The following is a 121896-nucleotide window of genomic DNA, read 5'->3' as shown; positions in this document are numbered from 1 at the left end:
TGTGAAAGGAAGACATTTGTGATTTGAGTGTGGAAGTTTAGCTTAGTGAAGGTGGAGGAAAGTGTCTGATGAACACAGGACTGTCCACGTAATTCCGGATATCGATACGTGGATGGATCCTTGTCAAACTAGTGCGAAAGTCCTAGACAAATTATTGTAAAAGCTGAACAAATCACTTTTTATTGCTCTTTATCGACATAAAATCCCCGATATCGTTGTGCTGTTGAGAGAACCCAACAAAACCCATCTGAATAATTGTACGTGATAAATAAATGATTGGCTTTTTCTGCTCTTTAACGAAGGAAGATCAGCTGAAAACGTCTCCGCCGGCGGGAGGGCAGACAGCGCGGGGCGTCCGCGAGAGATGCAGACATTTCGGTGCGAGACGGCTGCCCCCGTTGCACCATCCCAAGGCCAGTAATGCACGGTGTCAACGAGAGGTCAGCAGCTCCGTGTCACGCCTGCCCATTAGAAGGTTATTTAGTGTATTATTTTGTCAGTGGGAGTGATAGACCAGCAAAAATGAATCATTATCCCTCCGCCCCGCCCCCCCCGGAGCGCTGACGGCAATCAATAATGAAAGATCATTAAAATGAATAGATGAACCTCCCCTTCTCTCCAGTTCCTAATTGTGAGATCAGTGTCAGGGGAATGAAGACGGAGAGGGCCGGGGCCCTTAAAAGGCTCCTCCGATTGGCACGAACTCGTCCCCGGGGCCCCCCTGTGGACAACGCCCCTTTCCACCTCTCGGCTTTCACGTCTCTAAGAGCGCACCGCCCTGCGTTCTTCGCTGGCATCATGCAGGTCTCACATCACTCCATGCTCGCAGCAACATGACATATAAATATATCACATATATTTTAGCTGATTCTTTTTTCCAAAGCAATGTTATGCTGATTTGCTTATTTTTACAGGAGGGTAATTTTAGAGCATCAGCTGAAGGTAAGGGAGAAGGGGGGATTTGAACCTAGGTCCTTCTTGTGCAAAGCAGCAGCTCTCACCACTACGCCACCTGCTGTCATGAATATGTTGAGTGCATCCTGTATGTCCTGTTAAGAATCATTTCACATGATGAAGCCAAAATTAATCAGATATTAGATATTAATTAGACATGAAATGAATGATAAAAGCACATATTCGTAACTGTAGGTGTGACATCTATATACTGAAGTTCAAGACAGGTGGCAACTTTGTAACTGACATTTATCTGACGCTTTTCCTCCAAGTAGCTTACAAAGTGAAGCTGCCTACGGTTAATAAACTGTTTATACAGCTGGGTAAATTTAGAGGAGTAATTCAAGGTAAGTACCTTGCTCAAGGGTACTACAGCAGTACGTGAGACTGGAACCGGTCTCCTTCAGATCCAAAAGCAGCAGCAACACTACCAGCAGCCCCATATACTGTATATATTTCTGTTTGTTGCGTATTTTATCTAAGTTTGTCTTTCATTTACTGTAAAACAGAAAAGCGAAAGTGTTCTTAGAGTGAAAAAACAAATAAATAGATCTGCGGAGAGTAGATCTGCTGGAATTGGGCCTTTAACAGTGATTTGTTCATGTGGTATAACCTCCAGCCACCTTTGTACGCGCAGGTGCGAGGGCCCCACCCGGCTTCCCACAATGCACCACACTAATAACGGCAGTTTACTGCTGCGATATGAGAGATCCAGCTGTAGCGGAAACAGTGGAAAATTGGAGGCAGTGGATGAAAGAGTGCGTGATGCGACTAAGTAAGTCACCATCCTTGCTGAGGTAAAGCCCCCCCTTTCCTGGCTTCGCATCCTGAAATGTGAGGAATGTCCACGCAGCTCTTTATGAGATGGGGGACATCTCGGTCCTGCGTGGCTGAGCGCCGGCCCTTTAAAGTGACCCGAGTCCTGGGTTCGAGCGCCCCCTGCATTGGAGGCATATGCGCAATTTACGATTTGCAGATGTTAGAGGCTACGGGCTGCGTGGCAAAAAAGAATCCCTGCCTGTCTTTATACTTAGTGTGTAAGAGCTGGGCGAACAGGCGCTTTGGGACCAGGGGACAGGAGGAAGTGCTGCAGTGAAAATCGAGGGATTAGCAGTAACTCGCCAGTCCGGCCGTTGCCTTGCGTGGAGGCCACGTGGCCACAGCGGGGGAGGGGTGGCGGCACATTGCGATCGCCGTGGAGATGTGTCGCCATATCGACGGCTTTTAGTTATTCGGCTTTGAAAAAAAAAAAATCATGTTATTTTTGGAACAACACCTTTGACCTTTGTTCAAGAAAACGAAACAAAATAAAAGTGATTTTTTTTTCCCCTTCATCAACGAAAAATAAAGGTGGCAGCAGGTGGTGTAGTGGTTAGAGCTCCGACATTTACACACATAGGGTCAAGGTCTGAGTCACGTTACTGCTGCAGCACTCTTGATCAAGGGACTTACCATGATTTAGAAATGGGTTAGTGGAATTACTGTAAGTAGCTGAACAATGTAAGCTCCTCTGGAGAAAAGTGACAAATTAATAAATATATTTTAATGTAAGTTATAAAAGTGAGCAAAGTGAAAGTGAAAATAACCACCATCAGTGTGAGACTCTCGTGAAACCGACAGCCCTTTTTACATTTGGATAAACTAATGGCTTATAAAACTGGTTCTCTGCACAGAGACACACACACACACACACACACACACACACACCACAAAGGAAGAAAAAGCAACACAAGTGTTTTTGTGCTTCTTTATTGCATATACAGACTCAAAGATCAGGGTATTTGCGAACTACATTACTATCTGTCAGAGGTAACCGTGACACATCTCAATATTGTTCCAACTTGATCCAGAAGGAGGGGGCTGAGATAAAAACAAACAAGTGCGACAAGAGCTTTAAATAGAGCAGCTATTTCGGGATGCCGCGGACGGGCACGAGGTGCCCCCCCCCACCAACCTGTCGCTATGGCGATGGCAGATTTGGACTTTCACGAGGTGGAAAAAGTGTGCTGGACAGCCAGGTGGCCGGTGGCAGGGGGGCCGGGTGGTGGTGGTGGTGGTGGTGGTGATGGTGGTGGGGGGGTGGCAGCAGCATGCCCGTGACCACGTCGCCAAGGCGCAACAGACCACCTCCGCCGTGTGCTTGTCGCTGCGGACACCGTGAACGCCTGCTGCTCGGGTCCAAGAGACACACACGTACACAGAGAGGGTGAACCCCCCCGCAGCACGGAGGCCCCCCTCGTGTCCGGGACGTACGGCTAGCAAGCTGCGTGTGTTAAATTCACTAGCTGTGCACGATGATACCTTAGCGTGCAGCGGAAGCGAAGGCGGCTACTGAACGCACTGATGGGGAGGACGGTCATCGATCAAAACACACACTTTACAGAGCCATGGATTCTTTTTTCAACATAAAGCCCAGTAATGTACAAAAGGAGAGCATTAATCTGTTTAACATTATCAAGAGGAGTAAAAGAAAGACAGTGGAAACAAAAAAACATGGAAATTCAAAACTCAGTTGGTCATAAAAGTCTTGAGCTAAAGCACAGCCATGTGACCAATAAAAGGACATGGTAAAAAAAACTATAATAATACATTCAACATACACTGGCAAATAAAAAGTGGGGTAGATAGTTTCAATGGTAAAATTTTCAATATTCAATTTGCCTGGATGTTTTGACATATCGCCGAGGGCAGCCCAGAGGATAAAACATTGCGTATAATATTTGTTTATAATATGCAGCATAAGCAAAGCTTGGAGAAGCACTGGGACACGTGTTATTGTTTGCGCCGTGTGGCAAAGACAGCGGGAGAAGACGCAAGCCATTAAAATGCAGCTCCATAAATCGCCTTTACATGAGAGGGGCCCATATTATATCCTCGTCTTCACAGTAATGTGCAAATATGACTAATATGGCTTTTTAAATATCTCAGTATCATTCCTTGAAGACCACGTAAGGTATGCATAAACATAATACACATTACCCACTTTAAAATCCCATAAATATTTCATATTCAAGAGGAAGTACATTTCACTGTGTCTGAACGGGCTGAGTCCGGGCCACGGCACCACCCAGCTGAGACACTGAATGATGAGGCACAATATATATATATATATATATATATATATATATATGTATACTTCTAAATGCCGATAGGTAACCATGCTATCACATACACTATGAGCAGAAACTTCATTCCTGTGTGTTCGGTTAGCTGTTTAAATGGTAAATATAAGCTAAAATATGATCAGCGGTAATATTGCTTGCATGCATTTGATAGGCAATGTATAAATATACAATAGTCACTTTAGACAGTGCTGAAGATCGGTACTCGATGAGAGACGATTCTGCAGTTCAGTCTCATATTTGTCATCCTTTTTTTTTGGACGTCCCTGGAAAAAATTTTTGGTCTTTTGAGTTGCAGAAATCGGTCTCGCCCGAGATCACCATCAAAGTGCGTACATTCTTTGAGATGGCTACCACTGTCAGACATAACATCCAGGGTTAGAAGCTCGAACAATAACTTCACCAAAAGTAGAATCCTTTGGTACACATATGTAAAAAAATCCATTATTGCCAGCTTAAGTCAATTTCCCTCCAAGAAAAAGAGCAGGAGCAAAATTATACTAATATATGTAAATATATATTTATTATATATACGTATATATAAATTATGCAGCAACAAACCTATTTACATGCATTGTGACTTGCATTAAGTCTCTAAAAAGAGTTAAGTGTGAAACCCTGACGAAGTTGATATGCAGACAGGTAGTTATATTACAAGCCGGGGCCTGTAGCCATGGTGCATTAATATGAAGGCAGGTAGCTAAATCACCACGATGTGCACCCTGCACAGGCACTAAGGAAAGGCATCGTACTCTACTAGCTCTGCGGAACTTTGGATGGCGCTGTATCTCGATAAGTGCCGTGGGGGGTCAGAGGTCAAAAGTGCTCTTCTTCACGGCCACTGACCGACGTGTTAAAACGCAAAGGCGGAGTCTCTGGAGAGAAATGTGCCGGCTGCCTTTCCAGCCATGGTAAAAACACACAAGAAGGGTTTTGATACATGTAGAAAATAGCTAAACGATGGGCCAGAGTGCGGCGAGAAAAGCGACGATACACAACTAAGCCGTACATTTTTGATACGATTTCTACGAAGTATGCTAGGATGTACATTTTTATCGACAGACCATGGCATTGAGACAACAAAGGTTCTTTAGGCAAACCCCTTTTGTTTCCAGCTACTGGCCTCCAGTAAACATGAATACAACAACAAGAAGAACAAGAACAAGAATAGCAAAAACAAAGAATCAATTAAAAACGATGACAACGAACAGGCTTGTGTCTTGGCTTGCTGGTGGTGTAAGGCACTTCCTTGGCTGCTCGCTCTTGGCAGGACACGTCAGCCAAAAGAAGCCAGCTGGATTTCTTCCTGTGGCCCTGAATGCCACTCACCACGGTAAATCTGGAAATGCCGTCTGGAACTGTGGGCTTTTGGAAGAATGTCTTTAAGGCAGATAGTTTGGTTTCTGAGGACATTTTCTTTAAGTCCCTCCCCACCTCCATCCAAAGCAGAAACTATCGATCGAATGTGGGTTTCGGTCACGATGCAGTTTTCTCGTTTATGAGCACAGGAGGCCTCTCCAGGCCCATGGTGCGGGACAGCTCTCGGTTCGGTCAGGGAGCCGGGTTCTGAGGTTCAGAGAGAGGGTCTGGGGGATCCGGGTGGGCGTTGCCGCAGCACGCCAACCTGGCATGGGATTAGTCAGTTCACCTCCATCTTTACTTCCTGGGGGGGCTTCAGAGCTGCGGAAGTCTACGCGTGGCTGTGGACCGAGATGCTTGAGAGGTCGTTCCTGATGATTTCATTAACTGGAAGGAGAAGACAGAAAGTGAGAGGTTATCTTACAGTGAAGCTGCCTCTTGTCTCCTCTCCTACACCTCCAACAGTCAAATTTTCTCATTTTATTATAATAAAAATTATTGAACAATTTTGTTCAGAGACAACAAAGTATCGACATATCTATCTATAGACTTGTTTCGGGACATGAACCTGCAACCTTCAGGGTCAAGTCCCTGTTGAAACATATACCCACACAGTTGTTAATGAACTAAACTTGGGACGAAAGCAAACGGGATCCTCATGGTACAAACTGTTGACATACACATTTCTGAAGATGCAAACACTTTTGTGTCATTAACTTATTTTTTACTTTGTGTATTTTCTTCACAGATTGTGCTGTAGATGGTACTTTTTCATTATAGCAATATTTGAGGATTTTACAGAAGCTAAGTAGTGGAAAAATCAAGGGACATCTGCATTATTAAGTTTTTACCGAGAACAAAAAGTGACGACAAAGTTATGAACAAAACGAGTTACAAACAGACTTGTGCTCACAATTTTGTAAACTGAGCAGCTCGTGTACTACGAGTTAAGTATGTAATGTTTTATTGAACAAAAAAAACCTCTTTTGGTAAAGCATGGAGTTGTTAGCACTTCACGTATAAACCTGAGGGAAACACAAGTGCAAAAAGTGATTTAGACGAGGCAGCAGAGCCACTTTCAGAATGAACAATTTGTGTAAAACCTGCAACGCTGCTGATCGGTGTCACTGCCCACAAAGTGATGAGAACTGAAAACAAACTGCAGATGCACTGACGCAATGAACCCACGCTGGAGATGCCAGGACTGCCTAGTATCACCACAGTGCCCTTTCACGTTACTCCTTCAGCAGGTTGTTGGGTCTGAACGTGGCCAATGCGAACTGCAATGGGCTCCGAGGTTTACAGGGACACCGGTCCTGATGCTGACCTGCTGAGAGGGAAGCCCACGGAACAGCCACTGTGTGAATAGGAACAGAACCCCCTCTGTACCCCTCTCTGTGCCCCCAGGGCAACGTCGTCCCCATCGACCTCCCAAGGAGTATGTCCTTGTGACTTCCTCGGAACGAACCAATGCACTTTACTGATCCTGGTAATAATTAAACAGCCTCTGTCTGATTATCAGTCATGTGATTTAGACAAACGTCTGTGACAAACCGGTTGTTGGTTTGAGCTACGAAAGGTAACAGATATTTTTCTGAAGATGCCAAACTGAATACTTCTCAATCAGTATATGGTTTTCGGTCTTTTTATTTCTCAGATTCGGGCACTGCCTGCATTTCTCAACAGCGTAATTGCGAGGCGCTGAGAAGCGCAGCAGCCGTCGGCGGTACGTTGACTGGCACCGGGCCACACGCTAAGGTCCTTTGTACGAGTGGAAACAACCCATTGATTTTCTTTTTTCTTGTTTTATCCCAACATTACATGCCTTTAATGAGTTTAATATAAACTGTTTCCATGTTCATGGCATTTGGTCGTTCGATGCAAATGCACTTCTTGCCATTTGACGCAGCGACATAATACATCTTGCTTTTGATTTTATTTCGGTTGTTCCAACACAGGATGAGGTAAAGCTTGTGAAGGCAGGGCGCTGCCCAGCTTTGGAGATCCAGATTGTGATTATGTCATACGTTTCTCATACCCAAAGCATTTCTGGTAAATACTTCACCTGAGCCGCAGGCAACACATGGGAGGCACGGAGACCACTTTGTTCGAAGCCCCTCGCTACACATGTGTGTGAATGAGTGAATGAGTAAGGAGTTATTTAGCTAATGATTATATGGGGGATAATTTAATGGGCGTTGGCTGGATGGCGAGTGGAGAAAACGTCTGAGCATCACATCCAGGAACACGGTGAAGAAGACTGAGAGCAGTCAGCGCCGTGTGGTGAAAAAATCACCGCCAATATTCCTAGCAGCAGGTGGTGCAGTGGTTAGAGCTGCTGACTGATTTTCACTCAGAAGAGCCAGGTTTGAATCCCCACTGCTGCTGTAGTACCCTAGATCAAAGTCCATACCCTGAACTTATACAGTAAGAGTGACTAAGGTATATAACTCAGTAAATCAGTGTATTTAAATATTGTGAGTCACACTGGAAAAAACACAACCTAAATGAATTAATAATAACTTTTCCAAAGTGACTTACAATGTGAGGTTTGTCCGCTAAGCCACTTACACTGATTTCCCCGTTTATGCAGCAGACTAATTTTTTACTGTAGCAGTTCAGGGTAAGTACCTTGATCAAGGGTACTGCAGCCGGAGTGAGATTTGAACCCTGACTGCAAGGCAACACAACGCCTCCTACCCCGAGTAGGATGTAGGATGATGACAGGAAGGTCGTTGAGCTCGAGAAAAGATGCTGTACTGTTGTATAACAAGGTCAACGAGTAACAAGGTCCGTTTGAGTTCCGGCAGCTGCCTCATGGCTTATGTGATGCACCGACATTTTCCTAAAGGTTGCACAATACATATGGAAATGGGGTTCAAATCTGGGCCCTAGTATTGCAAGGCATGAGTGCAAACCGTGAGGCCGCCAGCTGCACCATCTTGACGAAGCTACAGAGCGTCTGTATCCACTGCGCTCATGGTCACAAGTGCACATCAGTGCATATTGACACTGACTATTGGTCATGTGACGCCTCGTTCTGGAACATTCCACTGATTTTTTTTATTTTGAACACTTCAGTGTCTTGCACCTCTGCAGCATGAGGGTTTCAGAGCCCGGCCTGCTTGCGTGCAGCTTCAGCACGTGTGGCCTGAAGAGGAAAATAAAAAACCGCAAGACGAGATACTAGATGTCCCCGTTTGCAAGGCGCTTGCGGCACGTTCGCACCCGAGAGCACGGTGGCGGCGCACAGCGTCGGCGCTCGCGTGTGTCCCTGTGGAGAACACGCATCCAGGGCAGAGTTATGATCCACTACCCTTCTAATTGCTCCTTCTTACCTAATCGGAACTTCTGTTTTTTGTAATTAAATCCCCTGCGATTTGCATGCAAAAGAGAAAGAAATATTATCACAAATAAAAGAGATAAGACAGAACAAATATCGGGAACAAACAGAGTGCAGAAAAACCCTGAAATAAATACAAAATTCAATAGTCTTTAGGGCTTTATGCTCACTGGAGGTCAAGATAGTGCTGCTTGACTTCATCATCGTGAAACAGAAAAGAGGCGTTTTACCGCACTAAACGCACTTTTATGAAAATGACATTTGTCTGAAATAAAATGAGAAGGTTAATCAGACTGGATTCATTATCTCTCTTCCAAATGATGTCTTGGAACAAGAAAGAAAGGACACGATGCAGATGCGCAACCTGCCTGAGGCCGGACGGGCCCCCACCTGCAGCGACGGGCCTCGCCCCAACGCCCCCGAGGCCTGCCGTGCGGCACGTCTGTAACGGCTACGGGGCTGCATTTGGCTTCAAAGAGGCTGAGACGCTCCTGAGAGATAAACGTGCGGTTAGGAGAGTCGGGTTTATCTGCTTTTCCTATTTTCAGAGAAAAACGTCTGAGTCCTTCTGTTTTCGGACGCCCTCGCAGTGCCTCCGTCGAACTCGCCCCGCCCACACGGCAACCGCAGCCACGTTTCTTCTTTATCATCTAATATTTTCCATTTTCCCCTCGAGTTTTCCACTGCTGCTTTAAAAAAAATTAAAAAAAAAAAAATTGTGAGAAAAATAAATAAATAACAGGTAGCTATTCGCCACCAGCGCAGGGGCCCTGGCATCCGGAGGCCGCGTTGCTCTCAGCACGAACGTCAAGACAGCCACTGAAAGAGGATGTGGCGAGGTGCTGAGACCACACAGCTTTTGAGACGAGTTTATTTAGAGCAGCCTGATGCTGTTTGCCGTTCTATTATCTGGCGGAACGACTATTTTTGGCTCATTAATGGCTAAATTTACACGTGCCGTTTTATGAATAGCTGCCTTTGAGGCGTGTGTGGCGTTGTGCACAGTTAACTGGTGCGAAGGTGTGACTCGTTTTTTATTGTGTATTGCGTTTATTATCTTGCCTCTCTTCATTTCTTTACCATGAATAACTTCATACATGTCAGTTTAATACATTTTTTCTTTCCGACGAACCCTCTTTCCCAGCACTCGTACAACTCCAGGTTTCGTTTCAGACGTGATGGAATTAATTCAAACGCTCAGCTGCATCTTCCCTTAAAATATCTCAAAATCCTGCTCAGATGGAAGCTCAGTTGTCCACGGATCATAATAAAAGAGAAATGTATTTATTGCATTAATTTATTCACTTATCGGCTCATGCTGTCCAAAGTGACTTCTACTGCAAGGCTTGAAGACTAAGCTACTTACCCTGATTTACCCATTTATACCACCTCACAATTTCTATTGTATGAGTTCAGGGTAAAGTTTGTGCTGAAAGGTACAGCAGTAGCAACAGCAGAGATGATGACGATGATGATAAAAATATAATAATCATAAAACCAAAAAGATTGATTGTTTTAGCTATCCAAGGTCACGAAACATCATGCTGAAAGAGGCTGAAAAACTCTAAGAAGTGATTTCATCCCACAAAGTCTGAATTTTGATTTCACCAAAGGCATATTGATTTAATAATTTCTATCATTTCCCAGACAGAATACTCAGTATTCCGGCATAAATCTGAGCCGCTCTGAACAAGATCCTAGCAACAAATGACTGTCGTGGTTGTGGTCACCAGGCACTGGTATCACATTGATTTAAATAATGTACTTAAGAACTCTGCTGGACTTTCCAGCACATTCCACATATATCACTCCTTTATCCAGTGTGCGGTTTGAACACTAAACTACCTACACTGATTTACCCATTTTTACACCTTAGGGTAATTTTTACCGAATCAATTCAGGGTAAGTACCTCGGTCAAGGGTACTGCAGCAGGATGTGTGTCAAAAAAACCCAGGGACTTCTGATCACAAGGTGCCAACTCTAACCGCTACGCCACCTGCTGCCCAACGTAACATATATCGTTTCCTTGAAATGTCACATGTTCAATAAAACAAGAGAGCTGTACTCACGACCTCGTCTTACCGGCATTTACATACCACATGTATTTGCTGACGTTGTCTGCACACGCAGTACCATCTTTTCACACCTGGCATGTGCCTCGAAACGTTTTGATGTTTCCCCATTAATGCACGTATTAGGCGCTCTGACTGTTTGTGGAATTGAATTACAGCTCCTTGGAGATGTTCTCGTTCGTTCGGCGGCTCGGCGCGTAAACAACGCGGTAATGGAAAATTCAGCGGAACGGGGCCCGCGGAGAGAGAGCGAGGCGCATGGAGATAGCGGGGCGAGCGAACGGTCGCCAGCGAAGCTCTGCCAAAAAAAAGAGAGGCGCAGCTTTTATTACCTCGGCTCGTTTCAGACCTCGGGCTTATTTTTGGTTACTTTAGAGGCGCGGCGGCGCTGCCGCGGGGCGAGCTATTTTTGGAGCGAGCGCGCGACTGACACGGCGAGGAGGCCGCGTTAATAAAACACCGCGCCCAGAGCGGGCTGTCAGCGGGCACAGTCGGGGAGTTCCCGTTCCCCCCACCCCTTGCACCCATGGCCCTCCGTTCACGGGCTGCGACCCTCGTGCCGCCGGCAGAAACGCACCTGAACACACCCACCGTTCTCTTGAGGCCTCTGACCCCGTTACCTTCCGTTGACGCACCGCCGTGTTTTCCCCACAATCGCAGCGTGCACTTGGGTCCCGTCCCGCATTGCGGTGCCGTGGAACGACGTGTGTAAGTGCGAACCGGTGGTGCCTGATTTCCACGCCGCGGTGAGACGTTTCCACGTTGGCTGACTAATAATCGAAGAGATGAATGGACAGATGCTCTCCGACCACGGTTCTCCCCCGGTCATCGAATGATGGCTCCGACATGCCTCCTGGCACGCGACCCAGCGCAAGCCTGGTGCGAGCATATTAGTCGTGCTCGCGTTCTTTGTTTAAATATAATACTCCCGAGTTACGTTCGGTGTGTGACACAGCCACCTGTCGACTACTGCAGCGTCCTAACACCCATCATCACATTAATAAACCGAGGGAAGGACGGTCATGGCTTCGGCCGCAGGTCAGCGGTCACCTGCTTCCTTCAGTGGTCAACTACTACAACCAAAGACAAGGAAGCTTCTCTTTATCTCTCCAGCTTAGAATTAATGTCATTCCCCCTTCAAAGAACCTCTCACCATTAACTAGTGAGCTGCTTTAAAATTCAGAGTCAAATAAATCAGACACGAAGGTGCCATTGAGGCCCCATTAAGCAAAACAGGACAACATCATTAGTCTTTGTTTAGCTGATGCCTCCTTCCAAGACAAATCAAAGCGCCAGATGATACGTTAACCAACAACTTTACTGTTATTTACCCCGCGTGGTGCTCTTACTGTACCAGGCCAGGGTAAAGTACCTTGATCTACAGCAGGAGCAGGGATTGAATCTCAGGTCCTTTGATCACAAAATGATGTTTCTAACCGCTTCGCCACCTGCTGTCACCAAGGATCTGCTGTTTGGTGCAGCAGCACAGGACTATTCTTGAGCAGGCGGCACAGAAGCACAACTGCAAGCTTCCAAACCCAAACAGGTTTGCTGAAAGAGTGGTGGTTAGAACTGCTGGACCTAAAGGTCACCGGTTTGAGCCTCACCTGCAGCTGTAGTACCCTTGAGCAAAGTATTTACCCTGAATTGCTCCAGTCAAATTACCCAGCTGTTTAAATGAGTAACAGTAGGTACCTTGACATTGTAAGATGCTTTGGAGAAAAGCAGGAGATAAATTTATTTGGAAAATGCAGCTCCTGCATCCCGACTGGCCTCTCGTCGCAACTTCACATTCTGCATTTCTTCCCTTTTTAACCCAAAAGTGGCCAAGAAAGGGAAGCTGATTCCACCCAACCCCCCATTCTCACTGCTGTGTCGTTTCCATGGCGAATGATCGATGGCGCAGTAAATTATGGTTATTAAGCTGTTGGGCAGACATCCTTATCGGGGACGACTAACAGACTGATATGAATTAAGGGCGATTAATAAAGCGAGCGCACGCTGCTGTGTGAATTTGAGACAGGAGGAGAGGCGAGTATCCGACTGGCGAGGCACTTTGTTTACTTTTATTCAATTACCCGGGAGGAGCAGCGCTGCCTCGCTCGCCGGCTTGTGGTGGAACCGGCGCGGATATGGAGTTATCAGAAGAGCTGCAAAGTGGATTAGAGTGCAGACGGGCTCCTGCTGGGAGCTGGGAGCTCCTCCGCGCATTTGGGAGGGAGACGAAACCCCCTGGTGAGGAAATGACTCTCGGGCGACCGCATCCGGCCGTTGCCGAGAAAGGGCCAGGTGCCATTTTGCCAAACTGTCACAGGTGCGTTCCAGATGGACTCGGGACAACGCGTGCTGTCTGTTGGCGTTTTGAGGAGCCCGTCTCAATTCTGAGTGCACGCTGCTGCCTCCGCGACCGTGACAACCTTGCGGCTCGAAGACGGTGAAAAATCACGAGACCCCAGCTGTCCGGAGAGATCCTCGAGAGACTGACGAAGACTCAAAGACCAGTTGGTGTTTATCTCCAAGCAGAGATGTGTATCTGACAGCATCTGCAGTTCTTTCACAGACAGACAGAATGCTCACAGCAGCAACAGCAGGTGGTGTAATAACTAGGGCTGGTATCTGGTAGGCGCCCAGTTTGAATCCCACCTCCTTCTGTGGTCCTCTTGACCAAAGTACGTACCCTGAATTGATGGTGTAAGAATACCCTGGTGTATCAATGGGTAAATTATGGAACATTTGCTTCTGTAGCACTTGGGCAAAGGTGTTCAACCAATGAAGGTTAATTGTAATGACAATTTGACACTCGAAAGCATGGGACATTCTACACACTGGTGTCTCCACACCTGTGAATTTAACTTTTGAGTGAAGTCGGTTCCGCCATTTTTACATTGTTTTTGTGCTCCCGCGGTGTGATTGTGCCGTTCGGAAGCGTCTCGCTAGGAAGACACACTAAACAAGCCCAGCTGGTGAACCGAAACTATGAGACAGTATCAGAGAAGAAGGGAGGTCCCCTACATCGACCTCTAGGGCCCAGAACCCATGTGCTGGGAGTCGTGACCTCAGATGTGTCACGTTTCTGCCGCACAAGGACACATTTCACACTTTTACATCAGTTGAACTTGACGCCCTGAGTAACAAATGATGAGTTTGTTTGTAAGGCTGCAGGAAGTGAGACCAGCCCATCGAAAGTTTTGGTTGAACCCATCGGCTTCGGTCTGCTCACCCACTATTCGATCAAAGAAAAAAAAAACACACTGCTGCAATTGTTACAATTTTATCAGTCATGTACAAAAGGCCCCTATCGGTGGTGTCACCAGCTGGGGTACAAAGTCTTATTTATTTATTTGCCCCCCCACCACTGACTGAAACCCTGGGCACGTAGGTCATTGCAGCGGGAGGAAGCCTGGCTGACTTTAAAGCTGCACCAAGACAATTGAATTTCCTGATACATATTACTTTTTGTTTCCCCACAACATCAGATCTGCTCTCGGTTACAGCATAAATGCTTTATGGACAATTTGCAGCCACCCACGCGTAATCTTAAAGTGATCAGAAGGAAGGGCGCTACCGCTTCAGTCCTGCTTCCAGAGATTCCAGGGGCCGAGGTCAGGCAAGAAGTCTGGCGGCACGCCAGCGATTATTTATTTCACCAGCCATCATTTATGTTCCCTGCATAAACTTTTGCCCACATATACAGCGTACTGTACACATCATTTTATCCTCATCCTCGTATTTAGTCGGGGCAGCAGGTGGCATAGCGGTTATAACCAGAGGTGGGTATCGACAAGTTACATTTACTCCGTTAAATGGGGGAGTTTTTACCAACATTTTTCACCTTTACTACAGCACAGCTGTAATGAAAGATACACACTTTTACTCTGTTACATTCCTGCCACCCACCTCTCATTACTTCTGAACCGTCCGCATGTAATGTTTAAACTTTCTCTCCGCAAAGCGAATCGAGTCGCTGTCACTGCAACCCGCAACGTCTTCTGCGGATCACATTGGTTGCCGTCGGCTGTCAATCACAGTCACTTTGACGTTGAACTGTTCAAAATGTTCTGGTAATGATGGAACCAGAATGTTGGAAAGGTACCTTCTGATGTCCATGTGGGGCATAATAGCTTGCGGGTGGTGGTGGTGGGGGGACCATCTGGGTGCCGGAGGGGTGCAGCTTTCCCTCAGCTGTCTTAATGACTTTGGACTGCACACGCCCCCCCCCCCCCCCCCCCCCGAGGCATTCCCCCGAGTCCTGAGGCAGTCGAGGCCACCGCCCGCACCCCGCCCAAAGGGCCCTGCACGGCAGAGGATGGCAGCCTCTTTGTGTGGGCGGCCATTTGTTGATCTTCCTCTCGCCTGCTTTCTGCTCCCGCCCCTCCCTCTCCAGCCTCGCCCTTGCCTCCCCCCTCCACTTCCTCCCCGGCTTCCTCGAGGGCCCTGGGGAGGTGCCGCGAGGTGTTTACTCGGGCCCCGCTGCGCTCCCCGGGGCCCCAATCACAGCGGCATACTGTCAGCCCTGGAGCTCACGAGGGACGCGCAGCGAGAGCCGAGCCGAGCTGAGACGCGACAGGGGACACCCGTACCGCAAACTCACAACACATCACACCGAACCCACCTGGCAGATCCACTCTATGTTCTAATTCTGCTTTTGATTGTCAGGACACACCGTTGGTTTTTTCTGAAATTTCATCCGGATGTACAGCGAGCAGCTTTTACCCATTCTGTACCTCGCTGGGCGGCTGGGGAAGGGGGAAGGCGTGGCTCAGTATTAAACAGTGTTTGTTATTTTTTGCTATTTTAAAATGCACGTTTTATACAAAGTTGTTTTTTGGACGGAGTCTTGCTAGAGGAGAAGGAAACTAATCTCGGCGCAGACAATGGAAGGGGAAGCGGTGCACCTTTGCAGCACGCCACCTTATGAGTCACACCAGTTCCTTTCTCATCCGACTATAACAAATGTCCCCGATGGCACAAAAACACGGCAAGACGTGTCGTGTCCTCGGCTCACGAGTGTAAATATGTTCGCTACAAGCCTTGTGCCTCCATCCCCCCGCGGTCTGCATTTGTCTCGTCTAACCACAGACACCTGCAATGTTAGGTTATACGTACACTAGAATCCACTAATTTGACCATTTATACAATATGGTAATTTTTATGGTGTATATTTGGGGGAAATCCCTTGAGCAAGGGTACTACAGCAGGAGGTCAGGTTCAAACTAGGAACCTTCTGATTTCAGGGGAAACGGCCCTAACCACTACTCCACCTGCTGCTCCACCCCGTAACAGCATCTCTGCACGAACACAGTCACTCGCGTGGCTCCAATCATATCTACTGCTTAGACAAATTAAAAACTGCATCTGGTGCTATCACCGATTGAACACGCAGGGGGTCAACTTCTAGACCCGACACGTGCACTGTACTAGAGCATCGAACTCGTGCCTCAACCGTATTATCGTGGGCGCCATGGCAACGATGGATGAACCATGCAGTGGAGGCTCAATATTCTGAACATTGTGAAAACACAGAAACATATTGAAACCATCATCACTTTGAAGGGGGACGCCACGTTTTGCCAAGAGTCATCCGAGTGAGAATTTGGCTGCTCGCTTGCTCCTCCCAGGATTTATGACATCAGCGCACACGCACAGGTGCTTTAAATCAGCTGGCTTCAGTCGGTCGTAAAAAGGAATTTCAGAAACCTGTCCGGGGTCCTGAGGGTTACCTCACTGCTGAGTCCTACCGGCAGCACCTTCTGTGTACCTAAGAACAATCGATCATGACAAAGGGGCAGCAGGTGGTGCACCGGTTAACATCATCAGCTTTCCTCTTAAGGACTTTATTCAAATCCCTATGTTGGCTGCATTTCCCCTGATGAAGGTACTTAGACTGAATTGGTACAGTAAAAATTACACTGTTGTATAAATGGATAAATCAGTGTGTCGATCAATGTATAAACCCAGCACCGAAGGTCACTTTGAAGAAAAGTGCCAGATAAATGAATGAATACTCACTAATACTAATCTAGCAGAACCCATCAAGATTGGTTAAAGGCCATGCAGAACTCATGGTGATTGGTTAATGATCTACTAGTGCTCATCGTGACTGGTTAAAGGTCTAGCAGAACTCATCATGACTGATTAACGGTCTAGTATAACTCATCAGGATTGGTTACAAATCTAGAATTGAATATCTGAACACAAATATTGTGCAAAACTCCAGACTGGACAGGGATCCACTTGCATTGAGAGACATTCTGTCTTCACTAGGGAAGATCAGGAATTGCTGGAACATCACAGCACTAGACAAACTTTTTAAGTTTATACACTCGTTCCTTGTCAAATAAAAGGATGCAAGGCTGAGGTTCCCATCTGGGACACGAGCACAGAGTGGGAGAGTTAGGCGTCATGAAACAATCGAGATGTTCTGCAGTTCTTAAATGCCAGGTATCCTGGACTTACTGACAGTGATCCAATTTATGAAGGGACTGAGTTCTTGGTGGAGTCAAGGTGAAGTCCACGCATGGCTGTTGACTTGGGTAGGCTTGGCTTGCCTTGCAAGGTGTGTACTTGAATTCCACCCTTGGCACACCTGCCCGCTCTCAAAGGTCTGATGGAAACTTCTGCCATCACAGTTGTGCTCCAAAAGAATAGCCTTTTCCCAGCTTTCCTCCCCTCAGGTGATGGCCCCGTCATTCCCAACATGTGTTGCTCTCTCAGCCTCTACACAATGGGGTCTTGGCAGGACATCGCCCAGATCTCTGAGATGGCTCTGGGGGCTCTGAAATCTCCATCGACCGCCATAAACCACATGACCCTCGGGGACCCTGCTTTCTGTTCCAGCATTTCACTGCTCACATCTATCGATGATGTCACCTATAAATCAGAGCACTCCCTCCATCAGATATAGCCATTCCATCGCATCACCTGGGACTTTAATGTTGGGTGACGTCGTTGCGCAAATATGACTGCTTCTTTTTGAGAGCAGTTATGAATGGACAGAGCACTATGGGATCAGTGCACGGTTAGGAGAGCCATCGCTTCCCCTCAAGGAGAAAGGACTGGAGACCACGAGCTCACAGTGGGATTGATGGACCTGCTGGTCTCCAGTAATCGTTCACCTCCCACAACTGTGTCTGACACTTTATTTTCTCCCTCAGCGGCCCTGGCTGCTCTTGGCCAAGAGGAAATAGCTCCTGCATAATAGGAGTTTGGCAAAGGCGCAAAAGAGAGAGAAAAAAGAAAGAAAGAAATTGAGAAAAACTGAAAGACAGTAAAACGTCTGAGAGCCCTCGTTCTACCAAGTGTTGCTTTTTACTGCACTTCTCGCGTACACACTTGCGCAGGGGATGATTTGTGTGCCGGGGCTCAGCGGCAGCGAGGCGGGTTACAGGCCGGCAACAGCTGCTACTGTGAGGAAGGGGATGGAGGCCGCGGTGTTCAGGGAGTTGGATTCTGAACGATCGCCTGCCTGCTTGAACACTCCAAGGACGGCGGCACTCGGCCAAAAACAGCAAACAAGGCGTCGGTGCTCCGCCCTGCCTGGGTGAACACCCCGCGACGGGACCTGCCGTGTGGCTGCTAACACGTTACATATGGCGGCTGGAGGGAAAGAGCGAACTGGAGAGCTGCGCGTGTTTACAGAGGTGAGTTTTGCCACACCAAGGGAAATAAATAAAAAATGACAGGCTTTGTGGCATGCGCACAGCCATAGCTCACCAAAAGTGGACCTGGAGATGAGCTCTGTGCAATGGAATGGTACGGAACACCGTCTGACCCATTTGTGCAGACGGATGTTTTTACGAAAGAAGTTCCGATTCAGTATCTACTCCAGGGTTCAACAGCAGGGCCTTTCAAAGCAGACACAGAGGCAATAGTGTCTAGCTTGACGGCTGCAGCTGTATAGAATAAAAGCCTGCTGGTGATCAATATATCAGCTCGTCTATTATCAGTGGTCACTGTGAGGGAACCCACGCAAATATGGGGAGAACATGCAAATTAAGTGCAAACCAAGCCAAATTTGAACCCACGGCCCAGGAGTTATGAGGCACCAGTGGTACTCATAGCAGAGAGCAGCCTGGGAAATTGGCTGGAGAAGAAGCTACAGCTGCGGAAGGGCCTTAAGGACGGCCCGAGACACCAGCAATGCTCGGAGACGGCGCGGTTATGCCCATGAAGACCCGAAGCCCATCCATCATCTTCACGACCGGCGTGTGGAGAGCGGCTGGGTCTCACTTCGGTGAGGGCTTTGCCACAAGCCACGAGAGGATCTGGGGTTTTAGAGCCTGACCTCCAGCAATCTCATGGTCTCACCACAGGTGGTGTTTTAATTGCAGATCTTCTGGGTCCCATTTTAAACACAACTGGTTAAACATCGGCGGTTAGGAAACCCGCCAGGATGAGGATGCAGAGACAAAACCGAGACGACTGCGATCCGTACGTCTCCGTATAAAGAAAGGAAGATAAAAATTAGGTACAACGACAGCAACAGAACGAGCATAACGTAAAGCGGTGGAGATCACAACGGTGAAACTGGTAGAAAGCCAACTACGGGGGTGCCATTAATGAATGTGAAGGCCCCCCACTGAAGAAATGATCTCCACGTTGAAGTGTGTGGAAACCCAGCTGATGGGATGACTAATAGGGTCAAATCTGAAGACACTCAAGAGGGTCTTAAGACACTTAGGGAGTTGGATACTATGTTCAAACCTGTAGGCACCCAACCAAACTGGTCTTCAGGGAAAAAACCGCAAGGAATCTTCTGGGAGCAACGAACCAAGGTGCAATCACACAGGCACAAGCAACACTGAGAAGCTCACTTCTCCAGGTCGCTTAGCAGGTGAAAGCAGATCTTCGAAGTCCCTGGAATGTTGACCCTCAAACCAGCCAAACCTGCAGAGTGTGGAGACATCAGAAAATGGCTGGACTCACAATGGGCACCCAGTTACGGCACTACCCATGACCCCCGTTTCCCCGCATTTTTCACAAACACGCCAAACCTCCTTTGAGAGGTGAAATCTGGGGTCCAATCTAACTGCGGCAAGCTTCAGACACAGAAAGACCCAATTTATTCAGATAGGGTAGCGGTCATTTGCGAGACGGATTCCTTCGGCGTGACCAAAGAGAATGACGTCGCGGCTGAAAATGGATCGTTCCCATTTTAACGACAAGACCTCTGCGAACACCAAAGGCCTAAAATGCGAAGCGGAAAAGGGCGCCGGGGTGTCAGATGCCTTACGTAACAGCGCAGAGTCGTTTCCCGGCCACAAGTCTGCATTTTAGCGGAGCGGAGAGCATAACACGGTTAGCCCTGAAAGTGGGTAGGTTTCGCTCAATCGTTTCTCAATATGTCACAGGCGGAAGGAAAGCCCTTCTGGACCGAAAGCGAGCGGCAGGGAAACTACTTACCGCGGCCAGTCTGGGCCGCAGCCCGGCCGTACCACGCTGGAGGTGAGGTTTCAGTGTCAGCCCGGGATGCAGCTGGGGAACCCACACAGACTCTCTTAGACTCGGCTACATTTCACATCCGCTGTCTAGCCACCCGGTTCCCTGGGGCCGCACGTTGCCGGAACGTTCTAATTGTGTTTCTAAGACGCCGCTGCCAACATGCGACTCACTGCAAACTCAAACACGTCAACATGTGATGAGCGACAGTGATGATTTCAGCACTCTAACTGGTTATTTGGAACCTCTTAATGTAACACATTTTTGATAAAGGTTGCCTCTTGTTTTATTTGTGTAGTTTCTTTTTTACATAATAAAAGAATCAGTAACAGAAGACAAAAAAAGAAAAAAAACTATTTTGATCAATCAAAAAGTAATTTTATCATGTTGTTCTTCTGGAGACCACCTCATCCACCCAGAAATCCACTACATCTGGTGGTTATAGTCATGCTTTCCTTCCCAGTGGTCCTCATGGCTGTATGACCATAGCTCCAGAACAATCTGAAAGTAATCTTTTCGTTCCATATTATTTTTTCCGATAATTCTAAAATTCCTAAAAGCCCTATTCTTTTTTTTTTTTGTTTGGTGAGTTCCAGGAACACAGGATCCCAGACGTTAAAATGCACCACTGATGACTAAAATCTATAGCCTCCCTAAAATCATAAATTATAAAAAGGCCTCACTTTTTAATTTTGCTTTTATTTTTTGAATCTGTCAATAAGCTGCCAGATTGTGGTCGTGACACTGCACTTAACCAGCGTCGAGAGAATGGTAAACATCCTGCTCTATTAGAGGGGCTTTCTGAAGCCCCCCGCTTGGGGGAGCGTGCCGAGGTCACAGATCGCGTGTTGTAAAAGCATGGGCCTTGACCCTTTCCCATCAGACGGCACATTCCTACCTACATCCCCCCCACAAACAAGCTGCAGACTCGACATCTCCCCTCCGCCCTTACTGGGCTTTGCCGAGACCCGGCTCTCGTCCCCGGACTGGGATGCGTAGACGTTTCCGCGAGGAAAAACCTTCGGAGCGTGGGACAGGCGGCCATCTTGGGGAAACTCCGGAACTTCAGAAGGAGCGGTTGCCATGGTAACGAAAGGTGAACGAGAACAAGAAAGGTGAAAAACGGTGGGCGGAGTCTCGAACAGGGCCTTCCTTCTGTTTTCACTCCTTCTCCCGAGCTCAAACTCCTTCCTCAAGTTCATTCTTGTTACGTAAAAGACTTCCATTTGAGGAGAAAAATAACTAGACGTGGATTTTTTTTTTTTTTCTGAACGGAAAAAAAGCAGGAGAGGAAGTGGCCGAGAGCGCCGGGCAGCGTGAGGACCCCAGAGCACCGACATGTGAAAGGCGCTTTGTGCGAAAGGGCCTCGCCGCGCTGACACACACAGCTGGTTGAGATCTGCCCCCTCTGCTGGGTGCTCGGTGGCAGGCGTGTGATGATGTCACTCCTCGCACCCAGGGCTTAATGAATGGAGACAGAGCACGGGCCCCCACCAGGGCTGAGGCTGGAGGGGCTTCACTCGCAGCTCCTGGTCGCCACGGCACCCAGGCGCACAAAGGGGTCCTTCATCAGAGCACAGCACTCTGCTCGCAAAGGGGCTGTGCTGGCAGCACCACTGTGCCCCTCGAACCCCATCTGCATTTGGGGGCTGATCTACGAAAGCTTACTGGGGGGTCTCTTCAGAACAGAAGAATGATGTCATTTTTCACTTTGTCCCTGCTTACACAAGAGGTTTACTGCACATGCTTTGTTTCACTAGAGGTTCCCCCACTCAGGTGGGGGAGTTAAACATTTTACATGTATCTGATGCATCTTACAGTTATTTACCCATGTATACATCTGGGAAGTTTTACTGGAGCAATTTAGGGTAAGTACCATGTTTATGGGTACTGTAGTTGCAGATGGGATTCAAACCTGCAACCTTTCAGTCCAAAGGCAGCACCTCTAAGCACTGCACTGCCAGCTGACTCCAGGTAGCAATTGTAACCTTGCTGATGGTTTTCCGGTGGTGAGGGCATCGCAGTGGAGGAAGGAGTCTCCTAAATAACTCTTTGGAGCTGTGAGGCAGCATTCAGACCATGACAATGTCCACGTCCTCTCATGCGTTCAATTACACCCCACTCAGTGTAAATCAGTGTAATTAGCTGAGTGTACAAAGCTCATGGTGTAAATCACCTTGGAGAAAAGGTTTGGGTAAGTGATGGCTGATAACATTATTAAGAGACTTGCCACCACTTTTTATAATAAAAGAAGAACATTTGTAAAGATGGGGGCCATAGCAGCGCAGTGGGTTTACCTGGGACCTCTGCTGTGGTGGGTTTGGGGTTGAAGCCCTGCTTGGGGTGCCTTGTGGTAGACTGGTGTCCCATCCGACATGTGTCCCCTCTCCCTTGAGCCTTACACGCTGTGTTTCCAGGTTAGGCTCCAGCTTGCCGTGACCCCGCTCAGGACAAGTGATTGTAGACATTGTGTGTAAATTCGGCTACTTAATATAGAGCAATGCCCCTGACTTTTGGGTGTCCCGTTCGAGTAGCCGCAGGAGGACGTCGATGGCAATGCTGTCGCCATGGTGATTGGGGTAAGTGGAGATGCTAAGACACAGCTTCATCTGCGAACCTAACAGCGTATAGTAAATCTCTAAGACAGGTACTGTACCACCCGAAGGGCTGTATGTTGGGTGGGGGGAGGGGGTGAGTGAATCTAGAAGGACAACGCAAGAGCCCAGACCTCTCCGGATCCTTCTGTGGGGTGGGCGGCGGCCCCGGCCGAATGCCTTCAAAGTATGCTGTTACAGCCGCACACTTACCAGCCTCCGCCAGCTGACCACAGGTGCTTATTGGGAAACCGGAGGAGGGGAGAGTGCGGATCCTCAAGGCTTGCGAGAGGACCTTTATGTCTGCCGTCGATCAATACGCATTCCGGAGGAATCCCTAATGCAGCCTTGATTATGTGCTGACTACATTTGTCCACCCGGCCAAAGATATCGGTCCTCCTAAAATGACAGCAGAATGGGGCAGCGGAACGAAGTAACCAGGTTACTGGGGTTTGGTCCCAATTGCCTACAAATGACCGTCATGCAAATTTGGAATATTTTCATATTGTATCAGCTCGTGTATCGGTTGCCAAGTAAAATGATCTCTGAGCAACATTTACGTATTACCTTGCAATATTAATCACATCTCAGCCTTGCATATGCAGCATTTTACTGCACTTCGCAGTGAAGGTAATGTGTCCAGCTCCTCAGCATCGCGCGTACACCAGCTCCTCGTGTTTGCTCAACCTACGAGTTTCACAGACACAGACTTGTTCCTGTTTGCTTATTTGTTTTTAGCTGCACTTTTTCCTCTTTACCGCTTCCAGGAGTTTGTGTTTGCTGCCCAACGAGTGCAACCTGCATTCACACGGCCAGCCGATAGGTGGCGATAAAGAGCACATACAGTACATCTACCTGACACTTTCCTCCAAAGCAGGCTACGGCATAAAGCTACAAATTTACAGTTGTTTACCCGTTTATACAGCTGGGTAATTTTACTGGACCACTGTAGTGTCAAGACCTTGCTCAAGGGTACTACAGCAATAAGTGAGATTCAAACCAGCAACTTTTGGGTCCAAAGGCAGCAGCTCAAACCACTACACCACTACACTACCACCCACCCCACCTATGTGGCAACAGACTTTAAATGTTAACTGTTTTTAATTAGTTTTCGTTGTAATGTAGCACAAAGTTAATAAAAATCTTAAATGTATCGCAAAATGTTAATTTATTGTCAGCACCACATCTTTTATTGGCTAATTAATTAACTCTATTTATTTATTGTGATTTAATTTTTGAGGTGACTTTGCAGTCACAAAGAATCGAGCTATGAACATAACTCTGACCCCAGCGGTGTCTGTGATCTGAGGAATCATCGTGTGCTGAATATGTGTAAAGGTACTAATGGGGTCCGGAGGCCTGGCCTTTTCGAGTCGTTCCACAACGAAATAGCGTCATTTAAAAGAGGCGCTCGGCTCGGGCTCAGGCTGCGCACAGCGGGACACCTCCTCAACGCCACATCTGGATGTGTTTGTGCAAACCATCAGATGACATTTTCCAGCTCTGTTTGTTTACAAGGTGTTGGTGACAGGAATCCCTGACAGCTCAGCTTTGCCTCGAACGCAGATCCGCTCAGCGTTCCCCATCCCCCGGGGCTCTCCGTACCCTGTTTTTTTTGTGTTTCACACTCTGAGCTGCTGCTTGATGCCCTTTACATGCAGCATGTTTACACTTGGAAGGAACAAAGGAGCTGCAGGAAGCGCGGCTTCGCTGCGTTGCAGTGGGACCTGCCGAGGTCACAGTCTCGACACAGGGGGTCTGGGCAGTCATACTCCGACCCAGTACTCTCACCCACCTGCCATGGTGACACTGGTGGCATTGATGGGAGAGACAGTGCAGTGAAATACACCTGGGCGGCCCTTGTCATTGACTGGCCCCCAGAGACCACGCCCCCACCAGACCCCTTGCCAGGTCAGAGCCCCGTCCGCTTCGATTACACCCAACCACCTGATGCACGGTCGGAAAACAAAACCCAGCGCAGGAAACTCCATCCCATTGTTTCGCTTCCTTCATTAGTCCTTGTATCAACAGAGAGCCCTGGGCCTGCGTGTGGCACTGTTTTCTCTGCACCAGCTGCCCCCCAGCCCTGGCTCAGTGCCCGCAGTTCCCTCCTTCCTGCAGCAGGCAGGACCTGCATTGATGGAAGATTGAAAGTCTAACCCTATAACTAACCCTAATCATAGCCCAATATTTAACCCTAATCCGAACCCATCCGAATACATCCATGTATGCGGAGAGGATCCTGGATCTCAAGTGGGAATTCGGGGGCGTACAGAGAGACTGACTTAGACTCAAGGCTCCAGGTGCGAGTCAATAATATGACAGCAGCTTCAGTGAAACATGAGCAGATTTTCCAGAAAATTCTCAGTGTGGACTCACCATCGTCCAGGTACATTTGGTCCAGGTCCTGGGGTTCCTGCTTCACGGTGATGGGCAAGGTGGGGCTCGTGCTGTCATCTGAGAGCAACGTGGGCGGAGTCTTCCTTGTCAGGTTGGAGCCGGGCTGCGGCTGGGGGGGACTGTAGGCTGCGGTGAACTGGGGGTCCTGAGTTGCCCCAGGAGTTGGGGGGTGGGAGGCTGGGGAAGGAGAGGAGGAGGACGGGCTTCCGGCAGGGAAGAGCGACGGAGGATGGTACCCATGTGGACTGCCCACCTGGGGTGGGAGCAGAGCCAGTGGAGAGTGGTCCGGCGAGCCACCCTGCGCAACTGCTGCCCGGCCAGGAGGGTCCTGGAGGCACTTGGGGTAGGTGGTGGGGGTCAGGTCGTGCAGCGTGGGGTTGCTGGAGGAGGACAGGGGGATCCCCCCGCCAAGTCTCTGCTGGCAGGGCGGGTACCCACCCACCAGGCAGGGGTTTGGGTCTGGGTGCACCATGGCGTTCAAACCCTCATAGTATGACTTGGCGGACGGGACACCCAGTGCAGTTACCCCCTTGGGCTCGTAGTCATCATTGGGTTCTGTCTTTATTATTGGAACTGGAATAAAAGAGAGAATGGATCATGTAACGAGCGATTGGAGCTGGTATTGGTAGGCAGAACTGGACACTGGAGTAGTTGAAGCACTGCTCGTTTGGGTTCGTGTGACACGGCGAGTGCTCCTTTGGATAGGAAACTCTGAGCCCGACCAACAAGGCCCTGAATGGAGCTCTGTGTCGGCAGCAGCGCTCCCACGCCCACCCGGATCAAGCCACCCGGCCGCCCCACCCAACCCCGCCACCCAGCCTGAAATCAGAAATAAAGAGCCAAAGAACGTGATGAGTCATGTAGGGGACTTGCAGCCTGTTTTCCTTGGATGGTTCTCAGCTTCCGATATCCTGTGCAGCAAGAGAGCTACGAAAATATTGCCCTGAAGCACCAGAGCTGCAGAGCGTAGAAATAATTTAAACAAAATTTAATATCAAGCTAAGAAAAAAATTATTAGAGCCACAAATCAGTCAGCCCTACGTGGAGGACCTGATCGCTCCCTACAGCCCAGCAAGACTGCTGTGCTTCTCTACTTTTGGCAGCTTGGTGGTTCTGCTGGCATGGGTTCAAAATCGAAAGTCCATCCGTTTTCAGTTTTCACCTAGACATGGAGGAATGATCTCACTCTGTCCTTCAGAGCTGCTGAATCCCTCCCACATTGAAGTTGGAAACCCATCTCTTTAGAAGCCATTTCTCTCTTGATCTTCTGACAGCTCCATAAATGAGTCCAACACCATCTGCTATGATTATCTATGTATTTGCTGTTTGAATGTCACTTCTATAGGAGCTACTGGAGGGATGTCAACCAACAACATGGTGGTGCCAGACACACAAGCTGTGTGTTCATAGTCCTGTGTCGTGTCTAAGGCTCTTTGTTGATGATGCACTTTGTTTACTCTGAGTCATGTGTCACTTTGGATAAAAGTGTCTGGAAAATAAATAAATGTGAAGGTAAATGCAAATATAAACAGAGCTATTTGCGCTACAATATATTAATATGAGCAAAAATAAATCAAATTTATTCATTAATTGGACACTTTTCTCTGAAGTGAATTATAACAAAATACTCGCACAGATTTACCCACTTGTAAAGCTTGGTAAGTTTTACTGGAGAAGTTCAGGGTGAGCACCTTGATCAAGGACACTACAGTAGGGGTGTAGATCTGAACCTGGGCTCTTTGAGCCCAAACACTAACATTGTAACCACTAACCCCCTGCAGCAGAACACCTGCCTGTGCAGATTTTGCGCATCACCACACTCACCATGAGGTATTTGTACTGGTCAGAAAGATATGGATGAGAATCATCAAGACGATTGTTAATTTTCCCAAATATTTACTCATATTTGTACCTCTGGCACAGCAGTTCTGAGACCCATTCTGATGATCCTCTGTTCCATGGAGAACCAGCGGGTCCTGAACAGGAAGCAGAGGAGACCAGGGTGGGACTCCGAGGGAGGGAGGATGGGACACATGGGCCCAGTAGCTCTACCCTTCGGAGACCACAAGACTGCCGTCCTCCCGCCATCCATCACCCCACCAACGCTGCGTCTCCTCACTAATTTAGAGCTAACGGTTGACGTTGGGGTCCCGCCCCAGATGAATAAGAAGTCTGGGTCAGAAGTGTTTATGCTGCCGCTGTACATTTCGAAACCCGTCCGCAGGCCAAACCGCAGCTCTGCTCCAATTAAAAAGTGTTCTTGTCTCCGGTTTACCGCGGCACAGCTTGTTTACGCCCCTGTTTAGCGAACGGTCCAGAGAGGCTTTCAGTTGAGGTATAAACGCCGGTGACAGATACCTTTCTTTGGGCGCCAGAATCCTGGTTCCAGGGCCGTCAGCCTGTTTTGCGGTCTCGCTGAGACAGAGCCGTTCCTCTGGGGCGGCGCTACTGAGCAGCGGCTCTCTTCCCTGTTTGTCCTCCTTTCGGCTCTCAGTGTGAATCACCAAACGAGGTGTCGGCATGTGTTCGGTTCGCCTAGCAGAGCTCTTGCTGATTTGCGGCATCATGGTGTCACGGTATGGAGGCATTCTTCTACCACGTTTACTGTGTTACCCTGATAAATGAGGGTTAGGGGATCCACTCTGGCAAACAGATCTGCGAGCGTCACGTTCCCTTAACAACATCCAAAGACGGATGCTGATGAAGGAAGTCAAGGCAACAGCCTGTTTGCTTTCGCAGCCCGGTTCAGGGAGGACAGTGGATATCTATCCTAATGCTGGGGGTGGGGCTGTGGGGTGTGGGTGGAGCAATGAGCCAAAAAGGATGTCGTGAAGTAGGTGGCCGTGATGGTATGAAACGTATTAAGCAGCCAGCGGGTGGCAGTGTGGTTAGAGTCATTGACTTGATTCAGAGGATCTGGGTTCCAGTCCCCCTCCTGTTGTAGTCCCTTGATCGAGGTACCTACCCTGAACTGATACTGTAAAAATTACCCAGCTATATCAATGGGTAAATAATTGCAGGAGCCCTATTGACCTCAAACTGTAAGTATTTCAGAGGAAAGTGTCAGATAGGCGAAGCAATGAGAAAGCTGCCTTCCATCCGCCTCCACGACAGCCTTCTCGCGGCGACACCGGGGACTTCCCCAGATAGGCTCGCCGAGGCTCAGATCCACTTCCTTTTCCTGTCCGAAAGTGTCCTACGCTGTGAATCTGGACGCGTCGCTCCCAGCCACCACAGTCATTTCCGTGCCGAACCGATGGTGCAGACGAGCCCTCCGGAAAGCATGGGTTCCGCTTCGCAGCGACCGAATGCACCCTTTGAGCGGTTGAGGGTTCGAGGCCCGAAAAAGAAAGGACCGAAAACGACACATGGATGGCACAAATAAGCAGTCGTACATATACGCATGCAGCCAGCTGCGATCATAATCACTGATTTGGAAAGTCGCAGCACTTTGCCACGACCGTGAACGCATGACGCGTGTGTTCCCTGAACCTTCAGATCAAAGCTGAACGTAGGCGGCTGTCGGGCTCAACATCTGTTGTTCTTCACAGCGACTCTGTTAAGGGGTGACACCCCCCCACCTCCTCAGCGTACGAACGGCTCCCAGACGCAGCTTGAGGACTCTGCCGGGAGACCGTCGACCCCGTCCTGGGGGGCGCCCATTGACGTCATTCCCGTCGGCTAAGTGGTGTGAGAGTGAAGCTAGGGCCCACCTCAGGGAGCTTTAGCGGTGCCCCCAGCGCCGTCACGGGGGGCCGGGATGGACCGACACACATATCGCCGCAACACTGCTCCGCTCACAGCACGCTGCTACCACATTTGGCCGATGGGGGCGCTCTCTGTAACAACGATTAGACCAGTTATCATTTTGGAGCACCTTTTTACTGGGCTGGTGCACGCGCGCGCGCGCGCACACACACACACACACACACACACACACACACACACAATGTAAACACAAGGAAAAACATTGGACTGAGCCTCCAGAGAGCATGGTGAAGATTAGGTCTGGAGCACAATGTTTGGAGGTCCCAAGATACTCCTGGCTAGTGTCTCTGCTCCCCACAACCCCTATTCCCCGACCCCTGCCGCTCCCGTGCGAGTTTTTGTATGCCACGCCGCTTAATGAAGATTCGCATGTCGAACCAGGCCCAGCTGTCTTCAATTTCCTCTCATCCTCGAGGTTGTGGAAGACACGCAGTGCAGCCGCTGCTCCCCTCCCCCCCTCCGGCCAGCTGTATCGGCCAAAGGGCCTCGTCGCAACCTGTGTGTTCTCACCACACCTCCTGTCCAGTTCTCAGACCCAGCTGGGCAGACAGGTTCCGTTCGAGATGTTTCTCAATGTTTCTCAACCAGGGAGGTCCTGCAGGAACTGACGCCCGATGCTGACCGTGGACTCCACCCCCCCATGCCGGCATTGAGCTCTCACTCTTACCATGATGCAACTCCAGACAGCATTAAGGACACCGGACCTGTTGGATCAAATCTCCTGAGGCTGCTTCTATTGTACCCTCGAGAAAAGTGCTTCAGCTGAATTGCGTCACCAGGTCCCCCTCAGCGTAAACAAGGACAATAAGCTTTAAAAATGACCCAGGATAAGAATGTCATATAAACAAATAGCCAGCAGCGATGTTACCCTCTAATCCGGAAAGGATGACTACAGCTTGGACTTGAAGGGAATTTAATGTAATAATGTAATAATTTTGTTGCCAACACTGTACATTGGCTGTGGAGTCTACAGGACACAGTCATGATCACTCCCTGAACTCCAGCAAGAGTGCTGTGCTCCTTAGCCTCCGACTGCATGGTGATCCCACTTGCAAGGGTCCAAAATTAAAAACCCATCAGTTCTCAGTTTTGGCCCCAGTATGATAAAATGAACTCCCTCTGTCTCTTAGAGCTGCTGAATCCCCCCACATTCAAGAAGGGGCTCAACTTCATTTCTTCCAGACCTACTTCTCTCCTGATCTCCCGACTGCTCCATAAATGAGTCCAACACCATCTGCTCTTATTATGTATGGATTTGCAATTTGATAGTCATTTCTATAGGAGCTACTGGAGGGATGTGAACCAACAACATGATAAACGAATGTAGTACAATAAAGTCCACTTTGCGCCTCCTGTTATTTAAATGACCCTGTGTCTGGCCAATGAATGGCATGCACAAAACACCTCATCCGTTTCCTTATTGGCACTACTGAACTAAGCCTGTTGCTCATTTCCAAAAGTCGCAGGCTCTTCACAGCAGGTCAGTCCCAAGTCGCACCTGGGATGTCAGAAGTGCAATAACTTGACTTGAGAGGTACTTCCTTCTCCTGTTCCCCTGGACCTTCATCTGACTCAGACATCCATCTGATGCAGACATTCTGGCCTCACGCAGAACTAGGCTGGTATTAATAGAACTCAACATTGCCGAGGAATCTCCCAATAACTGTAAAAATGCAGTGATTCCGAGAAGTGACTCAGGCGGCCCTCCCCCGATGCCAGCAGTCCTGGCCTTCTTCTTTCATGTGGTCGTGGAGAAAGCAGAAAAGCACGTCAGAACCATGCAGCTTCCACGCAGCACCGGCCGGACGAGCCTCCGCCGCGCCGCTCGGCTCCCCCGACCCGTCCACAGTACGGCAGGTGGTGCAGTCATCACAACTACGGTGTGACCGCTTCCAGCGTCACGCTTGCGAAACAGCAGGCTGCAGCCAGGCTTTTGTTTGAAATTCATCTAACAGACATGAGAGTTCTCTGTAAAAAAATATCACGCTTCCGCCAAAAAAATGACAGGATATATAATTAATTTTACCATGTGAATTTGACAAAGTAAGGACGGCAAACACTGAAACGAAAATGAAACATCAAATACCACTCAGAATAACCAGAGAGGCCCGAGAGAAGTGGTACCCTTTGATCAATGTACTTACACTAAACTGTCATGTCACGGTCAACAACCGCTCATCCCGAGTGGGATCGTGGCAAGCTAAAGCCTAACCGGCAACACAGGGCGCAAGACCGAAGGGGGAGGGGACACACCCAGGACGAGATGCCAGTCCGTTGCAAGGCACCCCAAGCAGGACTCGAACCCCAGAGCTGCCACACAGCAGGCACCGGCCAAATTCGCCATGTCTCCACGCCCCATACGCTGAACTGATACAACAAAAATTTTTGTACCGTATAAATGGGTGAGTGATGACTGTCTAAGATAGATAGATAGATAGAGTGCAGAGAACTTGGGATCTGCAAGAAGATAAAATCTGCAAACAAACAAATATGTATTCACTATAGAGTATAACTGCTCTTCTGTTGTGGTGACTCAAGGACTTCAGCAGGGCTCTTCCTGGGATGCGAACTGGTTACCTTCAGGTTACGACTCTATGCCATTTCAGCTGTGCTCTACCCGCTCTCTGCTAGCCCGAGATGGTGATTTGCTTGTGGTGAGATGGTTGTAAACATGTACGAGACCACTTGTTTTGACACAGGTTCGAAAAAAAAAGGCCCACGGTGATGGAAAGTACAATAGGGTGCGGAGAAAACAAGGCAGCTGCGTGCCTGAGTGCCCTTCCGCTTTCTCAAGGTTGCGTTATTTATAGCGGCAGATGCGTCTTTTTTTAGCTGCTCGATGTGTTGATGTGTGAGTGTGAAGGGGCTGCGCATCTGAAGCATCGCCACCGCAAACTTTGTTTGAAGTGGCCGGAAAGGCAGCAGGACGGTTTTAGCTGAGTGTGGGAGGAAACGGAGATGCTCGATGACAGCGGTGGGGCCCATCACATATGCACGCTGTCTATGTGTGTGTATATATTTTTTTGTTTGTTTGTTTGCTCACACACTCATTAAAGCTGTCCTTACGAGAGGCTCATTTGGCGCTCTTTTCCTGGGTCACGTTTGTCTCGTGTCGACGTAGACTGTTCGGCCCAAACAGCTCAATCAGACGGAGACTGGTGGGAGAAGCGGGTGGTTTCATTTGTTTTTTTTGCATTTTGTTTTTTTTTTTTTTTTTTAAATAAAGATACAAACACAGTCTGGCCGATCAGTCTATGGCATTCCCATTTCACACATTTGCGCTGAAGCAATTACTGTGAAGAGCTGCCACTCAAAGGTACGATAGCAGCATCCTGCCTGGGACCTGAACCTGTAACCTCATGGATGCCAAGCTGCCTCGTTAATTGGCAGGCAAGCAGCTGTCTGGTCACTGCACTGAAAGAGCGACTCGTGCTGCAGAACCACGCCTGCTCATTTCCTACAAAGGTGAGGATGCAGGAAAACACCTTTTTTAATGGCGTCTGCTGTTATTTTTTTTCCAAAACAATGTTATCAAAACAAGAGCTAAATAGGTGTGAGGGTCCAGCCCTGCGCCAGGGTCCCGGGTCAATCTGTCGCTGTGTCTAGAGCAATTTCCTCTTGTTTGTACAGCGTTAATACCTTCGATCTGAGCTCGGCCCGTGTCAAGTCTGATCTTAAGCGAGTCTCGAACCGACGTCAGACCTCGATCCACAGGGACCTGCTGACCGGCGTAATGCAAACAGCTGCACCCTGCATCCAGATTTGCTTTGGTTCATTACTACTTAAAGTGATCCCCTCATGTACAAAGTAAGGTACTTTTTACTGGGCCAGACAGAGGTACCTAGAGCATTCACGGTTTCCAGTGCTATTCCACAGGTCCATTTTACTTAAACACGTGAGAAAAAACAAAAGGTGAATGATTCCAGAAACCAGTGATAACAAGCATCTCAAACTAGTGCAGCACCTGCGTGGCTGCAGGAAACACCTCTTTGACACATTCACCCTTGCATTACCCTGGTAAAAGACCAACACAGACTGACGAATGAGCTGCACCAGACTGAAGGCTCGGTATGAGCCCTACTGTTGTACCCTCGAGGAAGGAACAAAAATCACCTTTTACAGATCAGCAGTTCTGTTTCAGTAAATATGAGGGCTGGCGGTTGTGTGGTGGTTCACGCTGTTGTCCAGTAATCAAAAGAAATGGGTTCAAATCCCACTTCCTGCTATAGTACTGCAGATCAAGATACCCTGAATTAACACAGTAAAAATGACCCTGCTACATAAACAGAGGAGTCGCTTAGTGTCGATACCTAACATGCTTTGGAGAAAAGAGTCTGCTAAACGAATGCACAACAGTAAAAGTTATTAGTAATCATGTGTGTCTGTGTGAACATTTTTCTTTTTTGGTCCTGATGGAGGGGTTAAAGGGCAATTTGTTCCACTAAGGCAGAACCCACCCTGCCTTCTGGTGACCCACAAAGGCTATGTATTCCTCGGGGGAACCTAGCAATGGCTCAGCCGGTATGATGGGGCCTTCCTCTGGGAGAGCTCGGGGTCCGAGGGGCCCCTTGCCTCCGTCACGCTTCGAAGAGGAAGGATGCAGACGCTGATGGTGATATTGTGATGACAGATGACGCACGCGGTCGATGGGCCGAGCCATCCTGACCAGGTCTCATGAGAAATAAAGAAGCTGGTAGTAAAGAGAACCTCCCGGACAGAGACACGCGCACATCAATTAATAACACATGCTTCAAGCAACTGGCACGTTAACACACTAAACTACAGGAATGCCTCTTGTATAAAAAAAGAAAAAAAATGACAACCAGAAAAAAGCAATGACATTAATGACCTTTTAACCATTTGATATTAAAATCAAAAAATAAAGCTGATATTTTTTGTGGTAAATAGTAATGTTAAAGTGAAAGCCTCTGAAGATGAGATGTGGCCTGGTTGGATATTTATAAATCTCCCTGTTTTCTGATCGGATATTGACTATGCCCTGGGTTCTGACTGGGTACACAAGTCCCTGCTTTCTGGATTTTTACAGAAGTCCCTGATTTTTGACTGGACGTTTACAGATCGTCCTTTTCTCACTGCTGTACTACGCTGTATGTTCACCTTATCTAAAAAAAAAAAATCAGATCTCTAAGTCAAATAAGCAAATAAACAAACAAATATTCACAAGGTCAAATATATATTATTTCTTGATGATGTATAGTAAATGCAGGTAAATGAACAAGCAAACAACATTCATTAAAGTGTCATAAGCCTTATGACCATAATTTCTTTGGTTGGTCTCAGTTATTGTATTTTCATTTTAAGCAGCCTATGGGAGCTGAATGTGAACTCCAAGGGCGCAGAAGTAGCTTCCTGTGTTTTCCCGTACCTTCCTGCAGCAACATGCAGAGAGGAGCCGTGCATGACACAGATTGCTGTGGGAGATGGATGTGAGACCGAGGTCAACTACACTGTCAATTACCCTGAAGGGTCCATCTTTCAGCAACTAACCTCACTGCTGGAAAATGTGACTGAACCACTAAATAAACACACATCAGTGCGGGTACCCATCTCAACTGCTGTTCAACCACCACGTACCGCTGCTTCAAAATATGCATGTCCCAAGTCTGCTCTTCTTATAGTTATACACACAGTTCAGCTATCTTATTTCATAATTTATTACAAAGGAATACTTTTTTCAATAACTGCAACCCCATAGCAAAAAACTCCACAGTCATAAGTCACACATCTTATGAAAAAACCTAAAAAGCAGAAAAACTAAAATCCCGAGTTTGTCATTTGGTCAAGGTCTCCAGGCAGTTTACGTAAATGACCGGTCTTCATGCCGTGTTTGACGAAACAAAGTCACAGTCATTCTGTGTTGGATTGTCGAGTATTATTTTAACATCTATTTTTAAATCCTTTGGGTTCCACGCCCAGTGGTGGTTACCAGGATTTTACACTGATGCTCTAGCGAGAGGTTCACGCAGTCAGATGTAGGCTAAACGTTTGCGAAACATGTCGTTTGTGTGGTGAAATGAGCTGCACATTCACGTGGGATGAAGGAGTCTGGACTGCGACCAAACAGCCGATACAATTATAGTATATCGGCCTTTGATGGGACAGCCTAAACATGACTTCACATGTCTAAATACAGCCATCAGTTGGGATGTACTCTAAAAGGAGAAGACAAAAAAAAGGAATCACAGACTAGGAATTTGCCGCTTCCATCCCACAGAACCGCTCATTACTTTTGACCGAAGTTTACTTAAAGAGTTTTTTTCTTTTTGTCATTTGTGGGATGCCTTTTGACAGGTTCTGGCTTTGCTGCTCATGGCAAATGTAGGTGAGAGGATAAAGGTATTATACACAAAAGGAATGTGATGAGGTCTACCATTTGGAGACTGGGTGTAGAGAGGGTAAAGGTGTAGACGAGAAGAATGAGATAAGTTCTAGGACTTAGAGTCTAGCAGGAGAGAGGATGATAGTTTTGTATAGGAGAAAGAGGTGAGGCCTATCATTTGGATCTTGGATGTAGAAAGGATCAAGGTCTAGAGGAGAAGTCTACTGTGTGGAGACTGGATGAAGAGAAGATCAAGGTCTAGAGGAGGAGAAGAAGAAGATTAGGCCTACCATTTGGAGACAGGTAGGTGAAGCGTTGATACTGACTCCTCTTCCTCTTGCCGTTGCATACATAGAAGTTCACCTGGACAGGACTGGATATCCTCTGGTTGCGGTACGGGGGGATCTCCACCACCATGGATGTCTGAGGCACAAACACACACAGCTCCATGTTCAACACCAGTTACACCAAAGATGGACTGTTAACGACAGAACTGAGTGTACTTCCAAAGTAAAAATCAACAGAGCCTTCAATCTAGCTTTTCTCATCAAATGATTTGTTTGTTCCAGCAGCCCTTTCACACACTGGCTCCTTGTATTACTAACAGTCCAGATGCATGTAATTTAGACATTTTCAGGTTTGTTTGTTTTAAGTGTATTTTCTTCACTTTTTAAATAAAATTCATATGTGTTCAGAACAAATGCAGCCTGTAGTTGCGCTCCCAGCCAGCAGGCATTGATAAAGAGCATCTACATGGATTAGGACTGTGGACTATGTGGACTACATAGACTATGCCTGCATTATTCAGCTTTTATCAATAGTGATTTTGTGACAAAATGGACTTTGGAGTTACAGATAAATAAAGTTCCTTGCAGACTTCTAGTCCCAGGTGTGAGTTGAGGAGCGACTGAACTCATGCACACTCATGACAGCCCTGTACATTAATGAGAGCATTAAGGTCTTAAATCTGAGTTATTAGACAGAGAGAAACTGTGGGAGGATGTGTAGAAGTCCAGAGCTGTATAGTTCTGCACACATGAGAGCACGTGTTCAGGCTGAGACTTGTTACAGGACATGTCCCAGTTTAGCACCATCCCCACCACCCAACCCCCAGCCTTTCACCCCTCTGTCACCTCCATACTCCCTTGGGGGGGTACTGGGGGTGCATGAACTTGTGCCTTCCTTCACAGCCTCGCCATATCGAGTTGTCCTCGAAGCCTGAATGATGTAACGGTTACCCAACCCCCCATCCCCCGACACCCAGAGCAGCTGTCTGGAGATGATGAAGGAGCTGGAGGAGCGGAGGAAGCTACTTATTGTTGCCCCACGAGCTGGGTCATATATCAGCTCGGGAGGAGCCTGCAGGATAGCAAACGGCTTGATCTACAGGTGGGAATTCCGTTCGACCTTCAATCAGTCCAGAGCGGGGGCAAAAGTCCATGGCGGTAGAACTTCGAGTTTCGAGTCTCAATTCTCAACAAAGCTCGCCGTTTGGCCCAGATTTTCCAGTATCTTGGGGGGGCTCAATTGCACAAGTCGTACCGCCAATTAGCGTGAGCAAAAAGCTCCACTTCTAACCCTCGTGATGCAACAGGACACGTCAATAACAAAAACAACAATAAGGGCCACGGCTTCCAGGTAATAGGACTTTTGGCGTGTATCTTTGGGATCCCCAGGGTGCAAATGACAGCAGCTGGATGGAAGGCAGGCAGAGGGACAACAAGAAAGAACCAAGGGCACGCTGGAGGAAAGGGGTTACAGAACCCGACACAGCTTTGTAGAGAATGTAAAACACATTCGCTCACATTCCACAACCGTAAACTATCCCGATATTGAAAGCAGGCGCTGGAGTGTCCTCAGAAGGTTTTTTCAATTACCAGCAAAACAAAAACAGGCCACTGAAGATGGCTGCTCCTCACATGCACCCGACAGAAAGGGATTCCGGATTGAGTTATCGTTTTCAGGAGACGTTTAACGCATGACTAATGCTGAGCGAACGGCCTGGCAAGACATCTTCTCATTACACCAGCTCGTGAAATAGCAGAAGGTAGAAGGCCTTCATACGGGGCCAGTTCAGGCCAGATTGGCCACCTGAAGTCAATCTCTCGATACGCTTTTATGAGACGCATTGGTCAGATGGGGAGCCGTCTGCTTGACCATCCCTGCTGTGCGAGGAGGGATTACATCGGGGTGTCGGGGAGCCCGCCAGGACATCGGGAGTGATATGGCCTTCGATCTCCATCCATCTTACTCCGACGGGGATTAATTGAAGGGCTGGCTTTAACCAAGGGTTAATCCAGAGCCGAGATGCAAGAGAGCAAGGCAGGGAGTGAGGAGTGCAGATGCCCGGGGAGGGAGACAGAGACAGTAGCAGTAGTAGCAGCAGTGCTCTACGAGTACTTTTATATTTGTTTATTTATTTATCTATTTATCAGACGCTTTTCTCCAAAGTGGTGAAGGAATCAGAGCGAACAAAACTGCATCAAAAGACAAAGAGCTTTAGACACAGACACAGGATTACCGAAGCACAGCCTGTGTGTCTGATAACACCACTTGTGCCAGAACAAGTAGCTGTCTATAGAATGGATAGGAAATAGAAATATTATCCTGGCAGACGATATGATGGAAGTTCTTAGAGCAGTTAGGGGATCGGGAGAGAAATAGGTCTAAAAGAGATAGGTTTGAAGCCCTTCTTGAATGTTGAAAGGAATACAGCAGCTCTGAGGGACAGAGGGAGATCATTCCACCACACTGGGACAAAACTGAGAAACTACAGTCCTCTGATTCTGGACCCTGTTATGAGTGGGACCATCAAGCAGCCAGAGGTGGAGGAGCACAGCACTCTTGTTGGGGTTTAGAGTGTGAAATTCAACAAATTTCATCAGACGCACCATTTCAACAGCTCTGTCCCTACTTTTACACTCTTTCGTGGTATCACAGTGCTGAAACTCTATCTCGCAGAGAAACTGGTCTCACTTACGTGCGGAAAGGAGGTGCTGTGAGTTTCTGCTCGAAAACGACTTGTGTTTATTTTACTCGCCCTCTGCTCCCATCCAGCTGGAATTCTGCTTTGCCTCAGAAAGCTTCCAGAGTAACAACTCCTCTTTGTGACCGTGCGAGGATAACGCCTCAGACGTGCTGCTTCAGCATATCAAACCAGGGTGCGACCAAAACCACTGCACCTTTGACGTTACCCTTTGACCTACAGCCACAGAATGATTTCAAAGCTTGGGACTTACAGGCTTGAGGGAGTCTTTGTCAACCTTGGCCTCGGTCTCCCAAAGGTGGTGACCATCTAGACGGGAGAAGAAGAGAAGGGAAACACAGCATTATATTAGTGACATTAAGTCAGTGAGTGTGAAATGTCATGGTCAAATGATGGGCGGAAAGCACCAGTATGGCTCACCAGAAGGAACACGTGTCACTAAACAGTGTCAAGAAGCATTAAGAGAACGGGGGCAGGGCAAAATGCTTATTTTATTATCTTTTTTCAGTCAGGCACCTACACCCATATGTGGTGTGCACATCTGGAGCTCATCTGCAGCCTCGGTAGTCGGAGTGCTCTCCAGACAGCAACCGTAACCCGTGAAGAGGAGAAGACCAGCGAAGGCCTGGGGTTGCGGTGACCGTCCGTTGCGTGACGCCCTTAGAACCCGATGCCATGCTGAGCTCATACTGGGGGGCTGGGACGATGCGTGCTCAGGAGCCCCCTCACCCCTCCCTATGGAGTGAAAGGCCCTGACGTCACGTTCCCGACAAAGCTTGGGCTGCAAGCTCTCGTAAAAACGCGCTCCTCATTAAAAAAAAAAAAAGACGGGGGAGCGTGCAGACTCACGAAGGCGCTCTGCTCTCCCTTTGAATTACGCATCGGCCCTTTGTCATACTTGTTAAACTCCAGATTTTTCTTCACTCATTGCCGTAAATGTATTATTCATTTTTCATTTCAGCTTGTCACTTTGCAAAGCGTCGCCCCTCGCCCAATAAAAAGAAGCTGCCCCAGCCGGCCAGGGGAACGGCCACAGCGCGCGCTCGCGCTTCGGGCCTCTCTGTGATTTTTTGCCACACTTCAATGAATAGACGTTTTTAGCTCTGTTTATACAATTGCTGAAAAACCACAGCGCCTTTTTTTTCTGCATGCCAGTGACTCATTAGCGCCGTCTGAAATAGAAATGACGGCGCACAATCGTGTCTTTGTGTCTGGTGAGCCGTCACCCTGTCCGCGGCCGCGGTGAGGAAGACCAGCACCTTTCTCAGGTCTCGTGGGGAGCTGAAGGAAGTGTAATGGAGACAAAATTCGCTACAGCATGCAGACATAGGGCATTCGTTCAGGAAGGGTAAAAAAAATGCAGTTCCCTTAGTTCATACAATGGCTGACGGTACCCTTGGTAATATTCCAACCGTTATGCACCTCTTCTCCACATCAGTGCACTTGAGAATGATCTGCAGTGATTCTGAGCTATAATATTAAAATGGAACCAATCAAAAGCACAACAGCAACACAGCCAATGGAGGATTATTCTGATAAAATTTAAAGTTAAGACTTATTAGTGTATTGTGGGCACATATACATGCATAAGGGCAGCAGTGGTTAGAGCCATCACCTTGCAATGTAGACAGAAATGTTTTGAATCACTGCGCCTGCTGCACTACCCTTCATCAAGGTACTGACCCTGAATTGATACGGTAAGAATTACCTATGTGTACAAATGGGTAAATCAAGGTGACTGTCTTTATGTACAATCTTCTCTTTTTTAGGTTACCTCGGGGAAAAGCTTCAGGTAAATTCATGTAAATATATGGTTACTTCTGAACCAAGACTTGAGGCTGTGGCTTGCACAGAGAAACTGTGGCCAGGAATCGTGGAGGTCACATTAAGCATGTGGTCATGTGGAAACCCCACCATCATTAACAATGATGTCCTGAAAAGGTTGCAATAAATGAAAAGAGCTACAAGAAAGCAGATGGATAGGAAGTCCAGCATTTTCAGCTGAGAGCGGGATCCAAGAAGACGGCAGAACGGTGACAGGAGTCCACAGGTCGGCTGGCAACGCTGGCAAAGGCCGCAATTCCTCACGTTACGTCTGGAGAATAGAGGGGGAACCAAGGCGCCGCCCACGGCCCCCTCCTGGGACCGGCTCCAAGAGGGAAACCTTAGACCAGTACGTCACCTCTCTGTGAGTAAACATGTTTCCAGGATATCATTCGCACTCCTTAACTCTCTCCCTCTCCTTTATTCCGGAGCCAAATGAATACAGAAGTCAACCCAAAGACCTGAATTGAACTATTTCTAATGATGCCGTATCAGGAAGAAGAATGATTTGCAAGGATAATTTAGCACATTAATAAGCTCCAGATTTGAACATAAATAAATAAATGAATAATCATTAATAACTCAGCAGGGCGCAATATATACTTCCTACCGCTGAACGAGTCGGAGGCCTAGTCATCGCATTGGTTCCTCACATCTGTGAAGTTGCTATATTTCTGAACATATGGCCGCTGCCCAAACTCAACATACTCTGGCATCAACCCCCTTACCTACTTGCTGCTTCCCTGCAGCTGCTTTGGCTGCTGCTACGTTTATTCAGTCTGGAGAACAGTATCTCTTCCACCCTCTGGTCACCATAAACAGTGTGATCAGAGACATAACACTGGAGGGAGGGAAGCTCCTCTCCGAGAGCAGCTGAGGGTGAAAACTCCTGCCATCTGTGGCAAAGTGCATGTGAAAGACCCCGATGAGTCAGCTTTGCTTCTCAGTGAAGGGAGGAAGCTGGCAAAGAGTGAAAAAAAATGGTAAAGAAGTCAGCAAGAAACTCAGCTTGTTGGGAATATGTCTCTACATTTCAGTACATCTCTAGTGGAAGGTGTATTTCAGGAATGGTCAGGTCCACGCTGGAGGACGTGCTCACAAGAATGGCAAAGAAGGGATGCCAGTGCTTGCGCCATAGTGCTTCTCACTGTATAAGACATGAGCATGACCTTTGACCCACCACCCATTGGACTTCACCAAAGTACTTATCCTGTATTGAAAAAGCAAAAATTACTCTACTTTATAAACTGGTATATCACTTTAAAGATCTTTCTACACAGACTTAACATTTTATATCACTTTGAGAAAAGTGTCAGATACATTAATAAATCATATTAGAAACTGAAGACCTGGTGAGTGCCATTCTATTGGTGTTTACTTTTTCTGTCTACCGTCTGCAGAAAAAATTAAATGTAACGTTATACAGTTGTCTTTCAGTACATTTCTGCAGATTTCTTTTCCAAAACCATTTGTTTGTGTTCAGATCTTCCAGTAACCATATGAGCTTCACATTAAATATGTTTCTGTCTTATATCAGTGTCTGATAACAGATAATGGCAAATTCAGGCATAGACTGTAGCGCTGTTTATCTAAACAGACAATGCTTTCCACAACCCCCACGCCAATGTTTTGTTACGAAGCCAGAGTTCTCCATCTGTGACAAATGTGTCCCAAATGTGACCCTGGGTAGACACCCAAGGGTGGACCGGGGAGATGCCTCTTTGTCTAGGGGGAAACAGGTACAGGCAGAGCAGTTCAGAATCAACCAACGAGTCTCATTTCTATGGTTTGACAAAGGAAAATCTGACTCATACACAAAGCAGAAGCACTTGTGAAAGAATCTTTTTTCATGATTATCTATTTGTTTATTTTTGTTGTGAGTCCAGCTGCCACCTGGCTCATTTCAGGGACCATAATCTTTCAGTGCTAAACTTGGAATGCAGAGCAGACAAAAACTCTGGCCAAGAACAATCTCCCTGTCTGGATCTGTCCTGACACCACACCTGGTTAGCCTGTCCTAATTGCTGCATTAGTGAATGAGGGACACCCTGCCGAAAGTCCCGGCTCAGGATGCGGTTCTGGAGGAGTTCGGGGTCCTTCAGGGGAGCAGCAAAGCCTTCTGTCCGGCATGGACTCTACGGCGCTCCAGAAGCCGAGGCACTCGTCCAGCCGGCCCAGATGTGAAAGCAATCCCTCTCATGAGGGAATTCCCTCCCGTCTGAGCCGAGGCGAAGGCTTCCCCGGCAGCCCCGCCTCCCGCCCCCACAGCAGCCCTACGGGGGCGTTCTGGAGCACAGGCTGGACGAGATGTGCCGGTATGGCTGCTGGACCGAAGCCAGGACGGGGGCGAGAGCCAGTGGAGGTAGCCAAAGGCGCACAGCCATTAACAAAGCAGCACACAGAGCTCAAGAGAGGAGGAGAAAAAACTATGAGAATCTAAAGGAAAAGTCTACGAGAACCAGGTTTCCATAATAAGGTATGAATTAACTTAAATTCAAGGGGAGTAGCATTATGAGAAACCTCCAGAAAAAATGTTGTTAGTGTCAACAGGCGCAGCTTGGACTCGTGAAACAAAGGGCTAATGCAATACTTTACTTGATAACAATTCAGTTGTATTTTGTTTTTGCCTCTCGTTGTTCAGAAGGATGACGTTTACTATATTTGACTGCAGAAACATATGCCATTTGGTTTGATTCACTGGCAGCCATTCTGTCAACAAGATGCTTGCTGGTGTAACTCCTCTGCAGGGATTTCCTCCAGCAGTTGCAGGAACAGCACATGCTCTACTCACCACACAAACAGCCCTGCGGAAACACTTTCTCTTGAACTCCACAAGTGCATACGCACAAACCCATGTACAAACATTTGTATGGACCTGAAGGCTCTGTTTTCAGCACGCATAAAGATACACACAGTACATGCTGGTACTACTAAGCTACCAGTACTCTGCTCCAGGATTCTCAGGAGAAACCACGCAGCAAACAAATGCCCTCCAGTGAGAGTATCTCCCATCACCCCATCTTGCCCAACTGCCTGACCACAGTTATTTACCTCTAATAGACCCTTTTCCCTCCATCCATCTTCTTTGCATTCCATCATGAACCATATTTATTTCTCCATTCAGAGACTTTGAAACAACCTCTTGATTGTGGCCACGTCTGATATCTGCTCCCCAGCATTTCCGCAAGGCTTCCTGTTAAGTCCATTTTGTTCAGATTCTTCTCTTAAAATGCCAAAGACTATCCAAACCTGCTCTGTCCTACATCCCTATGCAAATTACTAAATTTATATCACATGGTATTTGGTAACAGCCCAATAAGACAACAGACAACAATGTAAGACAAAAATGCAATCTTTTTGTTGCTCCAGCTGTCTTCACTGAATATCGGGGTTTTATCAATCAAGTGTAGTGCCATTTGGTTTGTGCCTTGCCCCAGAACTTCATCCACTTATCCAGAATTCCTTGCACACTACAGGCTGAAATTCACCTCATGGCATTAAAGCTGGATGCAATATAGAGCGCCTGTTGCTGCTTAAAGTCCTGGAATTTCTAGGAGGTGTTTATTGGAATACATTTTCGGAAAATTAGGATGCCTGATCTTTGATTACGGACAGAGGCATTGCAAGCTGTTCTTAGGCAACCCACAGCTTTATTGGACTGATTCATGAACTTTCCAGGGTAATAGAATTCCAGATTTATTAAATAAAACTTTATTTTATTATGCTTATTTTTACCATTATTGGGGGTGGGGGGTTGTTACTTTTCATGTCATAAACAGAAAACAAGTTCTTGGTACCTGGGGGTCTGGGAAAGAAACGTAACAGAAAGACAATGTTTTGTTGAAAAGGACTACAAGTCGCTCTTTTATGGGTATTTCACCAATGAGCTAAAACTAAAATGCTTTAATGCTTTATTAATATGGAAACTATTTTGCTAAATGATAGTATTGGTTGCGCAGTGGGTTGGACCGGGTCCTTCTCTCTGGTGGGTCTGGGGTTCGAGTCCCACTTGGGGTGCCTTGCGACGGACTGGCGTCCCGTCCTGGGTGTGTCCCCTCCCCTTCTGGCCTTACGCCCTGTGTTACCGGGTAGGCTCCGGTTCCCTGCGACCCCGTATGGGACAAGCGGTTCCGAAAATATGTGTGTGTGTGTGTGTGTGTGTGTGTGTGTGTGTGTGTGTGATAGTACTTATTTGTAAGGTTTCAGCCACCTGTTTTAGGGGGAAAGAAAATTACACTTTTTTATGAGAAAGTATTTAACTCAGGACCCTGAATGTGACAAGCTGCTGTACATTAAGAGATACCCAACGAGTCTCCGAGATGTTGGCGAAGTACAAAGCTCCAGACAGCAGACAGAGCTCTTGGCTAACCTAACTAGTCAAAGGCGCTGGGCAACATGTAGCAGGAGGGATGGAAAAGAAAGAATAGGAAAATGGAAAGGCTTAGTAGACAGGACATTTGACAGGTTTTCATAAGGAACGTTTCTCTGAGGAGAAATCAGGAAGATCCCTTACCACAAGGATTACTAACTTTAAATGAAATTTGAATTATTAAGTGCAGGTTTTCTATAGATATCTAAGGTTGTTTCTAAGATGGATAGAAGATGTTAAGACAAAGACAGGTGTGTTGGAAGATCCAAAGTTAGTATGTGTGTTTGTTTAGGATTTGGGGGCAAAATATTTCCATGGCAAGATCACCATCTGGGGCTGTTGGCCGTCGGAGGGAAGTCCTCTCATAAAAACAAAAGTGTATACAACCTCTAGCCGATGTTCCAAATATGCTAGGAGTCTTGAGCTAGTCGGTTTGTCCCTAAAAGAGCTTTGCAAGTAAGTGTGCTTCACGGAGGCATCTGGGCTGGCCCATTATACTAGGGCCAGATTGTTTCCAATCTTTAAATACTGTGTAAAATAAACCTCAGTACTGTTTGAAATATGTGGCCCAAGTGATTGTTATCCTTCCCAAATTCAAGGCTGTCCAAGAAGTCTCCCTCAAAGTCATGAAAATGTGAAACCCTTCGGTTAAGCATGAAATTTTGTTCCCACCTATCTGGGAACACCAGACCATCCTGTAAGCTCATTTATTCAACACCAGTGCCCAGTGCCTCACGGCATGGCACTCACAGATGCCACACAAGCCAGTAACATGACATAGGAATCCAACATTAACAAAGAATCTCTGCATAGTACTTCCAAACTACTAATATTACTAATTACCTTAGTAATATTAGAGGTACCTTGAAGAAATCTCTCAGGAAATGATGGAAGTACCAAATGAATGGTGACCATCCTTAGAGTCTGAAATGTTTTGTTTTGGAAGTGCTTTCTTTCCCTTTATTTTCTTGTGTTTCTGGACAAAGTTTGGCAAATACAGGACACCACAAGATGCACTAATTAAATTCAAGGGTCAGATCATTTAGTATATGGATTTAAAGTTTGCCATCAACGTGAAAATCTCCTTTTGGGCATCATTTCCTAGTCCCAATGACAATACAGTTGTGCTTTCTAACTCAGATACAATTATGTACAGTGTCAAATTGCTTGGAGCAACAAGAATATGAGGATATAACAACATTATACATTAAAAAAAACAACATATGGTTTAGCTTGACCACATGCTTATATATACTGAAAAGGTTATTATACACAGGGCCAGAATGATCAGAAATTATGAGCAGCCAACAATGCATCCTGATCCATTTTCAACTCAACAAGCAGCACAAGTCATTCTCAGATCTCACAAAGTTTTGGTCATTCATAAAGGTTTGTCTTCTTCTTTAAGTACAGACTTTAGTAGACTAGGCCATTTGAGAAGTATACTATTTGCTAGTGGAAATATTTACTGCCTTCCCATTCCTTTGAGAAAAATAATAATAATAATAAGAATAAAAGCCTGGCTGGCGAGGGCCTTTATCATTTGTGCTTACACATCCCAGTCTCCACCCTGACTTGCTTTGCCTTTCTAGAACTCATCAAGGAAACTGCCGTTTGTAAACTTCTAACATCGGTCATCTCGGATCAGCCACCTCTCCTTCCCATCCAGGGGGAAATGAAAGGTGAAGAAAGAGTCCAAACAAATGTTCCAGCTCAAAAGAAACTGCACATGCTCTGTTTGTGATTCATTCCTCAGCTTGTGGCAAAAGCGTCAGCGAACAGGCAATGGAAAACTTCTGCAAATGTAAATACGTTTGGTTAAAAATATAGTGCCTTAATGCGCACCACATGTGCCTTGCTGGCTGGACGGCAGGGGAATATTTTGACGGTGAAGAGAGCGACTGGGAGGGAGGGAGAGGGAGGGAGAGAGAGAGCAGGCATAGCACTAAGTTTTCTCGGAGAGGGGCACGGTAGACATGCAGCGGTCACCTGGAGTGGTGGCAGCTGGTGAGACATTTGAGTGGGCATCCAGGGAGGAAGCCTACCTTGACCTTTCTCCACAAACACCACCTTGGAGTCGGGCTGAAAGTTGTGTCCAGTCAGGAGCATCTTCTTGCCGCCAGTGGCTGGGTAGCTGTCGGCACTCTGCTTCTCTATCAGTGGCAGCTCCTGGGCTGATCTCTGGGCTGTGGGACAGGGTGGGTAAGACACTCCCTTATTACTCTGCTTCTCTGAATCTGAACCCACTCTCCATCCACCCCCGTGCCTCCAGGCCACATCTCCTTCACATCAGGTTGCAGAAGGATCTTCCCCTCATTTGGACTCCCCTCCTCATGTTTTTTTTTTTTTTTTCCCGGTGTTTTTCTATTCTCCATTTGAGAGGGATAAAGTGACATCAACAAAATGCCACTTAGTGGTTTTTCTCTGGATTATTTTATTTTTCAAAATACCACACTGTTCTATTAAGAAAATAATGGTTTGAACATTGACATGATGTGGAAAGGCTCCCACTAGTTTAATTTATTTTTGAAAATATCACAATAATGGGGTATGCTGGACTAAAATGAAAGATGTCTCTTCGAAAGTATGTGTATCAGAGGCATTTTGAGCAAATAAAATGTTCAAATTCAAAATTTTCAGTTCACCAATAAATTCCTTTTTTTCCCCACCCACTTTCATATTTCAATCTGTCGCATAACAATGTGAGGTGAGAATCTGACTTATTTACCCTCTCAGGTCTCCTTGATTGTTTGTCTCAAGGTAGATGGAAAGTGGAGAGGACATCATGGTGTATTTCAGTGCCTCCTCCTTTTGAAGTTCTAAATCAATCCTTCTTGGAAAACACAAGTGACATTTTCATTTTAAGAGGACGCGGGAGGCTAACTGGTAAGAATACACCAGACAGAGGGAAACTTAATGGCACGATCCAGGAGTGACTTGGACCGCTAGCACGAGATTACTCTACTTCTACACATGTCATGGGGGCAATTTGTTGCATGACTCTAACACAGAACCGTCAATCCAGTGTCTCAGTAGACCGTGCATTGGTTCATTCTCATTCCAGACTGTCCCTTGGCTTAACCAGCCCAGCTAGTTAATAATTGCCGGCGTTTTATTTATTTATTCATTTATTTTCCCCACGACACTGCAGTGAAACACCGTTGTGTTTCATGCAGCTGCCATTTTGGGCTGTTCTTTACAACGCCGCTGCTGTACTTTACCGTTTTTTAAAATTGTCAAAGAGATCAAAACGGTGGCTCTGATGAAACGGCTAAGAGACAAAGTCTAACGCAAAACCAGTAGAAACAACCCACGTTCCTCAAGGAACTGCGGGGACTACACTTGACAACCCAGTCCTGTACCAACTTTTCAACACGCCTGTCTCTTCACACAGCTTGGTCGACAGCGTTCGCATGAGGAGGGGAGACCGACCACACAGATCATTAAAATGAGACACTTAAATATAGTTTTCCGTGTCACCTTCCAAAAGCGCATGGAAAACATTTCGAAAAGAAGCTTTCGGATAATCCTCGGTGACGGAATGCTAGAGCACTAACTCGCGTAGCCGTTACCGAAGTCTGCGGCAAAGGAGGATGGCCCACTCACAGCATTCGATGGGGTTGGAAGCGACCTGGAGAGACACGGTACGACCGTTGGCCTGGTTAATGTGCACCCGGAACACCATCCTCACGCGTGTGTTCTTGCGCCCAATGTCCGTCTCACCCTTGCGTAGCTCGATGTCTGAGTTGCGCAGCTTCAGGATCCCTGCACAATCAATTCTGTGGTATGGAAGCAAAGGTGAGGTTAGAGAAAGCATGGGGTACAATGCTGTGGAGTATGGTGACGTTAGGTATGGGGCTATTGCTAGAGGCTATGGGATATGATGCTTTCCTTGGACACCAGTTACCTCCCCAACTCAGTCCTTGTAATCTATTCATAATTTAATGTTTTATTGTACCTACAAAACTTAAAAGCAAGAGTACGGAAAATATTAGGCAGATTCTAGACTCATTTTGAAAATCCTTATTAAAGGAATACCCAGCAAGGGAAATTCCACTGCCCTATGCATTGACCTAACTCATAAAACACACAAGGATGACACGCAAAGTCAGAGGGCCACACTTTTTAATGATTATGATGACTGCCATAGACAAATTGCAGAGAGACAGACTAATTTCCAAGTTTCACTGACCCACACGACTGAAGGCTAGTGAGCTGCTCTGTGTTTTTCATCCTGACTCCAGGATTGGAGTTTGATAGAGACCTCCGTGCCAACTAGAACAGCCCCATGGGGGGCCTAGTTCTCTGGCTCTTCAGATCCAAATTCTTCAAAGGGTTCTGTTTTCTAAATTAATTGCTTTAAGTTAAAGTTTTAATAGTCCACATAGGTTCCCATAGAGGAACTTCTTCAGTTTTGGTCTTTTTCCAGTAGAGAAAGCCCACAGGCCCCCTCCAGTCTCACCCCATCTTGTCGATGCCTCCCGCTTTTAATGCTTCAGACATGCGGAGCTTCAACCTTCCTAACCAACACTGCATTTAGCATTGGACCTTTTTTCTGAAGGGATTTTCCTCTGTGAGATTCTGCGGTGGAAAATGTTTGGGTTTTCAGACCGGTCTTTCATAAAATTAAATAAAACTGAGCTGGTCAGTAAAAAAAGAGAAAAAATAAAACCCAGTGCTTTGGGGATATGGTTTGGCATTAGCATTATTTTACATTCTGTCTTTTGGGCTGAAGTCCTGGAACGTGGTAAATGTCAGATTTTATACAAATTCATTTTTCCTCAACTTGAGCAACTCCAAAAAATATATAATATATAAAACTGAACTCTGTATGACAAAACTGAACTCTAAGAAGAGAGATAAACTTAACATAAAAAACTGCTTAAAGAAGGATCTCGTGAATTAAATTTTAATCAACATTATGTGTTCCTATATATGTGTGTATATACACACACAGACATACAAGTAGATAAAATGTAACTGTAATATTTCTGCTTCCTTATTTGAGGTTCATGTTTATTTATCCCCGTCCTGGGTGTGTCCCCTTCCCCCTCCGGCCTTACGCCCTGTGTTACCGGGTAGGCTCCGGTTCCCCGTGACCCCGTATGGGACAAGCGGTTCTGAAAATGTGTGTGTGTGTGTGTGTGTGTGTTTATTTATCAGACGCTTTGTCCAAAGCGACTTCCAATGAACTCTGTGTAGTGTTATCAGCCCACATACCTTTTTCACCGTGGTGACTTACAGTGCTAGATACACTACTTACACTGGGTCACTTATCCATACATCAGTGGAACACACACACTCTCTCTGTCACTCACACGCTATGGGGGAACCATGAACAGCATGTCTTTGGAGTGTGGGAGGAAACCCACGCAGACACAGGGAGAACATGCGAACTCCACACAGACTGAACCCATGTCCTTTCGCACCACCCAGGTGCTGTGAGACAGCAGCGCTTCTCACTGTGCCACCTTATCGCTGGAGGTAGCTCAAGTTTTATAATTTTTTTGTCCACAATGTTAATTTTTCCTATCATGCAGCGTTATGTAAAACAAACAGGAGGGAACACGCATAGAAAGTGCTGCACTCCCCACTAGAAGGGGTGGAGGGGTCGACACGTGCTACAACAAGGTGATGAAACATGGAGTTCAGATGAACAGAGTCATGGGCCGAGGGATGCAGGAGGGTGAGCTGAGTGCTGAGCGGCTTTTTCGGCAGCCATGGAAAGAGTCGATCATCACCGCCTGCTGGGCCTCCAGCCTACTCCTTCCTGCCGAAGCCTGGGAGGAGGGCTCTGCTCTCACGTTCTTCCTCACTCGGGTGGGAAACCGGGGAGCTCTGAAACCAAATCTAGTTTCCTGTGACATAAGGGCAGGACAGCTCACAGGGGACAAGAGCTGAAGTGCTACCGAAAACCTCAGAGCGGTCCAGTTTAACGCTTGAGTAGAGCTGCCTGGTGGAATGGCTTCCAAGACATTGAACCACTCACTATAGAAATGTCAGTCATGTGGCTGCAGCATCTCTCCGTTAGTCTGCTGTGTGCAACCAGTAAGTTTAGTGAAACTGGAAGGGATGCGTGGTTGAAAAAAATCCGTTGACCTTTATCAACCCAAAGGTTAAACCCCTGTACTTATCTACTGAGCAAATACGTATGCTGCATGTCCTCGGCAAGGTCTTGGATTGTGTCTCAACAAGTGGTCTTAGACTTAACCGTGGTATGCGGCTAAATGAGCATTCTTTGAGAATCATGTGTCACAGAGTAGAGCGTCTGTAAATTAATAAATGTAAAGGTAAAGTGTAAACAATCAGAAACATATCACCTTCAGGGCATCTTGATGTAACATGCAGCCTTTTTATCCTGTTTATAGACATGAAGTCGTAAATGACCAACATTCTGTCATTTCTTCTGATGACTAAGTAGAATCACCTCAGTCGGGGAATGTTGAACAAACAATGCCTGGTCACCACACCAACATGACTGGTGGGAACCCTGGAACGAAGAGCTTCAGTCTGCAGCTCCCTGTGGAGCACAACAGAACCCTAACAAGGCCCTAGACGCCCCGAGGAGACCCCCTGGGGACTCTGCTTCCGAGTTTTCAGGTGAGAAACGGATGGGCTTCGGGAGACTGACACAACAGAGCTGGACGCCTAAGGTCATGAAGATCTCCAGTCCTCATAGGTCTCATTGCTGCATGTTGGACCCGGGAGACACCAGTATGGACTGTAGTGGATGTGGAGGTTGCCTTTTGCCAGCTACCAGGATGAACGAAAAGACTTGTCAAGCGAGAAAAAGGCGACGATGTGCATTTCACAACACTTACAGGGCACGCATGTTATTCTCCGGAAGCAGGGGGATCTCCAGCACCTTGGTGTTGGACTGCAAGACCTCATGGCTCGCTGTGGACACTGTCTTGCCCGTGATACGGTGCACCTGGTAGAAGGCATGTGGGCGGAGCAGGCGGTCATCGGCGGTGCCGATGAAGAGCTGCAGAGTTAGTGGTTCGCTTTCCATGTAGCCATAGAGCTGTGGGTGGAGCAGAGAAATTGCAATGAGGCACCAGCACAAAACCAACACTTCCACCCATAAACCCCACCCATAAGATAACCTCGTTTACATTATAAAAAGCAAAATCCTGCAGGTCGCTGACCGTGAGTGGTTGTCGTGTTTGATTCTGTTCTATTTTTATGAAGATGGTTTGATGTCTGTTACAAGGTAGGGTTTCCTCAACTTCCTTCTGCTTAAGGTACTTAGCTTTCCTCCTTTTTAACTTTGGATCCTTCCAGCAACAAACGGTGTGAAGTATGAAGTAATGAAGCAGCTCTTCTGTCATTGTTCATCTTTAAAACTGCCCATTAAGAAAAAAAAAATGGCCATTGGGGGCTTCGCTTTCAGGGCTTTTCTGTTCATAGTGACTCAATGGAAAACGACGATTTTTCAGACTAAATAAGTCTCCTCTGAGGAATTTTGCTTACAGCTGATGAGGAATGTGAAAGCTACTGAACATCCTGTCAATTTATGCAGCAGAATATTTGTCAGAATCCTACCATTCCGTGTCAATTAGTCATGTGATTTTAGGACTACATGCTTTTTAGTGGCATTTCTTTAGGAAAAATAAAAACAAAAACCATGTTAATTTGGCTACTGCATTAAAAAGGTCAAAAATAAACAGTTTAATGTATACCAAAAGATAAATATATAGAAAAATACTGACATCTTAAACACACAAGCAATGGCAATTAGGGAAAAATGGCAGCAAGCGAGGGGGTGCGGTGGCGCAGTGGGTTTGACCACAGTCCTCCTCTCTGGTGGGTCTGGGGTTCGAGTCCCGCTTGGGGTGCCTTGCGACGGACTGGCGTCCCGTTCTGGGTGTGTCCCCTCCCCCTCCGGCCTTGCGCCCTGTGTTGCCGGGTAGGCTCCGGTTCCCCGCGACCCCGTATGGGACAAGCGGTTCAGAAAGTGTGTGTGTGTGTGTGTGTGTGTGGCAGCAAATGTTGATTTTTATTTTCTAATGTGCATAAATAGCAATGGCTTAAAGTTGACCTGTTTGAAAAGAGAAACTAAAGGCACAAAAACATAATTAACTGTGCAAAAGTCAGATCTTGAACCCAGGCTCAAGTTGACAGTTATTCCATTGGGGTTTGCCTGAGGGTTGCCACCATGCTTGCTCACTTTTAATGGGTCTCTCGAACCCGGGACAAATTGCCAGAGTTGGCCTCATGCGGAGATTAAAAGGCCGCTGTGTAGGAAGAAGGACTTCAAACGGGATCATGTTCCTCTCGCGGAAATGTGCGAACGGCTGCACCTCAGCGCAGAAATGTCAACAGAGCAGCGCACAACAATCTTTATCGTGAAACCCCCAACGGTGGCCTCTAGGAACATTTATTTATTTATCAGATGCCTTTTGTGTGAAACATTGCACAACACGGAGGTTGTTAGGCTGCTGACTCCCCAACTCAACAACTCGGGCAACTCATCCATGAAAATTATTATTCTATTTAATATTTCCTATGCAAATATAAGCCTTCCTTAATCAAATGAGTACTGCGATGCAAAGAAAACCAGTAAATCGATGGCATTTGCACGAAACCTTTAGTTCATCACAGACATAAATATTTGTGGGTAGGCTGTAGGTAGTGCAGCTGAAACTTTGAAACCCACCACCTGCTGTAGTACCTTTCATCAAAGACTTACCATGAATTGATACAGTAAAAATGACCTTGCTGTATAAACAAGTAAATCACTGTAAGCAGCAGAGTGTACAAGCCTCACATTGTAAGTCACTTTGGAAAAAGGCATGAGAGAAATAAATAAATGTATGAGCCCATGGTTTGGATGGTTATTATTAGTTGGCTTCATGCGTAAACAAGGTCACCCACTGGAAATGGGTGGCTAATAGAGCCTCTCTCTCTGCCATGGTGCATACTTATCAATTTACCACGTGTTGCCTAATGTGGGAATTTCTCAAAGCCATAAAAAAACTTTCAATTAAATCTGCGGTTGCTCGTAAGCCAGTTTGTAACGGTAAACTGTAAATCTCTGGCTATTTTCTATTTTTATATTGGGTAGGTTATAAAACAGCCTTTCATGGCAGCCAATGAGAAAGCAAAGCTCATTCTGCGACGTTCCATCCTCCTGGTTTCCAATGTATGTTCCACGTCAGCATTGGTGTGCGCTGCAGACTACTGAAATATGTCCCTTACTCATTCAGTCACCACAGTCTTTCCGGAACTCCTTGGCTGAGACTGGCATCTGCTTACGCCATGGCACAAACACGTTCACGGTGCTCATCAGTGTCGGATCACCATAGCCGCACATTTAATACTTATCCGGGGTGCTATCATCTCTCCAGCTGTTTTTTTCACATGTACTACAAGCACCACCCACCCTGTCTCCCATGGCTGAAAAGAAGTCAGTGAGGAACGGGAAAGATGTCTTATAGCTGCTGGAGCCTGTGGTATCCTGTCCTCAGAATCCCCACCCTCGTGACCGGTCCATTGTGCACTAGAGACCCGCTGGGCTGAGCTAACACAACGTTACCAGAACACCATGTGACCACAAAACTGGACTGCACTGGGAGGTTCTGGGAAATCTGACCAGGAGAGTAGATGGTCCAGAAGAACCTTGACTCTGTCTGCCCTGCCCTGCCTGTCTGTGTTTAGGCCAATGCGTGTGTGGCCCTAAGGAAGGTCACCCTGAAGCCAGGAAACCTGCCATATTCTCAGAACTCCCAAACAAACCATGTGTCGGGCAATAAAGGCAGGAAATTATTTGAAACTGGATTCATGCAACACTTGGGGGCAGCAGGTGGTATAGTGGCTACAGCAATTACCTTGCATTTGAAAAGCCCAGATTTAAATCCCCCTCTTGATATACCTTTGTACATATCTTGAACCGACACAGTAAGAATTACCCTGCTGTATAAATAACTAAATCAAAACAAGTAGTGCACAAACCTTGCACTGTAAGTCAAACTGGAGATGTCAGACAAATAAGGGTTAATAATGAAACCCGTAATCAGTTACCCCAGTAAACAGGGCTTATACAAAAACCCTGCAAATTACGCTCAATTATCTTCCGATATGAGCGTATGTTTCATGTACTCCATCACGACATCTAAGTCCTGACCGAGTGAAAACAGTAGGTCTGTCAGACAAAATAAAGCCCCTGTGTTTATTTAACAGACTGACTCATAAAACAGAGCCGAGACCACAGGCACCCAATGACATAATCAGATGAATGGGGTTTTAATTATCCTTCTATGGGGTCAGTGAAAGTGGGGAGGGGGTTGCTACGGAACAGGGGGTTCGGGCCATATTCACGGCTCTCGGAAGCTTGCCGTCCGCGTCTCCAGCATTTAAGATGTGGAAACTCTTTCAGACTAAACAATTACGAGGTCTCTCCGCCAAACACCACGCGGCGCGAGCTCAGCCAGCGGCATGCCCAGAGCAAGGAAAACAAGATTTAATGAATTCGTTTTTAATCTGCGAAACGATGCCACAACCAGCCCGTATCGGAATGGGGGGAAGGAATGAGACTGATCTAATTAGACAGCGCACTGATTGGCTGCCGTGTGCACCCTTCAGGATGTGTCTCTGTCCCCGCCCACTCTGATGGACCCAGTGACCCCATCCATGAGAGAGCGTAGAGTTCTTTTGCATAGCAAATCACTTGCAAAAACAGCAAGTCAATCTGTGGCCTCTGATCTTCATATGGTTTAAAAAATCCGCAATTTATTTTAGTTCGCATGAATCAAACATCGACATGATTTTCTTTTGATTTTGTTAAATATGAGGTTTGCAGTGGATGGGCCCATCCATGACATTTCAAACTGGTCATCAGAGAGTCACTCTGAGGTCAGGGGTTCTAGGTCTCAAGACAACAGTTACACATCAATCCAGACAGCAGTCTAGGGCTGCTCCCCTTGCCGAGCCGCAGATCTTACAGTTCGCCCAGCCACTAACAGTGGTCTACCAGCTGTGAGCATGTGAGCAATGGCAAGAGAGTCATGCACATGCGAGCACACACACACACACACACACACACACACACACACACACACACACACACACAGAGAGAACCTGAAAAAGCAGCCTTTCCAATATAAACAGTAGGTTTCGTGATCTTTGGATTTTTAAAATGCATAATTACAGGAAGTTAGCAGTAGGGTTTGAATACCTCATAACTCTATGGCCCTTCTTCATTTTTATAACTTGCGAGAAGTTCTTTCGTGCTGTGCCCAAATCAAAGCTGGAGTAACCTCACCTGTGGCAGAAGGTGATTAATGAGCCCAGGCATCCCCAGGTGATGTGTGCACACCCTGACAGAAAGGAGCGATCTCCACCCCCAGAGGCCATCCCAAATCTGTCTACCATATGGCTTTCTCCGTGCCCCGCCTCAGCTATGGTGAGAGTGCTCTTGGTTTCCCCACAGCACTTCTTAAAGCACATTCTCAGAAGCTCCAGCAAGATGGTGCACTAACCAGCTGTGCAACCATTTATCTAACCAAAGGGGCTCTTTAGCTAATACGGATGTCCGTGCTTTTCTGCCAGGCAGAGGGAATGTAAAGTCATTGGGCAAGTTTTACCTCTAAGCCTTGACTTCATTTTGCCAAAGTTAAATGTCAACAAATGACAAGGATCCTGTTGTTCCCTTTGAACCAAAGACATCACGGTTTTGAATATCCGCTGTAAGGGATGTCTCCTTTACAGTGAACATTTTATCCGAAATTCATGTCTATCTAATATACTCTTGGGCTTATTCAAACCACCAAATACGCATTGGGAAGGTTACTCATGAGTATCACTTCTTAACCACTGCTCCACCTACTGGGTGTCCGCTACCTACTTCAGGGTTAACAGGACACTACCCAGTCTACAGCAATGTTTAACGGGCCACCATCCACTCTCTATCAGCAGGAGGGGAACCTCCATCGCTGGTTAACATGGCGTCTCTCAAACTTCATCAGGGGTTAACAACTCTCCAGGCACAGATTTGTTTAACAAAATGAGCTGCTGTTCGACACGCTTGTTTGTTTAGGCTACCGGGAGCACGTTTCCAGCATCATTCCTGATCCTCTCATTACACCCATAAACAGAGGGGGCTCCTGTCTCTATGTAGCTATGCTATGAGGCCCCATACCCTCCATCTTCTCCTTGGGTTCGATATTAGGGCATGGGGACTAGCCCATAACCAACCACTCCCTAGCAGAGCAACATGCGATACCTGTTCTCACGGCGTGTGTTCCACTGTTGCCAAAGGCCTGTAGTGACTGAAGTGAGCTTTTGATTGAGAAAAGGTTTAAATTAGCCCATGGCCTGAAGAAATTAGCACATCACTAATAGTTTCACTGTAAAATGAAGGCTGGGGGTGAAGAAGATGTTCGGATGGACTAGTGTGCTCTCTGCTTCTTTTGCCGCAGGAATCAAAGCTTCCCAATATCTTACCTCGTAAATCTGTCGGATTCTGGTTATCACCTCAAACCGCTGAGAATGCAGGAGTATGATCCCGTTTTCCAGCTGCTGTTTCTCCACAATTAGTGGTTACCCCATACCAAGGTTGTGAGTAAGGAAAGCCCCCCAAAAAGGGAACACCACAATTGAGGAGGGGGTGTGTGCATGGGGGAGATGTTTCCACCCCACAATGCCACTGCCAAGGCTGTCTGCATGGCTCAAGATATCAAGACTGAGCAGATCAGAGTTTCAGAGAACGTGGGAGGACTCCCCGGCAACCAGGGCTCCCGGTTGAGGAAGAGCTTAATGCTGAGTCTGCGGCACCTCCCTAGTGGAACGCCCAGTGAATAAAAGTGCACTGTAGACAATGGAGAGGCAGTCTGAACTGAGATAGAGAGACAAGATAGTGAAAAGACCTGGAACCGGGCTGTTAACAGGCCCTGATAACTCCTACATCCCAGCAAGACCACTGTACTCCGTCGCCTCCAACTGCTTGGTGGTCCCACTCGCATGGGTCCAAAACCAATAGTCAGTAGGTTCTCAGTTTTCTCCCAGATATGGTATAATGAACTTCCTCCATCTCTTGGAACTTCTGAATCTCTCCCAATATTCCAGAATGATCTCAAACCCATCTCTTTTGGGCTCATTTCTCTCCAGATCTCCTAACTGCTCTGTAAACTTGCATCACACTATCTGTGATGATCACTGTTGTATTTCCTATCACTTCTATATGTAGCCACTTGTGTAATGTGCACTGGAAAAACGATGCTATTGGGCAGAGTAACTGTGCTTTGACAATCACATCTAAACTGGCAGCCTCTAAAACTCTTCATTCATAAATGTAATGCAAATATAAGTGAGCCGGGGCTATCACCTTCTGTCCCTTATGACGTATAGCACAATACAGCACAGTAAAGCTGTGGTCATGCAGTAAAAGTCACACAGCAAGGGAGACCGGACCTTTCCACTGGTCAACAACCTTGATGGGCATTGAATGTGTGAAATGACACCTGGTCACCCCATTTCCCAAATATTCTCAATAATCTACTTTTTCCTTCTAATTTCCACCCAAAAATTTCAGCACAATTATTACACTAATCTTGATCAATGATCAAATTCTATAATGAGAGATTAACATGACACGTGTCACCGCCATAATCCCAATACACTGTGGAACTGTACTGTCCAGTTGAACTGTGACAGTTCAGATCAAATCCAGAACCTGAAGCCTCTTTTATCGTTTAACCCTAGGGCTGCAACCGGGCGTTGAACTCCCTAGAGAAAATAAGTGTTTTTCCTCTACTGAGGACCTTGTTTTTCCTCTGGCATTTGGAATCAGTGTGTAGAAACTGCACATAGCTGTGGCCCAGGGAGCCCACCTCACCATGACAGCCATGATGCACAGGGAAGGAGCTGCCCTCTATTAAGGAGTCCAGACGATGAAAGACCCAAGGAGAAGGAGCTTTGGGAAGGGGAGAAGGGAATTTATTCACAGGCGGCCACAGAGCAAGAAGACCTTGTAATTTGGAGGCCTCTGCTAGAGTACTGCCTGTTCAGGACTCCCGCCGGGAACGCTGAGCCGAGCTCCCGCAAGGCCGTGTGGTTCAGACATCCAGCCTCTGTGGGAATGCCACTCGATATGATGTCAGAGAACTTGGGCGAACAAAGGGAGTCTGTATGTTTGGAAGTAGTCGTGGAGGTCTGCATTGAAACCATGCAGGGTGTGGATGCCGCAGAACTCATACAACCGTGGTGAGGTTTGAGAAAACCATACCACTGCATAGAGACGTCAGGTAAACCAAACGGATGCAAAGAAAGTGTGCACAATCGAGACTTCAGACAGACCAAAGTTTCCAAGCTGAGGGTTAAACCACCCATTGTATCTGTTCATTTAGCTGATGCTTTCCTCTAAAGTGACTTATGATGTTAAGCTACTTACAACTATTTACCCATTCATGCAGCTGGACAATTTTACTGGAGCAATTGAGGGTAAGTACCTTGCTCAAGAGTGCTGTAGTTGGAGGAGGAACTCAAACCTGTAACCTTCGGGCCCAAAGTAGTAGCTCTGACTCTGCACTACCCTACCAGCTGCCACCCTTTTGGTACTTAGCTATGTTAAGCACATACACCAAAGATGGGTTTGAAGGGCTGAAGCCACTCAACTGTCTGGTAGCCATAAATGCTGCTCACTGGCAAACACACACAAGTCAGAACTCAGCTATTAAATGCAACTTTCCTGCTTCAAATCATGAGTGAAGCAGCCATGACATTTGGGACATGCTGGTGGTGTGGGGGTGTGGGTAGGGAGGGGCACTGGCATGGGGATTAGGTCTGAGATTCGCTTGAAGAATGACTGCTCTTCCAGAGGTGACAGAGAGCTGAGGAACATCAGATGCGCTGCGAAGATGGGATCTCCCCTGAGTCGGGAGACTCTAATCAGCGGGAAACTGTGTCTCCAGGAGGGAGAGTGCAGGAGGGTGGCCGCCAACCAGGGCGTTCTCTGCTCCTTCACCCAACCCCCACCCAACCCCCACAACACCTTCTCGTCCTTCAGAGCTGTTCCCAGACACCTGCAGCTCATTACTCCCAGATGCTGGGGAACAGCTCCAAGAGCCCGAGAGGGAACAGGTTGAAAAGCCCTGAGGGGAAACAAGTCCAAAAGGCCAGGGTGATGGCCCTGTGGGGACCCTCCAGCTGACAAGTACTTGTTGTTGAAGGAACCTGAATAATAAATGCAATAAAACCTCTAACTGTGTGCAACAGCCCTTTGTATGTGAGATTACATCTCATGCTCTGTACACTCATCTTATCTGACTTCTCTCTTTATACCACAGGATGACCTCTAGGATGTGTTCAGTGGACAATGATCTCTTATGATTAAAGATCGTGAAAATGGAGATAATTCACACCAACTGCCGACTGTGTGTCAGCCTTTCATTTTATCCTCCCCAAGACTGAAATTTGCCTCTTACAGCACAGTCCACAGTAGGTGTGAAACATATACAGTGATGACATAGGCATATATTTTTTAATACTATACCTTAAAAGCACTGAAATATGAATGAGTAAGGGAAAAGAGGCTACACTCATGAGGGCTGCTGAGTGATCTATTCCTCACATGTTAAACTGGTGAAAGCGTATGACTAAAGCTTGGATAGTCTTGCCAGGTACCCCGCCATTTGTGACCACGATTGCTTCACCAAAGCCGAAAGGGGGGAGACCGAGTCCCCGCTGCCGTATGTGAAACCTGAGCTCCCTGGCTAACTGTCAAGTGGCTGCGCTCTTATGAAAGCCCCAAGATATTCCACTTGAAACCAAATAGTTTGTGAGTTAAATCACAGCAGTAGAAAAAAAAAAACTCAGACACACACACACACACACACACACACACACACACACACACACACACACACACACACACACACATACATACATGCATAATGTCCAGATTTCCAGTGAAGCAATAGGAGCTGGACAACAAAAGTGCGTCATTAGAGTGACCCTAGCAGCAGTAGGTCCTGAATCATTGTGGGTTAAAAATCTGTGCCTGATGGAGATCGCCTTTACGCCATGCATGTGAAGCTCATTAGTAGCATGTGGAGCTCATCAATCCGCCTGGCGAGGCAGCAGGTGGCGTAGTCATTATCAGTCTGGACTGGACAGACATTACAGGTTCAAATCCTAGACTTGAAACCACCACTGTGCAAATCCCCAAAGAGATTAGCCCGATTTTCTTCAGTGTAAATACCTAGTTTATAGAGGTACATCCAGGTAAATTTATTTAAAAAGCTTTTTGTAAACAAAAAATTTTTAGTTCAGAAGATTCAGTGACATTGAAAGTGAGACAGTGCACTGATGTATAGCTACCACATGGTTTCAGCTTTAAAGAGTGGAATGGAAGTGGCTAAAGCAGTCAAAACCACCCCCAATAGCTGAATCTTAGAACATGTGGGGAAAGCCTAGATATCACGAGACCTTCCTTTGCCCACCCTGGCAGTGAGAGGTCCCACACAATCCAAAGGGAATACATCTCGATCGTAAGGAGCTCTTCCTTCAAGTTAGACTGTGAGAAAATACAGATATTAAAAAAACAATGTGTTGCTGTTCATTTTGTTAGTCCCTGACATATATCACATGGAGTTTTGCCTTGGTATTGGATTCAGTGTGTTAAAGAGTTGCTTCAGGATAAAGAGGTAGAGCTTGGCTTTGGATTTAAATTGGAAACCTCCTGGTAACAACATTGGGTCCTTAATCACTGTCCTATTAACTACCAGCTTTGCAGCAGTCTGTAGAGGCTAGTCTTTACCTGCGGGGACATAGGCAAATGAAAACCGCTGCTCAGTCAAACCTGATTCGTCCAGCAGTCAGCACAGTAGCATGAAAAATCACATTTTCCTGACCCTTTCTATCTCTATCTGCTTGCCATTATGTTAGTACATCCTGTTAATCAAGGCGCTCTCCAGGGAATGGGAGCACACAAATACTCGCAAAGCCATCTGCAGTCACACACACACACACACACACACACACACACACACACACGCGCACTCAGAGTCACACTCTCTGACTTGACATCATTAGAACCTGCATGATGTGCATGATATGTGCAAGGATTCCCTTTGGTGCAATTTACATGTACTGTAATAATCAACTAGCAAAGCAACATCTAAGGTCATCATTCAGACTGATGCTGTATTCCCCTGAGGGGTGACTAGCACTTGTAAATCCTTTCAGAAAAAGTAAATGCAGTCACATGGAAGAAAGATTGTATCTCATCTGAGGGAAGTTGATTTTCAGTGTCATAACAAGGCAGCAACAGTCTGAAAAACCAACAGTGAATGAATATTAATAAGTGTGTAGACATCATTTGTGGTCCCAATGTAAATCTTCCATCTTTCGCCTAGGAGGAGGCCCTCGATACCTGTACAACGGGGTGTCCTTCGGACAGGGCTTTGACTGCCCCTCTGCTGCCCTCTGTCTCGTAGTGGGCGCGGTGGTGTGATTTGGGCTGCACCTCAATCTGCAGGCTGTAGGGTCCTGAGCAGGAGGGCAGTTGCCAGTCCAGAGCAGGCAGGGAAGGGCTGTGGAAAACAGAGACATTTACACACACATATGGAGGCACATACACACACACACACACAGCAGTGGGCACTGATACACATGTCATGGTCAGTGTTTTTGTACATTTATATTTATTAAGTCAACTAAATATTTAACTTTTTTCCAAAGTGGCTTAATGTTAAGTTACTGACACTGAATGACCTATTTATACAGTTGGGCAATTTTTAATAGTGACTTAATCAAGGGTACTGCAGCAGGACATGGGGTTCAAACCTGGGTCCTTCAAGTAGAGGGTGGCAGCACGAACCATCATGCCAACTGTGACCCCCCCTTATTCTCAGCCAGCAAAAATTCAAAAGCAATGTATAGAAAAAACCTAGTGGCTAAGGATCTAGTATGGAAATAGCAACTAAATACTACTGTAATAATGATTCTACACTGCTTTGGAGAAAAGAAGGAAGAGAAATAAGATAAGGGCATCAGCTGAGGCAAACACCAAAAAAGCAGTAAGTTTGAAGATTATAGCATGTGACGTGAAAGTCACATCAGACAAACAGAAAAAAAATTGTCAAAAAAAGTCCATTGTACTGGATATCTGTTCAAAATAATCCTTTGACCCAAAAGCAAAACATGAAAAGAAATCTGTGATCGTAGTCTGGGAGGTCTGGTGTGTTTGTTGACCCATGACCGGCCGATTTCCCCTTATCTTTATCGCTGCAGTCAAAGCATGACATCACTCTGGCAGTGGAAAGGATCGCGTTGCGAACGGTGGGCCGCACTATAGCTCCGCCCCCCCACCCCCCCACTCTCCTGTCACCATCACTTCCTGTCTGAGATTATCTCCATCAAACACTTGATTTCCTGCAGGAAAGTGTGCCAGCCTGGTGGCACAGAAAGCGAGAAGAACATGAAGAGCGAACGAAAAATAAAAATGGTTTTGTTGTAAAATAAGGAATACACGCCAGCTAAACAGCTCTGTCTGTGTGTGTGTGAGTGTGTGTGTGTAAGCATGTGTGTTTCAGCATGTGTGTCTGTTTGTGTGTTTCTGTGGTTACCGCCGCACATACACAGCCCCTCCCTGAAAATATGATTTATGAAACATTTCTGAACTTCAAATGAAAATCCTGCTTGGAGTGTGCCTCTCTGTGACCCTGCTGTTTGGTCTTTGAAGATAAAAAACATTAGGCCCAGATAAATAAACAAAAATAATCTTAGGAAAAATAAAAAAAGACATAAGATACTGAAAGAAAAAATGTATGTTTGGATGGATTGTTTGAGCGTGTGGGAACCACGGAGCAGCCCTTGATTTGTATGTACAAGTGTCCATTAATCATGGAGAGAAGTAAACAGTCACGGCTCCATTGCAGGACCTAAAGAACGTAACGTACAGAAGTGTGGCCCCAGATTTTGCCCCCTCTTTGCTACTGGATAAAACGAACATTTATTTGTTTAGCTGACACTTTTTTCAAAAGCAAATGACAATGTTAAGCTGCTTACAGTGATTCACCCATTTGGGTAAATTTATGGATCACGATCATTTTTACTGTATCAATTCAGGGGAAAGCACCTTGATCAAATGCACCACAGTAGGATGGAGAATGGCACCCAGATCCTTCAAGAGCAAGTCAATGGCTCTAACCACTATGCTCCATCCTGCTTTGGCTGCAGGGTATCGGGGATAACGCTCTGAATGACTCCATCCCCCCACTTACCTGATGTAGGGCTTCGGCTTAGGCCAGGAGTAGGGGTACTGGGGTACGTCAAGGAAGCTCCCGCCATAGTTCTCCTTCTTGAAAGGCCCACGAGGGCCATGAAAGTCATCCTGCGTCTCTTCCAGGTTTAGATCGTCCCCTCCAGGCTCCACCTTGAGGCTCACACCTGGGCTGGGCTCTAGAGTTGTTTTGCGGGCCTTGAGCGGGACACCCTCAGCCAGGTCGCCCACGCCATCAGTGCTGAGGGCATTGATGGCTGCCACGATGGCTGAATTGGTGTACTGGTTGGTGTCAGGGGCCCAGGTGTCATCTGTGGCACTGAGGAGCGGAGAACCCTGTGGCGAGGGCGTAGCGGAGCGCCGGGGTGAGCGTGAAGTCTGCCCGTATGGGCCCCCACTGAAGCTGTACTTGCGCTTGGCGCCACCACAGGGCGAGCCGGCGCGTGGGGAACCGGATGGAGAGTGGCGAGGTGAGCCGCCGCCAAGCGTACAAGAAGCCAGGGAAGAGGAGCCCTTTGGGGAAACACAGGGAGACTGCCAGGGCGAGTTCTGTGGCGAGTTGTCGTAATTGTAGGAGAAACCCGACTCATAGGAGGAGGCCTCAGAGTGGCAGCTGCGTGATGACAAGCTGCTGGCTGGACTCAGGCAACTAGGGTCGCGATAGCCATCAGCACTGGGCAGAGTCAGCGTTACCACCGAGTTGAGACGCTTGGTCATGGGTGCCCGGCTCTCCTCGGCTTCATCCTCAGGGAACTGGCTGTAGGCTGTGATCTCAATGCGGGGGCTCTCTAGGGCGGGGGCGCCATTGGGCCTGTGGCCAGGAGAGAGATAGTACCCGGATACCCCTGTGTCCTCCAGCATCCCGTAGGCTGCCTGGTGACATGAGGTCACAGAGATGATGGGGCTGGATGGAAGGCCATGATACTGGGAGGGAAGACAAGGGTTCCCCATGCTAAATGGCAGGGACATGCTGACATTTGGAGCATAGCTGAAGGCATCTGAAAAAAAGAAAAAAACGCCATTTTGATAACAGAACACACACCCGAGAAAGATAATATTTTAAATTATGGCAAATAAATTACAGTATGTCTCTCTACCCGTGCTTGTTCAACTCTTCTGCAGAGAATACATAGCCTGCATAAACTCTGCGAAACAAAACAGTCATACCTATGACACCCTTTGCGTATGTATGGATTCCACCTTAAATGCAAAATTCACAAAGCAGAGCAGTAAAGACAAAAGAAATGAATGAAATTAATGCAGCTGAACTGACACCCAATGAAAGGGTTAATGGAGGCTGAGAACTTTTTAAAGCCAAACTGTAACTGAGAAGAGGACCGCATGGTGGTTCTGGTCTTGTGCCGCTCAGCTATCAAGAAACACAAATTCAAACTGGGTCGAACCTATAACCTATAGAATAGTTCGCACAGCCAGGGTAAGTGAACCCGGCGCGCCGCCGACTCACTCCACCAGAGCTCCTACGAGGAAATGCCTGCCTGGTAAGCTGAAGCGGGGGAATATATTAAATGAAACTCCTCATAAAGCTCAGTTCTCCTAACCTGGAATGCGGCTTTTCGGTTACGACCGTACTGGTTATTATGAGAGGAATGCCATCCTCTTGTGGGTCCGGCTCTCTTGGGCCATCGAAAGGTCATGTGTCACATGTACCAGGCCACATCTCGCCTCATGTACTAAAGATGCCATCAGGCCGCATTTGCATGTGCTGAAACACTTCGCTTCAGGTCAGGAGATTTCTGTGCTGTAAATTATGATCGAGATTGAGAACGTAAAAACAACACCGGCAACACCAACTCTTGGACGGAGTAGACGGATTAAACGGTAAGCGAATAAACCGTTCCCGTGTGGAAGTCCTGAGCTTGTTTATCGCCGTCTGGGAAAAACATCGAAATTTCACAAGGAGCATCAAAGATTTCTCTGCAAGTCCAAAACCTTGTATTACTATGATCATAATAATACATGTCAGACATTTTTGGTGAAACAAACAAGAAAGGTAAAAAAAAATCGCTTCAGGTTAGCATGTTGCTAATTCGCTGGTTGTGGGCCGGCAACACGTGTCCCGCTTGCGGTGTTTGTCTTTAACGAAGAGAAATGGCAAATGGGTGCATTTCGACCAAACTCATTTCCCCCCGCGTTCTAAGTCTGTGACGAGCACTATCAAACTTTCACCACGTGACACAGCCGTGCAATCGCAAACCGCGGAGTGTGTGGGCCCAGTGTCTAAAATTAGTCCAACTTGTGACTGTCAATTTCCACAACTAGTCGTAGTGCAGACGTAGAGCGCTGTACAGGACAGAAAAGTAGCATGTTTCACAATATATTACAGACACACACACACACACACACACATACGCAGACATACATCCACAGATGGGGATGTGTAAACACACACAATCGCACACTCACTCGTGTAAAGTACACTCGAACACACACACACACACACACACACACACACACACACACACACACACACACACACACACCCAGATGCAAACATATTCGGATACACATACACAGTCAAACACACACACATCCGCAGATATTCACCCGCTAGGACGTGCACCATCGCTTACGGGGGATTTATAAACACACGCGAGATGCTCGGACACATAAATGCTCACATGCCAAGAAACACTCACACACTCAGATTCACACGTGCACGGGGATGCTTAAACACACACCCGGACCCCCAGATGTACACAAACACTCACACTCATTCACAGGGATGTATAAGCACACATACACACAGACACTAAGGAACACTGTCACACGCAAAGACACACACACACACACACACACACACACACATATCCACAGGCAGGTATACAAACACACGCAACGATAGACTCTGAGGGAATCCCTTGTACTGCAACTGCGCCAGACCCGAGGATACATGTAGCGTGCAGCTGGAAACACACACAAGCACATGGCACACGGCCGGTGGTTTAACTCACAGGCTTCCACACATGACACACGCGTTTACTGGGGTAACACCTCACCTGACACACTCTGATGATCATGTTGTACTTTAATAACGAAATAATGCCCAGAGGCCAGAGGGAGTCATTGAGGTGGTTAAGAGTCACTGCCACTTTTTGGCAGTTTGTCCTGAACAGCAGCGTCCCACAGACCCCACCCCCACCCCCACCCCTACAGACAGACACACTGTTACACACCTTTCCTGCTGCTGGGCTCTTCTTCTTGGCTGTATTCAAAGAGAAAGTTAAAGTCGAACTCTTGCTCCTCGCTGAAGGAGGACATCCTGTGGCCTTCGGGACCAACGTGACTGACCTTACACTGCTTTTACGCTGTTCTAACCCTGCTCTTACACTGATGTTACACTCAGCATCTGACTGTCAGAATTGCGCGCGCAAGCAGGTTTTGAGTTGTTGGCGGGGCGCACCGCGCACACCCACACGCGGCGTCACTTTCACTGGCGTACGCTATCTCTGCGCATCTCGCGCTTTGCATTTCCGGGTGCGAAGCCGTGCAGCGCGTGCTTGCAGGGCCCACGGGGTCGCCTGCTGGCAAAGGCGTGACACAGCACGAGAAAGCGACAGAGCAGGTGCCGAGGTCAAAAGGCGCGTGGCACATCGACAAAAACTCGGTCCAGGTGTGCAGCCATCGGCTCGGACCGTTTGCGAACGTGTCAGTGAGGTCACCACGGGTTGAACTTTGTCTGCACGTGTAAGAGCGATGCTGATCGACCATTGAGCTTAACCCTCGTAGAAGCGGAGGCCCTCGCAGTCTCCGTGCACCCGAGAAGGGATGCTCATGGGCTGCGTCTGTATCCATGGCAACCCGTCACCTGGAAGCAAGCTGACTCCCGTATGCGAGGAACCTGCCGCTATCAGAAAGGCGGGAGATCTCCAGAGGCAGACGCTCCCGACATCGGACATCCCCAGCGCTTCAGTGTTCCTCTGGTTCTGCTCAGCAGGTGTTTTAACTGGCAACAGTCCCATCTCTCCTCTTAGTTTCACAACTTTCTATACCACACATCTCACATCTTGTTGCACACCATGCATGCAGTTACATATGAAATGAACTCAAAATTCAAGCTACATTTTCAACTTGTGCATAGTGAAAACTAATTACTGCAACCACCACCAACACTACTACTACTACAATAATAATAATAATAATAATAATAGAAACTATCTATCCATTCATTCACTCACCCACCCATTTTTGAAACCGTTCAATATCACGATATATTATTATTTCTATTTAGCCACAAATATTTCTTGTTTTCATATTATTGTTATTGTTATTATCATTAGCAGTAGTAGAAAGAGGAGGAGTATTTAGTTGATGTCTTCATCATCAGAAGAACACTTTTGTACAGTAGTTACAGAGCTGGCTGTTGTTACTAGAGTAATTTGCGGTAAGTACCCTTTTCGGGTCGCTTCTACGCCGGGACTGGCACCTACACCCTCGCCTCGAATGCCAGGTGACGGCTTTAACCACTACGCCACCCGCTGTGAGGACCGAGACGTCGCTTCGCTCCACACATCAGACACAGAAATGAACGGCAGTGATTTTTCTTCGACACTAGTTTCTTTCACACGTGTGTGTCCCCCGGCCTGGCCTGGAGTGTGTTTGTCGCGCGTCTCGCAACGCAAGCAGTGTGTGTGTGTGTGTGTGTGTGTGAGGCTCGGAGCTGTCAGTGTCATCACACCGCGTTACATCATTACGGTCATTGTCATTACGTCTGCAGGAGTTTCTCCAAGGTATTTTAAGGTGAGGCTTCGCAGGAGGACGCGCGTGCCTGGAGCTTCCTGGACCTGGAGCATCAGGGAACGAGTCCATGACATCGCGCTCTTCGTGTCCAATTTAATCTTTAATTCCCTCTAATTTCCTCGCTCGTACATAATAAGAAACGGCAGCGGCGGTCATGATGACTCTGAGTCTGGGAAATGATGAGTGAATGGCAGCCGGGGCTTTTACCTTCTTCTGCTGATTTCATGCTGGAGGAGGAGAGGAGGAGCCGCAGCACCGAGGGTTCCGAAGGGGTCACGAGGTCCGAGCGGTCCGGGGTCCGAGGCGCGCGCACTGCGCTGCTTCTGCTCCGCGAAGATGCTGAAGACGATCAGAGCGCCGGAAAGTGCGGAGAGGGAGGGGGTGGGGGTTAAAAAAAAAAAAAAGCTCTCAGAGCATGAGTTGAGTGTGTGAGCCGTGAGACGGTAAAGTGTAACAATACACACTTTATTAATCCACACTGGGTTTATTAATCCACACTCCTCCGGGGCGGTGCATTAAAACGCAAAGCCGCTGGAATATAAGAGCCGAGCGCTAAACGCGTCCAAAGGCAGGACTCGAACCTATAACCTACAGAACAACTTGGGCAGTGAGGGGACGTGAAGCCGGTGCGCTGCAGACTCGCTCCTCCAGAGCTCCTCCGACTCCGAGTGACGCGCGGCTCCTCCTTTTAAAGCTGGAAAACACCTCGGACCCGCAGCACCGCCCCGCCGGCGCTGACGCGACCCGACGAGTGCGTGTGTGCGTGTTTGTGTGTCTGTGTGTGTGTGAGCGCGCGCACGTGTGTGCGTGTTCTCACAGCTGCTGCTCTCCTTACCCTTCTCCTCTCCAGCTGCTCTCGTTCTCCTCTCTTTCAGCTCTCCCTCTAGTCTTAGCTCCTGCTGTCCATCTCCACCTCTTCTCCTCCTTCTTTTCTTTATCTCAATTCATTTCCTTTTCATCTCCTTCTTCTCTTCATCTCTTTCCTCCTCCTTTCAGCACTCCTCCTCCTCTCCATCCCCTCTCCAGTTTCTCCCATTGTCCTCTTTGTCCGCTCTCTCGCCTTTCCTCCTCCTCTCCATCTCCTCTTCATCTGCTCTCCATCTCCTCTCCATCTCCACCCTGGCTCTCTTGCTTCTCTCAGAGGAAGCCAAGGTTGCCCGATCCTTTCCGCCCTGCGGACGTTGGACCACCGGTTTCTCTGTTTGTTTTGATGATCTGAAACCAAAAGCTTCCTCAGTTTGTTTTATTCCCAGGACTGTTTATGTAAAGAACAGCATCCAAACACAAATATCTCTTCCTTTAAGTGAACTGGACATTAAATTGTAAACAGTTATAAAAACATTGTGTATTTTTGTTTAAAAGTAACTTTTCTGAAGATCTGGGGAAATATCAGGCCACAATAATAAAATAATTGAAAAAAAAACCTCTAAAGTGAACTGACCTGTTTTTTTTTTTATTACAAAGTCATACATTTCGATGTATTTTGAGGGAAGAAAAATACTCACATGTAATCCAAGTCTTCAAAATGCACCTTCCCAAAAACTGAATGCAGTCTATTTCAATCAAAAATCAAAAGAGGGATTTGAATTTTATAGGGACATATTAATGGCTTTTTCCTCATATGTGAGGGAAATTGGTTTGTGACATTCCCTGACTCAACAAGGCATTTTAGGAAAAGTTGTGTAAAGAAACAGATCTCTTTCCATTCTATAAAAATGTTTTTTTTTTTTTTTTTTTTTTTTTAACTATCGGTAAAATGAAGCAGACTGCTGCTGAGTTGCGTTACAGAAGCATATGTCATCTAATTCCGTCTCGGGGGCCTATAATTAGTGACAGTCCGAATAATTTGCTCAGAATTGGAGCCAAGAAAGCCTCTTTTCCCCCTGAACCCAGAGAACAGCTGGCAGGTAAAGCACATGATCATCACATATAAATAATCATGAGCATATTTCACAAACCGTTGGGTGGTGGTGGGGGGGGCACTCAACCCCAATGCCTCTGCTTCTGCTCACTCTTGTATCCTGAATCAGGGAAACACACAGGGCTCTCCATCAACTTGGATTTTAAACCAAATGTGGCACAATGCTGACCTGGAAGCAAATGATTTGATTATGCAGATTTTTGGTGAGGTTTTCATATTTCATTATTTTAAGTATTCCCTCCTACTGCACAGATAACTACCGTTTGTGGTTTTTGTTCCTAGAACCTGAAAAAAGGCTCATGCTTAATGTCCAACCATAACTGGGTTTTCAACTTTAAACAAAACATTCTTTTGAATGATTGACATTAACAGTGAAGGGTATTAAGTAGAGTGTAAGTAGAGTAAAGACAGGGCATGAAGGCTTCTCACCAACATACAGGTAGTCTATGAAGACTCCTCAGTGTGGTAAAACTACAATAAAGTAGGGTACAAATGCTTCTCTGTGTGATATAGGTGGGGTACAAAAGCTCCTCAGCAGAGTATGAGTACAGTAAAGGTCCAGTTCGAAAGATCCCCTGTAGAGGAGCAATAATGTTTGAAAGTTCCTAAGTGGAGTACAGAAAGGGTACGAAGATTCCTCAGTTGAGTATATGTAGATTAATTAAAGGGTTTGAAGGCTCCTCACTTGACTAAATGCAGAGTGTGGAAGTTCCTCAGTGTGGAACATGAAGGTCTAAAGACTCTTCAGTTGAGTGCATGTACAGTAAATCTAGGGTATGTAGACTCCTCATTAGGGTACTTGTAGAGTAAAAGTAAGGCATGAAAGCTCCTCACTGTGGTACAAGTATGACTGGTGTCCCATCCATGGTGTACCGCTCTTCACACCCTCTGCCTCCGGGATAGACTCTGGACCACCTCAAACCTGCACTGACCCGACAGTAGAGTTTGTTTGGACATGTGCTGATGCATAATTTTTCGGCACAATAAACACCCCAATGATCATCTCGATTGCATGAACTAAAGTTGTTAGTACAAACAAGGACGTGCGGTATATGTTAGTCAGGACGGCAGCGGAGGGGGGGACAGCACAGGCGCGAGAAAGAGACAGAAAGAGTTGTGAAACAGGTGAGATCATAACGGCTTCGGGCTGCGGTCGCAGCTCCCACTCAGTGGCAACGCAGGCCTGGGAAATTTTCAGATGTCTCCCTTTCTTTCCTTGCCCGACTATTTATAGCACCTCACACGTTGCTGGCTGAGCGCCCGCAGTGAGAAGTCGTCGCGAGCTATTTGGGGCGAGTTTAGACGGGACGGTGCGTTTAGCAACAGGCCTCTCGGGGCGATGCCTCGCACCGAACGGCCGGGCCACGCGGGTCTCGTGATCTGGGCACAGCTACTAGGCAGACATTCTTATACAGAGGCCATAAAGACAAAGACTTGGAACCTGCAGGCTGTTGGGTCGAGTCTCACTCTGTTATCCTTGTAGTGCCCGTAATCAAGATAATTACCTTTAACTGCTCCGGTGAAAATACCCTACTGTATGAATGCATCAAATACTGTAAGATGATTTGAGTGAATGCATCAGTTAAGCATCTAATCAATAAATTATGGACAGACAGACTAAGACATGTAGATAGATAGATAGATAGATAGATAGATTATTAATTTCAAAGGTAGTTATATAACGAAATATACTGTACGTAAATGTAATGTACTTATGTTTGAGCCAGGTGTAATGTAAGCCAAAGCCTTGCGACAATTTTTAACAAAGCACACATGTAAGACACACATGAAGATGAGACTTGAGCAGCGTGTGCAGAGAGCTGAGCAGAACCAGAGCCCACTGTACAGCTCGAACTTTGACTCGGGATCATTCAGAATATGGCAGAGCGAGTCAGGACTGATGGGGAAAAAAGCAGTAATTTGCACATTCCAAAAATCAAAAGGGCAAATGACTGGAAACTTTGAACTGCGGGCTGATGTGGCAGGGCCACTCCCAACTAATCCTTGTGCAATTACGGAAGCCTGTCGAACCTGTACGTGTGATGGGAAATGAGAAAAGACCCACCTGTCCTCAGCGCTCCTGTCAGCGGTTTCTGCTGAGTTTGCACACCTGGACAGACTTTAATTTGCTCCACTTCAAACTTAGCAGTATTACTCTTTACCCATCGCGATTTACAGACTTATTATTTGACATGCGACACATTTGACTTTATAAGTTAAACTTTATATGTTAAGTACCTTATTCGTTGGTACGACAGCAGTGCCATTCCTGGGACTAGAACTTGCAAGTCCATAACTGTGTCCGTTATGATTTTTACCGCTGCAGAAGGTACAATTAGAGTTTACACTTTCATTTATCAGACACTTCTGTCCAAGTGATGTTTAACTCAGAGTAAATAAAAGTGCATCAACAATGGACAAAGAGCTTTAAACATAGACAGAGGATTATCAACACACAGCTTCTGTTTCTCATAGCACCATGTTGCTGGTTCACATCTCTCCAGTAGCACCTGTAGAAGTGATGTTCAGACATCAAATTCATAAATAATCATAGCAGATGGTGTTGGACTCATTCATGGAGCTGTCAGGAGATCAGTGGCTCTCAAAGAGATGGGTTTGATTCCCTTCTTGAATGTGGGAGGGATTCAGCAGCTCTGAAGGGCACAGGGAGCTCATTCCACCACACCAGGGATAAAACTGATCCTCATATAGACTGCAGGCAGAACCTTTTCTGAAGGTCTGTGGCCTTTTACCTCTGGGTTTTTCACCACAGTTTACCTCCAAGAGCCACACCATGGCCCGCTGCCTACAGCCTCCTTTGTGATGCACCTGAGCTCTGCTCCACAAACAACGATGTGAAAAATCATTTTTCAGTCACAACGAGCCAAATCCTCCACTAAGTGTCCAAATATTTACAGTCTCCCACTGGCTGGTTTACAGAAAGCAAAAAGCAATAAAATAACATCATTTACAAGAACAGACCATTTGGTGCTGTGAACTACAGCTTAAAAGCTAAGTGATGTTTAAAGGCGATGAATTATTCAGTGTCGTCCAGGTTTCTCGAAGGTATATTAGATAATGAACTGCAAACAAAAAGTGGACGGATCTGTTCTTCTTCCGCTCTAATGATCAAGCCTCTTTGACAGGTGCTCAGCCTGAAACACACTCTGTGCATATTTTTATGGATAAATCTTCAATTAATCAATTAGTCTGGCTGCATTTGCAATCACTGACAGTGACGACAGTATAGCTGCTCCAGCGCATAAACACTTCCCCATATGACTTTTACGGCGCAATTTGTAACTTAACTCACAATTATCATTATTAGCTAATTTACCTGACGCTTTTCTCCAAAGCAGCTTGTAATATTTGAAATTTAAGCAGTTTCCAGTGATTAACCCTTTTAAATTGTTGACTAATTTTACTGTATCAATTCATTGTAAGGATCTTGATCAAGCAGGCTCCCGCAGGAGGTGGGGTTGAAGCCTATGTCCTTTGATTGGGAGGTAATGGCTTTAACCGCTATTGCCACCTACTGTTCCCCTTAAGTTTTAGTGAGTGACAGTTTCACCTGCTCAGCTACTTTACCAAAGTAGTTCAAGTTCGGTATCCTGCTCAGTAAGAGCACAGCTCCCCCTGGGACTTGATCTAGCAACCTTCAACTTACATTTACATTCATCCATTTAGCAGATGCTTTTCTCCAAAGTGAAGCACAACGCAGAGAGAATAAAAGTGCATTTCACCGACATATAGAGAAATACAGATGCAGACGTGGTTCTCAAACAATCAGGAGAGAAGTGAGCGTGAAAGAGATAGGTTTGAGACCCTTTCGATTGGTGAGAGGGATTCGGCAGCTCCGAGGGGCGCAGGGAGCTCATTCTATCACAACCAAGAAACTTTTGACTTTGGACCTCTGGAGACTGGGACCACCACTGGTCAGAGGTGAGGTGGAGCAGCTCAGCAGACCGGTCGGGGTGCAGCTGATGATCAGATCCTGTAGGTTTGAGGAGAAGGTCTCTTGACGGTCTGTAGGTCATAAGCAGAACGGCGGACTTGATACGGGCAGCTACATCCAGCCCGTGGCGGGGGGGTGTTACACTGCACTATCTGATAAAATATTCATCAGTACAAATGTTGAGTCCTTGATCCCAACACAAATTCTGACGTCAGATGTTCTTCCTGTATGCATCACAGAGTCTGAAAAAAACGATGAGAAAGCAGTGTGTCACTGGCTGTGCATTCACACCGTGGCTCCCGAATCGCCGAGCCGAAGATTGTACGGATCGGGGTGTGTGAGCACTAACGCGCACTCTGCAGTCCAACGGTTCGTTCCAGGAGCAGATATTTCTCCAAACTGTCTCATGTCACACATATTACATCTGCAGGAAAAAGGGGTCTTTGCCCTGAACCAGAACCAACTGCATGGCAGTGCTCAATTTCAAAGTACATCTTGCTTAATATTAAAAATAAAAAAACAGGTTTATTAGGTCAGTATTGTTGCAAATTCAGTAATGATATGGTACTTTCACCCCGACTGGTTCCACTGCCCACCCTATGACTGTCAAATCAAGGTCTTTTACAATGATTTAAACCGCGGTACATTCGCCAAACTCTTTTTTTATTTCCACGACTGCAGGGTTGATGTGTTTTAAAACACCTTTTATTCCATCCGAGGGAATAGGTGGTAGGAGCACAGCGCTTTTTAAGGGCACACTTGTGGAACTGAAATTTACGTCGTGCTTCTAGAACCTGCAAAACCTCATCGCATCCTGGGTTTGACATTTATTTCGATTTTATTCATTCTGAAACAGCAGATCTCGTCCAAAAAGCAGGGTTCGTCTTTCTTCCCGGGCTGGGGATGGTGGTCCGAGCAGAATTCTGGGCCACAAGATCCAAAATACCACCTTTTGTGTGCAATACAGAGTATTTTAGTATATGGCAGCATTGTGTTTGTCTGTCAACAGATTCTCCTCTGTAACCAATTCCTGTACATTTATCTGACACTTTCCTCCAGAGCTACTTACATGGTCAAGTTACTGACAGTTATTTACCCTTTTATACAGTTGGGTAGCTTCACTTGAACAATTTAAGGTAAGTATCTTGCTCAAGGGTACTATAACCGGAGGTGGGATTTAAACCTGCAACCTTTGCAACCAAAGGCAGCAACTCTAACCACTATACTTCACTTTTTCTGTAATTATGAATGCATTGTGCTGCAGTAACCTGCGGGATCATATGCATCCTGGACAGTGGGTCACCTTTAGAAAGCAAAAAAGGAGGAAGTTTGGATGATGATGGGAAACAATCACCCACATCAGCAGGCAGATGGAAAATCAGCTTCCAGCTGAAATCTTCGTCTCCTTTCCTGCTTTTTCCTGCACTCATCACCCATCTGTCTGCAAACTGGACCTCAGGTGAGACCTCTTGGTTTGCTCTTCTCCTGGTCTGATGCATTTGAGACTCTTCATGAAAGCTGGGAGGGATTCAGCAGCTCCGAGGGGCAGAGGAAGCTCATTCCACCATATCAGAATTTTCACATTGGAAATAACATAACATCACAGGGTATATTTAGCAGCATACCTTTGTAAACGGAGCATTTCACCTTGATGTCGTTAACAGGTGACAGGTGTGTGACATTTTTCCCTGTAACTCAGATCATTGACATGAACTCACCCGCACTCTAGGGAGCTGCCAGTGACACAGTGCTGAGTCGTCGGAATCCCACGTATTGCTGTCATGCCCCCGACGAAGGTACGCTACCTGAAAATTGTTCCACTAAAAAATACCTCTAGATAATGCATATATTTACATATGTGTGTGTGTCCAATGTCAGGGACTGTAGCTGAGGTTGAACAGTATCAGTCCACAGCAGACTACGCAGCAGCGCTGAAAAACACAATGAACTGATATATTTGTCTCTGTTAGGGAGGGGGCCTCCAGTGGTGGAGCTTCCTGCCCCCCCCAGCCCCCCCCCTGTGGGGCAATGCAGCTGCGGGATCCCCTCGCCTGTTTCCTTGTGTTTAAGCCAGTTGCCAGGCGACCTTGGCGTGATGCCAGCAAGGAAGGAGGTTTCCAAGGCGGCGATATCGTCCACCCCCCAACACCCTGGGGGGAGGGGGGGGGCACCCCGGTCGAGCCTTGTCTCCGCCTGGTGTTTGTCTGGGCTGCGTCTCGATCTGTTTGCTCCGTGACTGACAGCGACTCCCTGCCCCCGGCTCTCAGGGCGGCCTGCTGCTGGCGTGCGGAAACCGATATGCAGCGCGTGTGTGTGTGTGCGTGTGTGTGTGTGTGTGTGTGTGTGCGGGTGTGTGTGTGTGTGTGTGTGTGTGTGTGTGTGTGTGTGTGTGTGTGTGTGTGTGTGTGTGTTCAGCACCTTCGTTAACAGGGAGCAATAAAGGAAAAGCTGCACTTTGGGTTGCATTAAAAAACGTGACCCACCCTGTATGTTTATACATACCTCAGTGATGTGTTTTGACCCTTGTTTCATTTCAGTGTCACATGAGCACCAATCAGCGCTGGTTTTGGGCACTGACACACAAATACATATTTATAATTTGTCATAGGACCTGCTTTAATTCACTTATACTTGTTCAAAATGTCCAGACATATGTTTCGAATTCCAGTAGGATTACATGTTTCAGTGCCAGGGTGACCCAGGTCCATCATCTCTCTTGCTGCCATGTCATGAGCTGCTGTGACCCCATCGCATACTGTGCCAAGACCCTGGGCCTTGTGGCCCAGAGCCCAAGAGCCAGTTACCCAGCACCACCAGATGAGGACCAGAGTCATGATGCGCACAGCACCCGACCAAAACATCACATTCCTAATTGCTACAGTGCCGGGGTGACGCTTTGACCCAAAGTGAGTTACACCATCACATTTCACCCTTTACACAGCTGGGTATTTTTACTCCAGATGTTCAGTGAAAGATCTTGCTCCAGGGTGCAACTGGTTACAAGTTCCTGATAGTTAATACACGGGCTCCGCAGCTTAGGAACACCACTGGGACCGGAAGGCTGTTCATAACTCGATTTGTTTGTAACTTGAAAATCCTTTTTCAGAATGTCAGATTCTCTAAAATCCCTGAATGTAGCTACAACAAATAAAAGAAAAATCTGCATTTTGAGATACATTAAGATTAAAATGAAATTGAACAAAATTAAAAATTAACAGTTATGGTACATGCAATTTATGACCACCTTGACTTAGAAAAGCCGTTCCATCAACTTCACTGCATTATTTTCAAGTCCTGACACTGGGTCATGACATCAACCCCTCCATCTGCTACATGATAAAAAAGGCCTCATATTTGATATTGTTAGGCATCTAGCAGCGACTGCGGTTTGTTTACAAAATCATTAATTTGTGATTCCCTTCAATTTATCTTTTATTTCAAATGACTAATGTACCTGTAGTATAAGTGAAAATAGTAGTGCGGTATGAAAATATAATACTGTGCTGTATTTACATTATTATTCTATATTAGTATTATGTTAGCATGAATAATGTGTGAAATTAATGGGAAAAAATGTAACATAGTGCCATTATACAATGTAGCATTCGTGTGTCTTGTTATATATCCTTGTGGCTGAAATTAGGGGACTTTTGACTTATGACAGTGTTGACTTACGAGGCGGTTGAACGTAACTCGCAAACTCTGATTTAACGCTAATTGTTCACAAATTCAGTCCTCGTTTTGTAACCAATCACTAACCCTCACTCTGGCTCCCGACAGGAGCTGTAAACACTGCGGAGGTGAGTTGAAGTAAGGTGGTCCCAGACTGCCACTGTTCTGTTTCCGTGCTCTTTACTGCCATCTATGGACTTGGAGGGCAAACACAGGTTGCGTTCCCTCCGCACGCACACATATGTTTTAAAAGAAAATGCAATAAAAGTGGAAAATGTTCGCGCCTTAAAATATGTGTGACTTGAACGTTCGTAACACATGAAACGACAGCCCATGGTTTCCTGCTCTGACTACGCTCCATGTTTGCAATCACACCAAATCCGCCCAACCCCCCCCCCCCCTCGCTCCTTCGTTTTTTCACCGAGGTCCACGTCGGACCGTTGGCGCACACACACGCTGAAACGAAGCCCGGCGCTCTGCGGCGGAGTCCGCTCAGTGGTCCCTCCCCCCCACGCTCCCAGCTGATGATGCACTTCCTGTGTGTCAGCGATATGGTGGGACGTTAAAGACGCACACGAGGATCCCACCACGGGCCCCATTTGAAAGCGCAGCACTTTCGGATCCAGTGTAAACGTTGACAGCGTGCCGAGAGCCGTTTTGGGAAGACGGGCCTTTGGATCGCCGCAAGGGCTGCACCTGGGTGGGTTAAGGTTGGCCACTAGCAGTCGCGTGAGGAACCACGTGCCACCTTGACAGCTCACCAGTAGGAGGGAAAACTTTCTCCAAAACCAAACGTGTGGTTAACGCTGACTCACCTTGCATCCCCGTACCAATCCCCTCCTTCACACACACGGTATGAAGTGCGTTGCTCGCATTGACTCAGAAGTGCGTTCCGTGGGCTGACCAATCTTCTCCAACACCCTCAGACGTTCACTGCATACCCTGAAAGTGGCTTGTGTGACTCATAAGAGCATTCCGATATCTGACCAGCGCTCTCCCACACACACTTTGCTTGGTAACGGGAGTCTGGGGGTTCGCCTTCAACATTCCAGGTTGGGTAAACCTCGGCGTGTTCGGTCCATAGACGTTTCTACCGCGAGTGTAAACTACGACACTTCCGGACTTGAGCCTGGTGACCTGACCGTTGTCCTTCTGCCCTCTCACACAGGCAATGCAGGTCAATAAGTCTAAAAGAAGAGCATCTGAGAGGGATTCAGCAGCTCTGAGGAGGAGAGGGAGCTCATTCTACCACACTGGGGACAAAACTGAGAACCTACAGACTTCTGATTCTGAACCCCACTGTGAGTGGGACCACTAAGTAGCCAGAGGTGGAGGAGCACAATGCTCTTACTGGGGAGTAGGGAGTGATCAGGACCTGTAGGTATTGGGGTTGAGATCCTTTGACCATCTTGTAGGCTGTAACCAGAGTGTTGAACTTGATACGGGCAGCAAGAGGAAGCCGGTGGAGGTAGACCAGGAGGGGAGATACATGGGACTCTTTGCCAGGTCAAACTCCTCTTTCCCCTTTTGTGTGTGTGTTTGCACATAAAAGAAGAGTCAGCAAAAACTGATGAAATACAGAAGGTGCATTTTGCTACAGCTCGTGCTGAAATTTACAAGACGAGCTGCCTTTCTGGACGCAATCTCCGAGAAAAGCCCCCCCGGGGGAGAGCTGCCCGTTTGAGATCGCGGCCCGAACTGTTGCCAGGAACGGGTCCACGGCTGCTGGTAATTCCATCTGCTTTGGTTAGCTTCCATGCTAATTTGAACAGGGTGCTCACGGGCGCAGCACCAGGGCCAACAGTGGGAGCGCTGTCCAACGCAAACACTGGGGCTCTTTGGAAATGGGCCCCTGTCCCCCCCCCATCCCTCCCACACCGATAGCCCCCGTCTCCTTCTCCGACTGCGCTCGGTGCACCACGTTGACAACACTTTTCTGACCTTCCAGTAATTCTCTTACGAACAAACCCGTGACATTTTTACGCGACCCGGAAAAACACGGACTCATGAACTTCCTAACTGCAAAGTCCACACGTGAAATTGTTCTTTTATACTCAGGATTACAGTCCCAAAGGCCGAAGGTCGTGCCCCCGAGCGGCAGTAAAGTGTGCAGCCTGTGAGTCTCCCATCGCTGTACCTCCACGACACACTTGGAACCACCGAGCATCACTGCTCACCGTGGAGTACAGAGTGTGTTCCACACAAGGAAAAAACAGTATAGATAGATAGATAGATAGAAGGCTTGCTGACCAATCATCTTGTTTTTAAAAAGTGGAAATTACGAATGGGTCAGAAGCGCAGTGAAGTTCCTTTTCCTCTTTGGCCGGGAGGATGCCGGGCGGTTCGCTAATCTCTATTACAGACGCCGTTTTCTGTGCAGAAGCACTGAACCGAGGCCGGGTGTGGAGGGCGGAGGGGTAGGGGTGTGGGCGGAGGGGATCGCCCTCTGGAACAACAAGTAAACAGGATGCAGGGTTGTCCCCTTCCCACAGTGCCGCGGGTCACGCGCGGGGATGCCTCTGTGCCGGGGACACGTCGGGTTTACGGTGGAGCCGCGCTGCGGTCGCGTGTTTAAACAGCAGGATCCCGACCGGCGTACGCCGAGCTCCCGGTGTTTCCGACTCTAAAATCTGACCTGGAGCGCGCGGTGCTGCTGTGTCCTGCACATCGGCAGCATGATGCAAGAGTGTGTAAAAGAGTGTTTTCTGCCTCGCTCTCCGCGGGGCCCCATGGGGGGCCAATCCCTGCTTTAGAGGCTCTGCGCCCTTTTACTGCTCTTACCGCACTTTAAGAGACCACCTTCTGCACCTCAGGTATTTTACAAGATGTTGTAATGGAGCTCTGTTTTTTCCAGTGCATTGGTCTCGAAGAAGTGTGTGTGTGTGTGTGTGTGTGCGCACGGAGGTTACTCAGCGCTGGGATGTGTCACAGCAGCGGTGGAACCAGCTGCTCTTCTGGGAAACCTCCTGTTCTGCAGCCCACTAGCTGCACCCCCCCCCCCCCCAACCCCCTCGGCTCCTGGCACAGCCGACTCAGGGCCCCCCGGAAGCCCCACACACAAGGGCCTCGAAACAAAGAACTCCACTGAAATAGCCAGTGTGTCTGTGAGGTGTGTGTAAGGGGTGTGTGGAGTGTGTTTTGGACTGCGCGTAGTGCTTTGTGTGTGTGTGTGTGTGTGTGTGTGTGTGTGTGTGTGTGTGCCGAACCACCATCCGGCTGCCCTCCTTGTCCCCATCACCGCCACTACCGAAACATGTCCAAGACACGCAAACGGCTCCACAACTTCCACCGAACTCCCCCCTTCCCGAGGTGTGTGTGCTTCTCCTCTGATTACAGCTCAATAGGTGTCAGACAGAGACAAGGGTGTGTCCCCAACACACACTCCCCAGCGACTCCAGAGGACCCCAAGATAAGATAGAACTTTATTCATCCCGGAGGATGTACGTGTCCCTGTACGTCTGAGGAGCTAGAGGGCTTCGACCTGCAGGGTGGAGGCACCTCCAGAGTGACGCTGGACGCATGTCTATTAAAAAAAGATGATTTGCTCATCTCTTCTGCTTCTTGGAGGACCTTTGAGTGACAACTGACTCAAAAGTGCTTCCTTCAGCACACAGATGTTCCAACCCAGTCCTGCAGATACCGCCTGTGGAACCTTTACAGGCTCCGCCCATATCTTGCACCGCACTTCACACAGCCCCTGGTCCAGGTGCTGGTCTGCGGCCTGAAGCCCCTACAGCTCACCCCGAATACCGTGGTACAACCTGTGTTTGAACAGCCAAGGAGTTCCCATGAGTCTCCTGTCCTCATCTCTCTGGTTACAGCCTACAAGATGGTCAAAGGATGCACACCCGGAATCTATAGGACCTGATTACTCCTTACAGCCCAGCAAGAGCACTGAGCTCCTCCATCTCTGGCTGCTTGGTGGTTCAACTCAATGGTCCAAAATCTAAAGTCCATAGGTTCTCAGTTTTTTGCTTCCTCTGTCCCTCACTGCTGCTGAATCCCTCAAATGTTCAAGAAGGGTCTCAAACCCATGTCTTCGAGAGCCACTTCTCTCCTGATCTCCTTGGAACTCCATAAATGAGTCCAACACCGTCTGCTGTGATTATTTATGTATTTACTATCTGACTCTGTAGTCTGGAGTAAAATGCACTCCTGTTTACCCTGAACCTTGGAGAAAAGTGTCTGTTAGATAAATAAATGAAAAAACGTCAAATTGAAAATGTAAATTGTCCGGGTGCTCGGCGTGCTTCTGAAGGCGCGGCGCGGCCAATGAAAACCAGCGTGTTATAAAAACGTGTGACTCACATGGCAAAGTTACTGGAAATAGAAGTGATTTGGAGCAGCCAGGAGAATCTGACATTTAAATCTGTTGTCTGGGGGGCAGATTGTCTGACTCTTTTCTGTCAGTGAAAGAACAGCGGAAGATGGAAAAGGGTTCGTTTAAAAACCACATGTTACAATTCATCATGTAAATGAGCCACATGAGCTGTGTGTGATGTCCAGGAGGGTGTCACCGCTGCCGTGGTTACGTGTCAAGGCTCATTTGAAGCCGCGCTCTAAGAAATGGCTCAATTACATGGCAGCGCTGAGCTCCGCGGCGACTCGGTTCGCTCCCCACGTCGACTCGCACCGCAGAGCCGTCTGCGTGCCTCGGCCTCTGGGCGCACCGCTTCGGAATGGTTTACCTGCTGCGGGCATTGCTCTCAACTTGGTGTCCTGTTTCACCCAGACATTCTACGCTTAAATTTCATCCTTTGCAAAGCCAAACCGTAACAGTGATATCTGGTGGACTTGATCACTCCTGACACTCAGCAAGACCACTTTGCTCCTCCAGTTCTGTTCGACTGGTGGGCCCACTCAGAAGAGCTCAAAATCGAAAGCCAGTAGGTTCTGTTTTGTCTCCAGTGTGGTGGAATAAGGCCCCTGTGTCCCTCAGGGCTGCTGAATCCCTCCCACATTCAAGAGGGGTCTCGAATCCATCTCTTTTAGAGCCACTTCTCTCCTGATCTTCAACACCATCTGTTATGATTATCTCTGTATTTGCTGTGTGGATGTCATTTCTGTAGGAGCTACTGGAGGGATGTGAACCAGCACCGTGGTGATGTGAGAAACAGAAGCTGTGCCCATAATCCTGTGTCTGTTTCTAAAGATCTTTATCTGTTGTGGTGCACTTTTGTTTACTCTGAGCTGTATCGAAACAAATGACAGTTAATGTTCACAGAAGTTACCGTAATAGGTTGGTACTCAATGCAGTGCAAATGTCTCATCCTTAAGGCAACAGTTCACAGAGCTCAGCTGAAGGGTTCGCATCCCAGTGAGGAGACGCCCCAGAGTGATATAAATGACATTGTGCTCTGTGTGCAGGGAAAACACACTGTGCCAGGTATTCAAATGTGCACCAAGACCAGGGATGTAAATCAGACAGGAGGCCCCCGAGCTGCGGGAGTCCGAGGAGTAGGGACCAGCACGGCATTCTGGGTACCAGATTTGACTGTCAAAACTGCAGAGATGGACCGAGGGGGTGCTGCACGACTGTTTCCAGATGAGACTCACGCTGACTGGAGAACTGCAAAATGTTCACGTCAGCGTAGGAAGCAGAGATGTTCTCTCAACGAGGCTTTTCCACGTCCCATTCACACAAGTATCCCAGTAAGGGTGTCTTCTCAGCACCGCTGGACAGGACGGTGGGCAACATCCCGCCGAAATTTCCCAAGAGCCTTGGTCACGGACAAACTTTCAGTGGGATGAGGTCTCGAGGACTTCAGAAAGGTCCGAGCTCAGCTCTGCTCCACATGAGGACCCTGGTGACCCTTGTAAGGACACATTTTAGCAAAGAGTCCCGTTTTAAGGTTGTATGGGATATTTCTAAGGCTGACGTGTGATCAGAAACTAGTAGAAGTGTCTGTCAGTTCCACCTTCTGCAGACATAATTTCTGCTTGTAATTAGCGGGGTGTTTGTAATACGCTAAGGTCATGGTGTAAAGCCATAACACATATGAATGACCGTGACCGTGAGCAGGAACAGGAATGCGGGCATGACGAAAAGACCATTGCACAGAGAGGTGAACACCTACAGCACGTTTACCAGCCTCTTTTTCTGTCTCTCGCTCTGCAGACAGTCAAACTGCGAGTTTTCAAAATTATAAAATATTTATTTGTGTATTCATTTTTGAATAATCACACCTTCGTCAGTTTTCTAAGGCTTTGGTCTATAAAGGTGGGAACGCCACCTGTATTTGTCCTCCGAGCCACTAGATGGGAGTAAAGAGCAGCCAACGGAACAACAGTGTTGCGGAGCAGGTCTTCTGGCTTGAGTTGAACTCACTTCCACAGTGTTTACAGCTCCTGTCTGGTGTTCCTGAGTGTCGGTGATCAATAATGATCAATAAGAAGATGAGGAACGCCGCACGTGTTTACAGGATAGATCAGTTGGCACTGTGGTGTTGAAAAGGGATTGGTGGAGGTGACAATTTTTATTCGAATTCATTTCAAATTAGTTTTAACTAATAAACATATTGGTAAAATATCTTAAAGAATCCACACACACACACACACACACACACACTTTCTGAACCGCTTGTCCCATACGGGGTCGCGGGGAACCGGAGCCTACCCGGCAACACAGGGCGTAAGGTCGGAGGGGGAGGGGACACACCTAGGATGGGACGCCAGTCCATTGCAAGGCACCCCAAGCGGGACTCGAACCCCAGACCCACTGGAGAGCAGGACCCGGTCCAACCCACTGCGCCACCGCACCCCCTGTCTTAAAGAATACACTTTTTAAAAAAATTATGCTAACTATATTTAACGCTTTTTACAGATCATAACCAAGAAATAAGTCTGTATCATTACTTTTATTGTTTTCCACTTGGCGGTAAAAGTTACTTTGTAGTTACGAACAAACTGAGTTACGAACAGACTTCAGGTCCTGGTTGTGTCTGTAAGTCGAAGAGCTGCTGTAATTCACTGTTAGACAGCAGTATGTGGTGTTCAGTCCCACTGTAGCGAAGGTTCAAGCGTGTGAAGAATGTCCTGCTTTGGAGGCCTGGGAAAGGCTGAAGTGCAGAGCTGTGATTTTAATATCTTATCCTGCAGGCTGTTATCCTACACATATTAAAGCAATTATTTGTTAATTATCCATTCAATCATTATTCTGTGCGCCACGTCAGGAACCCTTCGCCCCGCCAAGGAACTGAAGAGTCAAGGGGCGACGAGAGCTCTGTATCTGCCAGGTGAAACATGGTAAATGTGGATGTTTTCGGAGTCTCTGAAGAGGGGACCCCTCAGCTGGGCATCGAGTGGCACTCGGACCCTTTGCCGCCGTTGTCACGTGGCGCGCTCCGACTGCGCAGCCCACCCTTCCAGAATCTGGAGAAGGAGGTGGAGACAGAAATGAGGTAAATCTGAGTTCAAGCGACCAAACCGGTGAGGCTCAGGAATCGAGCAGGTTTGGTGATGAGTGACAGCAGCAGTTGGAAAAGTGGTGTTTTACCGCCCTCTGCTGGTCAGCGAAGAGTATCGCTTAATTAATGAATTAATTAACAGACAGACCAGAAAAAGACTGAAGGCTCAAGCTGTTTTAACAGCAGAGAAACCAGATGAAAGGGCAAATGATTTTTTAACTGTCGGCAAGTGAACTCTGAAGTTTCGCAAATATATGAGACTAAAAAAGTGAACAAGACTCGTCAAACAGTCTTTTATGGTGATACATAACTGGAGTTATTAAAATGTTAATAAACTCTTGTATGGACTATATGAGTGCATGTTACTAAAAGGGTTCCACAGCACAGCATTTAATTTAAAAAAAAATTACAAGAAAAAAACGGCTAATTGGTGATTTATTCACAGTAAAACGAGGTCTCGAGCAGTTCTTTTCGCGAGTCGGACGCCCCCTGGTGGAGCGAGTAAAAATAAGTGCAGTTCCGCTCCCGTCAGCATCTGCTGATCTGGGGCTCAAGATCCGAGCTCCAAGTCAGAGGAGATCATGAGAGGCGGTCACTTATTAAAAAGTAGTATCTGTGAGATTAAGAGTCATTATTATTTTTGAAAATATACAGTTTTTTTTTTACTATTACTATTATTCTTATGGGGGGTGCGGTGGCGCAGTGGGTTGGACCGCGGTCCTGCTCTTCGGTGGGTCTGGGGTTCGAGTCCCGCTTGGGGTGCCTTGCGGCAGACTGGCGTCCTGTCCTGGGTGTGTCCCCTTCCCCCTCCGGCCTTACGCCCTGTGTTGCCGGGTAGGCTCCGGTTCCCCGTGACCCCGTAAGGGACAAGCGGTTCTGAAAATGTGTGTGTGTGTGTGTATTATTCTTATGAGGGGGTGCGGTGGTGCAGTGGGTTGGACCGCAGTCCTACTCTCCGGTGGGTCTGGGGTTCGAGTCCCGCTTGGGGTGCCTTGCGGCAGACTGGCGTCCTGTCCTGGGTGTGTCCCCTTCCCCCTCCGGCCTTACGCCCTGTGTTGCCGGGTAGGCTCCGGTTCCCTGTGACCCCGTAAGGGACAAGCGGTTCTGAAAATGTGTGTGTGTGTGTATTATTCTTATGAGGGGGTGCGGTGGTGCAGTGGGTTGGACCGCAGTCCTACTCTCCGGTGGGTCTGGGGTTCGAGTCCCGCTTGGGGTGCCTTGTGACGGACTGGCGTCCTGTCCTGGGTGCGTCCCCTTCCCCCTCCGGCCTTACGCCCTGTGTTGCCGGGTAGGCTCCGGTTCCCCGTGACCCCGTAAGGGACAAGCGGTTCTGAAAATGTGTGTGTGTGTGTGTGTGTGTGTGTGTGTGTGTGTGTGTGTGTGTATTATTCTTATGACCGAAGCGCACCTCTCCGCTCTCTGCGTTAAAGGTTGGTGTCTGCTGACCTCTAGTGGACACTTAGCGGAACAGCATTGAAACCGACTGTGCGGCAGTCAGTGGAGAGCAGGACCCTAAAGCGCAATGCATTATGGGATATTGGGGTAGGCTGTCAGTGTCCTTCAGGCAACGTGATGGAGAGCATGACCCCCCCCAATAAGCTGGTCAGAGATGAGGAGCGATGACAAACTTTGCATGGCTCTGTGTGTGTGTGTGTGTGTGTGTGTGTGTGTGTGTGTGTGTGTGTGTGTGTGTGTGTGTGTGTGTGTGTGTCCCAAAACAGCATTGACATTTAGCTCCAAAGAGACTTAGAGTGTTAAGGTACTTACAGTTATTTACCCATTTAGACAGCTGGGTAATTTAGGGTAAATACCTTGCTGAGAGGCACTACAGTTGCAGGTGAGACTCAAATCTGCAACCTTCGGGTCTAAAGGCAGCAGCTCTAACTACTACATTAACAGCTGCCATATAGGTGCCCAGCAGGTGACACTATACAGTTAGGGCACTGTAATCAAAGGACATGGGTTCAAATCCCACTTCCTGTTGTAGTACCTGTACTCAATGTACTAGCCCTGAACTGATACAGTAAAAATTACCCTGCTGAGCAAACCGCAAAACGGTAAGAGATGTTGCACTAAAGTGTCAGATCAACAGTAACAACCATAATTAGCAGAAATAGAGAAGAACACGGGGCTCCGGGTTCGAGACAAACAAGAGGCCCAGCAGCGAGGACTTGAAATGGGAGCCAAACCCCCCCACCGCTGTCTCCCCTGACCTTGTGCCCTGGCCGGTACGGGACAGGCTCCATCTCCTCAGTCTTTCATTTACTCATAACTGAGCATCAGTGGTGCCTAATGGCCTCGAACCGATCGCATAATGGTGTCGTCGGAGCGCCGGGTGCATTCCGAGGGTTCGAGCGCCATGTAATAACGGAAACACGATAGTGATTTAAATACCCCCCACCGCCAATCGCCTTCCCTCCCTGTGCGGCTCCAGAGTTTTAATTAAAGGCCCAACGGTCAGAACGCCACGCTTCGATAGGAGCGCGGCCCTCCCTGCGCGCCACTGCCGCACAATACACAAATATCGATTTCCCGGACAAAGCGGCGCGTAACGGATCGCGACGCCAGGAACTCGAAGCCATGGGGCAAGAAACCCGAAAACAGCGCGAGGCTCGAGCTCACGGACGGCCAGAGACCGGCGGAACATTCTGGAATGTCACAAAAGCCCACGACACCTGACAGACAATGATAAAGAGGGTTTAAAGGACCTGTCGAGATTCTTATTATTCAACCTTATTTAAACTGAACCTGTTATCCAAAGTGAGTGACAGTGCTGGGATTTACCGTGATTTACCCGTTTATACCATTTGAACTGGAGCCCTTCGGATTGCAGGGTTACAGTCCTGAACACGACCCATCTGCTGTAGTGATAATTCACTACATTAACACAGTTGTTTAATTTTACTGTTTCAACTTAGGGTAAGTGCTTTGGTCAAGGGCATTTCAATAGGATTTGAACCTACAACCACGTGACTGTAAAACAGCAGCTCTTGTCACTTTGCCACCTGGTGTTTGCCAGACTGTACGTGATGCTAATGACTGTGACGATGATTCTGAGGGACGGGCTGCTGGAGACATCACTCAGACTGACGCTGCGGGTTCCGACCTCACTCCAGGGCCAAGGGCACAGAGAATTTAGCGACCAGAAGGTTGCAAGTTCAAATCCCCGGACAGACACTGCTGTTGTTCCCATTGAACCCAATGCTCCAGCTTTCGCTGTGAATGTGACAGTTGTGTCTCTGGTGAGGCTGTCCTCTCAGCGAATACATAATGAAGTGGGCGGAGCAAAGGGCTCGGGGGGGCTCTGTCCCGCCCTTCCCCTCTCTCTCTCTCTCTCTCTCTCTCTCTCTCTCTCTCTCTCCAGCGCAGCTACTCTGGGCGATCCGCCCACTGCGTCGCGACGCAAATGGAGGGAAACGGCGCCGCTTCCTGACTGACGACTCGGGCCGCGCCCAGATCGGACTTCCCGAAGCAGCACTAACGGCTAATTAGCATGTGTCTCCGTGGAGACGGGTCACTAATAAATACTGCGGCTGCAGGGGCCTATTTTTAAGGTGTCAGATTAGGACACGTTGGACATGTTCACTTCCCTTCGTCACCCTACCTTATCGTACCGGACCATGGCAGCTGCCTGCGTCCGCTGACGCCGTTCCGTCCGTCACACGATAAAGGGCAACGGGGAGAGCCGCTCGAGACCATAAAGCAGTTTGAACGTTTGACTCTCTTCGCGCCACCTAGTGGACATCAGGTGTCGCAGCAACTCTCAGCTTGTCTCGCGGTGCAGTGGCCGCTGTCTTCTGGTAGTGAAAAGGTCAAAGGTCACATCCAGGCCCAAGTACTTGACCTAACACCCCTCTGTAAAATACCCAGCAGTACAAGGAAATTTGTTTTTGACTTTAAAATGGAAATTTTAGTAAAAAGACTGAACTGCTAAATAAACTGAGGAAATTAAGGTGTTCAGTTAATGACGGATTTCCGCTCAGAAACTCTTGAAACACCGATGGTGAATTATGGTGATATGTATTAATATGCAAATTTTTTGTCCATTAAACTATTGAGGAATTGTGTCTCCTGTCCCCTTCATACTTGCATGTCAAATTATATAACACAAACCACACGTTTAAAGTTCTGGCGCAAACTAATAGACAATAAGAGCTGAATATTCCATTTGAGGTTTTATGCAACATTTGGACTTTCCATTTAAATGCGCTATAAAAAGTATAAAAATTAAAAAAAAAGTAGTCGTTATTTGGACGCAAATATCAGACGTTCCGTTCAAAACACTCTGCGTTTCCATCAATACCGTGGTGAGCACAGGTAACACATGACACTTCGGCACAAAGAGCAATGGGGATAAACACTGGAAGTGGTGTGTTTGGGAATCCAGTGGGTGGATTGTGCCGGGGGGGGGGGGGTCATGGCCGACCCTAAAAGACCGGGTCGGGTTAAGCTCTTAATAAGGAATTAGAAGCACAACCACGTCACCCTTATGAAAACTCATTTCGGCGACACTGCAGAGGGGCTGAAACATACAGTTATGACTTTATTTACAAATAATAAAACTATTTACATTCATGTGACTCTTTCCTTCAAAGCAATTTACAGCGTTAATCTACCCAAAATTATTCACACATTTATCCACCTGGGGACTTTTACTGGAAAAATCGAGGACGAGTACCTTACTCAGGGCTACTACACACGGAGGCGGGATTTAAACCGGTGACCTTTCGGTCCAAAGGTCGCAGCTCTAACCGCTACACTACCAAGCACCTTCTGCAGACGCTATTCTGAGGTTCAGAGGACCGGAGCGAAGGGTTGTGGGAAACGGCAGAGGCCGGAAAGGCCAAGCTCACCGCGACGAAACGGCTGCGTCGTGACCATCGCCACGGCAACAGCGGCAGGAAGGTCAAGAAGAAATTGTACTTGAATATAATCAGAGGCGTCGGCGGTCTAATTGTAAATTGCAGTCTTGAGGGTGTCATTTATTACTGCGATTTCTTCAATTCATTTTTCGCCCCGCCTTATTTATTTATTTTTACAACAAAACACATTTATATGTAAATTATAGCTAAATAATTATGTCCGCAAATTAATTAGCTTCCCTATAATGTATGCCGGGTTCGGGGCTTATTGTCCTCTTCGTTCGGCAAATGCGCAAAGGCTAAATGTCAAGTTTGCCCAGAATGTGATGGGATTGCATTGTTCCATTAAAGAGGCGCCCCGCGCCGCCCGGCCCGGCCCTCTAATTGTATTCATATGAAATCGGGCCGACGTGCCGGGTGCGAGATATGAATACCTTTGCCCCCGGCCACCAAACGGGAGCTTCTTTTGCAATGCAAGTTGCCGAATTTATTTTTTATTTCCTCCCTCGTTCCGCTTGGTCGCCTGTCAACAGCATCGCCGAGCGGAAACAAACAAAACAGGGAGGCGCCGAGTCGCAGCGAGACGCGACCCGCATCCCGCGCGGATGGCACCGGAACCTGCGGACGCGTTCCGGTACGAGGCGCCGCCTGCAGGAACGTGGGTCTCCGTGCCGTTAGGGCCTCGCCGCCGCGCTCTCGAACCGCCGAGCGGGCCGAGGCCCCCGGGTCCGAGACCCTCCTCTCGACCGCGTAGTTTTTCTACGCAAAGAGCCGCCGGCCGCGACCGTGCCCTCCCTCTGGAGCTGTGCCGAAAACGACCAACGCCGCGTCTCGCTTATCACTTAGCAGAAATTCGGGGGCAGAAGAAGGAATAAAAACAAATATTTGTGTTATTTGCATTCTTCTGAATTGCATGTAAACAGAGAGGATTCCCAGGAAGGCGCAGACAGCGCTTCGAAACCATCACTTCAAGGGAAAATAAGCGGGCGACGACCACCGGCGCGCCGAGACCCGTTCCGCTGCGGGGGCGGTAGCGGAGGGGACACTCGTGAGAGGTGGGGACAGTCCTCCTGAAACGTCCCTCCAACCCCCAGTATGGAAACATGGAATGAAAAGTTGGGATCATCTGAACCTGCTGACCAAACCCTTACCCTAACACTAACCCTATCAGTAACCCTAACCTAACCCTAACCCTAACCATAACCTGCTAACCCTAACCGTAACCCTAACCTCCTAACCGTAATCTTAACACTAACCCTAACCGTAACTCTAATCTTAACCCTAACCTTAACCCTAAGCTTAACCTTAACCTGCTAACCTCTGTAAAAAACCCCCATGGACTCGGCGCCACTTTGCGTCGCTAAGGATCGTGGGAAAAAATAAGAGAAACCAAACGGAGACGCAAAGAGAGGCGAGAACAGCAGCAGTCCAGGGGTGTTTTAATCGCCCTCCCAGATTAGCATGATGATTATGCGGCCCGTTGCGTGCTGCTAATGCGCCTATTTCATACTAATACCAGAGGCAACGTCATCGTTAATAGGATTCCGCATGAAGCAATTGGCAAATATTTGATTATCGGCTAAAAACAATAATGGGCGAGTTGAAAAGAGGTCTGTCGCTGCGCACCTTCCTCGCCCTCATGGCAGCGGAACAATAACGGTAATAAAAAATGATGCGTGGCGTGCGCTTCCAGAGGGTAACGCCGAGGTCAAATGTCAAACCGCAATTTATGTCCTGGATGCCGGATAAGTTAAATATGTACATTTAGATAATGCGTTTGTGCCCGAATCCATCGGAATGCTCCGCGCTTCACCCGGCTACTAATGTCCTGAAACGTATTTATGGTCGATAATTAAAATGGAAAAGCGTGCATTAAGAGCGCTTGCTACTTAACAGATCTTAACTAATAAGATTAGCATAATGAATGGGCCACTTTCTGAGGCTCCGCCCACTTTGCGGCGTTTTTCGCTGACGGTGGCGAAATATGACAAGGTTTCGAATTACGAGCTGTTTCTCGCCCCGGGAGGAGCTGCGTCGAGGCCCGCGGTCGGCTTGTCGTCATTTGCGGCTTTGTTTTTGTTTTGCGGGCGACCCCCCCACCGAGACATGTACACAGAGCAGTTGCGGTCATAATTCCATTTTCCGGAAGCATCCCCAAGGCCGTAGTAGCTGTAGGTATCAATGCGCAGGGCGGCAGCTGGGAGACGAGACCCCACCTGTCCCCCCCACCCCCCCGATTAAGGCGCCCCGTTGGCTGGAGCTCAGCTTTTATCCCGAGAAGCGTCCCGCAGCGGTCCAACGGCAGACCCCCGGAGAAATAAATATGATCCCGTTTCATCGCCTTCGCACCGTCGCACTCATTCTGCCCCCCCCCCCGCCCCCCGTTTTTTTCTTCTGCTCCTTGGATATTTCCGCCCCACGACGCAGAGCTTCAGCTGCGAGCCATTCTATAGCCCAAAGGTTAATTTTCAATTTGCACAGTGAAAGGTTACTATTACGTTTTGACCTGCAAATTGTATCTTCCTGCTAATACCCTATCATTTCATTTTGGGCCCTTTGTAGCTGGCCTTGCAGCGCGCTATATTTGGTGGCTAACATCTGTTTATTATTTGGCGAACGCCTGGCTGCGCAGCCTGTCTGAATTAGAGATTTGCAGCTTTGGACGTCCTGCCCCCCCCCCCCCCCTTCCCCCATCCCCCCGGCCTGCCCCTGGGATGTGTGTTATCGGCCTCCGCGGGCCCCTCACACTCGCGTTCGCTTTGATAACGTTTGCGCAGGAATCGGGTGCTTTGGAACTCAGTTGCTCGGCGGTTCTAACGAGCGGCTTTGTTCGGAACAAAGGGTAAGGACCCCTACCGTGTATTCTTATCCATTTACACTGTATACCGGGGTACACTCCTCCCCAGCAGCTCCCTGCTTAATGGCCACACGAGGAGAGAGCGGCTGCAAGAAAAAGATGCGTTTCAGAGGTTGCTGAGATTTTTTTTTTTTTTGCCCAGTAAGGACCAGCAGATGGCATAGTGGCTAGAGATGTTGAAGGTTGTGGGTTTGAATCCCATTTCTGCAGGTCTTCCAAGGTCCGATCAAGACACTCACCCCGAAGAGATATCGTAAGAATTCCCTGCTATATAAAGGCGTAAAATCCTTGTAAAGTTGATTGCCGAACGCTGTAATTCACTTTGGAGAGACGACGGGTAATTTTGGGTTTTTTTGCGAGCGCTTTTGAGGTTCTGTTTCCCTGAGATTCAAGCTGCACTTTGTTTCCTTTTTTCTTGTTCTGCCAAAGGGGACTTTTGCCCCCTTCTCTGAATTATCAGAACGACCATTAGAACAAATCATTAAAACGATTCGTTCAGCCGGAGTTCTGAGGTTTAAGCAGCTTTTCGCAAGTACGAACGCAGTCAACAAGGTTCGTATCTGTTTCAACCTGTGGTCAGCGCCCAACAGGTGGGCAGGGGTTCGACACTCTGCACCTGACTTCACAGACCTAGTAGGCCCTCGTTTACCATAATTATTACTGAAGTATGTGGACTGGAGTGCTTTTCCTACAGTTAAAGAAAGAAAATAGGTTTTTTTTCAGGGGTAAAGATAACATTTTATTGCAGTTATTACAGCAGTTTCTCTGGGGCTCTAAAGTCATTTTAGTGACCAAAGCAGCAGAAAAAAGGAAACCCAAAAGTCCAAAAAAATACTGTCCCAACTGTGTCCCACATTCCTGAATTCCTTTCCATGTTGCCCCTGTTATCGGGCGACATCATGAGGGACGATGAAGTGGGGGGGTGCCAGCCATTGTCCAATGTCATGCGCGACGTGGGCCGATGAGGGCTAAACGGAGCGGCTCTTCGTTGGGCTGGCGCTAAACGAGCGCTGATTCACATTCCGGCTGGAGAAGCGGGACCGCTGCCCGCGCGCGACCCTGCGACTGTGTGTTTGTTGGCGTTTCTCGCCCCCGGAGCTTCACTTCACTCATCCGGCGTGTGCGCGGAGCGCTGCCGAGGAATGAAAACGCGCACGCGCGCGTGCGCAAACACACACACGCACAGCCCACTTGGGACTCCCACTTTAAAACAATCAGTGATTTGGAAGACCACCCCCAAGTTGATAGGCTTTCTCCACTTTTACTTGTTCTAAAAAAGCAATTTCCCCGCACAGGGTAAGGGGGGGCGCGGTGGCGCAGCGGGTTTGACCGGTTCATGCTCTCCGTTTGGTCCGGGATTTGAGTCCCGCTGGGGGGGGCCTTGCGATGGACTGGTGTCCTGTCCTGGGTGTGTCCTTCCCCCCCTCCAGCCCTGCACTCCGTGTTGCCGGGTTAGGCTCCGGTTCGCTGCAACCCCGCTCAGGTTGGCTTTACCGTAATCAACGCTTTCAGCTCTGATTGGTTAACGTGGGTCATGTGATCAGGAGGAACTAGGAAGTGGCATCTAGATAGTTCTGGAAAAAGGGTGACTGAGTTAATAAACTGATCAAAGGTGCATCTGCCTCCATCTAGAACTCGTGTAAAAGGAGCGGAGCCCAACGGGTGCTGTTCAAACCCAACTGGCACAACATGTAAGAAAACACACATCCATGTGCAGACGCACACACAGAGTTTTCTCCAAAGCAACTTATAATTACCCATTTGTACAGTTGGGTAATTTTACCCAAGCAGTTTACGGTAAGTGCCTTGTTCAAGCGTACTACAGCTGGAGGTGGGATTCAAGCCTGCAACCTTCGGGTCCAGCTGCAGCAGCTCTAGCCACTACCCTACCAGCTGTCCCTCACACGTGATTCCACTTTCGGAGATCTATTAGATGTGCTTTAGTTCTACTAGTGGTGATGTACCAGCTAAAGCCATCATGTTACCATGGTCCTACTGCGGTCCTACCGTACCCCATTACAACACCAGATCAGCTCGCTGATCATCCATGAGAAACACGGCCATCAAAGGCCACGAACGGTTGGCGGCTTCTGACCTCCAAGAGGTCAAAGGTCGAACGGCAGGTCCTGCGACCTCTGCTCAGACCCAACTCACCTTGTTGGTGCTGATGGTCCAGCTGCAGCTCCACACTGGGATGGGAACCTCATGAGTCCCCCGCTCGCTGTCTGTACGCTTATGACGCCTGGGCGCTGACGCGTCCCCGGGGCGACGGGGCTGGGGCGGGATGAATTCGACAACGGGGAGGGCCGCAGAACTCCGACTGCTTCAGCAGAGGGGCCCTGACTCTCCTGCGCGCCTCCTGCAGAAAATTAAATATTGATCAATCACGGCCCACAAACAACGAGGGAGATAAAGAAGAGCATTAGGGGAAATAAATAAATATAGAGCAGCTGTGGGGGGGGGAGGTTGGGGACACAGGTGAAGAAGAAGTCGAAGCAGTCATTCATCATTCATCAGCGAGAGTCCCTATGAGCACAGCAGGGGGCGCAGCGGTAAAGGAACTGTATGTATGACTGAACTTCTCTAGTTTCCAGTCTCAGGAGGGACCTTCTGTTGTACCCCGAAGGTAGGAAGTTCTGGAATCTTGCTCAAGCAGTTCAAGCAAAACTTCTATGAAGTCATATGCGAAAGAATTACAGTAAGCAGAGTAAATCAGCGCAATCTGTAACATGAGCAGGGAGGTGCACCACTCCGGCCGCAGCTCCCGCGGCTTCACCCGGGGCGGGCGATTCTCCGGACGTGACGGGTGGGGGAGACGGGCGGGACCCTGCCGCACGACATTAGCCTGAGCGATCTCCCCCTGACTCCCTAAACCCCCCGTCCGTCTCGAACCTTCGATCGTCCCGCTGAACGTTCAAGCCTCTGCAGCTTTTTAAAAATTAACAGGCCGCTCGTTTGCGGAGCTCCCCTAATGAGAAACTGGCTCTCCTCCCGGGTCGGCGTCGCTCGATACGACCGACATAAACCGAGGTTAATATACAGTTCTGTTTACATTAGAGAAATTTGGTGGGGGGGGGGGGTACCTGCGGGCGCAGATCTAGAGCCTCCTAACTGCTGCGGCACAGAAAGTGTGAATACAATGCGTTCCGACATACACGCACATGTGCGCGCGCACACACACACACACACACACACACACACTTTATAAATGCATAAAAATACTATGTTGTCTTTATTCTCCCTTCATAATTCTGTTACAAGAGGTCCTGACATTTCGATTTGCTATTATCTTCAGTTTTGTGAAATTCCCTCAAAGGCTTACATTGATTTACCCTTTTCTGCAACAGGGTAACTTCTACTGTACCAACTCATGGTAAGTATCTTCATCAAGGGTTCTACAGCAGAGGTGGGATTCAAACCTAGAACCCTAGGGTGCAAGACAAGGACCATTAGCCTCATACGCCCCCCAGGGGATGAATACTTCAAAGAGTGAATACTTTTCATTAATTTTGACCAGTAAAATCTTTTAAGAAGCAATAGGACAAACATAAAAAAAGAGCGATAAAAATAAAATCTTCACTTTTTTTTCTCATAACAAAAACATTACCCTGGAAGTCAACAACGGTGCAAATGCGACGCCGCTGCCTCTGCGGACGTCTCCGGAACACAACTCTTTGGGCAAATGATGACGGGACGATTCCTCTCCTCTCGAGTGACCCTTCCTGACACCCCCCCGACCCCCCGTGCGACACATATTTATTTCCTCTCCTCAAGAGGCCTCGACGCAACACACTGTTTACACAGGCTGCAGGGGGGGGCATAAATCACGGTCCGAGGGGGTCGGGGGGATGCCTGCAGATGTCGCGTACAGCCCGACACACACGTTTTGAGACGTTACCGTGGAGACAACCTGTAAATTATTGACGCAAATTCTACCCACTATCGGGGTTAGGAGGGTCAAGTAAAACTGCCTGCAGTTTAATCTGGACACAGTTTTACCACAAAAGAATGTTTTTCACGCGCAGCTACACACTGAAAGTCTGCGATTGTCACTCTAATGGTGAGTCAGAGTTTCCCGGGTGAACGACTTTGTCCCATCGCTGTGCTGTAAACACACCCAAAGTGGGTTATTTGGATTCAGCGATTTTGAAATAGTGAAAAATCGTGATTTGAGTCGCTGCGAAGAAGCCGCGGTAAAGTGCGAAACGCGCGGCGCCACACATGCGGGCCGCATCCCGCCTGAGGGCTACGGGTTCTGTCAATGGGGTCGCGGTTCTGCGTACGTGTTGCCCTTGGCAACGGTACCCGCAGAGCCAGCAGCCGTCGTCCCGTTGGCTGCCGTACGCTCGTTAGTCGCTTATCATTCCAATTCGTTACAGCAAAAAACAGCACGTAGGTCAATATCACGCTGCTTGTGTCAGAGAGCTGTTGTTGCCCTAACACACCGCGCAAGCGACACTTTTTTCGGCGAAAGCCCCTCTCCCGCAGGCATCGATCGCTGCGAACCAGAGGGACTCGGCAGTCTTTTCGAGCGCCCCCCCCCCGACAGCCAGAGAGCTTCCGCGTCCTCCCTCCTCCGGCAACCATCAATTTGTGTCGGCGGTGGGCAGCCAGAAAGGGCCGTCGCTGCCGACTTTGACGGCTCTGCCTGCTCTAGTGGAGCAAATCATTTTTGATTATTAACCTCTTAGCCGCAGAAAAGCTTCTTAAAGGTTACGATGGGAAATGACAACCTTCCGCCGTCCCGCCTCGGCCATCAAACCGTGGGCCGCTGCCGCCGTCGCCCGGCCACTCGATCATAGACGCGGTGGGCCCCTGCACCGGACCGCGTTCCCCCTTCTCCCCCGACACACAGACACACACACACACACACTCAGTCAGGCACACACCCCCTCGCCGGCCCTCGTCTGTTCGTGCGCTCGGCCCTCTGGACCGTGAACTCGCTGCCCATCAAATTACAGACTTCAGTAATAAAAGGTTGAACTTTCCTATTCCCTCCAACCCCCCAAGCCCCCCCACTCCGCCAAACCCGTCCCCCGCAATCGCATTCTCCAAACACCGATACCATTACGCAGTCAAGTAAATTAAGCCGATTTACCCTTCCGAATTATGTTATGTTTATTGATGCCTGCATAATTTAATTTCACACAAATTCCATTAAAGATTATGCCTGCTGTCACAGAACGCTCCTGGGGGGGGTGGGAGGGGGGCAGCGGAAATATAATCAGGTTATCATAGATCTGCGTGTTGCATTACAGTGGGATCACTAGACTATTGTCATCTTAATAAAAGGAGCGCGCAAACAGCCGCACACAAATCGATGGGTCCTGGAGCGACGGCTCGTTTTCAGGATCGCCGCTTACAAGAGCCCCCACCCCCCGGCGCTCACTGTCCGTCTGTCACTCATCCAGGCCGAAGGAGTGGCTCCGCCGCTGGAGCGCATCCTCGCACGTATTGTATCGCAGTACCTGATACGTAATGAGGGAATTGAGGAAATAATTATTATTTTTCACACCCTATTGTCCAGGATGGTTTACGGTATGAGGTGGGGTCGCTACTCGTCTTGCGAACCCATTTATAGAGCACGGGAAGTTTTGCTGCATCAGTTTGGGGTAAAAGTCTTAAAACCTGCTCTGTGTGCGAGTGCTTCGCTTTGGCTGTCCCAAAAATATTTCGACAGCTTTCCAAGGTGCGTAGAGTTTATTTCTAAGAATTGGAATAATTTCCTCAGCAATTTCATTCCACACCTTTTATGCTGCAGGGGGACCATATGTGCATTTTATTTCATTTTTTTTTAAAAAATTTTTTTTATTTACATGTATTTCATTTTATTTTATTGATCTCGGACTTTCATAATGTCAGAACAATGTCTTTGGGAAGGTGTTTAATCTCACCCACCTGGTCTGTCCCGCAGGGGCCTCTTCCTGGGAAAAGACTGAATTCTCAGTCCATGACACTGCAATAATAATAATAATAAAAAAATAATAATAATAATAATGGAGAGAGCAAAGACCACCTCGCTGATGTCAGCGGGAGGCAGCGCAGAAGTTCTCCTCCACGCGAACTTGGAGATACGTCAAGTGGACATCTCCTCCCGGCCTCCGGGTGCCTCTTCCTCTCATGCAACACTTTGTACAGAGTAATGACTGGTATTAAGAGCGAGCTGATAATTCAGAGGAGTCGGAGTCAAATGTCGGCTCATCGTGACTCACCGCACTGAACCATAATCTTCCAAAACACTTTTTCTCCCCCAACTTCCCTCCGATTTGTCATCGCGTTGTTTAAAATTACTTAAATTAGACTGTGATAAAGAGCATTACATCATCAGATAAAAATCACGTTTTACCCCCTGAATCGATGGATGCGGTGTGATATTGCGCCAGCAGAGGGAGTAGTGCTTTAGGTCGCGGCCCTTTGACCCCGACATTTCAGCTCAAATTATGAAAATAGTGTCAAATTGCAGCCTTTGTATTCTAATAAAGAACTTGTTCCATTTTATTCATAAAGACTCTAGTTTATGGGGGATTTGAGGGTTCGGAGTGGGTCACAGGTGTGGTGCTGCAGACTGGAGGGGCTTTGCTAGTGAATGGGCTCCATGGGCGGTCTTCAGGGGACCTGTCAAATAAATGAATAAAAATAAAAATAAACAATAAGATAAAAATATTGCTACTCCGAAAAAGGGGGTGCGGTGGCGCAGTGGGTTGGGCTGCAGTCCTGCTGTCCGGTGGGTCTGGGGTTCGAGTCCCGCTTGGGGTACCTTGCGACGGACTGGCGTCCCGTCCTGGGTGTGTCCCCTCCCCCTCCGGCCTTACGCCCTGTGTTGCCGGGTAGGCTCCGGTTCCCCGTGACCCCGTATGGGACAAGCGGTTCTGAAAATGTGTGTGTGTGTGTGTGTGTATTGCTACTCCGTCACTGTCTACGACAACTTAGTGTGAAAGTCTTCAACTTTCAGTGCAATAAATGGAGTTTAATATTTTCTCAGGGGTCCTTAGCTTTAATCGGGTTCCTCTGTTCTCGTATATATGGACTCTTTATATAAAATGACTGAACAAAATATTACATCAATTCCACAACCACTTGTCATATCAGTTACATGCCTGGATGGGACGTCAGTCCATTGCACTGTAGCCACACACACACACACACACGCACACACACGCACACACACACACACACCCTCAACTGAATTCATTTTCAATGGTCTTTAATTCTATATGGTTCATATTAAATATTTGTGTAATCAGAGACTTTTTCCCACCAAAATGTCTATTAACAGGCCAATTACACACATATCACCGCGATACATGCAGCTACAAGTTACACTGGCAAGGGAAGCCGATCCAGGCTGCTGGCTGCTGGGCCGCTCACCTTCAGCGACACCTGTGGTCATACTTCGCACGAAGGACCGCGACCGGCCGACCTTTTCAGCTCCCCGCTTCGCTCACATTTTGACATTTTTCATCGTTCACATGGGGTCACGGAGTCACGGTTAAGGCCAGGAACTGGCGCTCAGATGCTTTGTGGTTCACTCACCATTAAAGTATGACTGAGCACTCAGAGGAGATCACCAGTTTTCCACGAAAAAAAGGAAAAGAAAGAAAAACACCTTTTTTTTTTTTTTTTTTTTTTCTCTCCCCCCTTTTCAGTTTGTTTTCCCTGTCCAGCCGGGGTTCTACTCAGATTAAGTCCCGCCGCTCTTGGACATTCCTCATCACGCTGATTTAATGAACACGTACCTCTTTTTTCATTTTAACTTCATCTACCTGCTCTATATGCTCCTCTTATAGGATTAATAGGCTCCTTTATTACCTTTAAGGGCATTCCATCTGGAGCGCGGGCATCGTCATCCGAAGGGGCCTTTAAAAAGCCCTTTTTCTTAATCGGAGCACTTAGGTTTATTACACAACTTCAGACTGTCCAACATAAAGGAATTATGCTCCAGAATAAGCCACCAATTTCTTTAAACAGGTTTGTTTGATATTGAGGGGGTCACTTTTGTAGGGTTCACGTTGCAATTTAGGTGTTTTTCCCAGTCTTTGTCATTACTATTATTATTATTATCTGTAGTAGTATTAGCATTATTTCTACTAATAATCATAGCTGTTAGAAATAATAATGATAGCAACGGTCTCTTTTGATGTGCCCGATGTAATTAGCTACAACAGTTTTGAGCAAAAAAGCGAAACGGCAGTTCCAGCTCCTCTGTAAATGCAGGCATTGGTCATAAAGTAAGATTTTAAACAAAGCAAGAGAAAATCTGATTGGCTGAGCTCCATTTTTCAAAACACCCAAAAGCGCCATTGCTCATCGAGTAGGAATTTGACTATGCGGGAAGACGTCCGATTGGCTGAGCTCCGATGTCCTACAAGGCGTCCGCGGTCGGGATCTCGAGTACTGTCCACCGCTTGGGCGAAAGGGGGACAATGTAGTCGTCTAAATCCGTTATTTCCAACATCATAATATCCCTCGCCATTACTGTTATCATTATGATGACAATAACAATAACACGAACGCATAAACAAAGGGCCGATTAAACAAACCGATATTTGTGTACGTCTATGTTTGAAAACATTTAAACAGAACAAAACAAAAGCAGAAAAATATCTAAACAAAACTAAATGCCGCATTAAACTATATTACAAATAATACCCGGCAGCGGTGCACTTCCTGTGGCTTTCAAAACAGCCCATTTATTTGCAAGGTCGCTGTTTATGGGATGGACACAATGAGTCAACCATTGATACATTTCGGGGTCACTTCACTTCACATGATATCGAACGTAAATATGGAAGGACAGGCTGTGCAGAGTTTGGCCTGCTGACGTTATGTTTAGTGCTTCATGTTTCTCCAGCGTTAGTGGTCTGGGCCAGCGAATAAGACGGAAAATGCGGAGTCACGTCGGCGCCCGGGTTCGAACGACTCGTGCTGCACTTGTAGGGAAAATGGAACCGGGGGCTGGAATTTGAAATAAAGAGGATTTAAGAGAAGTGAAACAGAGCTCATCCATGTTACGCGATAAACTTTATGTTGCTGTCATTGCTAAGCGCCACAGAGGTGACATCAGCTGACCACATGTATAGAGTGCTTCCGGAATGTTCCGTCCTCCACAGTGTGTCCACTCTCACTGTGACGGAGTCCATCTGTCTGGTTGCTGCTCATCCTCTTCTTCTTTCTCCTCCGACTTTTCCGATCATCGCTGTCATTTCAGGAGAATCCAACCTTCTCATGGTGTTTCCAAAGCAGGAAAACCTCAGTCTCATCGTTCGTGCTTCAAGTGACACTTCTGGTTGGATTTGACCCCACATCCATCTGTTCATTTTCCTCGCTGTCCCCGAGGTCCTTAGAAGTCTCCTCCATCCATACAGCGTTATACATCATGAAAGGAACAATTCCAACCTTCACTCTTGTGGCCACATGGACACATCTGAGGACCTTTTCCGGACCTTTCCTTGCAGCTTAACCAAGTGCTGCTCTTCACTGTGTCTCCTGACTGATTATTGATTATTGATCCCAAGACACAAAAGCTACGGACGACTTGCTCCTCTGAACTTCATACCGTATTCTAGTAGGGCAGCAAAACGTGAAGCCCAAGTTGCATTGGTGAAACCAAGCAGGTGAGCAGAATCAGGTGCGTAAATCATAGTAATTCATTCATTTTACAAGTTTAAGATTTACATTTTATGCGTTTAATATCGTGTACAAGAGTAATGACATCCCTACAGTCTTCACGTACTTTGAAGCAGCACTATATGGATGTTGTACTTTGTAGAATTTCTGGGATACAAAAAGTTTTGTTTCATTCATTCATTCATTCATTCATTCGCTTTTCTCTCCAGATATCAAAATGAATTGCAGGCCAGATGGTTACCCGTCACTCTTGACACCCTGTTGCTGTAACAGCAGCATAGAAGCGAAGGTGAAAAGTTGTACTCGGATTATAGGCAACAGGTAAAACAATGTTTTTCTTTTTTTTTTTTCTTAAAAAAACTGATTTTATTTAATAAGGGATTGACACTCAAACAGAAAAACATCAAAATATGCGGCAGGCGGCTCTGCAAGTGGCCTCATTGACCCCATGGGAGCCCTGTGAGTAATTGCTGGACAGAGGGGGAAGATACGCCATCATTCCACCAGCGCATTTCCCATAATTCATAGCTTGAGAAAATGATGCGGGAGGATCGCGGGAGTGAAGAACCACAATGAAACTCATGGAAGAAAAAAAAAAAGAAAAAATCAAAGGAGAACAATAAAGGTCTCCTCACACCGTCAGAGAGAGGATGGGGGGGCACCAAGGGGCCGAGGACAAGAGAAACAAGGCTATATCTCGCTTTCAGCACCATTAGTTCATCTCTCCAAGTCCCCCCCGGTATTTTTGATGAGCGCCGTTGACGTCAGAGATAGCAGACAACCTCCCATACCCCCCTCCGACCCCCCGCTGTCTAACGAATGGCTCCGCGGCGTCACGCGCCAGTGGCCGCAGATGTGTGTCACTATAGCAACGTCATTCGTCTCGGACCCCACCGGAAACATGCGCTCCAATCAAACGTAATTGTACCGTATTGCTTTCTTGTCCGACAACGGGGGGGGTCGTGATGTAATTATCGGTACACTTGATTTTCCGCTGCACCGCGGCACGGGCCGCCCGCGTCCAGATGGACACTGCTTGTCAAAGGCGGTATTGACGAGGCGCAAACCCAATTTGCAGTCGCAAGGCGGCTACCGTCCAATTATGTTAGTGGTGCTGCATTCCTCAGACTCAACAACTCCCTGTTGGGGCTCTCTGACCTGCTGCCGTGGATAAATACCAGGGTGAAAAAAAAAAAACCTCATGGTCATTATTATACAGCTGTGCTGTGCTGTGCCTCCTCCTATGTGGCAGCAGGTGGCGCAGTGGTTAGAACTGCCACTTTACACTCAAAGGAATTAGGTTCGAACCCCACCTCGTGCTGTAGCATCCTTGATTGTGGTACTCACCCTGAATTGATACTGTAAAAATTCCTCACTGTGTAAATCGGTAAATCGGTGTAAATACCTTTAAAAAGTCATCCCACCTTGAAACAGCCAGATAGTACTGACCTTCATCAGGAAACTTGTCTGGAATGAACAGAGTAAATATTACCTATTTAGATATTTACCTGACACTCCTGCAGTGCAACTTGAGCGTTGAGCTGCTTACACTGATTTACCCATTTGAACAGCAATAAAAGAAAACCAGAAGTTAAAAAAAAAATTATGTATTTTTGTCATATGGAATAAATGAAACACTGTAGTTTATTTACCACTTTGTTACAAGGCAACTTACATCATCACACTACTTACAGTGATTCACCCATTTATGCAGCAGGGGAATTTTTACTATATCACTTCAGGGTAAGTACTTTGATCAAGGGAACTACAACAGGAGGTGGGTTTAAAACCCAGGTCACCTGAGCGGAAGGTGGCAGCTGAAATCTGTGTTTTGGTAAAATAAAAATCTGTATCACTTTGGATAAAAAGCAGCAGCAATAAAATCAGAGGTTGGAATTTGGAGATAAACGACAAACCTTTGGAAAAGGCAGCCGAGGCCTCGTGCGAGATACCGTGGTACCGCTCGGGTTGAGCGCTTTTCCCTTGGAAACGCTGGCTCTGCGTGTTTGCAGACGTGGCGAATCTGGGAACAAAACTGCAGGACGCCACACGGCCCCCCGGGCAGGCTGCTCCACCACGGAAACATCCAGAAAGCAGAGAGCGTGTTTGCGCTGGGGCCCCCGAGTGCTATAAAATGTATTTTTGTATAAACCTCTGTGAATGGCACACAAAGCAGTGGCTGGGTGGGGTGGGGTGGGGTTGGGGTGTTGGGGGGGGACACTCCTTTCTTTCGGGCATCTAACTTTCCTTCTGTGTCTCAAGTGCACCCTGCTCAGCCAATGAGGCACGTGGGAAAATTATGTCAGCGAACTCCCCTTCCCCCCCCCAGGAGTGGCGTCACAGAGTGGCCTTTCATCTCCGCACCGCACTTGCAATAACAGCAAAACACAACATTTCCCTCCGCAAAGGCGCGCCTTGAAAAGGAGGCTATATTTAAATGGCTCAAAAACAAGTGCAGGGTGGGGCGGGGGTGGGGGGGTGAAATTCCTCCGTTCCCAAGGGCCCCGCATCCCCGTCCCCTGACAACCCGGTGACTGGGGAGGGGACCGGCGGCCGACCGATCAGCTGCGACTCCAATCGCGACGCAGCGAGGACAAATATGTGGGCGGTTTATGCCCGAGTTATTGAGAAAAATGGCTTCGTGGGGGTGGAGGTGGGGGTGGGGGGTTGGAATGAAGAAAAATTAAGGCGGCGGACATGGGGAACGTCTCAAAGGCCCGATCGGCTGGTGCTGACAAAGGCGGACTAAGTTTTCAAGCTTCACTAGGGATCAGATGAAGTCATTATTCATTCAGTCAGTATGGGGGGGCGGTGGGGGGGGACTCAATTACTCCAACCTAGAGATGCTATCAGTGAATGCAAAGTGCATATTTTACTCTATTCATCCAAATCCCATTAAAAGTGAAAGGAATGATTTAATCTGGATTTTTCTGGAGTTGGCCTTTTCCGAGTGCGTGTGGTGTGTGTGTGTGTCGTGTGTGTGGTGTGCGTGGTGTGCGTGAGCACCTCGCGCATCCACCTGCTCCGATCCGTGAACCCCGGCTGGAATCGGGGGGGAGATACAGCATCCGTGGCTCAAGGGTGAAATGATTTGTCATGAGGGTGCAGTCGCCCTGAATGCAAACATCTGTTATTGTCCACCTTTAATTGATTGCATTGGGGGGGCACCTAAAAGAATTACCGTGTTCCGCACCGTATTCGGATTGCTCATTTACAACATCGGGCGCCCTCCTTCAAGGGTACCGTTGCCGAGTCCCCGATAAACGATCAATACTTAAACCTTAGTCTTATGTGATGTAAACGTGTAATTGGAGGTAGAAATTAATTTTGGTCCTTGGGAGGGTGGGAGGTAAGCATGGTACATCACAGTACCCCCCTCCGCAGTCTTAGAGCTACAACCAAAACAAAGAAATGGACCACATGGGATTTCATGCCAAAATAGTAAACGCCAGTGTCCGTTTCCTCCAGGAGTTATTATTATTTTTTTATTAATAATAATTTAATAATTTGTTTTTTTCCTGCTTGCATAGTTTAACAAGGCCACTTTCCAGCTCTGCTTGATACATATTAAAAATAATATTAAGAAATGTTTCTTTAGTATACAATATTAATATTACTAATATTACTTCTTCACTGTATTATTAAATAATATTATTAGTAGTAATACTAACATACACTTCATGTTCCATAACATGAACTTCAGTTATTTTTTTTTGTTTAGGTGACAGAATTTACTGAACTGTTAATAAAAAAGTTATTGATTGTTGTTTAAAGCAAAACAAAATAATAATAATAATAATAATAATAATAATAATAATAATAAAGAACACTTTCTTGAGAATGAACTTCAAAAATATTTATGAAGTTATCCTCAAACCCGAAACAATATCCATAACGTCCTGCATAGAAATATTACACGTTTGTAAAACTGACTCTGGTCATGTGGTCATCCGGCAGTTTGACCAAATTAAGTGGCAGTAATTAAAACAAGGGCTCCACACAACATTAATAATACGTATAATATACTCGTTATTAAACTAAATTCTTCTTCCTCTTATTAGTATGATTATTACTGTTGTTATTTAGCCAAAATCTTTGTGCAGGGCAACTTGAAACGTGAATTTTGTACACTGAGCTACTTTCACTAATTTACCCATTTATACAGCGGGGTATTTTTTTTTCTGTCTCAATTCAAGGAAAATACATTGAGCAAGGGCACTACAGCAGGAGGTGGTATTCGAACCCGGGTCATTCCATTGCATGCAAACAGCTGAAGGTCTAATTATGGATTTTTTTAATATCAATTTGATTTAAGAAGTGGAACGGGTGCACATCCTGTTTCTGCTCCTTCGAACTGTACCACAGTAACATACCGTAAAACTAATCCCCACCTTCACTACCAGGAAGCTGCACGAAAAGGGCCAGTTTGATGACTACATCCCCCTGTGGCAGCACAGAGGTTAACGCTGTGTGTGTGTGGCCATATTTCCCGCTATTAATATTTCTGTGTGAGTAGAAACCTATCGGCTGTAAACAGCGGCCGGCCGGCCGAGCCCCTCGGACCACCCAGGTGCTGAGAATAATTACTGCAATAACTGGGGCCGCGTCGACAAGTGCGGCCACGTCGCTCGTGTGTTATTTAAAGTGCCGCCGCTGCGTTACAGCTCTCCTTTCATGGCGCAGACCCCCCCCCCCCCAACCCCGCCCCGTCCCGCACGACACTCCCTCTCCTTCTTTGTCACGTCTTCATGAGCTGCTCTCCGCACGGCCCCTGTGCCACGATCACTGCGTCCCACTCCCATCAGCATCAGCTCACTTCACTGCCCTCCCCTGAAGGGCCACATATGTGTACCTTATATTTAAAGATCTGCTTCAGGCCTCCGGATTATGATTATTTTGATGCTAAAGAGAGGATTTCTGGGAATCAACGTGGACTTCCAAAATGATCGTGTCCACCACGAGCTCTGCCGATGGTCCACTTGGTCCCCACTCCCCACCGGTATCAGCAGAGCCCCAAACCTGACGGCAGCGAACCGTGCTGCCCCCTCCCCTCGAGAAAAATTCAGATTTAATTAACAATTCATTTAGATGCAAAGCAGTTAATGAAACTGTCTCTGTCATTGCGTAATATGCAAATTAATCGTTGGCTTCGGCAATTGCAATAAATGAGCCTCTACGCAGCCACTTAGTGCAAAGAGAAGAAAAAAAAAAAAACATAAAGCAAAAACAAGTTCAATACTGTAGCACAGTATGTTCCGGATGTTCCTCTTTTGAAGTGAGCCTTATAAGCTTGTGTTTATGATATTTTTTGAGCCCGTCACTGTCTACGTGACACATGCAAATTAGTTTCATGGTGATCATGATTTTCCAGTAAATTTTAAAATTGAAATCCCCCCCACATGGGGTACACACCATTCTGCGGACAGGAGCTTACCAGAGTACGTATCCAAAGGCACACGAGAAATGCGGGGAAGAGCAGACGGAGAGGGAAGGACAAGGTGTGGGGGGGTGGCATGCCCACAATCTGCACTAATCTCAAAATAAAGAAAAGCGCTGCACGGTATTTCACAATGATTATACTCTAAAGTACCAATTACTCCGCATCAGAAACCAGAGCGAGTTGACACTCTGCAATAAAGCAAATAATTTCCAGTTGGAGGGACAGAAAATGTTAATATGAGGACAGCGAGCATCTCGGTAAAAGGAAGTAGCTAATAAGGTTTAATGATGCATGTCAGGAAGCCGCGGTAAGCAGGGGAAACGGGGGAAACACAGCTGGCTTCGTTTTGTAAACCATTTCATATACACATCTTCCCAGCGCACAATTATGAGGCCGAGCTACGGCCGCTGGGGACCGCTTAGCCCCGGCTGGGGGGGCAAAGTACGTTAATATGATGCACTGTCGAGGAGGAAGGCGCACTATCACACACACAGTGACACGCACAGAAACAGTGACACACACACCTCTGCGGTTACTACTGAAATAAAGTCAGGGGTGGTGGGGGGCGCAAGTTCAATGTTATTTGACAGTTAATAACAACATTACTGGCTGAAGTTCAGACAGCAGGTGGCGTGGTATTTAAACCTGTGGCTTTGCACTTTAAGGACCCAGTTCTGAGCCTCATCTCCTGCTGCGGTGCCCTGGGCCAAGGTTCTTACCCTGAATTTATACAGGAAAACTTACCCTGCTGTATAAAGGGGAAATGACACTAAGTGGCTTTGGAGAAAAGCATCAGCTAAATAACAATCAGTAATAATTTGAAAGACTTCCGAAAGCCATGGCCATTAAGAACTAAGTGACTGAGATAATTTTTTCACGTTACCTGGTTACCAGGTTGCTAGGTTACCGGAATACAGAGTACAACAGCAGAGCACCTCTGGAGACTTGAACTTCCACACATACTTTCTTTGCCGCTGTATTGAGTGTGGCCTGCATTCCGATCCCCTAGCACACGTGCTGTATATATATTTTTTATTTATTCATATCAGTCTCTCGTTCTTTAAGCCGCTCCAGATTCCCCTCGGGGAGGTGTTCCCCGCAGAAGGTGCGTCGTTCCGACTCCGCTCCTCGGGATGCCCTGCGGCGGCGCAGTGCGTTTCTCCCAAAGCGCCGCTCGCGCTTCATCTCCGAGGGTGATCACGTTTGTCATTGAGTGTTAAAGTGCAATATTAAAAAGAAAATCAAGTATCAAGTTTAATTTTGTTAAAAGGTCTATGGTACGTGAACCATGAAGTTGACTTTGAGTTTCAATAAAATACAGATTTTTCAATTTTGTTTGCCGCTCTCGCAGGTCCATCGGCGTGGGGATGGCAGGCCATGCTGAAAATGAGTGTGTGGTGGGGATTCACAGCCCCCGCCCCCCCAAGACAGACTGACAGCACGAGACTCACATAACAGGCATTCTAAACAGTGCAGAGATGGAGCGTGTGGAATGGGCACGTATAATTCCTCAGCAAGTCATCACTGTAACCGTTTCTTTGGCAGGCACCTCGAATAATGTGAAATAATCAGTTTTACCATGATTTACTCACTTTGACAGCCGGGTCATTGTTACCGTATCAGTTCAGGGGAAAACCCCCGATCAGTGGTACAATAGCAGGGAGTGATATTTGAAGCAGGATCCCTGCAAGTCAGCAGCTCTAACCACTACGCCACCTGCTGCACCAAGTCATATTTAAAATTCTGCAATTATTTTTTTTTTTTTTTTTAAAAAAAAAGAAATTCCAGAACAAGAAATGAACAAGGAGTCAGACAAATAGGCAAATGCAAACAATCCATCAGATTCATCCGTGTGAAAGATTTTGGCCTTTCAAAAACCGAGTCAGCGGAGGGTGAACAGCTGGTCATCTGTTACCCTTTCTCACGTCTCTTACTGTAACACTGAAGAAAAACCACGATTGTACCGCGTTTTCGTAGGGCAGGGCAGGAATATCCACTTCTGCCACCGTGGCGGTACCATGTGCAAGAGGTCCGAACTCGAAAGTCCGACGGTTCTCGATTCTGGCAGCAATGTGGTGGAACGAGCTCCTTCTCTCACTCAGAACTGCTGAATCCCTCAACCCATCTCTTTCAGATCCACCTCTTGGTCCCTTATTTGCTCCATTACCTTTCAAAATTACCTGTTACAAACAAATTAATCTGCTTGCCATCATTTCTGTAAAGGGCTGTTCCTAATGTGTACACTGACAAGAAACAGTGTTTTGGACTAAATGACCGGACCTGGAGAATCACCTCTTTGTACCTGCATCTCTCCGTCTGCTGCCGATACATTTTCATTTTTTTTCTCAGTTGTAAATCACTTTGGAGAAAAACATGGTAAACAAACAAATGTAAACATTACATGTGGCAACCATACTGATTAGATAGATGGAGTAGATCTGTCACACATTGCTCAGCTAAAGAATACACCCCCTCACCCTCTTCTCACACACTCACCAGCTGGGACTTCAAGGTTTCTCAAACACAAACATTGAGTTGTAAACAACAAAGAAAACCACCACACAACCCTTCTCTGTTAACACCACACTGGTGTTCCACTCCAGGCAGCCCCACTGGAGTTCACAGAGTTCCTCTTCGCGGTGGCATCGGGACACGGTAGGCCTACGACACATCATGTCACACGTACGCGAGGCCTTTCTGCTGCTTCACGGTGAATCGGCAATTGTGAGGAAAACTGTGAGGAAAAACGAGCAAGGGCGATTTCGCATTTACAGCGACGTGACAAATGGAGAAGAGGTGCATTGTGGGCCGCCTGCCTTCTGTCGGCTGGAGCTCAATTCAGTGCGATTCAAAATGCTGTCGCGAAAATAGGAAGGACGAGTGATTTGGGCAGTAATCTTGTTACATAATTGCGTTAGTTGAAGAAGCCCTTTATTAAGATACCGAAGCGCACGTAGTTTTGGTGCCGCTCGCGCTCGGTCACCCCGTTACGTACATCCGGGCTTTTTCACGGTCCCATTGACACGAAAATCTCCCTGCTCCGCCTCCGCTTCCATCCCATTATAAATATTTGACAGGAAGTATTTATCATTGGAGATGCTGTATATGAAGCCGGGCGGGTTTCCTGTACACACAAAGGTCAGCGATGTGGCAGCGTAAACACGCGCGAGAGAAGCGGAGGGTGCGCGAGCGAGGGAGCGAGCGAGCGAATGAGCGCGCGCCCGCTCACGAGCAGAGGAACGCGTGCAGAACAGCCTCCGCTGTTCGGTCCTTAAACTGAAGCTACGATATGTTAAAATATGAGTTGCTGGTTGCTCGTGTTTTATTTATTTATTTATTTATTTATTTTTTGTACTATAACTTTAAAAATAATTTCTCACATTCAAACACACTGACTGGTGCACAAAAAAACTTAATATCAATTACTAATTTCTCCAGTTTTTAAATCAATGTGTTTTTCATTGCTTTGTCATTTTATCATTATCTTTATCCTTACAGTTTTACATTTATTCATTTCGTAGACGCTTTTCTCCAAAGCGACGTAGATCTGAGCGAAAGTACAATTTGTGTATTATATTAGGAGAAAGAGACATCGTTTATCAAGCGTAAATTGAGTGACACAACGAAAAACAGTGAAATCTCGGTTTCATAGGGACTAAAGAGTTTTTCAAAAAATATAAACGACTGATTATTTTATCACTCTGTAATATTTTTAGGGTTTTTTTCACGATTGCTTGTCTTTATCTGTCAATCTGAAAAAAAAAAAAAAAAAGAACTGAAATTGAATTTGTGTCAATTTCCTGACGCACACACGCGGAGGGCCCCTCAAAGGGCCTAATAACCCGTTTCGGCAGAATAAGAGCCGTAAGAGGAGTCGCCGAGTTGGTCGCGCAAACTTCGCGCGCCGCCCTGCTCGCGGCGCTTGAGGCGAGGGCGCGCGGCCAAAGTGTCGCCTGCTGAGCGCTCGCTTTTCATGTCGATCGCTGGGACTGTGGGTCCGCGTGCCCCTAATTAGCGAGCGCGCCGACGAGTCAGCCTGCCGTTAGGCCCCGCCCCCTTGGCCCCCTTGGCCCCCTTGGCCCCCTTGGCCCCCCTGCACCACAGCGCACTGCACCGCCAGAGCTGTCCAAACAGAGTCGCCCACACCGCCGCCCTGCAAGCTGCAGAGTGGTTATCTGCCCTGCGCAACGTGCAGGTGACACTAATTAGCAGCAGATGAGAGTGGCAGCCCGGTGTGGAGCAGATGGTGGATGAGGTTCATGGCAAACGTCGGGGGGGGGGGGATGTGGGCTCGGGGGGAGGTGGGCTCTGTCGGCCGTAACTGCGGTCTCCTTCCCTCGCTCTCCGCTCCTTCTGATGGCGGGCCTCTCTCTGCTAAAGCTGAAGTCAAGAAGAAGGACAAGGCACGCTCCGTCTCCCGATACTCATCAGCCGGCCAGCCAACTTGTAGCCGGACGCATAAATCGTAAATCGCCCACTTCGTGTCTGCCGGCGACCCCCCCCCTCCCCAGCCGCAGACCCTGGAGGCCGTGGAGTTTGACCTGTCCAAGTGCCAACATCACTCACCTCCTGATTTCATGTATATACATTTGTTCATTTATCTTTCTCCAAAATGATGTACAACTCAACACATAGTGAACAAAAATGCATCAATAATAGTCAAAGAGCCTTAGACACGGACACGGGACTATGAACACACAGCTTGTGTGTGTGAAACCACCAAGTTGCTGGTTCACATCTTTCCAGTAGCTCCTACAGATGTGACATTCAAATAGGAAATACACGGCTAATCTGAGCACTTATGGGGCTGTCATGAGATCAGGAGATAACTAGGTCTGGAAGAGATGCATTTGAGACCCTTCTTGGATGTGTGTGAGGGACTCAGCAGCTCTGAGGGAGAGATGGAGGTCATTCCACCACATTAGGGACAAACCTGAGGATCTGTCAACTTTGGCTCTTTGTGAGTTAGGGTTAGTGTTAGCCCAAGGAGAGGTGGAGGGGCTCAGTGCTCTTTCTGGGCTGAAGGGAGTGATGGGGACCTGTAGGTATCAGGCTCCAGATCCGTTGACTGTTTGAAGGCTCTAACCAGATGTTGACCTCGATATGAACGGTGCTATCCCATCCAGGCTGTACCCTTCCCTGCATGGTGGCCAGTGATTCCGGGATAGGCTCCGCACCACCTGCAATGCTGAGACCCTGAGAAGGACAAGCAGTTAATGAAAGTGAGGGAGGTACTGAGTGAGCTTCTGGAAGGCCATGGAGAGAGACGAGGAGGAGAGATTAGAGGGATGCATGTGCAGCTCAATCACAACTGGAACCCTGGGATTCTGGATCGGATGGAGAGCCGTGACGGCGGAGGCCGGTGATGATTGAAACCCAGGGCAAAGAGCACTTACTGCTTGAAGACAAGGCTATGTGAGCCATTGCTCAACTGCAATAACCCCGAGCGCTGGGTTTTTGCACCTTTTTTTACAGCAGACTTTTAAAATTATGACTGATTTCTTTTGTTCCACTTTCCTCTTCCAGCTAAAACAACATCTCCGCTAAAACGGTGCCATACGTGACTGCAGGTCCAACATGGCAGCTTAATTCTGTGTGTTTGACTAAGTGCGCTTTCGGATGACGGCCACCTTTTTCCAACACAAATATTCACGGGGAAAGTCTCACATTTATTTAACTTGCAAAGCGAAACATCCTTCGGAGCGCTGCAGGTGTCGGGCTTTCCGCCTTCGTCCCGGACTTCCTTGAACAGGACTCCGCGGGGTCCATCCCGACAATGGGATTATCGGAGGGAAAGCTGTAACAACAGGAAAAGGGCCCTTAATCTCGTTCCCATCCTGAGTAATTGCACACCTTTGTGTGACTGCACTCGCAATGAATCACTTTTTTTTTAAATGAGAAATCCTGTGTATCTTAGGCCGTCTTTCGGCATATGGTCGTGATTAGAGTGGATATACAATGATGTCAGAGTGCCGCTAATTGACTTTGGCTTAATGCTCAATTTGACCATAGAGGAGTGCGGTGGGGTGTCCGTGTCGGGTTTGACTCACACGTACTCCGCTTCGGACAACCTGAGCGCTGCTACGCAGCGTTAGCACATTAGCACGTTAGCACGTTAGCCCGTTGCTATGAAGCTCAACAGGCCCAGTTAATGCTGTGAAATCAGCCTGTTAAATTTGGCGGGGGTGGGATCAAACAACATTATTCTTCATGGAGAAGGAAAAAAATAGTGCACTCACAGATGCACAAGATTATACTTAAAAATCACTAAAACACCAAAAGTAAAAACCTTGTAAGAAGTAAAATAATCACACAGCATATTTTACCGTTTTTGTGACAATAGTTAACGTACAGCAGCCACTCACCGGCATTTTAAGCAGAACAGCTGATGGTCTGAACATCGACATCCGAGTTGAGTTTATAAAGTAGGTTGACTTTGAGTTGCTGAGTAATTTTCAACACACTGATACTGCGGTAAAACTGAATCGTACAACTGGTAAAAGTTTACCATAAGGGGGCAAAGGTCTGTTATTACCAACCCTGATATACAGCGACATCGAATCTATTTTAAGGGAGAAAACAGATGCAATGTCACCGACATTGAATTATAGATGTAGAATTATATTCATGATCCTGCCGTTACTTGGATATGAGCGTATATTGCCCACTGACACCAACCCACACACAAACACACACACGCACGCACGCACGCACGCGCACACACACACACACACTCAACTGAACACCATTCCGCTCCTTTGGCAATTTTTTACACTCTTACTACTTAAACTGCTGCTAAAACCCAACCAGTATGTTTACATTTACAGCATTTATTGTATATTTAATATTTATATTTATTATTATGTTTATATGAATGAATAAATAAATAATTTATTTATTTATTGAAAGGGGTGCGGTGGCGCAGTGGGTTGGACCACAGTCCTGCTCTCCGGTGGGTCTGGGGTTCAAGTCCCGCTTGGGGTGCCTTGCGACGGACTGGCGTCCCGTCCTGGGTGTGTCCCCTTTCTCCTCCGGCCTTACGCCCTGTGTTGCCGGGTAGGTTCCCCGTGACCCCGTATGGGCCGAGGAGTTCAGACAGTGTGTGTGTAGCTCTGAGCTGTTTCTATGTAGCACCATGGTCCTGGAGGAAGGTTGTTTTGTTTCGCTGTACATGATTGAAATGAGAATAAAACCACTTTGACTATGACACTATATGATCATAGAACACAATAATCCATGCAATACAAAACAGTAAGGGGGGGAGAGTCTGTCCAGTTTTTATGTGAGTTTTATATATGTGGGCCATCAATGAAAAATAAAGTTGTATAACTTTTTATTTAGATGATTAAAAATAAATCTGTCTTTACAAAAAACAGAAATCCACCTCATCTGCTAAAACGTCCACAATACTCCGAGTTACAGAGTCTAGTGACCTGCCTGAACTAAATAAATTACAATTAGGATGTGGCATTGGAGATTTTGGATATAAAACATTAATCTTGGCCCACCTTGAGGTAAAGACCTTTGCAGGACTTGCTCCAAATTAGCTTCTCGTGCAAATGTCACACTTAAATCCAGGGTTTGTTAATTTCCCGTCCGGTTAATTAGGATGTGGGAGTGACCTTTCGCTCCGACGGGATCAACTTTATCTACAGAGTCAAGGTGAGAAAGGGCAGCCAGATTGATTACTGTCTTACGGAAAGTGCGGAGGACGTTACACCAGGAGCCACCAAAACCCATCGTGCTCAGAAGACTATGAAGGAGACCAGTGTTTGGAGAGACTCACCACTGACCTTTGACCTAAGGGGTCACGAACGGCCGTCCGTTTTGCTAGGGTCAGTTGTTATGGCGACCCGTTTTGTGTACGTGCTGAAGTCTTCTGTGTTTGCGCCTCCTTCGGAAAACAGAAGAAGAAAACTTCACTTGCTGAGGGAATATGACTGGATACAAGCTGATTGGGATGGAGTTCCCTCACCTACTCAAGGGGAAGTTTTATTTGTCTCTGTCTGCATTCCTGTTAATCCACAACTCAGATTCTGATTTTAATTAATTTCTGCAACACAGGTTTGTTACTCTGATACAGTTGACAATGCAATGTGTTTTATTTACATATTACATTTATTTATTTAACATACGCTTTTCTCCAAAGTGATTTCCAATGAACTCTATGTATTGTTATCAGCCCACACACCTTATTCACCGTGGTGACTTACACTGTTAGATACACTACTTACACTGGGTCACTCATCCATACATCAGTGGAACACACACTTTCTCTGTCACTCACACACTATGGGAAACCTGAACAGCATGTCTTTGGGGTGTGGGAGGAAACAAGAGCACCCAGAGGAAACTCATGCAGACACAGGGAGAACATGCACACTCCACACAGACTGAGTGGGGATCGAACCCATGTCCTCTCGCACCACCCAGGAGCTGTGCCACCGTGCTGCCCATATTTCTGCGGTCCGCAGAAGATGATCCCTCTGCAAATATCTGGTTGGCCCACATGTCTAATTTTTTTTCTGCTAGGAAGAAATAAATTTTTAAAGATTTGTTCTGTTTTTTGGAGCATACATAGTGCTACTTGACCACCCCCCGAAAACATTGTCACCTTTTGCTTTTGAGTTGTGTTATGTATCTTCATGTACTTTACACCATATGTACTTTCTCTTGATGTTCTTGGGGGTTTGAATGTATGACCTTATGATGACCGATCCAGTTAGGCTTCTCTAGGTGAGATGTGCTCTTAAGATTTTCGCTTCTACGAGTTACACCAACTGACTGCATGTTCGTGCTGAATAAGTTTTCTAATTGTTAGAAGCTGTAATACTGGGAATTGTCTTCATAAGAGCCCCCCCCCAACAATTCCAAAATTCTCCCTCCTCATGGATACACGGCGACACAACGCTACTGAATTAACACATTTTTCGCTTAACTAAATGTCTACTTTTTGTTTAAAGAGGCCTAAACCATTAGTATTTATCACCCATAAATATTTTTTCTGGCTTTTCCCAACCGAAACGGAACGGGGCGTTTATGGAACATTACGTTACTCTTGTGTGCCGCAAATCCTTTTATCCTTCACTGTATAGCTTACAAATGCAGCCAAATTATCCGGTTAAATATTTACTGAAGCAATTCAGGTCAAGTGTTTCTCTCAAGGGTACAAGAGTGCTGCTCCTCTTGGGCTTTAACCGTGCAGCCTTTTTCGCTCGCAAGTTTGTTTCCTTAACTGCTACGCCACCTTCTGCTCAGAGGCCTCGTGGACAGGACGCTCAGGAGGTCCGTCTCGGGGCTGTTCCCATCAGCGTGAGTGAGGTCTGCTCGCTGGCTGTGGATTGCGTGCGAGGCGGAAATCGCATCAGCCGCTGCAGTCTAGGTCGTTGTGCCCAGAAAGACTCGCCCTATCTTGTATCGGTGGGACGATAAATAGGAGGATAATTTGAGACAACTGAGGCCATTTAATTACTCCTCTGTCAAAAACCCAGGGCCCATATGCCAAGTTGGTCGACCGTGAATGGCCTTTTAAGTACCATTTTTTCCCCTATTTATATGTACCGTCTCTGCCATGTTCACAACTGCCCGGCGTCACGCTAATAACAGGGTGGCCGCACTTGTTTACGCAAGATTTGGGAGACATGTTTAAAGCTACTTTTGGCATGAAGTCAAGAAACTGCGAGAAGCACATAAACAGAGCGATAGCTAGCAGCTACGAGGCCATGTCAGTGGTCCCAGGTGCAAGCCTGACCCCCATCTACGGAGCCACTTCATACAGTTGCAAGGAAACTTAAGGAAACTCAACACCTGGATCTTAATGAGAAGGCCTGCAGCACTTTCATGCAACTGTGTTCCTACTGAACATTAGAAAGTGCAACCTCTTGATCAAATTAATTTATTCAACAAAATAACTCTAACCCTAACACTAACCTGAAGTTTGAGTAAAGTGAGTTCATGATCACATTCCTGGAATCACCTTGAGATGATTCCTACTTTGTAATGTGACGCATTGTCTTGGAGACGTGGCTACTCAAAGAACGATAGTCTGTGGCCATCATTTAAATGAATCTCAGTTGTCGTTTAGGGCCTAATACGTGCCAAGTAAACATCCCCATGTCATTACACCACCACCACCAGTCCGCACTGTTGATATAAGGTAGGATGTGTCACATGATGGATCCATGGATTCCTTCTTTTTATACCAATTTTTGAACTTGCCATCTAAATGCCGCAATAGAAGTCAAGATTTGTCAGACCAGGTGACGTTTCTCTTCTCCTCTGTCTTCCAGTTTTGGTCACTGTATGTCTGCTGGAACCTCAGTCTTTTTAATCTGAGCCCACAAGAAATGAACAAAGCATCGTCTTCTGCTGTTGTAGCTCATCCACTAAAAGGTTTCACAAGTTTAGCCTCTAGAGATACCCTCACACCGCTGTTGTGCCTGACTGTGTATACACACTGTCACACACATATGCGTACACAGACCAAAATGTATTAAAATAAGCAAGATACACACAAGCACACAACCTACACAGCCATATACACACTGAGACATGCACAGCATAATCACAGACACGCAGGACAAAAACAGAGTCATTTAGTCTACAAACCCATTGCGCGTGCACACACACACACACACACACACACACACACACACACACACACACACACTCTAAGGTATCCTATATGGCTTAGTCCTTTTGTTGGGGTGCAAAAAGACCTCACATTCCTCACTTTCTTTTTAAAGCCAGATGAGTGCCGTCTAATTTATGGACTCCTTCAGCCCGACTCTTAGCTGGAGCCCGTCACGCTTGGACAATAAAACAATAAAGTACAATAAACAGTCATCCACAGAGCGGCCCCTCGTTGTCTCCCTCTTTCTTAGTTATTTATGGCTCTCTGAAAAGAGCCTCCAAACTTTGAGGATGATCAGGATTTTGGTGTCGTGTTCCAAGCACACAAAAAAGGATCCGGCCTTCGACATTTGGGCGAGTTTGGATTCCCATGGCAACACCTGGGGCGCGCAGCCCATCTTACCTGTCCTATTGCGTCTTTCACAGTTCCTCTGTGTTCATCATGTTGCACATGGAGGTCTGGGGTTTAATGCTACAGATATTTTATTTTGTCTTATGTTATAATTATTATTTTTAAAATATGTGGTAGTAGCGAGTGGTTAACAGGACAATGAATCAGAAGGTGGTGTAGTGGTTGCAACAGTCATCTTAGGAAGGGGTTCAAATCCCATTCTCAGGTACTCTTGATTTAAAATACATTGATCTAATGGAGTAAAAAATACCCAGCTGCATTAATGAGTAACTCAATTTCAGTAGCTTAGTGTACAAACCTCATATTTGAAGTCACTTTGGAGATAAAGCAATAAGCAATAATGAATGACAACTTTTGGTTCGGTTGTTGCTCCGTAAAAAAGAAAAAAAAAGATACTCAGACCCCAGCAGTGCTGTCAGAGAGCAAACTCCTGATCTTGCATGTTCCTGATCACATTTTTTTCACCGGTTCAGTTTACGTTAAGCACGGCAGTAAACCTCCGGCCTCCTTTATGTCATATCTCCTTGTTGATGTTCGCATTAGTCTCCCGCGTGCTGCGAGCCCTGAATGTTTTCATAATCGCATTTTATTATAAGCAAAAAAAAAGACAACAGAGTGAGTGTCGGCATGAGCAGCGGCCCCCGAGGCGGGCCAGGCCGGACCACACACGGAGGCCCGTTCGGCTGGAGAGGGAAAAAAAAAAACACGCTCAGCTCCTCATTTGTCCTGTCTTGTTGAGTCTCATCCAGGACTGTTATTGCAATATGTTTTGTTTTGTTTTCTATTTTTTTAGCAGACATTCTGGTTTTGTTAACCAAAAGGGCCCCCAGTTCGAGGGACGCACTCATCGAGGGCCATAGTGACGTCCGCGCTTCGGCGATGTTTTATTTTTAGCAACGTCTTCTTGCACGACCGAGAAACATGCAGGCCGACCATGGGGCTGCTGCTATTTCCGCTGCTCGGAGCCGGGGGCTACTTGTACACAGGTGTATATTAGGTAAACGGTTTGTTTACTGCACAGTTTACCCTACAACGTTCGTCTTGTGGGCAGATACGGTATGAACACGCTGCTATTCTCACCCGGCTTGTGGTCAGCCGAGCAGCTCGAGTCGCAGTGTTATCAGGGTCATCTGACAGCGGTACATGTTCCGCTTACCTTTAAATTATTATTATTATAAAAACATAATTCCGCTGCTCGGCCTTCAGCAAGGCGAGCTGCGTCAGTTGCGATTTTTTTAAATAGTTCATCTCCTGCCAGAGACGGAAACTTTGCAGCAGCTCGCTTATAGACACGGGCTTCTAACCAAAATGCTGCTGGTTCGAGTCCTAGGAAACTGTTGTTAATTTGAGGATTGAAAGTGTTTGATGCTCTTGATAAAAATCTGCAAGAGTTATTGCTGATCGGAGACTTTTTCTCAGGGTGACTTTTATGCGAGGTTTATACACTAATTAAACTCATTTATAGCGCTTTTTGTTTTTTAGTGTATTTCTAATTAATTTTTATTCATTGAGCATATCAGTTCAGGGGAAGTACCTGATCAAGGGTGCTGGAGCAGAAGCAGGAATCCAAACCCAGGTCCTCCTGAACACAGGGTAACAACACTTTAACCATTCTGTGTTTCACCACATCAACATTCATTTGTTTAGCTGACACTTTACTCCAAAGCAACTTACAATGTTAACCCCTCTATAACTATCCACCCATTTAAGCAGCTGGGTAACTTTACTGCAGTAATTTAGAGCAAGTACCTTGCTCAAGAGTACTACAGCTGGTAGTGTGACTTGAACCGCCAACCTTTGAGCGTAAAGGCAACTGCTCTAACTGCTGCACTGCTGCCTGCCTATCTGTGTAACTGGCCTGCAGATACAAGGTGCGTCTGAGGACTTGACATCACATCCTTCTGGTCGCAACTCCAGACCCATAATTGTTCCAGTGCAGCGGAAATATCAGCCTGTTATTATTTCCCCACCGAGCGCAGACCCAGAGCAGCAGGGGGGGCGTGGAGCTCAAGCAGGACATGGACATGGCCTGCGGAACGCGCTCGATTGCTGGAGGAAGCCTTTACTGCCCTCATAGAGCCACAGAGGTTCTGATCAATATTCCCCCGTCCTAATTTGCCGATTCATTACGGTGGCCTCGTTCGGAAGACGAATGCTCTATTAATATTAAATGAACATGATGGGATTGCAAGGCCACTTATAAACTTAAATACATCCCAACTGCTCCCGGAGCCATCCAAGGAGCGGAACGGAGGAAAAAAAATGAGGAGCCATGCATCATGTCTGCGAAGCTGTCTCCACGGTAACGGACAAAGAGAGGAAAAAGAAATTAGCGAGTAACTTATTATCAGCGCTGAATCACGGGTGGATCGAGGCGGCTGCTGCAGTGAGCACATTAAAAACGGGGGGGGAGTCCATCAGTAGGGTCTCAGACCTTCGTCTGCTTTTGTGTCAGTCCCAGTCTGGATGCGGAGAAGGTGAGGATGTCATGGACAGGAAGGGCTAAATGTTCATAAGAACACCTGATGGAGTTGCCATTTGAACCTTTGCTTAATAACGTAC

At 47.3% G+C, this 121896-nt stretch overlaps 1 protein-coding gene across 3 annotated transcripts; it reads right to left on the bottom strand.

Moving 5' to 3' along the window:
* Positions 1 to 4645: 4645 nt before the first annotated feature.
* On the bottom strand, positions 4646 to 69199 carry LOC108940507 (nuclear factor of activated T-cells, cytoplasmic 1-like). 3 transcript variants are annotated; one of them, XM_018762745.2, is made up of 11 exons: positions 69015 to 69031; positions 68758 to 68889; positions 63794 to 64790; positions 61942 to 62101; positions 51392 to 51594; positions 48177 to 48349; positions 46616 to 46756; positions 38631 to 38686; positions 35682 to 35814; positions 25263 to 25856; positions 4646 to 5822 (listed from the first exon to the last, which is right to left on the bottom strand). In XM_018762745.2, exons 2-11 carry the CDS (start codon positions 68774 to 68776, stop codon positions 5767 to 5769), a joined length of 2532 nt encoding a protein of 843 aa, XP_018618261.1. In that variant the 5' UTR covers positions 68777 to 68889; positions 69015 to 69031; the 3' UTR covers positions 4646 to 5766. The 3 variants fall into 3 exon arrangements, with proteins under 3 accessions (XP_018618261.1, XP_018618260.1, XP_018618258.1); XM_018762744.2 differs by having other exon boundaries at positions 68758 to 69199; XM_018762742.2 differs by lacking the exons at positions 68758 to 68889; positions 69015 to 69031 and adding an exon at positions 66987 to 67080.
* Between the last annotated feature and the right edge of the window lie 52697 nt (positions 69200 to 121896).

The sequence above is a fragment of the Scleropages formosus genome, chromosome 18 (genome assembly GCF_900964775.1).
Source record: "Scleropages formosus chromosome 18, fSclFor1.1, whole genome shotgun sequence".
Classification (NCBI taxonomy): Eukaryota; Metazoa; Chordata; class Actinopteri; order Osteoglossiformes; family Osteoglossidae; genus Scleropages; species Scleropages formosus.
Note: the sequence above shows the minus strand (reverse complement) of the source record. Positions and strands in the feature narration are given on the sequence as shown.

Bases quoted from the DNA above. Each gene is read 5' to 3' on its own strand.
- LOC108940507 (XM_018762742.2), bottom strand. From the start codon at position 67,071: ATGTCCTCCTTCAGCGAGGAGCAAGAGTTCGACTTTAACTTTCTCTTT. The intron at 46,757-48,176 runs GTGAGTGGGCCA...CCTGTCCCACAG, and splicing joins TTCCAACCCCATCGAATGCT to CCCAGAGATCAGCCCAGGAG. The intron at 35,815-38,630 runs GTAAGTCCCAAG...TTTGTGCCTCAG, and splicing joins ACAAAGACTCCCTCAAGCCT to ACATCCATGGTGGTGGAGAT.